At 47.0% G+C, this 144,179-nt stretch overlaps 1 protein-coding gene across 1 annotated transcript; it reads right to left on the bottom strand.

The window, feature by feature from the left end:
* Positions 1 to 24,002: 24,002 nt before the first annotated feature.
* On the bottom strand, positions 24,003 to 116,955 carry LOC119405985 (uncharacterized). The gene is made up of 7 exons (XM_049419277.1): positions 116,735 to 116,955; positions 107,034 to 107,165; positions 78,216 to 78,358; positions 67,187 to 67,266; positions 51,278 to 51,349; positions 34,488 to 34,502; positions 24,003 to 24,272 (listed from the first exon to the last, which is right to left on the bottom strand). The coding sequence occupies exons 2-7, from the start codon at positions 107,151 to 107,153 to the stop codon at positions 24,145 to 24,147; spliced, it is 558 nt and encodes a 185-aa protein (XP_049275234.1). The 5' UTR covers positions 107,154 to 107,165; positions 116,735 to 116,955; the 3' UTR covers positions 24,003 to 24,144.
* Between the last annotated feature and the right edge of the window lie 27,224 nt (positions 116,956 to 144,179).

The following is a 144,179-nucleotide window of genomic DNA, read 5'->3' as shown; positions in this document are numbered from 1 at the left end:
ACAGCGTCAGTAGCCACCATACGCAAGATAACCAATTGAACTGCTTTTTTGTTGAGATTTACCACAACGGTGGTTTCAACACAGCGCTGGGCCTACGTAGCAGACGAAAGCGCGCGAATCCCCGCTCTGACGTCATACAGGCGCCGTTCGCAGCGCCGCCATCGGTCGCACACCAGGCCAATAGCTAAGGGCACATTGTTCAAAGTGGTTTCAAATTTTACTTCGCACTGGTAAATGCGGAAGATATTATTAGCGCTGCTACTGAACAGGGGTTCGCTAAGCAATTTTCAGACGTCACTACGAATACTAACGTCTTGAAAGACGTCAATATTTGTCGGGCAGTTAGCAGTAGTACGAAGCGTCAACAGCTCTTCCGCTTCAAGTATTGTAAAAAAAAGCTTCTAAAAGGCACAAAGACTCCTAGTAGGGATTATTAACCTGCGACTCGGAAGCAAGGTGCTCAGGTAACGCCGTTTGGTACTTCTCGTTGTCTTTTCCATCTATTTTTGCGTTCTGCGTCTTCACGATATGACTCATGCATTCCCCAGCTCTTTCTTTCCCAAGTGCTATAGCGGGCTGCTATATACGAACTGCATGAAGAGGTCACCCATGAATTGCCCTCTCACAGTCTACGAAATGGTTGTGTCAACAGCGGTGTATCTTCGTATTGCCATGCCTCAATGTTGTATTTTTAACAAGAAAGTGTTTTATGTCGGGGCCCACCAAAATTTTTACGGCGTATTTCCGTCACGCAAGTACGTCAGCAAAATGAATGCCATCAGATGGCAAAGAAAAAAAATTAAGTAGAAGTTCCGTTGACGGGAATCGAACCCATGCAAGCAGAAGTTCCGTTGACGGGAATCGAACTCATGCCCTCTCGGTCCGCGACGATGGCTGGCGGGCGTTTAGCCCACTGAGCTACCGCCAAACACATTACGGGAGCGACATGAACGCGCCTTTTGTCTTTCACACTTGCCTCTCACACTGATCTTGGATAGATGGATGGGTGGATGGATGCTATGAGCGTCCCCTTTATAACGGGGTGGTGACATCTGTGCCACCAGGCTCAAAAACAACCGAACAACGAAACAAAAAGACGCGCCTTTGCAACGACCGTCCCATTCGGCGCGTTTTTAATACAAGTTTAATTTCGTAGTGCAGCTTTCACATTCACCAACGTCGTTTCTCCGCAGCTCACTGTTTCGAATGGGACAGCCTCGACTAATAAAACTGCGGCAATGAACACCACAGAAAGGTGACGACGTCTATGGGTGAATGTCGCGCACTTGAGTGTTTCGGTGCAGCGAGAGACGAGCCTGTTTGAAGCGGAACGCCTTTCCGCGTTGGTAGCGGAAGCTACAAAGACTGCGTATTACGTTCCAGAAGCGCTGTGCGGTATATGCATGAGCACCGCGTGTAGGTTGACCCTAAAGTTTACCCGTTTACTGGAGAACGCAGGTCATGGTGTAACTGTCCTGAAGTGATAACGTCTCGGAAAATTCACTGGCGGTTACGATACTGAATAATGCGAATTCTGAGCGCGGCTTCCTGTTGGGGTAAGGTCAACTGTATTTGAAGTTTTGGCTTTCCGCAAGGCATCCACTGCGCTACAAACCATAATTTTTGTTAAGTAGGACAGCACCCACACCGTCATTTCTTGTCTATCTGCGGATACGCGAGGTACCCGTTGCACATCTGTGAGGTATTACGTCCACTTTGTTGATGCTGCATGTGGCTGATGACGATGAAGAATTATGGCTGGGCACTTTGCAGAATTATGGGAAGCATTAAATCACACACTCGTTGTGCAGTTAGCATTGTGTGAGGACTGGTTGTTATTTTACTCTTCTGCCACGAGAAACATCTGGCGTCTTTCGTTAAGCAGCTGGCGTCTTTTCGTTTTGCTTTAGAAACATCTGGCGTCTTTTAGTTTTGCTTTTAGAAAACATCTGACGTCTTTCGTTGGTTTATTTCATCAATCAACGGCGTTTTGAACAAATTTTTTATTGTTTAATCACTCACAGGAGAAATCTCACCAGGCACTACCTTGGAGGTAAACAATGGCTGCTAATGGGAATGAGAGACAGAAGAAGTCGGCTTTTAGCTAACACTTACACTTCTACTTCTACTAACGTTTCCTACTAGAACATGCCAATGGCTGCTTATGGGGAATGAGAGACAGAAGAATTCGGCTTTTAGTTAACGCGCACGCTGCGAATTTTTTATTGTTCAACAACGCAGAGGAGAAATGTCCCACCGGCACCACCTTGGAGGTCAAGATCTGGTACTAGCGTTAAGACTGGTTACGCACTACGACGGGGACGAACGGGTGCCGCTTTAAGGAGCTTCGCCCCTAAAACCGCCGCTGTATCGTGATAGACTCGGAACCGGCAGAGGTCAAGTTGAAGCTCCAATGGCTTCCAGAACGATTGGAAGACATCTATATACGTGAAGCACTTCAACCTTTCGAAAAAGTGACTTCAGTAAGCAGAGAATGTTGGCGTGTAGCGGACATGGAGGACGTGAAGACCCTTAACCGAGACGTTGTGCTCTCGTTAGCCGATGAAGTCACTGTTGCGGAAATTCCACATGTGCTGACTGTTTGCGGCGTACAGAGTTTTCTATTTATTCCTGGAAGACCACTTCTGTGCCTACGTTACAAGAGAGTTGGTCACATACGTCGGCATTGTCGGACGCGTTATTGTGAAAACTGTCGCCGTTTTGGACATTCCGCGGATGAGTGTGTAGCGTCTTATGCTGATAAGCTAAGGCACCAAACCCGGACTGAAGAAGATGCCGTTAAGGAGCACATAATGGATGCTACGGAGGTCATTGATGCGAAAGGTGACCTTCCAACAGTTAACGGTGTGGACATCAGCACAATCAATATGTCGGTACCAGCAGACGCGTCAACAACCAGCGTCATGTTATCCGAGTGCACCTCCGTGTCCGAGAGATGCGAGGCAACTGCGGGTCGGAGTGAGACGCAGCCACTACGTGCTGATGTGGCACCTCTGGACGTCAATTCAGCCAACAAGGACGTCACGGCAGATGCTGTAGTCGCTACGAGCAGTGCTCCGGACAAGCGACAGAGCCAAGGTAATGCTCCCGTACCTGCTCTTGAGGTGCCCACAGAAATGGACGCAACAGTTCCCAAACGCTGCGCCTCCTACGCATCTGTGTCCTCTGAGGAAAACGACATCAGCGTGCCAAAGCAGTCACGTGGGTGTTTACCATGTAAACGCAAAGTAAAGCATCGCCAATCAAGGTCCAGACGGCCTGGCGGCAGTGCAAGGGAGGTTTATCCGTCACCCTCAACGCCTGACAGCTTGAAGTAGAAAAAGCAGCGTGTAGTCATCATGGCGTCCATGCAGCTCACCTTCGCGACCTTAAATTTACGAGGGCTTAGGTCTCGGCAGAAACAATTGCAACTTCGTCGGCTGCTTACAGGCAAGCGTTTCGACTTTGTCGCAGTTCAGGAGACAAGGCTTGAGAGTGATGACGAGACTCAAAGGGCTCTAAGGCTCTTTCAGCATGATTATAAGATATGTATGTCATATTCTGTTGGTTTGTCGGCAGGTTGTCTTTTGTTACTTCAGGATAATCTCACTTATTCAACCTTTAGCTATCAGGTTGTCACCGAAGGGCGGTCTATACGTTGTGATTTTTTTCTGTATGTTGTTGCATGGTGTTTGGTGAATATTTGCGCATTTAATGACAAAGATAGAGGAGTTGCTTTCTTTGAAAGTATGGCCACACTGTTAGATTGTGGTAGAGAGACAGTGCTTATGGGCGACTTTAACTGTGTTTGTGATGATAATGACCGTGTAGGGCACAGTTCTCGCAAGGACAAGAGTGGGGAGGTATTGGCTGAGATTACTTAAATTCCGGGACTTGTGGTTACTGGAGCGTCACACAGAGGGAGTTGTTTGTACACGCACAATCAACGACTTCCTCATGCACGCCTTGATGGAATTTGCGTCTGTTCAACCATTCTTTCTCTTGGGTAGTCATGTGTTACTGAACCGGTATCGTTTTCAAACCATTGCATCGTCATTGCTCAACTAGGTGAAAATTCCAATGTAACGTTCCGTCCTCAGTGGGCTCTTTAGAAATTTAATCCCGCCTTTTCAAGTGACAAAGAAATTAATACTGAGGTGTGTAATACTATGAGCACTTGCTTTAACACTGATTTCCCTTTATTTGCTGCTTGGGAGTTGTTCAAGCAAGAGGTGCTCGCTCTTGCTATAGAGCAAAGTTCTATAAAATTGTTCTATAAGAAAAACGAAGAAAAGATGCTAGAGAATAGCCTCAGAAACCTTTATGAGATAGAGCGTAAAGCACCTGGTTCGTGTGTTGAAGAAATTGCTCGTATCAAATGTGAAATTCAACAGTTTAATGCAGAACGCTAGAAAGGTGCGCATATTCGCACGCGCAATAATCGAGCCCTAAATTTCGAGAAACCAACCCGTCAGGCTCTGCTTGACGAGCATCGTCACGCTATTGAAAAAAAACGATTTGGGAAGTATACTCTAATGGTACTTTGGTGAACAATTCAGATGATATCATGGCGAAATTTGAGCATAACTACCGAACATCGTTTAGTGCTGGTACTTCTGCTCACAATATTCAACTTCTCGACCAATTCGTGTCCCTCATTAAGCTATTAACAGATGACGATTGCTTACTTTTAAGTCGTCCTGTTACTCAGAAAGAGCTAGAATTTGGCATCGATCAACTACCTTTATCGAAAACACCAAGTCCTGATGGAATATCAGGTGAATATTATAAGGCATATAAAGGACGTCTATGTCCCATTCTAATGAGAATTTTCTCAGAGGCGTTAAAGATCGAGGCTCTTCCGCAGTCTTTCACCAAAAGTCACACAATTTTTAAAGAGTACTGATAAAGAAAAATTACGTCATGCTGATGGCTACAGTCCCAGTACGTTATGTAACGTACACTATAAGACTTTTGCCAACATTTTAGCTAAGAGGCTGCAGTATGTAATGTCGACTGCTGTTAGACCCCATCAAACATGTGGATTGAAAGGCCGTTCTGTACAGACTAGCATCCACATCGCTCGAACTATTTTAGATTTTTGCTCAATTTCTATTGACCAACTTGCATTACTGCAAGTTGACCTCGCAAAAGCTTTTGATCGTATCTCTCACTCGCTTCTGTTTTCCCTTTTACAGCAAGCGAATATAGGCTCACAATTGTTAAAAGGAGTGAAATTTTGTTACAATCATTGTTCTACCCGCCTAACAGTGAACAGTCATCTCTCGCAGCCTATATATATCAGCTCTTATGTTAAGCAGTGATGTCCTATGTCGCCGCTCCTTTTTCATCCATAATTTGAACCAATGTGCTGGCATATTATTCACTCTCAAAATATTCATGGATTCCGAATACTAGACAATGAAGTTAAAGTTTTAGCATATGCAGATTACAGTGCCTTTTTGTACTGACAAACACAGCATTGAAAGGATTGTTGATGTAGCAGAGCAATTCGGTAGAGTATCAGGCGCACAGGTGAACAATTCAAAGAGTTCATGTTTGCGGTTTGGGTCATGGGGATCTACACCGGATCAGTTTGCCGGTATTGAGTGGTCTGTGGTGCCACCAAAACACCTTGGTGTTCACTAAGTGCACACAAGTCAAGCGCACACTACTAGAAAGATAGGGTGACAGGCCTTGAACATTTTGCTAAATCTTTTATAGCACAAAACCTTTCAATTTTCGGTAAAGCGGAAACGTACAACGAGTTTTTGGCTACAGAACTTTTCTATGTACTACAAGTGCTGCATTGTGCTAGATCGCATATCCAATTTGCAACATTTATATGGTAAAAAACATATGAATCCATGAGACGAGACAACCTATTCAGACCAGTTAGTGCAGGTGGGCTTGGTCTAACACACCTGTGTGTGTGGCAAATTGTATTTCGCTACTTCTTTTTCCTTGCCGTTTCTCATCCTATAATTCGAGCATTCTTGCAGGTAAACCTCGTAAATGTGCTACCTGATCTGTAGTTTCGTCCGATTCTTCTGCACGACCATGTCTTTGGGGATTTATGCGCGAAGTTTAATTCTCTCTTCGTTTTCTAACAGTTAGGTTTTCAAATGTATATTTTTACTTTGTATCACGCAAACATCTTTAGAGATTTATTACCGATGCTGTTTCCACCATCACTTTATCGTGCAAAATATTTGGGACAGCCAGGACATGATGTCTTAGATCGAGTACGTAAAATGCTGCTAACACCATTGCCAAAACGTTCTTTTTTAAATTGCATTCAGAGACATTGCCTGTGAAGACTTGGCTTCGTTCAAGCGACATTTTTGGTCGTCCATTGATTATCCGCTGTGTTATTTGCCGGAAACAATCGAACATTGTTTTATAAGCTGCAGAGATGATATCTTATTTTGGGATGTGCTCAAACGAACTCTTCAAAAAGACTTTGTGCTAAATTCACCTTACGCGCGATACCTCTTGCCAGCGAGTTGTAATGACGTCCCATTGGAGATGCTTCTTCTCTTTGGAAGGCATAGTCTATGGAAGCCGCGCATGTTGTGGAGAAACACAGAGCCGATAATTTCCTCAACAGCCCACTTCATTAGCATGGTCACTCAGCTAAGAGATGTGGACGAGCAAATCGAAAGTCAGCCAGAATGGTATACGGCATTGGTGAGGTGCTATCCTTACCGCTGTTCTAGCATATAATTCGAAAAGGCCGTTACTATAGCGTTACTTGGTGTATTGCCTATAGAGATGATTGCGAATTCTGTAGTGCCGTCTGTAAGTCATTTTGTCGCGATAAGAGCATAATCAACATATTAGTTCTTTGTCTGCATTGAATTGCGTTCCAGTGTCATGTCTATGTTGAATAAATACCGTGGAAGTAAAAAAAGCATATCGTGGCTTTGCGGGCCCGGGTTCAAGTCCCATTCGATCTTGGGTATTTTTTTCATGTACATCAGTTTTTCCTTTATGTCTATCGGATTACGCCACCGACGGCGACGCCACTCAACCCAGGAACAGGCGCCTAAGAGCTACGATGCGATAAGTGCACGACGAGTACTAGTGTTTGTTATGCGCTTGCTGATGCGATCATTGCGATCATTGTGATCATTGCCCCAGTCTATCTCATGACATGAGGCTTGCGCATGTTCGGCGAGGGCGTTTGATGACACCTTCTCGTTGTTCGCATCATTACTGTGCTATTTCAACCGTCGCTCGATGTTCCCGGATTAACCTATGTACACACTATCGCAGTTCACGCAAGGAACTTCATACACAACACCAGGAAAGCACTCTTTCCCTAATTTGCCTTTCACATTCACGAGAATGTGTTTCAGCTTGCGCGTGGGTGCATGAACAACGTGTACGTCGTACTTGCGCAAAAAACGGGCCAAAGTCTAACAGCATATTCAAGCAGTTACTTCAGTGACGTCGTGCTGGCAGCATAGGTCGGCAAGCTCACTCATGAGTCGATTCACTCAGACTTACTCAGACTCAGATCGAGCCGTGAGTCTGAGTCTGAGGGAGTCCGAGTGAGTATTATTTTGGTGAGTTTGAGTCCGAGTGAGTCCCGTTGAGAAATATTTTAGTGAGTCTGAGTCCGAGTGCGTCCGGTTGAGCAAACTTTTGGTGAGTCTGAGTACGAGTGACCTCTAAGAGAAAATATATTAAGTGCGAATGCACTTTATAAGCGACCCTGAATCCGCCGTCCCATAGCAACGGCGCGAGGAAAGGAGAGGAGCGTCTGTAGCAACGGCGCAGCGACGTCACACCCCACGTGACTGCGCGCGCTCCGCCTCCTCACCGCGGTTTGCGCGGGCGCGCGCCGGCTCCGCACCGCTCTTCTAGGTGGCATTGGGTGCAGTGCTTCGCCGCTCCTTCTCTCGCCTTTCGCTCTCTCTCCTCCCTGCGCCCCACTCTCCCGTCCGCTGGCTGGGCGCCTCTCGAAATGTGTGCTCGAGATGCCGCTGTGAAACGCCAACGGCGACCACAAGGCTGAGATTATGGCCGTCAGGTACAATGACAACACAAACAGGTGCTGATGAATATGTAAATAAATGGTTACGGTACAAATCCTCGTCTCGTCATTAATTTACGCCATTAAAATTACTGCGCCGTGTACTCTCGGCGCAAGAAATGCATTCGCATTTCCTCACGATTCCCTTCGGGGAGGTGGGGGCATTTTTTTTTTTAGTGAGTCTGTGTGAGCTCCACACTTTTTTCCCGACCGATGGTTCTATCTACACAACTTCAGCATTACTATCAGCCTTATGTCGGCTCACCTTTATGCTCCCGTGGAATCACACATACTTCGAAGAATTAGAGTTAATGCGCCCGTTCAATATTTATTAATAGGGTCGTGAGTTATGGAGAGGGGGGGGGGAGCAGATTGACCTTCCCCCCGCAAATTCTTTCAAAGGAAGGAATATATCGTGTGAGGTAGATCTTTCAATGAAAAAATGTCTTTACTGGATTGCAACCAGTGATAACTCATACTTGAAGGTACGATATCAAAAGGCGCCAAGTAGAGCACCAATTATGCAAGATATTGGTGTTGAAGAGCATTGACACCATGGTCGAAAAAGCCAATTATACGCTAACGGACTCATGAGTCGACTCACTCAGAATCACTCAGATTCAGATAGAGCCGTGAGTCTGAGTCTGAGTGAGTCCGAGTGAATATTATTTTGGTGAGTTTGAGCCCGAGTGAGTCCGGCTGAGAAAAAGTTCAATGACTCTGAGTTCGAGTGAGACCGGTTGAGGAAAGATTTGGTGTGTCTGAGTCCGAGTGAGCTGTAAGGACAAAATATATTTTATGAGTGAGTTTGAGTGAGCTCCACATTTTTTCCCGACCTATGTCTGGCAGACAGGCATCCATGGAAGCCTTGATTTCGCATATACAACATACAGCGAGTGGTGCGATGTTACCGTCTTAGGAATTTATACGGAACCTCATGGCGACTACGACCACTACGATGAAAACGCGCCTACGCTACCCATACCACTGATATTTCAATAAGCAAGTTACCGCAGTAGAACAACCGAAATGCGTAAGCGGGGAGCTTTAATGGGCAAGGTTTGCGGACGAGGTTATGGTTGAGGTTTGCCGCGTGTCACAGATAAAAAATTACCAGAATCATGTAATGGCACGCGCTCTCTTCGTGCTCTCCTTCATCGCCTTCCTCTTCTTCTGCTTCGCTCCCAGAGCACTCAACACCGATTTGTCCGGCGTGGCACGCAATAACTCTGAACGAGTACACTGAGAGTTAAGAGAGTAAGAAAGAGAAGGCGAGATATAGAAAAACAGAAATTTCTGGCGAAAAAAAATTCTTGGCAAGGCGATATTCGAACCCGCGTCCCAAGGATCCCAAGGCGAGTGTCGTAACTAGGCACACTAGCAGAGCATAGCATAGCCTTGTGTAGTATAGAACAGTAGAGCAACGGGGCGGCAAAGAGGTGTGACGGTGAGGAGGGAAGAAATGAGGAGGGGAATAAAGGTACAGAGAGAGAGAGAGAGAAAGTGATGTTAAGAGAAAGCGAGAAATAGATAGGAAGAAAGGGAAGAAAGAATGCAAAAGACAGGACAAGGAAACAAATAGAAATAGAGAGGAAGAGATAGAAATACAGAGACCTAAACAATTACACCATTTCCCGCTGAAGGGGACCATGAGGCGATGCGAAGCCGGAGCACTTGCACGATCGGTTTCCGTTGGCGTTCGTTGGGCATGCTACCGACCTCGCGTCGTGGAACGCGAAAAGGAACACTACGCGCGTCGTGTCTTCCCTCTAGCCTGGCCGTTAATTCTCACAGGGCGAGCGGAGAACGCGGTCGACAGGCGCGCGAGAGGGGAGCAGCGTAGGAGAGGAGGGAGAAGTATAGGGGACGCGCATTCGCTGGCGCTCATCGTGGCGTTGCGCAGGAGAGCATTTCGGCATGTCGAGCTCGCGTTTCAGAGGAGTCAACCGAAGCAAACGCTGCACTCAATGCGCGCAGCGCTCTACCCGCTTTATATTCACAATTGAAGGAGAGGAGACTACAGGAGGAGAGTAGCGCATGCGCCGCGAGAGCAGAAGCGAGAACGCAGCAGAAGCGCAAGCAGGTGCTGGGAGAGAAGTGGAGAGAAGGAAGAAGCAGAGTTGCGCATGCGTAGTGTGAGTGCAGACGCCAACGCCGCGCGGCATACCCCTGAGCAAGAGATGCTTCCCATCTAAAAGATGAGGAGCGAGCAAGAATTGCCATGTATAATATAGCAAATCAACGGATGGGAAAGAAACAGGCGAGAGAGCAAAAGCCTAGCCGAGCTAGGACCAGCTAAATGACCACGAGCTCTCATTACCCGCCAAACCTTGAGCGACTTAGCGCAAGCTGCGTTAATCGTTTTTAAGCGGTCAGCCTTATATTACTCACAAATCACGAAATTTCACCGTCGGCGTCCGGCGTCATCGGCGGCGTCTCGCGTCCTCCGGCGTGAGGACGATTGGTACAAAAATCGTCACTGGGAGATATCACCATATCGTGTATATCAACATATCGTGTATATAAATCGGAAACGTACAACGAGTTTTTGGCTACAGAACTTTTCTATGTACTACAAGGGCTGCATGTCCCAGATCGCAAATATTTGTGGCGTTATCATGACTTCACATATTCTGGCGTGACGCCACGTGACGTAACGCCACATATTGCCGTCGTAGCGCCCTCCTTTGGGAGGCGAACGAAACTGGAGAGCGCGACCTTAAGAGAAGAAAATAAAGACGGCCCTTCGCAGTGGCACGTGAAGCCGCGGCTTGTGTTCCCTGCTGGCGCCGATTCTGCTTCAGCCGTCGAGTTCCTCCGCTCTTGTGGCATAAGCGTACACCGTCATCCCATGACATCGTAGCTTTTCAAAGGTGGGCTGATCACGGAGGCAGTGCAAAACCATGTGATGTGCCTCCGACCTTGGAGGCAGTGGAAACCACGCTGGGTGTACAAAGCTTTGGGAGGCGGCGGGCCAGGATAAATACATCTAGGGAGCCTACATGACCTGCCGTTCATGTAGGCTCCCTAATAGACTGACTGAGTATAAAAAGTAGGTGGCTTTCGCCTAAGAATCGTCTTAGGCGAATGCACAATGGACCCTGTGATTTTTTTAACTTGTTTTTTGGTATCGCCGCTACAACGATGCATATGTATAAAAAGCATTGTGGTGCCCTAGGTTCAACAGCCAGTACCGTCGAAAAGTGTATTGTTGTGACCCAGTAATTTCTTTAGACAGGTCCATGATTTCTGAGAGAATGACGGGTGGAGAAAATTTTTCTCATTCAGTCTGTATTGAAATGCATACGCATTTAAGACTCCTCACACGCTCTCCATTGTGTGGTTTTGAATCAGCGCGCAATTGTAATTTTTCTGTCGAGGAAACTATATGTTCGCTCTCTGCCCTGGAAAATTGTCGAACGCCATTTTCTTGGCCTGGTTCATATAGTTCCCACTATTCACCAACGGCCCAACTGAAGGCGCATACCGCGACAAACTAAATGCCTGTTTGGCGACACGTTTTCCCAACGTCGGAGTTATCCTGATGCGTACAATGCTCCATGTCGGCGTCACGCGTATTCCTGGAGAGGGTTTTTATTTCCTCAAGACGGAATAGTTCAACAAAGCCTTCATAGAAAATACTCTCCTCTTTTATTTTGAACCTCCGGTGCGCCATACATATGGTTCAGATATATTGACATTTTGAAAGCGTTTTAGCCCAGCGGGCTATGTAAGCGTCACACGTACACGTGCGTCACACGTACAAGTAAACTTACCTTGTTAAGGCAAAAGCCTCATCTCTTCCGCTACTAAAAATATTGGGCGTAGTCGGCGCCAAAGCAAATGTGGCTGTGAGTTGTCGCCATGTCTCAATAAAGTGACAAATGCACTCACCAAGCAACGCATTCGCTAGCGCGTGACGTCAATGGAGCCTCAGTGCTGCTTCTTCGTTTTCAGCGCCCGTTAGCAAGTCATCCACGTTAGCAATTCATCTTCGCATTTACTCATGTGGTATTAAAGCGTTGTGGAGAGCATAAATGGGGTAGCCATCGTTCCGAAAAAAAAACACGAATCATGCCCCCAAGTTGTAATCGGTGGAAGTATTTCGCTAGGTTTAGGTATTACCTGAAGACAAAAAAAACGCAACGCATTTCGGTTAGCAGGTGTGACAGCAACCTGCAAAAACGCTTGTTCGATTTGATCAACTAGCGCCACTCCGTGTCGGCGAATGTTCAAGAGTAAACTGGCTAAACCTGTTGTCAAGTTCGATCCACTCTCTCTTCAAGCTGTCGTTGAGTGAATTTGCTGAGTTACCGTGCGAAGAGGCATCGAAAACCACTCGAAGATTGTGGGAGTCGCGTATCACCGCCTGGTGTGGCATGTAATAAAGACTATCGGCTTCACTGATGCCATCTTCGACGAGTTCCACTATTCCCAGCTGGTCGTCGTGTTTGATCACTGAGTCGTAATCTTGACACAAGTCTGGATAGTTTTGAAGTCTCCTTGTCAAGTGATCCAGACGCTTCATGGCGATCTCCTTATATAAGACTGGGGACTGCTACGCACTAGTGCTGCGAAGACTGAGGAAAGAGTGGAGCTGGTGGCATTCTCTTCCTCATTTCTCTCCTCCTCACTCACACTTCTCTTTCCAACCCGTTTATGTAGTATAGATTACGAGACTTTGCTATCTTTCACACTCTCTTCTGCTCCTTTCCCCTCTGCTCACCCTCACGTACCTTTCTTACCCCTTGCTAGGCTATACTATGCAAGGCGATGCCATGTTTTACTATGTCTCTTTTTGCTTTCACTCCTCCTTAGCCTCACATAACTCCTTCTGAACATCAATTCTCTTTCCCACCCCCTTGTATTATACATGCTGTGCTATGCATTGATTTCCTTTTGTTTTTTGCTATCTCTTTCTTTGTCTCCCTACCTCGCTATTTTTTGTCTCTTTCTGTTTATTTGTTTATCTTTCTTTCTCTCTTTCACTGTCTTTCTATCTATCCATTTTGTTGTTGTGCCACCCATAGCAACGCAGTTGTATGGTGCTCATTAATGCTTGTTCTGGTAGCGTGCCTGGAGAGCAGAGAAACGCAGAGCCAACAACTTCCCCAACAGAAGCCTTCATTAGAATTGCCACTCAGCTCAGGGGTGTATACGGCCGAACGGAAATTGATCCAGAACAGTATTTTTCATCGGTGAGGTGTATACCATTGCCGCCCTTCTAGTGTATAATTGGAAAACGCCGTTACCTGATGTATTCGCTCCAGAGATGATTCGGATTCCTTTAATCCTATGTGTTCATGACTGTATCGCGATACGAGCAGAAGGAGCATAGTATTAGCACTCTGTCACTGTTGAATCGGCTCCAAGCGCCATGCCTATGTGGAATAAATACTATGAGAGAAAGAAAAAAAATGTGCCTCGATAACCCAGTGGTTGCGACGCTCGACTTCGGACGGTGAGTACACGGGTAGAATCCCGCCTCCTCAAGGAAGAGTTTTGTTGTACAGTAAAACCTTGGTGACACAAATCTCGTGGGGCTACCAAAAATATTCGTATCATCTGAAATTCATATCAGAAAACATGGAAAATTAGTATGCGACAAAAGAAAGTGGGCATACGTTTTGATTTAGTATTTCTCAGTACCGCAGCGACGCCATGAACAACTCTGAATGATTGGCAGTAAAGATTTTAGATGTCAGCGATCATACTTGTTCATGTAAATTTACGGTGCAAGCGCGTGTGTGTAATTAATGAACCACGAATCGGCTCCGCGACATACGTCTATGATGGTATCACTGGCACTGTCGTGGAGCTAAAAATATAGCTACGCCAAAACACGTGCGCTGGTTCTCTAACAAAGCCATATCGCAACTTACAGTCATCATCAGTGTCATTTCCAAACACGCGAAGCCTCATGTCAGAGGTTGATCTCATTTTAAGCTATCTTGATGATGCTGACTCAGACGTTATCGCCTTGACCGAGGCTTGGCTGTCTCCCGCAGTATATGACACCTAAATCAGTGCTCTTGCAAGTATCTATAATATATATAGGTATGATCGCACTTGCAAGAGGGGGGGGGGTGTTATTGGGCTTCAAAAAAGTATTCCATCATTCCATGTGAACACAAACTCCGATACCGAAATTGTCTGGGTTGCATGCAAGATATTCTCAATTAATATACTCGTCGGCTGCTGTTACCACCCACCAGATTCAAACAACTTTTAACGATCAATTGCGCATTAGCCTAGAGAAAGCATCTGAGGTCTTCCCCTCAAACATTACTTGTTTATTTGGCGACTTCAACTTCCCAATCGCGAATATTGTGCAACACTCTCAGTTACGCCCGCCTATATGGTGCAACACAATCATTTAATTCTTCTCCACTACCTCGCGCTATCCGTCTCTGGAACAGCTTACCGTACAAGATTGCTTCACTTAGAGACCACGACGCTTTTTGTCTTCCGTTGAAAAAACATTTTTCCACACACTTCGCTTAGTATCCTTAATTTTTTATTTGTATAACTTCTTTTTGATAAGCTATTGCAAGGGTACTTTTCAAACTGATGGCGTCTCTTTTTTCATGCCACTGTCACACATTTTTTTTTGTTTTTTACAAAGACGCAATTGTATGGTGGCTGTTATATTGTGTATTCTAGCTGTAATTCATATTATATTGCTCCTACGCAATACTTAATATGGCGCGCACAAATACTTTTTTTCTTCTTCCTGGTTTGTACGCATAGTTATCTGTTAATCACTTTTCTACATGTTATTTTATTCTATGTTATTTTATTCTACTGCTCTGTAATTTGTACTCTGTGGAAATCTTCGTATCAAATGTATTGAATTGTACTGTATACCCTCGTCACCCTATGCCTCTTATGGGGCCTGTGAGGTATTCTAAAAAAAAAATTCGGCAGATTCCCACGTACCGCGGGAGTCGATGTTATGCGAAGCATGCGGCGGGAGGTGACTGTGGCGTCATTTTTTACTGAGCGACACGTTACAAAATGACGCTAATGGTTTGTATTAATTTTATACGCACACATATATGTTGAAAAACCGCATATGTGTTATATAACGAGTTGTTTACGGTTGCGTCACGCTGTGGCAACGTGGGTATTACTAACACCAGAAGTGGTAGGCTGATATGTAGTGCTGTACGTGTCCCGAGAACGCACGCACGTTTCACGAACCCGTGTGCATGTGTGGAAGAAGTTCTTGACACTTCTTAAACAAGAGCATCATCACCGTGATCAGTGAGTACCAGCAGCTGGTCATGACTTGTTATAGGTTCTGGTCGTGATGGTGGTGACGAGGGGTCCATGTGTAGTGAGGTATGTGGTATAGTAGAGCTGTTGGAATTCGTGGATGCCTCGGTCATTTCGTCGACAAATTGTCTGTCGATAGAGCCGGTGACATGTCGGAACATGAAGCCACCGTTCGAGGCTGGTAGGCCTGGATAGTGCTACGAAGACCAACATCAGTGGATGGTGCTTGTCGTATTCGTAGACTACCTGGGCGTATGTGGCCCACGTAGTCTAGTCTATAAAGCGGCTGTCAATTAATCTGGCATCATCCTCGGTCAGCATGAGGCCATCACCCAGCCTCGTAAGAAATGAAGAGGACACTGCTTCGTTCTAGCGGACGAAGTATACTTTACGGTGTGGTGATGTAAATATCATAAGTAACTTTCGTTAATGTATTCCTCCGGGGTCGAGCAATGCTTCAATATAGCTTGCTGAATCATAGGAATAAAAACGTATTGTTCATTAGACTGCTTTAAAAGCGGGCCCAACAGTAGAACCACAGACATTAATCTGATATGACGCCTTTCTCGTAGGAGTATCATGTAGTGTTTATTGCTTTCTTGTAAAATTAGATAGCAAGCAGCACAACCATAATTGACGTTGCACCGATATTGCGCCTGCGTAGGCTGGTATTTACAAACCAGTTTATGGAACTGACGTGGCTCAGTGGTAGAATACCTGATTGCCACGAAGAATGCTTTCTTTGCAGTCGCCGGGTCAACGCTGCGCGATGTTCGTTTTCCTTAACGCCCTAGCATTTAAGTTACCAATGTGCGTTCTCGCAGCTCCTGCGTAGATATAAACTGTCAATCACCTGTGGCGCATACCCATACACCGCGGCCCATGGCAAACGGGTATGTGCCACACGTATCTAGTGGAGAGGGTTTGACGACGTACGCGACAAGATTTTCATGCTATTCATGTCGTGACCCGACAATCATATTCGTCCAATCCTCTTACCCTCCCATGCCAATTTCGGTCTACACCAAGTTAAGGTGACCGTGAGAGCACGCAGACGTAGGCGGCTAGATAGATAGATAGATAGATAGATAGATAGATAGATAGATAGATAGATAGATAGATAGATAGATAGATAGATAGATAGATAGATAGATAGATAGATAGATAGATAGATAGAAACGCTCAAAGTGCCAGAGGGTCGCTAAGATATGCTTCGCATTTAAAAAAAAGATGTGTTGTGCCCCGTGACCGCTAGTAGCCCCTTCCTAATTTTACTACGCTTTTCTGCATACCAACAAAACACTGCGGCGAAAGTGACTTAAGAAGCGCTTTGCACACGATATATAGAGGCCAAGCTCCTTCGCCAAGACCCTCCGCGTCGTCTCTTGGGGTCTGCGTCCACGTTTCATGGGACTTCATGACGGACCCGCAGCCCAAGTTTCAGCCTTATTTCATAGAATGTCTGATTGCGGGGACATGGCTTGGATCGACGTGGCATGCACGTGTTAACACGGTACAATGACGCTGCTGCCTCAAGCACAGGAGCACGCGTCACCACTTCGAAAAGAAAAAGCGTGACGTCAACATCATCTGTAATCTAAATGCCAAGGCGCATAAAGGCATCCAAGATCCGGGCGCGCTATCTCGCAGGCAACGACGCACCATCGATGGTCGCGCAGCGAGCATGCCCGCGCGTGACTGCCGCGTCTTCCGCGACAGCGCAAGCAGCACCTGTTCGTACCTGTGAGCCAGCGTATGTTCGTATCAAACGTCGCGGGATGCAAATCGGTTCGCAAAAACCGTACTCCAATACTTGTAAACTCGCCCTTACTGCGCAACCAGCAAGAGAGAAGAAGGGAGACAGGAAGCAGAGTTGTCCTCCAATACATTGCAGGCTAATGGGCCTTGGCCGGGACGACAGAAAAATCCGTATCACCCCTAAATTCTTACGAGGCGTGATAGTATCACCGAGGTTTTACGGTATTTATTTCTTCTCCTCCTCCTGTTCACTTCTCCTCTCCTCCTACTTTCCTTCCTCCAACGCGTTGCTGTGCCAAATGGTTGCTAGGCAAGCAGTGACGTCATAGCTGAGCGCGGCGGTTTCAGCGTTAAACCGAACGGATTTCTGCCAAATTAAACGGCTCCGCTGGAACAAATTCGTACGTAGCGTCCACTTGAACGCTTTTGTCGAAGCGATCGCTGCCAGCGGTGACAGATTGGCTACAACTGGGTTTCCGGGCAAAAGAGTCATCGCTAAATTGTATTGATATGCAGACTTACCTGTGAGGCAAGGCGATGACGACTATCAAGCCCATGTCTAGTATGAACCAGATTTCGACGGAAACAAGTCCAAAGAGAAGCATTCGACAAAAGCTCTGACGAAAAACTGAGCGCGATTTATTGAGGCAAGGCAATGTATAGGATGTAAAGGTGAATAATCGTTAACACCGCAATGAAAGACGCGATTATTATTCATGTTTATATCATGTATGCTTTATTGCTGCAATAAGCATAGCCACGCAGTTCGTCATCGCGTGTGCAGCCTGCTTCTCGTTGCAAGTACAGTTTTCGCGTTTTTACAGATAAGCAGTCTGACAGTCAAGAAGACCCTGTGCCGTCGTCGTTCTCGTAGTAGTAGTAATAGTAGTAATAGTAGTAGTAGCAGTAGTAGTAGTAGTAGTAGTAGTAGTAGTAGTAGTAGTAGTAGTAGTAGTAGTAGTAGTAGTAGTAGTAGTAGTAGTCCTAGCAGTAGGCGTCACGCAGGTCTCGTGACCAGATCAAGGAGTAAACGAAGAAATAAAGAAAACGAAATGATGACAATTATCGGTATGATATACTGCGAAAAAAATTCGCACTTTTATTTATTACAATAATTCGTTACAATAACCTCAATAAAGCACAGCAAGGCGCCTGGGCGCGTAAGAGTGCTATGCAAAAATTGGGGGACCCTTAAGCTTCGCCTTTAAGAGTTGAACGCGATAGCGAAATCCGGCCCCTAGTGCGCACTTCAACCACTAAGTGCATACTTATTAATGTGTATTGTTACACACACACACACACGCACGCACGCGCGCGAATTTTACAGGCTTTCGATCTAAAGCAAGAGTCGCATGGCCTCCAAGATATACGCCGCGCGCCGGCCCTCTCGGAAGCCATAAAAAGGCGAGACATATTTCTCACAATGTCTCACAGATGGCAGCACATTATCTAGCGTTTGCTGCGTTGGCTTGATATGTTTTCCTCTAGATGGACATAGTTGTCCATTTTTAGAGCTGGTTGAAAGTTCGTGTGTGTATTTAGCGGCGATGGCTGCACTATCCCGGCGTTTTTCGACGTAGTTTGATGGCCTCGCGAATGCGCCTACCGTATGGGCTCGTTTTCGTCGTGACACCTGCCGAACAAAATGCGTCGAGACTCCTTTCACTACATGACATTTATGTAGTGTTTTTGTCCGAAGCAGCTGCAAGCAACATCGTGGCTTTGTGGTAAGACACCTGCTTGCCACGCGAACGGCCCGGGTTCGATCCTCATTGGGACCGAAGATTTTATCGTTTATTTTATTTGCTACTTTCTCGATTTTTCGCTCACGGATGATTTTTCGCTCACAACCAACGGTGCCGACGCCGACAGCGGAATTTCTGCGACACGAGCTCTCTAACGCTACCGCGTTAAAACACATGAAGCGCACACTTGGCAGCATGCCGGCTGCGCAGGCGGCAGATCACGCGCGCGCGAGAGACAATACAACTTTACCAGAATCCAGAGCAGGCGTCACCTAGCTGCTCCCTCGTGGGGACCTGAAAGCCTAGCCTTCCGGCTCTGTGACGGGTGCGCTGGACGGCCAAGATTTTGCAAAAGGTCTGGTCTGCGCAGAAGCGCATCCCACTCTGTCTTGCTGTAAGCCGAGCTGAGGGATCCGCACTTCCAGAGCATGTGTGCTAACGTAGTGGCCTGCCCGCAAAGGGTGCACGCGGCGTCGGGAAAATTGTGTGGATACATTTCGCTTATGTATGCTAACGACGAATACTAATCGCTTTCGACTAAGCCAGGTGAGGCTGCCTATTAGGCGTTCCCTGAGACGCGTTTGCCTCAGCCTGCAGGTCACATCGTTTCCATTTGAGTGGAAGTGTGCGTATTTCAAATCTAGCGTCGAATTAACAATACCACGTCATCTCGCCAGCCAGTTACATACACTCGCGCTTACAGGTTCGCTGCCGAACGATACTCACCGCGTGGAACTGGCGTTTTCTTCGAAGTAAGATATATCAACTTGCGCATCAACAAACCTTACTTACCCGACCTCTGACACAAGCCGACGTTCACTGCAGCGCGCAGCTAACGCCAGTGCACGGCGAGAGCTCAGAGAAGTCGACGTCGCAGCCAACGACACCACCGGTATTTCTCTGTTCATTTTATTATTTGGTATTATTACGACTACAAGGTAAGTCAGCAACAACGGCAGCGAAACTTACCATCTTATGTGTGTATCCGGCTCTTATTGAAGTGCCGTTCGCCTCAGTTTCCAAGCGGTGAAGGCCTAGCGGTGATTGTGATGCAGCCGCTGGCGGCCAGAGGGAGGTTCCGCTGATCCGCCGGCTACAAAGCGACTCGCGAATTCATCCCCTCTTTGCGGAACAGAACATATCATGCCGTTGATGAGATTTCCCTGAAGTTCGTGGCAGCCCTTAACACTTTGCAAATGGCCTGTGGCGAGTAGCAGTTCCGCTGAGTGTGCGTGCCTCTACACTGTAAACCACTTTACACCCTAAGGGGTTTCAAGCAAGCAAAACACCCTTTTGCCTAACAGAAATTTGCAAAAATTAGGGTGTAAGGATGTTTTTTCCCAAATAGCCTTTAAGAGGTGATGTTCTAACTAAAACACCCTTTAGGAGTGAAGGGTGCTATGGGTTATCGAAGCACTCATGGCCCATATCACAGCGTGCCAGATCATAACTGGGACTCGCTGATTAAAATGTCGCTGGACCTTAGGTGAGTTTAGATTAAAACATATGTATCTTTCAGGGCTATCTACACGCATGGCATCAATTCACGCCTATTCTCCTAATGTTCAGTGTTCATTTATATGGAACAGGAATATCCCCACTGGCACTGAACGGCGGCTTAAGACACTATGGCTCTATATGCCAGATGGTCAGTGTAAGGCTTTGTAGCGCTAGCGCACTGTACTACATGCGGTATTTTACAATACGCTCTGTTTGTGTGCGGTTTGGCGCGTGCGCCCACCTTCTATGCTGATATCATCTGTAATTGCTTGTTCCCTTACTGGTAGATTTTATTTTTCACGTTTTTTTTCAGTGATAAGGGTGTCTAGGCCATTGGAAAACCCCATGATAAAGGTGTTAAGCCAGTGGCAACACCCTATGGTTTGGGCGTTTTGATACGTGAAAACACCCGTTTCCTAGGGCGTAAGGGTATTAGTTATAGACACAGTAAAACTTCCTTAAGTGTGTAAACTGGTTTACTTTGTAGCCTGCTTCATGTCCTCCGTTTCGTGTCACTATGCTCGAAGCACTGCGCTCCCTATTGCAAAACCCAGCGCCACTGGGTACCAGCGTCCAGTGCCATGCCTGATTATGGGCCCAGCGTCGCGCTGGATACTGGGCCGCTGGAGCGGCGTTTTACTGGGAGGCGCTGGGTACTCAAGCGAAAAACGGCTCTACAGCGTTAAAACGGTGATGCCTACGTTCCTACATAAATATATTAGTAAAGAAAGGCTTATAGAAAGCATTAGTGCAATAAAAAAAAAGCCGTATGAAAAAAAAAAAAAGCTCTGCCACAAGGATTCGAACTCGCCACCTTTCAATCTCCAAGCGAGCACTCTACCACTGCGCCACGCTGAAACACGTCTTGATCGCTGTAAAAGGGCTAGTCAATACAGTAAGACAGCGTTTCGTTTCATAGTTTGGTGTCGCGTATTCAAGGAAGACGCGATCTTCCTTTACAAATCCCGCTTGCTTCTTTATTAGACACAAACAAAGGGTGGCCGGCAACGAATAAAATGCCCAAAATGGGAAGAGCGCTAGATTTGTTTAAGAATTGCCGTTTTCACTCCGAAAAATATCAAATGGATCGAGGAGCCCGGTACAGTTTGACGGTTGTTACTGCCGATTTTTAATAGCCGTTTCTCGCCCTTGCAAATGATAAACATGTACAGACGCTTTATGATCACTTGTTCGATAAAGACGCGCCTACATGAATTCATACTGAGTAGTTTTCTCGCGCGAGCGACGATATTACTGCGGGGCGGGCGTGTCTGTATTCTGACTTGCAGTTCTATCGATACCTACAACTATAAAACCGCTCAGCAAAAACAAATACACTTAGTTGAAAAAAGATGCCGGTGTGTTAGTTCACTAACGCGTACCAGTTGACAGGTACATGTTCTGACGTATGAGTCAGAGAAGTACCGGCGAGTGCGGCCGGCTGCTTTCGGTGAGCCTGCGTTCGTTGCTGAAAGCGCGTCGCATCGATGGTCACCGCTCCTTGTGCGGACACCGTACACAAGAAAAAATGGTTAATTTAGGTTAACGGATGTCCAGACTATACTTTACGGCAAATGTTACACGTTGGAATTGCGTGTACTTAAACCAAGAAGCGCCGGTGGCATGTAGACGGACTCGGTCGGTACGATAGGCCTAACACTCGCTGGGAGCCGCACTGGGTAGGACCGATCTCGGCGCAGATGAGTTGCGATGGTTGAAGTTTCTGCATTTTAGCCTCGAAACCTTTTTAACTGTTACCTAACGTATAGCTGAAGTAAGTGGAAGTGAAAGAACTGCCCGAGATGCGTTTCCGGTGTGGCGATATCGAACGACGGCTGTTTTTCTGCCCTCCGTTGGGAGGGGTCGCGAAGCCAGAGTTTATTTACTTCTTGCCAACTGCACGGCGATGTAACGATTTGCCCTGTATGTTCAGACCAGCGCCTCCAGACTTATAAACATCACAATATGAAGTCATTACCGCAACACATCACGGATGCAAAACTGATATATATGAGTGGCATGCACGAAATGTGTATTCATTGCTGCTACGTGCTTCGTAAGAAAAAAAAAACACGACGTTATTGGCAGTGCATGAGTAAAAAAACGCGTGGTAGAAAGTAAAATGATCAGTGCTGGCTTCTTTAGGTTATTAACATATCTGTTTTCTCCACATTCGACAGGGAAACATTAAAAGTGACCGTATGATTTCACATGTATATCATATCACGTATATCATGAAAATAGCGCGCATCTCCTCGTCTTTCTCTGCCAAGCTAGAATTTGACACATGTTTGGGACCCGTTAGGAGAGAATCTATCGGTACCATCGAATCAGACATTCGATATTCAACGATACCAAAGCATTCCGCCCCGCACGATACTGAAAGCAGCGTGCGGCACTGGCAGAACAGTGCAGGCTCCAGTATGTGCCATCGCACGCCAGTGAGAATTCCAGCGTCTCCAGCGCTTCCCAGTGAGCGCCAGCGTCACAGCGGCAAATCCAGTGCGCCTACCAGTGCGACCCAGCTCTTTCCCAGTGCTTTCAGCGGAGTCCCAGTGAATTCGAGCGTATACCAGTGTTCCCAGCGCGGTCCAGCGCCAAAAAACGTACTGGTATCACGCTGGGGTTACTGGAACGGCGCTGCTTTTTGCAATAGGGCTGACAGCACAATATGCAGCGGAAGTTTTTTCTTGGACAATAATAAACCTCAAGAATCTTTATTGTCACCATTTCACTTTCTTTTTCCCCGTTTATAAAAGACAGCTTTATAGGCGCGAAGTGCTGTGCGCAGTCTGGTCAGGTTGCTTTCCGATTAATGCAGCTTGCATCGCTTTGCACAATATTCACCATGACATATTTTGCTCTCATGACAACAGTAAAATAATTTATTGCTTAATATTATTACTATTATTATTATTATTATTATTATTATTATTATTAATATTATTCATTTATTGCATATAAGCAAGAGCATTGGAAAGAGACACCAGCGCACAAATTAACAAAGAGGCGCACCGTGAATATGTCAGAACTGTCGACTGTTCGTTTCTTTTTTCTAGAAGACCGTAAGATTACGGGGTAAACTGCAACAAAATAATTACTTTATATAATCATCTTATATAAGAATATCTTAATTGTAAATACTCATTTTAATTAAGAAAATAATCATCTTATATGCTTAGAATTCGCGGGAAATGCCGGTATACTAGAGTACCTGGAGAGCAGCCGCGGCAGATATACGCTCAGAATATTTCAAATAAGATGGCGGCAGCACGGCTTCCGGTAACCCGCGCATGCGTAGATCTCTTAGGCAGATGAGTCTCTTCTGCAGGTCAAGTACAGGACTACTATGTTGCCAAGTGTGGTGGTGCAGCGAGTGGTCATACACATTAAACAAATAATGCAACTGATGCACATTTAATGGGGTAGAAGATCTTCTTGATGAAGGAAAGGAAGTAGACCGTCCAAATAAAAGTTTCAAAGAAACGACTTTACGAGTTCCATACCGAAGCCTTCTTCACAATCGTTGCGAGCAGTGATTGCGAACGAGAGGAAAGAACAACATTGGATTATGATCAAGACTTCCGTATAGAAGCAAAAACGTCGTTTGTTTTAAACTTTAATTTGGTTGGTGCACTTCCTTTTCTTCATCATGTTTAATCTCGCCCAGACGGGTTTCCGTGGGAGTCTCGATTTGAAGACCTTCTTCTACATTTATTCTACTCAGTATTGATTTCAGTAGATTTCGCAGCATTATCCACCGAATCTGGTTTATTTCTTTCATGCGTTGAAATGAACACTCACATAGACTGACAGAAACGTCTACCGCTTTGATAAGCAGTCACTTTTGTAAATCCAGTAACTGCTATATTCAACTTTCTCGAAGGCATTGTCACATACAGGCGAATTTCCAACGCGACTGTTCCAGACATACTGTGTCCATTTGTGATCTGCAATAAAAAGGCATGTTTGATTTCCTTTGATTCTCCTCTTTTAGTGACTGTACGCTAAGTGTCACAACCTCACATTTACAGCTCTGAAGATGATCACCAGTTGCTTTATCAATATGGCATGCTTTGCGATACAAAATGTACTATGGAAATAGAAATGACGAGGTTAGAGCGGCAAAATTAACGTGAGGAATGTTGAAGCGAGTACTTGCTACGATAAAATATGCAACTGTCTTGCATTTAGCATGGCCGCGAGTGATTTATGTGAAATTGCACAAGCGACGCGCGCGAATCAGGCATGATTTCTCCTGACAATTCGATTAGCTTCAGCGAGAGGATTAAAGGAGTACTGACAACATTTTGAGGCATCCCAAAATGGGTACTTTTAGTTTCCCTAGCATGCAGTGTTAACGATATGCACACGCTGGAGCAAGACAGCACGTAAAAAATATTTTACTTGCATTTTAAAGTTTTCGTCACACACTATATATCTCCAAGCCAGCCTCATCACAATGAACATTATCACGACAAGTCAACACAGTTCACTGGGCTTGCCTACTCTGGGTTCTGCCCGCAGCCTAGATTGCAGGAATAGCTGTCGTAGCCGCTGGAAGACAATTCGTTCATTGTTGTTAATGTGTACCACGAGCGATTGGCACAGCTGCTGCTAGTACGTCGCGAGTTGTATCCCGTTGATGCCAGACTGTTTACACGCCACTGCGAAGCCGCCCCCTCGATATCGAGACCGTAAGTGCATTGTTAAGGCAGCGATATTAACAAGATACTCAATGCATTCCAAGCCCCGCGGTACTCATTTTAGGCTTCTCGGAACCAGTGTTTTATTTAGACAAATAATCTGAAACTGTTTAGAACACGTGTCAGTACTCCTTTAAGTCACTGCAACGGGCCCCAGTCTGTGTGTCCGCCTTACAGCGGCTGTCTCTTCGGCTGTCATAGCAGTAAATAAACTCTGGTTGTAATGACTTCCTTCCGAAATGCTTGACGACAAGTCACTAAATATTCAGTGCCCTCGCGCTTTCGGGAAAATAGGGGCAAGCGAAGGTTGGCGCGTGCGCGCCTACCGTACTCTTCTTTCTTTCTTTCTTTCTTTCTTTCTTTCTTTCTTTCTTTCTTTCTTTCTTTCTTTCTTTCTTTCTTTCTCTCTTTCTTTCTTTCTTTCTTTCTTTCTACCGAACTTCGAAATACTACCTCGTTGATTCTTACGGCATATGACAGTGCACACCGGCTGAAACGAGGAACACACAAACAAAAGGTTCGGCGTTCGTCGTTCCACCCGGTGTGCACTGCCATATGCCATAAGGATCAACTAACAAGCCCACAAGTACATTTTAAACAAGTTTACGCTTAGAATTGGACCTTCTTCCACGTGCTTAGCAGGGCCACAGTTCAATTCCTACAGGCAACAAAGACGTCCATTCGTTAACATCCAGGCGAGAATTAAATGTGGCAACCTGAGATGACGAGTGACCTCGATAAAAGTTAACATTGTCACGTGCGCTTATTCCTTTATGTTTGATATGGTCCGGTTTAAGCCACAAGAAGCGTTACCACTGCTTGTCGCAGGCCGCGCCACGATGTTTAGAAACTTCCCGATTCTTTCAGAATATTGTGTTACGATTACGCGCAGGAGAAGAGTAACTGAAATTACTCGAGAACTAATGCGAGCACCAGCGATAACGCTGGGAGGTTCGATAAGGCATCTGTAAAGGTCGATGCATTTCACGGACGAGCAAACTGACAACGGCTGGTGAATGTAATCGCCGTTATGAGTGTTACAGTGTGTATCGCTTGTACCTTCGCTTCTTTGTTAGGCTTATTTCAACCAGGGCTTGGCAGAGATACTCAGAGAAGTATTCGTTGAGCGAACAGGAGAAAATGCCTCAGACAGGCTGGCCGACGTTTCGATAGGGGACCTATCTTTGTCACAGGCGCCTTGTCATCCCTGACGTGTCAGTTATAAGGGGTTTGTGATGACGTCATGTCCAGCGGTGGCGCGTCTGTTGCTGTTGGTAATTGCTGCCAAGAAAACGAAAAACTAGAAAGCAGAGGAGTGTAGCCCTTGCCACATTTCAAGAAAGTTTGCAACCGCGCTCAGGTCTCCCATCTCAGAGTTAAGGGGAACTGCAAAGAAAGAAAAAGAAAGGAGAAAAAGTGGGGGGGGGGGGGTACAACAAAGCGAGAGGCCGAGTCCAGCCATGACAAAGAGCTGCAGAAGATGGTGGGGAAGGCAACTACAGACGGGGAAAAACACGGGTGGTCTACGTTTAAAGGTCAACGTGTTTCCTTTAAGTGATATTGAAAGGGGTGCCTGAAAAACTCGTGCTTAATGGGTGAAGTCATTGGCTGACATATGCACCAAGTGTCGTCGATGGCTTCAATAGTTGGGCGGCCGCCAACTAAGGAAAAAAAAGAGGGGTGGCCAGGGGGAACAATCAGAGTAAGAAACGGAGAACTTCCTGAGAAGGCGAGCGCTGTGACAATGTTGGGCAGGAGCGGTGTTAGAAGCGCGGAAAATGGAAAGGGAACCGTGATTCGAAGGCACTAGAAAATGAAAACTTCTTAAGAGTATTAAATGTAATATATATTATATACACACATATGTGCACATCTATACATGTAAGATTAGATTTAAAAAATAAATATTGATAGTGTATTATGGGAGCTGGTGGGGGTTTTATTTTGCGAATAGGCTGTTGGTTGAGGTTATTTGAAAGCTGAGCGTACTTTATGTCTCTTAATATTATTGAAATGATGCTATGGCTTTTAGTGACTCTAAATTACCACGTGCTAGATTTATTCCTGATAGGTGTAGAGATTGAAATTTGTTCATCAAATACGATTCCATGTATTTCCTCTGAACGTGGTGACCGGAAATTTGTCTGTAGAATGTAAAGTTTGGCTTGATCAAAATTGTGGTCTTGTTGTTGAAGTGCCTGGCTACTGATTTGGTAATTTGTGCTATGTATCTGTGCGGTGGCCATTCAGTCTTACATGAATTGGTTGTCCAGTTTCGCCTATGTATTGTTTTTTACAGGTGGTACATTCAATGCAGTATATCAGGTTGTTCGAGGTGCACGTGAAGTTCGATGTTACCTTGTGAATGTAATAGGATGCTGTGCTTTTTACGTTGGTGGCTGGCTGTATATGTTTGCATGGAGAATATCTGGAGCGGCCACAGTGTCCAGATGTTGGTGTAGTTCTTGTTGCGAGTTTTGCATGCAGGAGCATATCTTTAAATTTGGCGTTGCGCCTGTAGGCAACCTTAGGCGGTTAGGGGAAGATTTTTTAAAGTTTCTGGTTGGTTGTTAGAATTGGAGAGTATTTTGTCAGGATGTTGTTTATGTTCGGAAGTGCGTTTGAAAATTTTGTAGTGAGAAGAGTTGTTGTTGTGGTTTTAGGGCGTGGTTTGAGTGTCTCAGTGCGGTCTAGTTTTCACGCGTCCGTCTAAGCCTTATGAAGGAACGTGTTCGGATAGTTTCTGTTTGCTAGTGTTTCTTTTAGGGTAGTAAGTCTGTTTTAGTAAGCCTCATTTTCTACGCATATGTGACGTAACCTTGTTGCCTGGCTCCTGGAAATGCCCTGTTTACAATGTTTCGGGTGATGGCTAGTATAATCTAGGTATTGTTGCTTGTCAAATGTTTTTTTTTATACAGCGTTGTCTTTAATATGCCATTCTCAAGATATATGGTTGTGTCAAGAATGTTGATGCACTCAGCTGAGGTCTCGGACATGAACTTTATTTTTGGATGAAAGGAGTTTAGGAATGATGTAAATTTAGCTACATTGTCCCTGCCATGACCCCATATTATAAGTAAGTCATCAATATACCGAAGGTATGTGTGTATAGTCTGTCTGCGCAGCGAGACAGGAAGTCTGTTTCCAGAATTCCCATGATTTTATTTGCATAAGTGGGTGCGAATGGGGTGCCCATGCTTGTGCTTGTATTTGAAGGTAGTAATTTTCTTCAAATTTAAAAGAGTCGTGTGATAGTACTAGTTCGAGTAATGATAAATATACTTCAGTAGAATGCTGTACATTATGTTGATTTAAGGTTTGCTTTATTGAATTTAGGCCCTCTGGGATCGGAATATTCTTGTATAAAGCGCTAACGTCTAGTGTGACGAGAATGGCGTTTTGTGGTAGTGTGCCTTTGCTAATAATCTCTTCTATTATTCGCAGTAGGTGTGGGGTGTCTTGTACAAATGACGGGAATGTCTTCAGAATGTCCACGAGAGAGTGGTTATGGAATTCGGAGAGGCTCTCAGGTGGGGTGTTGTTGTTTGATACAATTGGGCGCCCTGGAATATTGGCAGTGTATAATTCGGTGGATGGTACTTTGTGAATTTTTGGAAGGAGGTAAAACCGCCCTACTGCTTTGTTGTTTGGTTTCAGAAACTTAAGTTCTGATGGACTTAATAATTCATCAGCAATGAGGGATCTAAGTGTGTCAGTGATTGTGACTGTGTATTGTTTTGTTGGATTGTTGTCTAGCTTGTGGTAGTGTTCTGGATTATTGAGTTGTCTGTAAGCCTTGTTCTTGTACTTCTGTATTGGCCAAATAACTATGTTTCCTCCCTTATCGGTTTCCTTGATGATAATGTCTTTGCGCGACTTGAGGTTAGAAATAGATAATACTAGCCATCACCCGAAACATTCTAAACAGGGCATTTTCAGGAGGCAGGCAACAAGGTTACGGCGCATATGCATAGAAAATGAGGAATACGCAAACAGACTTACTACTCTAGAAGAAACTCTAGCAAACAGAAGCCATCCAAACACGTTCCTTGATAAGGCTTACACAGACGCAATAAAACTACACCGCACTGAGACACTCAAACCACGCTCTAAAACCACAGCAACACCTCTTCTCACTTCAAAAATTTCAAACGCACTTCCGAACATAAACAACATCCTCACAAAATACTATCCAATTCTAAAAACAACCAGAAACTTTAAAAAAAAATTCACTAACCGTATAAGGTTGCCTACAGACGCATCGCCAATTTTAAAGATAAGCTCGTGCATGCAAAACTCTCAACAAGAACTACACCAACATCTGGACCCTGTGGGCGCTCCAGATATTCTACACGCAGACCTATACAGCCAGCCACCAACGTAAAAAGCACAGCATCCGATTACATTCACAAGGTAACATCGAACTTCACGTGCACCTCAAACAACCTGATCTACTGCATTGAATGTACCACCTGTAAAAAACAATACATAGACGAAACTGGACAACCAATTCATGTAAGACTGAACGGCCACCGCGCAGACACAAAGCTCAACTTACCAAAAGCAGTGGCCAGCCCCTTCAATCAACAAGGCCACAATTTTGATCAGGCCAAACTTTACATTCTACAAACAAATTTCCGGTCACCACGTGAGAGGAAATACACGGAATCGTATTTGATACACAAATTTCAATCCGTACACCCATCAGGAATAAAATCTAGCACGTGGTAATTTGGAATCACTAAAAGCCATAGCATGATTTCTATAATATTAAGAGACATAAAAGTACGCTCAGGTTTCAAATACCCTTAACGAACAGCCTATTCGCCAAATAAAATCCCAAACCAGCTCCCATAATACAATATTCTTTTTTAAAATCTCCTAATCTTACATGTATAGATGTGCACATGTGTGTGTATACATATATTATATTTCGCATATAATCCCCTAAGTAGTTTTCATTTCCTAGTGCCTTCGAACCACGGTTCCCTTTCCCCTTTCCGCGCTTCTAACACCGCTCCTGCCCAGCATTGTCACAGCCCTCGCCTTCTCCGGAAGTTCTCCGTTTCTCATTCCGATTGTTCCTCCCGGCCGCCCCTCTTTTTTTTTCTTAGATGACGGCCGCCCAATTTTTGAAGCCATCGACGACACTTGATGCATATGTCAGCCAATCACTTCACCCATTAAGCACGAGTTTTTCAGGCACCCCTTTCAATATCACTTAAAGTAGGCACGTGGACCTTTTAATGTACGCCGCCTGGTTTTTCCCCGTCTGTAGTTGCCTTCCCCACCATCTTCTGCACCTCTCTGTGATGGCTGGACTCACCCTCTCGCTTTGTTGTACCCCCCCTCCCCCACTTTTTTCCTTTCTTTTTCTTTCTTTTCAGCTCCCTTTAACTCTGAGATGGAAGACCTGAGCGCGGTTGCAAACTTTCTTGAAATGTGGCAAGGGCTACACTCCTCTGCTGTCTAGTTTTTCGCTTTCCAGGCAGCAATCACCAACAGCAACAGACGCACCACCGCTGGACATGACGTTACCACGAACCCCTTAAAACTAACACGTCAGGGAGGACAAGGCGCCTTTGACAAAGATAGGTCCCCTATCGAAATGTCGGCCAGCCTGTGTGAGGTATTTTCTCCTGTTCGCTCAACGTCTCCGTGTATCCATCTGTCGGCTCCCTTCTTGACTTTAGAAAAGTATTGTGGGATACGGATATCGAAATATACATGTGTGGGAAGCCTAAAATACAGATAGTGGGATACATTTGCCTCGGAGTGGACGGTATACGTCGGCGATACATTTGCAACACGACGAAGAAAATATCCCTGAATACAGATGGAATAATACAGGCACCGAAATATTTCTTTGTTTCGAGGATGTTGATGCTCTGCGCAGACATTGCTATGTGCCACTTAATATTGTAAGTATTGTGAACACCAGTTTAGAACTGGAATACATATATTTCACAGACAAAAAATTGGCAGATCCCATTCATTCTGAGAGTCAATGTGATACGAAGCAATAGGCGAGTAGTAGCCTATTCGCAATGCCCACGAACTATAGGTGGCGCGCCGTGCTTTTCAAGATGGCGCCGGGAGGAGGGTCAACCCGTTTGTTAGCATAGGAACAGATAGTACGTGCGGACGTACGGCCCGTGCCACTTTCACCGGATAAAGTCATGAGCCGCGCTGAATTGGATATGAGACTAAAATACTTTCCCAAACCATGGAAAGTGCAAAGTACTCGCCACCTAATTATTTGCTGCGGTGTGAAAAGTTATATTTCAGCTCCGTTACCGTGCATAACGATGTTTTGCGAAATCCTGTGCGTGCTACATAAAACTGCATGAACTAAAATTGACGTATGAGCTGAACGGCACTGCGAGGTAGTACGTACCGAGCCTGCCTGACGGATTTGCCGCAGTAGTAGGCCGCCAGCGAGTAGCGTCATCGCTGCTGCACGGGACCGCACGTTTAACGTGGTGATGGTTTGCAAACATAATACGCCGTCGTCATTACTTGCGCAGTCGGGAACGCGGTATTACGTCTTCAACGAAACACGAGCATTTAACATCCCATTCAGTAGCGCTTGTGTCACAGCCATGCTGAGACTCTAGCCGCGTGCAATTCACTTCACTCGCATGTTGCAGATTCGATCAGCACGATCCAAACATGAATATCGAAAAGAATGCACACGTATGCTTTTCGCAACGGCGAAGAAGTTAGCCGAGAGGCGTGGATTGTGGCCGTGACTGCACGTTCCATCGCTCTAACCATTTCGCTTCGCTGGTCGAGCTCGAGCGTGTTTGCGATGCGGCGCTCCCTAATATCTACAATAATTGTGATACATGCAATGCACAAGAGGAACTATGCTTTTATTGTGATCTCGCTCAAGGATATTATACGTTAAATACAATCAAAGTGACTTACAAGCGTGAAAGATCAACGCACGAGGGGACGTGAAGTGCAACTCGCTCCTCGTGAGTTCAGCTGATCGTTCATCGTCGCTGTCACAGCTGTCACTCTCGGTGCCTTCACAGTCGTCTACGTCCAGTGAAAAATCCTAGTCGTCAAGATGGTTTCTTTCAACATCACTGGTGAAAGCAATCCGAAGAAATTCCTTCGCCGAACGACTTCGACTACTCCGCGTCAACACGTTTACAATTAGAGAGACGTCTGCGGCGTCTGGGCGCGAAGAACATTACCCTTTACCCTCGGATCGGTCAACGAGCAAATCGCTTGCAGTGTGCTGCCACCTATCAACAAACGTACAAAAACAAGCGGCGCAGCGCTGGCTGTGAAACCAACACCAACAAACTGGCGAAGGACGGTGTGGAAAGCGTTCGCTTCACGAAAGGCGTGGGGGAGCAGACGCGTCCTCGAATGATTGAAACGTCGCTCGCACGATTAGTAACAGCGCTTTGCTGACAAAAGGATAGAGGCCCTATTTTAATGTATCGACAACTTGAGATCGCCGAGTTTTACAAGAGCACATAGCGAGCGAGCGCGACCTCCCGCGTACAGTGTTATGGGATTCATGCTCTACAAGAAACACTGACCAATGCTATATACAAGTAAAATAGGGTGAGCTTCAACTGAATATGTCAGACGATAACATTTAACTAACCTACGTGGCTACAGAAAGCCTCGCGAAGCTGATAGTATGCGTACGCTGTGGGCTAGCATTGAAAGCGCGAGTTGCCACGTATTTTCACGAAAACTTCGAGTCTCGCAAGAACGAATAAGATTTCTCATGTCACGGAGGGCCCGGTTTGTTCACTGATGCAGGGAACATGCAAAGTCGTAGTGTTCCTTCCTTGCCAATGCGTTAACACTGAGGTTAGCACAGCCGAACAAGGGACCGACTGCGTAGTGCTGCCATTTTATCGTCTACTAACCCTCCTCGAGAGGACGCTCCTGAATTCCGCTTGGCGGCGCGACAGTCTATGGGCATTGCGAATACCGCATTTTTATTGCTTTCAGTCGAGCGAAGGCAGTTGGGCCAACTCCTTCGTTCCTTTAGAGTAGATATGGGTATATCGCGGTCAGGCCCGTAGCGAGGAATTTTTTCCAGAGGGGGCAAGGGGTCAGTTGCTAAAGTAACTATTTGAAGAAAGCACCTATTTTGAGAAAAGTAGCTACATGAGGAAGCAACAGTTTAGGGGGGAAAGGAGCTAGCCCACCTCCCCCCCTCCTCCCGGCTACGGGTATTATTCGTGGGCTTACCAGGCACCTTGACTACACTGACGCCCAAAGGGTATCCATCGTCCGAAGTAACGTTGGCACTCACGTTAGTGCACAGATGTCAGTTTTATCGAAATGAACTGCACGCTACTGTGCCATGATGTGTATATCATAAGAAGCGGTTTTCGCTGCATGGCTACGATTTGAGCAATAGTCGGCCTCAGCTTGCCCGGTCATAGGAGTTAATATGTAGTGTTCATTACATTCTTATAAAAGCCGATAGCGAACACTGCAACCACAGTCGACGTTGTCGCGAAATGACGCCATTATAGGTTCGTTTCCGTCAGCACTATCAAGCACCGGCGTAGATCTGCGGCAGAATAATTGAGTGCCATGAGGAATGCCTGGGTTCGACCCTGGCCCTACCGTGATCTTCAATATTTCTTTTGGTCCGACTTTTCCTTCATTGAAAACGTTGCCGACGCCTCCTACGCATTTTCTGCGTCACAAGCTCCATAACGCGACGGCGTAAAGGTTTTTGAAAATCTGTTATCGTCGTTCCTGGGTTGATACAACCTGAGTCACCTGTGGCTCGCACTCGCATTCCTTGGGCCAAGGTACACGAGTATTTGCCAGACGTGACTCAAGGAAAGAAATTCATGACGTGCGCGATCAGTATCTCAGGTTAATGATGTGTTCATTCACCTGCTCATCGTGCTCGTCATACATTAATGCTCTCCCATGCCGATTTTGGTGTGTGTCAAGTATAGGAGACGTCCACGAGAGCAGCCAGACATAGATAGATAGATAGATAGATAGATAGATAGATAGATAGATAGATAGATAGATAGATAGATAGATAGATAGATAGATAGATAGATAGATAGATAGATAGATAGATAGATAGATAGATAGATTACAAGAAAAAGTATGCGTGACTCTTTTCGGAGAGTTCTGACTTGCCACGTATACGACTCCCTTTGAAAAGATACGTGGGTGGGTTGGTGGGTCAGAGTAGGCGCGCTCTAGGCGAGTACCTTGACCGTCTTAGGAACAGTGAAAGGACTCTTATCTGAAGGATCACAATACCACTCCTGAGGGATTCAAAAGACTTGCCGGAACACACCTTGGTCAAATGACACACAACGAAGCGTCAAGTTACTCTAGAACTATTTTAGGTTAATTCGGTTACTTAGGCTGCTCATGCACTAATTTCGCGTGATTACTGTTGGAAATAGTGAAGTAATAAATTCAAGGGCATCCAATAATACTTACTCTCGGTCCCGGTGACTGCAAAGGAAGAATAGTTAAATTTTAGTATTATTTTATTAAAGCTTACTAAAATAACACAAGTATTCTAGAATTAGCGAAAAGATGGTTTGCGATTTTTAATGAAGCAGTTTAGATATTCCTCGTTGACATGCTTCTAGGAGTACAGCAAACTAAAACATGCGACTGTGATGTGCACAGTGTCATTTGCTGAGAAATGAACTGTAGAAATCCGCATCATGTTTCCGTATTTATTCCTTATGATTATCAAAAAATGAAAACGTGGTGACGCCTGGTGGCATCAGACTTGTGACTTGCTCTGTTGTCGCACCTATTCAGCGTGAGCAGCCATGGAAAATGGTATCTGAAAAGGAGAACGTGAATCAAGATGAGAAAAGAGAATTGTAGTAAGTTTTCAAAACGCTACCCAATAAGTGGTTTACACAGACATAATGAAGGCTCACATCAAAGCAACAAATTCAAACAGCCATAGTAAGGAACTAAGTTTTTCGCAGTTATCGTGCAAAACACAACTTTCAAAAAGTAGCTGTTTCGCAACATGTCACTTGGCAACCAACTTGCACCACAAGATCATGTCAGCCTCTTTTATACAACAAACGAAATTGCTTAAAGCTCCTTTGCACGGGTGCCACTCACCTCTTTTCCTACGTCGACTTGTCCAATGAAAGAAAATATAGGACCGAGTGCCTCGTTGCCAGGGCGAGCAGCGCTGATGACTTTTCCAACACGAGTGGCGAGGCGCCAGACCACAGTGGCACCTTAGTTCCTACGAGTGTGGCTCTCAACTGCAGTGAAGAGGTGGGAGAAGCCATCCGGAATTCTGGGAATAACCAACACACGCAGACTGTTTATTTGGATTGAAAACCACAATTTGCGCAATGCAGCATGACTATACACACATAAGATACGAGTGTGTCACTTTAAATAGTTTCGCAACGAAAACAAATGTTCAAGTAAAAAAAGCGGGAACCTGGTTTCGCAATAGGCACAGGCTATGTACGAATGAAAGCACCTCTTTTTTGAAAAAGCGCTTCGAATTTCGCTCCTCGAATAAGCCGGCGTTTCGCGAGCATATTCCCACACCCAAGCGCATGCTCCGCCAGTCAGGGGCACGCGATGAGCAGTTCCTGACCGCCGGTTTTACAAATGTGTCCAACCCTTAAATACTCAGAAAAAATCACAGCATATCCACGGGGTGAAAGATGATGAGTGGGGCGAAGCTCCGGAGGGAATCATTGGTAAACCGTGAAACTCTTCCGTGAAATTCGCCCAGTACATCATATAAAGAGTGTGAAACACCGTGTATATATTAAACATCAAACTTTTATTGTACTGTTGGTTTACGTGGTCCCTTCATTATCACCGCGTTGTGAGCGGTGAAATTCAGGGAAAGTGTCCGCTCCCGAGCGAAAGAGAAAGCGCGCCAAGAGCGACCGCGTTCCCCGCTCGCCCTGTGAGAATTAACGGCAAGGCTAGAGGGAAGACACGGCGCGCATAGCGTTCCTCTTCGCGTTCTACGATGCGAGGTCGGTGTGTTTAGAAAAAGTTTAGTTCATCGTAGGACGCTACGAACATTTAGAAACAGTGTCCGTACAACGAGAACATTAACATACACGTAGCATGCCCAACGAAAGCCAACGGAATGCGATCGTGCAAGTGCTCCGGCTTAGCATCGCCTCATGGTCCCATTTAGCCAAACATCTTGCTCAAAGTGTGCTTTGCGTTTTTCGTAGAATTAATTTCTTTATCATGTACATTAGACGAAAAGTTGAAAGCTCACTAGAGTATATCACCCGCAATGTATGTCTTTTAGTGTGATTAAATGAAGGAACACTACGACGTCTTTTAAATTAAGATATCTAATGAATTGCTCATCTAGGGAGCAATTCATTAAACTAGAGCTGGCTACATACTACTACTACTGCTACTACAGAGGAGTGAACGACCCTCACCCTAAGGAGCTTCGCCGCTAAAAAGCGACACCCAGCGCTCGCGGACGCCGTCTACGTTGGCAACAGACATGTCATATGCTGGAATTACTGCACGTATCTCCGACAGTCGCGTAAACTCATTCGATTTTTTTTTAACACCGAACATCACCGCAGATGCAGGCGAACCACGAAAACAGCAAACATAGATGAGGGGAAAAGAGTTCACGGCGGCGGCCCCAACAACGCGCTCCGTCGAAAGTCTAGAGCGTTTCACCTTGCTGGAAGGCGTGTTTAATTTAAGTGACTACCGCATACGTGCTGGAAACATCATACTACATCATCATCATCATCAGCCTGTCTACGCCCACTGCAGGGCAAAGGCCTCTGCCATGTTCCGCCAATCAACCCGGTCCTGTGCTTTCTGCTGCCACGTAATACCTGCAAACTTCTTAATCTCATCTACCCACCTAATTTTCTGTCTCCCCCTCACGCGTTTGCCATCTCTTGGAATCCAGTCAGTTACCCTTAATGACCACCGGTTATCCTGCCGACGTGCTACGTGCCCGGCCCATATCCATTTCTTCTTCTTGATTTCAACTATGATGTCCTTAACCCCCGTTTGTTCCCTGACCCACTCTGCTCTCTTCCTGTCTCTTAAGGTTACACCTATCATTTTCCTTTCCATCGCTCGCTGCGTCGTCCTCAATTTAAGTTGAACCCTCTTTGTAAGTCTCCAGGTTTCTGCTCCGTAGGTAAGTACCGGTAAGATGCAGCTGTTATATACCTTCCTCTTGAGGGATAGTGGTAGATTACCATTCATGATTTGATAATGCTTGCCGAATGAGCCCCAACCCATCCTTATTCTTCTAGTTATTTCACTCTCGTGGTGCGGCTCCGCGGTTACTACCTGTCCTAAGTAGACGTACTCCTTTACAACTTCCTGTGTCTCGCCGTCTATCGCAAAGCGCTGTTCTCTGCCAAGATTGTTCCACATTACTTTAGTTTTATGCATATTAATTTTCAGACCTACTCTTCTACTTTCCGTATCCAGTTCAGTTATCATGAGCGGTAATTCGTCTCCCGCGTTACTCATCAATGCAATGTCATCAGCGAATCGCAGGTTACTGAGATACTCTCCATTAACTCTTATCCTAATTCTTCCCAATCTAGGGCCCTGAAAACCTCCTGTAAACACGTGGTGAATAGCATTGGAGAGATCGTGTCTCCCTGCCGTACGCCCTTCTTTATTGGGATTCTGTCGCTTTCTTTATGGAGGACTATAGTGGCTGTGGATCCGCTGTAGATTTCTTCCATTATGTTTATATAGGCTTCGTCGATGCCTTGATTCCGCAGTGCCTGCATGACTGCTGATGTCTCCACCGAATCAAATGCCTTCTCGTAATCTATGAAGGCTATGTATAAGGGTTGGTTGTATTCCGCGCATTTCTCTATCACCTGATTGATAGTATGAATATGGTCTATTGTTGAGAATCCTGTACGAAATCCTGCCTGGTCCCTTGGTTGATTGAACTCTAATGTCGTATTAATTCTGTTAGCAATTACTTTTGTAAATAGCTTGTAGACAACGGACAGTAAGCTTATGGGCCTTCTGCTTCTCAAACCACCGTGTTGAAGCCAAAGAAAACCATTTTAGGGCCTCCAAGCGTTCTGTACAACGACTTTCTTTTAGATGCGAAGCATCTTTTGCTCGGGGCTGTGTCCGGTAGCGTCCGCGCTTCACTGCGCTTGCGCGTCCCCTCCCCGTCTATCTTCTACGCCCTCCCCCTTCTCGCGCCCCTCATTCTCTCCTGTGCAACGCCGCAATGAGCGCCAGCGCATGTGCGTCCCCTCCCCCTCTCTCCTACGCTCCTCCTCTCGCGCGCCTCATCCTCTCCTGCGACGAGTAGGCAGCAGCAATGCCTCCGGCGTCTTGACGTGGCACGAGCGGCCGATGGCCGCCTCTGCTTCTGTGGCTCTAGACGCGGGGTGCTCGTGCTCTACTTCCCTCGCTGAAGAAGCCCACGACGACACCAATGACATGGACTGCAGAGAGGCAGACGCACATAATCTTGTGACTTCGCGGGAGTCGCGTACCTCGGACACCGGCAGTTCCACGCAGCGGGAGCTGGATGGAGACTAGAAGACAGTGCTGATTCTACACCAGAAGATGGCACAGGCTCGAGAACGCAAGAAAAAAAATTACACCATCTCCCGCTCAAGCCAACCATCTCCCCACTGCTTCGCATCCACACATGGTTCCCTTTAGCCGGAGATGGTGTAATTTTTTTCACGTTTCCACGCGCGGAAGCACACTGTACACTCAGTATCGATGGAAATCTTATCATGACGAACACTAATGCGCATCTCAAAACGACATCGTGCACCTTTAGCAGTGAAGACACAATGGGCGGTCAGCAACCAATAGCCCTTGATAAATGATTGCACGGGAGCTTGTAGAACCACGCGTTTACGGATCTCATCTTGGTCACTGAAGTTTTAGGTTGCACATTCGCAACCGCTCCGCGGACGCAGGCTGCTTGCTGTTGGAGATGGCAGGCAGCCTAATTCTGCAGAGCTGCTGTAGACGCCCAGCTAAAGCTGTACAATTACTACCTACGGAAGCAGTACACTCACCGTTTACAGGCCCAGGTTGTCCGTCCCGCATCTTCATGAATATGGCGCCCTCCAAGCGTCACTTCGAGCACGGCGCCTCCGCGTACATTATGGCGTGACCGCAACCGGAGATACGCATGTTCTCGGGAACACAAAACTACAAGACACGCATCCCACGCAGCTAACGCAATATATTCAAAGAGACAGAAGATACCGAGGGAGGACGCGTACGCGCCGCGCCACCGTGCGGGGCGCCCGCTTCTGTGGGCGAGTCGCGGCGCCAAAACGGTTTCGAGTGGCAACTACGCGATGTGCTTGGCGTATACGGCGGCTTGTTCAGCTCGGAAGCCAATTGAAAGGCGCTTCACGAGAGTCGAGTAACATTTGCAGAAATGTTAACTATCTTTTAACACGAAAGTGTTTTATGCCGGGATCCACCAAGACTTTCCTGACGCATTTCCGTGACGGAAACACGTCAGGAAAATGTCACGCCATCAGATGGGAATAGAAAAAAACTACAAGAAAAAGTTTCGTTGTAGGAGTCGGACACATGACCTCTCGGCCCACGACGATGGCTGGCGGGCGTGTAGCCCACTGAGCTACCGCAAAACGCATAACGGAGGCTACATGAAGCGCATTTTATATTTCACACATTCCTCTCCCCGTGCTCTTGGATGGGTGTACGGATGCTATTTCCACTGGATGCGTTTCCACTGTAAGTGTAATTTCATCAAAGATTTAACACACCGCGATGTGGTGACTTTAGCCCAAGCCGAGCCCATAGCATCCATCCATATCGAAAAATAGCTTTCCGACGCTCACCTGGCTGTCGCACCGCGTTCGTCGCTCGCCCTGTGAAAAATATCGGCCAGGCTAGACGGAGGACACGGCGCGCGTAGCATTTCTCTTCGCGTTTTACGACGCTTTCAAAGAGTGCATATCGAGTATCACTGTTTATTACGTGCTTGTTGACGCCACCTTTGCGCGGGATGCACCATGCGGTGTCCACGTATATGTTAAGAACGTCAGCTACCGCAAGGGTTAAATCATGGTCATGGGCGTTAGTCGTCGGTACGGAGACGTGCGACTAGGCGTCCACGTGGGTGCGTACATATCAAGCGGTGCTATATCTGCGAAGAAACAGTAGACATTGTACAAGCTCTCATATACCAATGCACTATAAAGAAACAACTACTTCTGTGACGACAAGTTTCACTTTCGTGTTATAGGTATTCCTATCAGAGAGGGATCAGCCATCTTTTTTTTCTACTTATACCTTCCAAAATGAGTCAAAACGGTCAACCGAAGAAAGTCGCGGTGCCATGACCCTCTTTAAAATCTTTTTTTTAATACGATCGTGTTTTATGGCGGGGTCCACTAAGTACTTCCGTTACCGGATATGACGTTCATAAAATGGACGCCAACAGGTGAGAAAGAAAAAAAACCAAGAAAAAGATCCGCCGATGGGAATCGAACCCACGACGTTGCTGCCGCGACGGTAAGCACCCGACGCGAAACTAACTAAGCCCCCTGGCAGATAGATGCTGGACACTTCACGAACGTGCCTTAAATCTTTCGCACATTCTCTCTCGCACGGCGCGCTCTGTTGGCGGTGTAGGTAGGCGGGGAGGAGCGGCGCGGTGCTGGCATCTGTGAAATGCGAAAAGAAGTAATGCGTCATGATCGACACTTAAAGCGCTTACTCCGAGATTGCGCGCGATATCGGAGGTCATGTTTAAAGCGTCTCGATACCAGAGGGGACACTGGCCGCGCTGGCGTCGCCGAGGCACCCTACACGCAGTTACGTTCTTTGCCTTTCGCTTCGTGTCAGCGTGCGCCGGCTCATCGGAGGAGTGCAGCTTCCACATGCACCAACGATATTTCTCCGCCGCCGACTACTTCGATTGCGAGAGCACCGACTAACAAAACTGCTGCAATATGCGTTGCAGAAAGGACGCGATTTCGACGGGCGAATGTCGTGCCTTGATGGAGCGAGACAGAGGCCAGCGGGACGCATGCGTTTGCGGCTCAAGCTAAAAACCTTTACGAACTAGGCGTCAACATGGGTGCATCCACGCCAATCGGTGCTATAGCTGCCAAACGCGAATAGACATTGTATAAGCTCACATATACCACTACACGATAAGCACGAGTTCTGCGTAGACACGTTTGACTTTCGTGTTATACCGAGTCCTATGACGGAGGGATCAGCCATGTTTTTTTGCTTACAATGTAAATACGTAGATAGTAACGGTCTAAGTGCCTTTAGTTGAACACGAAATGCTTCGCATTTAAAGGGGCCTCCAACACGTTTTTGAAGCGCCTACATCGCTGCCGACCGCATCAACGCGTAGTGGCGCTCGCCGGAACTATTGAGGGTGGAAATGACGAAGATGAGTGCTGGCCTATGATTGGATAAATGTAATGTTAGAAGTAATAACGGCGTTGCATCACAAAAGGCGTTATTATTGGGTTTAGTTTTTCTTTAGCATGCTTTTTTCACTTAACACCAACTAGACCAACGATCTTAGACTTTTGCAGCTGTAAAACTGCAGTGCCCGGCAAAGAATGCGCCGAACGCCACGGCTATACCACGGCGCTGGAGGAAACGCGCTGGGGACGCTCCAGGCGCCGTTGTTTGAAGAAACTGAAGGGAAAAAATTGGCCGCGTATCTGCGTGCTTCGCTGCAAATGTCGTGTAAAGACGATAGAAGAGGCGCTGTGTGAGATATGGACGCCATCTGGCAATACGTCGGGAAACATGAGTGCTGTGTTGCGTGCTGGTAGTCCCGGCGCAGCAGCAGGCGAAGACCTGCGGTGACCAACGCGACCGGCGGGGACGCCAGCCAGGCCGAAAACGCGGTTTGTCGCGAAGCGCTGAAGCAGAGAAACGTCCGCACTCAACGAGTACTCTCCACACACTTTTATTTACACGTCACCTGGGTAAAACAGGAACGCCAGAGCGGCGCCCACAACCGGCAGGCTGAAGGCCGCCCACAACGCTGCTTTTTCATTTTTTAACTATTTTTTTTCACCTTCTTGGCCTTCTCAAAACTAAAGTTTTTCAACACCAACCCATGGCATTCGTACAGTGCAATACAGAACCGAAACCGAAACACAACAATGAGCTCGTGCGAAGGGAACGGAGGAAGGCAAATTTCAGCGCAGTCGCATTTTCAGCTTTGTTGAAACAGCGCTCACTAGACGACGACGAAGTAAAAGAAGGCACAGGACAGGCACCACATTGTTTGCACCACATTGTTTGTTACTATCGCAACGGCGTCATCATTACGTTGGAAAGAACGGGCAACATTGTATGCAATCTTCCCGTACGTAGGTTCTTTCAGTTAATTTCACTGGGGCGCCATCAGACGTCACAGGGTAAGTGAAACGTGGTCAGGTGACCCTGCGAAAATCGAGCTGAGGGTAGGCCTCCATTTTATTGTATTTTCAGTCTTCTAGGCTGAATAACTTCGGACTGCGTGCACCTATCGCTGCCGTTCTTGCTGCACTAATCTCTTCAGCCTTCAGTCTACGTAACCCGAAAGTAAAAAATGTAAAAGAATGAGGTCTGGAAAAGTGTTAGAGGGTCCCTTTAATATCTCTTTTGCTGAGAAGGTTTTCTAGCGTCGGCTAGCGACAGCATCGGCTCGGCTTGAGAGGGAACGATTTTAGTCGCAGAGGCCGGAAATGGTGTCTCCGTGATGCTAGTGTGACTGGCGTCGGGCGCTTTACCGCATGGGCCATTTTGCGAATAGTAGAAACCCTTCACCGCATTCTTTTTTTACCCATTCTGAGCCGAGTGCGTTCCTCGGCTCAGAATAAAACAGTTTTCCTTTCGCCTTGGAAACACGTTAGCTGATTTTGTTTTAAAAAATAAAAATAACACAACGAGATACCCGGGTCTTGCACAACATCGCGATATAATGAACACATATAAAAAGATTTCACCGTTATGTTACAAATACATTGTTAAAATGTACCGCAATACTGAATTGCAGATACTCAAAAATACCTCTGAGATATTATCGATATTGCCTTGCGCTGACGACGTCCAAAAACAGTTTCATATTTAGCTGTCCGACTGCCAGTTTTACAGCGAAAGCTGATGTGGAATCGCAACAAGAGCCTCTTTCGGTATCGTATATTCGTCCGCCGGAGCCGCTGCCGGTGTCCGTAAACACGTGACCACCCTTTGGGAGCAAAAGTACCGCGGCCCGTATGGTACATCGTGTCCATTTTGCGACGCCCTAATCCGGTATGTAACTGTGACACACTTATTGTGGACTTGCAAGGATCTACATTTAAGCCGTCGTCGCATACGTGCAACAGGCCTCAGGCCTGGCCGCCCACCCGACCTTCACCGCTCGATTAGTGGACCTCACCACCGCTCATTACTGGACTTCATACACGAAGCAAATGTGTATGTGTATTTCTGAATCAGTAACTATTATGCCTAAGAGCAGACTTTCGAAAATAAAAAAAGTAAACACTATCGCATGAAATTAGAAAAATTTAATCAGAAAAACAATTGGGGGACGCCTAAGCTTCGCCTTTAAAGATGAACGTGATAGCGATATCCTGCTCCCAGTGTGTACTTCGACCACTACGTGTGTGTAACAGAATGCGCGCACTGAGGTGTGTGCCTTATGTAATGGGTAGCATGCTTTAATCCAGGAGCAATTATGCGCGACAAACTTTTTCGAAGTGGCGATACACCCACCACGTGGTCTTAAAGGAATACTCGCAGCAATGTGTGTACCTTTTGTAATGGGTGGCTGGCTTTAAACCACCAATTAAATGTCATTATGATATTGACATGTTGCGACGCCCGATGGCAATGAATGCTTGTACCACGAAATGTTACTGCGATACTAAATCTCGTACTGTGACACCCGTATACAGGACGCGTATGTTTGTGAAGCATGAAAGTTACCTCCAGTGCAGTCCCAAACAGAGGCCTGGTTGTGTGGTAGAACATCTGCTAGCCACTGCATGGGTTCGATTCTCACTCGGACCCAACATTTTTATTATTTATTTTATTTGCAGCTTTCTCGATTTTTCGGTCACGGAGAAGATGATGATTTTTCGCTCACAACCAACGACACCTACACCGATCCCGGAATTTCTGCTAATCGAGTTCTTTGAAAACACCACTCCTTTTGCAGCAGAGTAATATAGAAAAGGCGAAAAGGTGGTCTCTGGTTTTCAGTTAAGCAGCTGAGGTGTCCCTCCTTTACATGCTTGTATGAGTATAGCCAACTCAAATGTGTGACTGTGACGGGCATAGTGTCAATGGCGCAGAATCAACTGCAGAAATGCACACCATGTTTCCATATTTATTCTTTGTGATTATAAATAAATCGAAAAGTGGTGACGGCTGGAGGCATCCGACTTGTGACTTGCAATGGTGTCGCTCCTGTTCATCATGAGCAGCCATGAAAATTGGTGCCTGAAAAGCAGAATGTGATAAAATGATGAGAAAACGGAATTGTAGTGAGAGTTTGCAAAACCCACACAATTGGTGATTTACACACACATAATCAAGGCTCACAACAAATGCAAACAGGCATGGTAAGGAACGAAGTTTTTCGCCGTTATGGTGCAAAACACAACTTGCGAAAGTAGATCTTTTTTAACATGTCACTTGCTAACTAACTTGCACCTGAAGATGATGTGAGCCTCTTTTATAGACAAATGAAATTGGTTAAAGGGCCCCTGACAGCCGATTTTTAGTTTGTGACATTTGTGTTGCAATAAGTAGGTCTATGTCTTGTAATCACGGAATGACACCGCAAATGCTCCTACGTGATGTCTAATTAATCCTAGCAGCGTTAAATATGGTCATTTTTAGTGTAGGTTCAAAACGCGCGCAGAAAGAGGATAAAAAACGAGCGCCGCGCCGCGGCGGTAGCGGCTCAGGGCACGCGTGATGACGTACGCTCAGTATTGGGTGACGTCAGCCACACGCTTCTTGAGCTGCTAGTTGGAGAAGTTCGTCTGCTCGTCGAGCACGTGGTATACGATGTCTTCGCTGTCAGACGCAGATTCGTGGCCCTACTCATCGTCTAACGAGTCCGACGACGGTTCGCAAGTGGCGGATGCTGAGGTTGCGATTGTTTTGAACGGAGGAGCCTGGCAATGCAGCGGCTAAAACCGAACGCGTCTTCTCTCTGCAAGGATCACGGCTGCACTTTTTTCTAGCACTCCGATACGTTCGCCTATAGTGGACTCACTATGCGTTGCTCTTTTTGTTGCCACCCGGCAGATTATTTTTATTTTTTTACAAGCGTCTAGTGCTGACAGCACTGCTTGGCGCCGCCGTTGAAGAACGGCGAGACGCCGTGAGCTGGTGTATCTCTGGCGTCTGAAATATGGTAGCTGCGCCTTAGTCGAAGCAGCTGTAGTGAAATATAAAGAAAAACATAAGAGTATGACAATAAATTATAACGATTCCAGTTCACTACAGACGCCGCTTAGACACCGCTGTTGTACGTCCTCACCCGAAAGCGCTTTAATTTTTCTTTCTTCTAAAGCGTTGACCTGCAAAGAATAAGGACAAAAATTATCATTCCCAGCGTATGGTCCACTGTTCGATCTCACGCACTCGCCACGTGCAAGTTGCTTAAAATTAGAATGAAATTATTCTCAATCGCGGGTACAATTACGTGTGTAAGTTGTTTCAACCTCCTGAAACAGCCGAAAACAATATTCATTGGAAGTTAGTCGAAGCGACCGGCATACACGTTCTCTGTTAAACGCGTTACACAGTTTTATTTGGGCATCCGCAGCAGCTCTGCGGACCCAGCCTGCCAACCATTCCAAATGACAGGCTGCGTCAACATATATGTAGTAGGCGCTAAACTGAAACTGACTATTAATGCACGGCACCGCTACAACGACGCGGAACGTGGAGAAATGCACACAAGAAACGCGCGCAAGCGCTACAGCAGAAGGGGCGGTGCGACTAGAAAAAGTTGCACTGGCGCCACCTGGAGTTTTATTCGCCAAGAGGAACGCCTGCATCCTCCCGTTCGCGCCACTAGGAAGTTGGTTCTAGTTCACTATAACCACAGTGCACCGCGCGCATTTCTGTCTGTGACGTCGACAATACTTGCTTTACCTCTGCAACGTCACAAGGGGCCTACGTCTACGTCATACTAGTGGTTATGTCGATAGGAGTTCAATGTTCAGATGAGCTCTCAGGCTTACTTTGAAACCAAATTAAAATATCTTAAAGGCAACGCTCGTCACTCACAATCGGTCAGAAGTGCCCGCATGCAGGACTGAAACAACACAAGCATCTCGCGTTTCCAGATTCGGTGTCAGGGGTCCTTTAAGGCTCCATTGCGTGGGTTTCATTCACCTCTTCTCCTACGTCGCCTTTTCAACCAAAGAAAATGTAGGACCGACTACCTCGCTGACAGGGCGAACGCCGCTGTTGATTTTCCCATCATGAGTGATGAAGCGCCGTACCATAGCGACCTCTTCCTTTCCCCGTATGTGGCTGTCGACTGGAGTGAAGAGGCGGGAGAGGCGATCCGGGGTTCTGGGAATAACGAACAGACATACACTGATTACTACTATTTAAAACCATCCTTTGTTCAATAAACCGTTACTGTGCCCACAGCTTACACGAATGTTTTGTTTTAAATAATTTTGCAACAAAAACAAACTTTCATGTGAATGAAAGCTGGAACCTCGTTTCGCAATAAGCTCTGGCTATCTCCAATGAAAGCACTTCTAGTCTGAGAAGTCGCTTCAAAATTTGCTTTCAGAATAAGCCCGGCTTTGCGCCGGCATATTCCCACACCCAAGCTCATCCTCGAGAATTCATTGGCACGTCGTGTGTGGTTACTGACCACGAGTTTTACAAATGTAATTCTTAAATAATGAGATAAACACATGCGAGTACGAGCACCCGAGCGACACCTAGCGCGCGCGGACGCCGTCTACGTCGAGATTGGACATGTCACATGCTAGAATTACCGCACGTAGCTCCCACACTCACGTACACTAAGTCACTCACTCGATTCTTTTATAACGCCGAACGCCATCGCCGTTGTAGGAAACCACGAGAACAGGAAACAGAAACGAGGGATAGCGCGCACCGTCGAAAGCCTCGAGCTTTTCACCTTACCGGCGAGGCGTGTCCCACTTAAGTGACTAACGCGTACGTGGTGGAAGCAGGCATTATATCTGCACCTCAAACTACTGTCCTTATCCCAACAAAAAACACAATATATAGCTTAATGAGTTCTTTGACTACAGGTAAATTTTGCGCATGCGTTGTTGGTTGTCAGGTGTTTGAAGTTTTCTGTCAATAAACTTGAGTTGTTAGACAGCGCTCGTCTTGTGTCCTCTTCTTTGTGCTCCGTCCCGTTCGCGCTGAAAAATTTTCAAAATGCATTAATGCATATAGTGCGTTTAAGTGTTCCGTACACGGACTTTTTTAACACGAAAATGTTTTATGCCGGGGTTCACCAAGACTTCACTGACATATTTCCGTCACGGAAATGACGTCGAAAATATACACGCACAGATGGCAAAGAAAGAAAGTTCCGCCCACGGGCATCGAACCCACGACCGTTCGGTCCGCAACAACAGATGCCGGGCACGCTACCCACTGCGCCACGGTCACAGACTGTAGAAACTTTACAAACGCAACTTTTATATCTACAACTCTCCCGGTCGGCGGGGTGGTGTTGCCGTCTCGGAGCGCTAAAGTAAAGTAATTCGTCATTACTGTGCCCTCCGCGATTAGCCCCTGCAGCGCGTTACACATCCGCCCCATTCGGCGCGTTGTCAATAGAAGTTCAATTTTATCAATGCCTTAACACACCGCGAGGTGGCTATCTTAGAACGAGCGTCGTAAAAGCGTCGGCCTCCCTCATAGCATCACGCTTATCCAAATCAAAAATAGCTCTGCGACGCGCGCCTGCCTCAACTGGCTCTAACACCGCATTCCCCGCTGACGCTTTCGCCCCGACAAAAAAAATCACAGCATATCCACGGAGTGAATGATGATGAGTGGGCGAAGCTGCGGAGGTTCATCGGTAAACCGTGAATCTTCCGTGAATTCTGCCCAGTACATCATCACCGACGTGAGATCGGGCGCGTTTATACTAAAGGTTCGATGAGTTATGACGACTTGCAGCTCACTTTAATTTTACATGTACGCTGTGAATTTTCATTGTTTAGAAGACCATTGCTTTAGAAAACATCTGGCGTATTTCGTTAAGCAGCTGGCGTTCTTTCGTTTTGCTTTTAGAAAACATCTGGCGTCTTTCGTTGGTTTATTTCATCAATTAACGGCGTTTTGAACAAAATTTTTATTGTTTAATAACGCACAGGAGAAATCTCACCAGGCACTACCTTGGAGGTAAACAATGGCTGCTAATGGGAATGAGAGACAGAAGAAGTCGGCTTTTAGCTAACACTTACACTTCTACTTCTACTAACGTTTCCTACTGGAACACGCCAATGGCTGCTAATGGGGAATGAGAGACAGAAGAATTCGGCTTTTAGTTAACGCGCACGCTGCGAATTTTTTATTGTTCAACAACGCACAGGAAAAATCTCCCACCGGCACCACCTTGGAGGTAAAAATCTGGTACTAGCGTTACGACTGGTTACGCACTACTACTACTACGACTACGAGGGACGAACGGGTGCCGCCTTAAGGAGCTTCGCCCCTAATATCGCGGCCAGGCTACCGGGGCCGTACGACGCGCTTTGTGTTTCCCTCTGGTCCGGGCGTGGTGTTCAATCACATTTTGACATGCCGCAGGATGGCGACCAAGTGCTGCGTCCAATATTCGACGCTCTTCTGGCTATCACACCTCGTTCTCTGATTGCGCTTTCACCGTTAACTACTACAGCTACCACAAGGGTTTGCTTAATCATTTAACATGGACGTTAGTCGTCGCGATGGAGATGTACCACCGATCATCAAAGTGGGTGCATCCACGTTAACCGGTGCTATATTAATAATAATATCAGGGGTTTAACGTCCCAAGTCCACGATGTGATTATGAGGGACGCCGTAGTGGAGGGCTCCGGAGATTTCGACCACCTGGTGTTCTTAAGTGCACGGTAAACGGTGCCATAGCTTTCAGACATCGATATACATTGTGCAAACTCTCTTATATCTATTCAGTTACTTCTGTAAACATTCAGTTAATTCTGTAAGGGCACGCTTTACTTGCGAGTTATTCCGATTTCTATGACGGAGGGATCAACCATCTTTTTTTTTATGTTCGACCGCGCGGAAGCACGCTGCACACTCAATGTCGATAGAGGTGTTATTACGAAGTAGACTAAAGCGCATCTCAAAACGACATCTTGTACCTTCAGCAGCGGTGATACAATGTGCTATCAGCAAAGAATGAACCTTGATAATTGTTGGCATCGTTCATTTTATGGGAGCTTGCACAGCAACGCGCACAACGGTGTCAACTCGTTAACTGACAGTTTTCCTTGGGTAACCGCAACAGTCCCGCGGACGCAGGCTGCTGTTGGAAATGGCTGGCAGCCTACTTCCGCCGTGCTGCTGCAGACGCCCAGCTAAATCAGTATAATTAGTACCTATGAAAGCAGTACACTCACCGTTAACAGGCGGACGTTGTCAGTGTCGGCTGCTCCATGGTTATGGCGCACTCCAAGCGTCACTTAGAGCACGGAGCCTGGCGTCACCGCCACCGTAGATGTGCATGTTCGCTTGAAGACAATACTCGAAGACGCACAATCCGCGCAACCAACGCAACACATTCCAAAAGACCGTGGAGATTGAGAGAGGAGGCAGAGGCTCTGTGTCAGCGCGGCTCCGTCGACGAGCTATGTTGCCACAACGGCGCAGAACGGCGAACGCGCGATATGTACGGCGTATACGGCGGCGCCCTCAACACGGAAGCCAATCGAAACGCGCTTCACGAGAGCCTAGTGACTCCTGCAGAGATGTTAACTCTCTTTTTCTGTTTCTACCTTCCAAAAGGGGTCGAATGGATACCCGAAGAAAGTCATAGTGCCGTGACCCTCTTTTGACTATTTGTTTTTGTCTCAGAGTGTAGGGCATTTAGCCTTTATGTCCGCGTAGCGTGCAGAGGTGTTTTGGCTAGAGTGGAAGCGCTGCTATTACCGTACTACGAAAGCTGCCCCTATGATCAGTAATACCTCAGGTTGCTGGAGAACGTATCCGCTCGAGTTAATAAAGAAGTATTGAAACTTGGTTACCCTTGAACTTTCATGTTTATGCAGTCTCCTTGTGCTAGTGCAGTGCTAGCAAGTTCGGCGCATGTGTATTGCCACACCCACTTCTTGTTTTATTTTGATGTGTTTGAGTTTGACCAGCAAGGACGGTTATCAACGCTCGACACTGTCCGCGAAGTAGTGTTCGAGAAGCTTCGCGATTGTAGTAGATCGTTTTGTTAAGATTTCGCGCCGCGCGCGAATGTTGCAGTTTTGTCGAGAGATAACGCCGCCACCAGCGATATCGCTGGAAAGTTCGATAGTGCCTGTATAAAAGCCGACGCGCTTGATCGCTGGTCAGTTGTTCGACGGCCGACGCCCAGTTCGCCGCTATCAGTGTACATCGTGTATTGCTGTAGTCTGAGTTTTCATTTCCTGGCCACAAGTTCGGCCAAATAAAGAGTTTCATCTTGACCACGCCATCTGTTGTCTTCGTCGACGTCACGACCCCGTGACAATATAAAAGCGATTTTCTAAATACCAGATCATGCGTAGCAGACAGGGCGCGTGATAGCGCGTAAGAAGGAATACCAATAGGAAAGTTTAAGCCACGGAATTTTCACTAAGGCTATGGTAGCCTCTTTGACTAATGCGCAATACATGTGTTGCCTGTTGCATAAATAACGAACATGTACCCATTCATACAGAGCTGCACGAAAATGTGAATGCGTGTCTCTTTCTTAGGCATTACATCAGCGAACTTCCCTTTTGTCTTTTATTTTGTAGGTGAGCAAGAATGTAAAAATGTGTCGCTTTCTCCTTGCAATGTAAACCTAAGTAAAGCGTGCCTTGAAAATTTTTCAACTTGGACAAAAAACAAGTTTTTCAGTTTTCATCTGTAATCGACTCATCAATTTATAAAAAGTCATGGCTGGTACAAAGCATATCGATTGCAGGTGTCTTTCAAGATGTCAGTGCACAGCAGAAATAGGGGACGCCCAGAAAACACAAAGCTGACAAAATAATGTTTGCAGTGTCTCTTACCTGGGGTCCTAAACAAGGCGCAGTGTTCATTGTAATCCCAATAGTACATAATGTACAGTTGGCCTTGACCATCTAAAAAGAAACCAATCGTATTGCTTGTTACAGAAGCCAGCACAACAAACATGCAAAGTGACGCATCGCATTTTTTTGCAAAGAATGCCAACAAAAAAGAGGGGCTCGATCAGGGAAGAACAAGATGTATTGTTTACATTTTATTTTCGGTATTTTATACTATATAAATGACAAATACAAACACAGGAAGCTCAGGAAATTACCTCTTTTGAGCTTTGAACGTAAGCACGATGACCGCTTTGTTTTACATGTAGTACACCTTGGATTCGCGAGCACATTTCATTACCGTTTATACCAGTGGCAGTAGAAGTCAATGGCCGTTGGGAGTGTTACACTGCTAACTGCCATTTTTAGAAGTGTTGCAGTGTCTGCATTTATATAATGTACGAAGCATGGGAGCGAGCTTCTTAGCATTTCATATTAAATAATTCAGTGCAAAAATGGCACCTTTGTCGCTTTTTGGCCCCTCTGCGCGGTTTTTGCGCTGAACGTGTTAGAATGATGGCAGTGTTGCGTCCCCATTCACACTCGAAGAACGGTCAACTTGAAGTGAGGTTTTCTGACAACTTAGGATTAGCGGGGTCTGTATTTATATACTTCGATTGTAACATGCACGCCAACAGTCAATGCTCCAGCCCTCAAGGTGCCTAGAATGGCATAAAAATCTCGTAAAAGGTAGGTATTCATTGTGAACGAAATTAATGCGTGCAGTCACGGATTCGAGAAAAGAGAATAAGGCACATACGCCGATTACCAACACAAATGTTCCTGGGGCGAAAAAGGTAGCTCACAGGATGGATGGATGGATGGATGGATGGATGGATGGATGGATGCTATGAGCGTCTCCTTTATAACAGGGCGGTGACAGTGTGCCAGCAGGCTCGACAAAAAAAAAATGCCTTTACTCTTCTTTTTCTTAGTGGTGGCCTAGTGTCTCTACTTCAATTAAATCTATCTTACTACCGAAAAAAAAACTTAAATTCCCAGCCCAGTTCTCTGCCCTTTACGGCATAATGTCCTTTTTTTTCAATATTTATTTTGTCCTTTCTCTCTAATATTCTGCCACCAATACTCTAACCCTCTCTTACTTATTTCAATCACGGGTGTGTTCAGCTTTTCATTGTAGTCTCTAGAACCCAATGCTTCATGTAGGCTCGTGCCCAAACGTACACCTGAGTGGATATCTCCAAATTCCATCAGAACATGATCCGCCGTTTCCTTATCTTCCCCGCAGCACGTGCATTGTTTTCTTTACTGAATCTCGCTTTATAACAACGCGTTCTAAGGCAACCCGATCTCGCTTCAAACAGTAAAGCCCTTCCCCTTGAATTATCCTAAAATTCCCATCTTCTTATTTCATTTTTGCCCTTTGGGTAGTTACTCAAAGCCGGTTTTTTCCCCATAGCTGCCGTCCAGCAAATCCTCTCCGCCTCGGACTTTTCGCTTAACGCTCTTCGTTGACATATTCCTTACACTACCAGCCGTATATTTACTAGTGAGCCTCCTAGTTCTTTTTCTCCACTGTGTGTCCACACTCTTCCTATACAAATAAAGAAACACCTTCTCTGCCCATCTACTCGCCTTCATATTCCTTAGCCTTTCTTCAAGCCTTATTTTGCTCTGAGCTTCCCTCGCGTCAAATCCTCCCATCCCATATCGACCTTTACAGCTTCATTTGTCGTCTTTCTGTGAGCGCCCAACGGGAGGCGTCACACAGTCCTTTGATTTGTGTCCATTCCCGATTGCACCTCTGCCTTCATGCACACCACTGAGTTCCCAAAAGTAAGCCCCGGAAACATCACACCTTTCCACAGACCTCGAAGCACCTCGTACCCACTAATGCTTTTTTGCACTAATGCTTTCCATCCCAATTTCTTCACTGATATAGTTATAGCGTTCAATAAAACAGGGGAAGTGTTTTTTTGTTGGTAAAGGACCGATTTGATATTTTCTGAACGAACAGATCGCGCGCAAACGGATAGAACAGCGCGAGATACACGTAAAAATGTAAGGGGTGCATCACGCGCACGCAGAGCGATAAAAGAACGGCACAGACGTTACCAAACAAAAAAAAAATTGGCCGCGTATCTGCGTGCTTCGCTGCAAATGTCGTCTAAAGACGATAGAAGAGGCGCTGTGTGAGATATGAACGCCATCTGGCAATACGTCGGGAAACGTGAATGCTGTGTTGCGGGCTGGTAGTCCCGGCGCAGCAGCAGGGAAAACCGGCGGTGACCAACGCGACCGGCGGGGACGCCAGCCAGCCCGAACACGCGGTTTGGCGCAAAGCGCCGAAGCAGAAGAAACGTCCGCACTCAACGAGTACTCTCCACACACTCTTTTATATTCACGTCGCCTGGGTAAAGCAGGAATGCCAGAGCGGCGCCCCATGGCACTCGTACAGTGCAATACTGAACTGAAACCGAAACACAACAATGAGCTCGCGCAGAGGGCACGGAGGAAGCCAAGTTTCGGCGCAGTCGCATTTTCAGCGCAGCTTAAGAAACTAGGGTCTCTAGAATTACGTATCTATGTATTTTCTATTAAAGGAACACACCACCTAATACTTACCTAGTGATGTTGCGCCTCAGATATGCGTAATGTTTGCTTTTTGATCAACCATGTACACAAGTATGAACCTAGTGAGCCGTTCACGATAGCTGGCCCTTGTGCAAGTGGTTCAACTTTGGCCGAGTGGCTGAATCGAGGGACGTGCCGACAAACAGAAAGACAGACAGAAAGACAGACAGAAGGACAGACCAAAATTTCTGCGTTTAATTTCCCCAAGAAAGACTATCGTCTTTAAAAATAAATGAATTGTGAGGAAGAGTGACACGCACAGAAGCCCATCGCCATCGGCTGGCGCACACTGACAGTTCGCTTTCTGGCTACGCCCTGCCTGCTGCTGCTACGATCATAGCTGTCGTTCAGTACCTCAATAAAACCCGTAAAAAGTGGTGGAGGTGCTGGGCAGAAAAATCCGGAACTTCACAACCAGAAACTCATGCCCGCCTCTACAATGCCGGAAGAGGGACCAATGCTACCACAACAAACCAGTGCCCCGGTGACTACAGTGGTCTTCCCTGGCCCGTTGCGTCAACGCGACCCACCAATCTTCAGCGGTACAGAAGAGCAGGATGTGGAAGACTGGATCACTGAGTTCGAACGGGTGAGCGTGATCAACGACTGGGACGATGCAGGAAAGCTTAATTAGCTGTCATTTTACTCGAGTGGTGTCACCAGTGTGTGGTATCGAAACCACGAACGTGACCTCCCGACATGGGCTGCCTTCAAAACTCACGTGACGCAGGTATTCGAGTGCCCCGCGGATCGCAAGCTTCGAGCCGAGAAGCGTTTGCGTGGTTTGCACGTTTGCACAGCAGAGCAGTGAGATTTTGACAAGTTACATAGCAGATGTTCTTGACCTATGTAACCGCGTTGATGGCACAATGACCGATGCCGAGAAATTCATGCATATATTGAGAGGGAATGAAGATGATGCCTTCTAGATGTTGCCATCAAAGAACCCGCCCCAAGCTTGTCGGAACTAATAAGTCTTTGCCAAAGTTTCGATGAAATGCGCGAACAACGCGCAGCTACCCGCTAATCTCCTCCACAGGTGACTTCAATGTCGGGTTTGGCTGTTGCTCCTGATAGCGCATCCTTGCTTCTGCAGATTAAGGATTTCGTCCGAGAAGAAGTCGCTCGTCAGCGTTCGCTGATGCCGCTTATTCCCGGCAAGTCGAGTTCTCCATTGGCGCCCGCTCTCCAAAATATCATCATGGATCAGGTAGCCGACCACGTTTCACCTTCTCTCCATAAGGCTCCTACTGCTGCTCCCATGATGTATGCCGAAGTCGCTTCGAGGCCTGGCTGCAAGGTTACGGCCCACCTCGCCCGCCTTTGCGCCCGCCAATATCTCCACCTGCCCGACCAGCAGTACAATATGCACGAGCTGAGGATCCTTGGCGGACGGAAGACAACCGTCACATTTGTATGCATTGTGGCCTTACTGGACGTTTGGCACGTTACTGTCGCCATCCTCCACCGAACGTCTCCAACAGTGTGCGTCCACCATGGGTCACGTATGCGCCACGTCACACCCCGCCGTAGGTGTTTGGACAACTATGAATCTGCTCCTCTCGCCGAGACAGCATTCTCCAATCGCCGTTTTCCTTACCTAAATATCGCAGTTCAGGAGGCAAGAACTGCGGTGCCAGCGAAATGTATAGGGCCTCAAATTTCTCTGAAAAATTACACCTCTCCCGCTAAAGGGGACCATGAGGCGATGCGAGGCCGGAGCACTTGCACGATCGCGCTCCGTTGGCGTTCGTTGGGCATGCTACCGACCTCGACCTCGTCGCAAAGGCACCCAGAGAGCCAGAAACCCTTTCCTCAAAACCCGCTTCTGGAGCCGGCAAGCAGCAGCAGCCGGGAGGAATGCTGTACACAGCAGGACAGAAATTGGCCGCGTATATGCGTGCTTGTCGCCGAAATGTCGCCGAAAGACGGTAGATTAGCGCTGCGTCTGAGGCATATATACCCTTCGGGAGAGTTTGGCGATTGTTTCATCTCGCCGCTCTCCGAGCTCCGCCCCAGCGCCGCCCTCTTCTCGTGACGTAAACCCTCTCTCCTCGCCGCCGGCGGCGGGCGGCAGTGGCGACAGCGCGGCGCGCGCGAAGTCCGGCGCTGCCGCGACGGAGAGTCGCCGGCGCGCCGTACTTACACGATCGCTGAGGAGCGCTCGTAGGTTACGAAGCTCTTGTGCGAAGCCGCGCGTATTCATGGCGACTGCTCCTCGCATTCAAGCGTGAACTTGTTGCGTGCGATGGGCTGCTGTTGCGCGGTTGGCTGTTCAAAGAGCAGCGCGCAGGGTTTCCGCCTTTTTAGGCTTCCGAAGGAAAAGAAGCGACGACGCCTTTGGATCAGAAACATCAGACGCAGAAAATGGACCCCGACCGACTGCTCCGTGCTATGCGAGATACGTACTTGAGTGTTTAGCTTGAATATTGCTGGTATTATAAACAGCGTACCATTAACACAAACTTATTTGTTGTGCAATGGGGCCCTTTCAGGCACACAAACTTTAAAAATAATTTTGTCACGCTGAAAAAAAAGGAGTTTTATGGTTCGCGTTTCGGTCGCTTGGGCAGATTGAAATTTTTCAGCGATCACGCTATAAGTGTCAAGCGTGATGTGTTGCGTTTACGTAATTTATTGCGCGTTCTGAGCACGAGCTCGGGATGTTACCGTGATGTTGTGAGGGGAAGATTTATTCGATATCGCAGGCTAGTGCCGCCGCGCGTCAGCTGCGGCGGTTACCTGGCATGTGTTGTACGTTATGTGGTCTGCGTTTCTGTGGCTATCAGCCTATGGTGTCATTTACCGCTGTGTTGCCGCTTGTGTACATGCTACCAGTTTCACATTTAATTCGCGCATGTAAATTAATCTGCGCCTCTGTGCTAAGCGAATGTGCCTTGCGCTTTTTAGTCATGCACGTATAGTGCACGATGTCAGTGATCGTGCAGGAAGCTCTTCCACTATAGCAAGGGGCCCTTAATGTGCTCGATGAAATTTCGTGATTAGGAAGTGTAGAGCGCGAAGAAGTTGAGCAGAAATAAAATGATTTTGTAAAGTAATCCAACAGGATGTCCGCTATCAGACTAGCCGAACGAGGTATTGTTTTCATTTAACACGCGCCTACTGGGGGTCCGGCACCTGCTCTGACGAAAACCTTAGATGCCTCAGAAAACGCGAAAATTGACCGCCGGCGTCCGTGGCGTCGGCGTCCCGCGTCGGCGGCGTCAACACGAGGGATGTCAAAAGTCATCACGTAATGACGTGACCATACGACCAAAAATTGTGACGTCATCATGACGTCGAATAACGTGACCTCACGCGATGACGTCAGCACATGACCAGATGTGGTGTAGAAAGATTGCAGTGCCTCCGATCTTAGAGGCAGTGCAAAACATAGGTCATAAAGCTTTCGAGGGGGGGGGGTCGTGAGGAACAATACACCAATTGAAGAAAAGGAAGACAGCTTTCGCCTTCGAGTGGTCTTAGGCGAATGCATAAGGGACCATGTCAGTTTTTTTTTCTGTCTTATTAGAGAGTTTTAGTGCCGGAGACTTCAAGTCGCTTCCTTATTCACCCTCTTACGCTCCCTTGTACTCTCAGCCGCACCCATGGACTATACAAAGGAACGTAAGGGGCTTACGTACGCAAAACACTTTGTGGTCCCGGCACTAAAATTCTCTAAGATGGAATTTTAGGGCTCGAGATCGCCAAGCCGCTTGTGTGCGCCCGCTTTTGTGCCTTTGTGGCCTTAATACAATTACGTGCGCTGGTATCTCTGCTTCTTTTAAAATCAGGGCTGTTTAAGCTTGGAGAATTCCCGTTAGTGGAAAATAAAAATTGTCATCATCATGAACCGGCACGCAATCCGTCCTCTTCATCTTCTGCATTGCTGCCAGAACACGTGCACAGACTTCTCCGGCGTGCTATGCAATTATTCTCACGTAACACATGTCACGGGACATGTTCAAAAAATCACGCCTGTTATATATGCTCGTCACAGAGTCACATCACGCACTACCAATTTTGGTGTATATCAAGCAAGCGAAACGGCCGCCAGCGCTCCATGAGCGTGGCACGCAAGTCATGCTGTACATGACACGCGTGTCATGATTTTCACATTAACACATTGGCACATGTCATGATATTCACATTAACTCCAGTTATTTATGTTCGCCACACAGTCATGTCGCGCACTACCAATTTTGGTGTATATCAAGCAAGCGAAACGGCCGCCAGCGCTCCATGAGCGTGGCACGTAAGTCATGCTGTACATGACACGCGTGTCATGATTTTCACATTAACTCCCGTTATTTATGTTCGTCACACAGTGATGTCGCGCACTACCAATTTTGGTGTATATCAAGCTAGCGCTACGGCCGCCAGCGCACCATGAGCGTGGCACGTAAGTCATCTTATACATGACACGTGTGTCATGATTTTCGTGTTAACTTCCGTTATTTATGTTCGTCACACAGTCATGTCGCGCAATACCAATTTTGGTGTATATCAAGCTAGCGAAACGTCCGCCAGCGCACTACGAGCGTGGCACGTAAGTCATGCTGTACATGATACGCGTGTCATAATTTTCATAATAGCTCCTGTTATTTATGTTCGCCATACACTCTTGTCAAGCCATACCAATTTTGGTATATATAAAATTAACGAAACGGCCGCAAGAGCACCAGGACTGTGGCATGTAATTCATGCTGTACATGACATGCATGTCATGATTTTCATGTTATGACCAGTCATTTATGTTCGTCATACAGTCATCTTATGTCATGCCAATTTTGGTATACACCCCGTGAACGAAACGGCCAGGAGAGCACAAATTCGTAGGCGGCTAGATAGGTAGATAGACAGATAGACACGCTCAAAGTCGCAGAAGTTCGCTAAGAAATGCTTCGAATTAAAAAAAAAACAAGATAGACGCAAACCCACAGGTCTTCATAGCTCGAAAAGTCACCGATGATCACGATACTCCCTCATGCGAATTCTGAGAGCAGCTTTGTGTTGAGGCAACGCGAACTGTATTTGAATTTCTGGCTATCCGCATTGGAACATTCGTTACATAATGCCACAGAAACTGCCAGTGCTCGAGTGCTACGCACGCCACTGTCGATGACGCCCGCATGCATTGCGGGCGTCATTGACATCCCCGTCACGACAAGCGAGACAGTAGCAGCGCTCCCACCAGCCCTGCATGCGCACGAGCTCCGACCGAAGGGCGAGCACGCATGACGGAGGTAGAAAGCGATGTTAGAGGCCAGTGGCTCGTGATATCGACAGAATCCACGTTCGCTGTCTTTCGTCCTCGTTCGCTCTATCGGTTACGCTGGCTACGCCAACGGCGATGCCGAACAACGCAGGAACAGACGCGTAAGAGCTGCGCTCTAAAAGCACAGCGCGTATCGTAGAACGTCGTGGACTTGAATCGTCGTGCACAACTAAGTTTCACGATGATTTGGACACGTCTAATTCACTCCATATTCTTCATTAAATTTGTATAACAATGTTCTTGCACAATTTCGCTTTCGCAATTTGTTTAGGAGCGCTAGGTTTCACGAATTAACAGCGCGTACATAGCCTCAGCCGTGCGCCCGTCGCGCGGAAAGACTATATATGGCGGACACCGCCGGAGCGGAGGCGTGGCGGTGACGTGAACAGTGTCATCGCCGCGCCGCGGCGTCACTGCCCCGCCCATTCGCCAGACTCTCCCCATCGACGGCTCTGTGCTGCGTGAGATATGGGCGCCATCTGGCAATACGTTGAGAAAGATGAGTTTGTGCACATGGCCTCCAAAATGGCGGGCGCGCGGCGGGTTTCGCGCCCGCCATCTAGGAGGCCATGTTGTGCAGAGGGCATGGAGGAGGTTCTTTCCTTTCTCCGTGGTAGATGGCGTTCGTCTGCGTGCACTGCGTCGCATTTTCAGCGCAGCCGCATTGTCAGCGCAGCTTAAGAAACTAGGGTCTTTAGAATTACGTATTTATGTATTTTCTATTAAAGGGACGCATCACCTAATATTTACCTAGTGATGTTGTGCCTCAGATATGCGTAATGTTTGCTTCTGATCGACAATGTACACAAGTATGAACCTAGTCAGCAGTACAAAATGGCTGGCCCTTCGGCAAGTGGTTCAACTTTGGCCGGGTGGCTGAATCGGGTGACAGATAGACAAACCGAAATTTCTGCGTTTAAGAAAAACTATCGTCTTTAAAACCCGTTCGCACCCCCACAGCAGGAGAGTGAGACAAGCAGCCGTGCCTCACCCCCCCCCCCCTGAAGCACACCGCGCCGCCCTCCTGCTCCCCCGCCTACTCTCCTGCGGGCAGCAGCCCAGAGGAAACCCGCTTGGCCGGTTCGCCTCCTGCGCATGCGTAGTGTGCGCGCGGACTAGCCCACTGCAAGACATACTCCCGAGCAAGAGATGCTTCGCATCTAAAACGTTATTGAAGTCGAATCGGAAAAGTAAGGACGCCACTTTGTGGACTGTCCCTTTGTACAGCCAACGCGCAGCACGTCGAGCCGTCCGGCGCCTGCAGAGCCCGTGTCGTCATTCAGGATGTCCTCTATGTCATAGAATTCATAGTGTTGCCATCATGTTCTCACGACGTCACATTAGGTAGGGATTTTACCCTCTACACATCATGCGATCGTCAATTGCCCCTGTGCCGAAATCGAGTTGTTTCCGTTTTTGACAGACATTATTGACGAAAACAAATATTCTTGTCGCAAAATCGTGGTTTCTGAAGATACCGTCGTGCCGGCCTGGTCGACTGCTCTTGTCAGCAGATCTTGTAACTCTGTAGATAACGGCACAGTTCTTTTCGCACCTTCTGAACCTCGGGTTCGCCACCGATCCCTACAACTGCCGTTTGCCGTCCTTGAGTTCTATTTTGGCGCCTCTGTGATGTACGTGTCAAACCCATCGGACGAGCCAATTACTTTGCGCCACCGCGAAAGCCTTGGCAGAGCCGAGCCACTGGCTTCATCTTCAGTCTTTGACAAAATGGACAACTCCGCCGAACTGGCCACCCACGAGACACCACATCCTCAGTCACTGCCGCAGTCTTTCACACTAAGTATTGCCAGCGACCTTACGACGACGCAGCACAACCAACTTCTCTTGCTCGAAGGTTTCTCATGCTGCCCCGCCACGGTGGTCTAGTGGTTATGGCGCTCGACTGCTGACCCGAAGGTCGCGGGATCGAATCCCGGCCGCGGCGGCTGCATTTTCGATGGAGGCGAAAATGTTTGAGGCCCGTGTACTTAGATTTAGGTGCACGTTAAAGAACCCCAGGTGGTCGAAATTTCCGGAGCCCTCCACTACGGCGTCTCTCATAATCATAGCGTGGTTTTGGGACGCTAAACCCCAGATATTATTATTATTAGGTTTCTCATGCTCGTTTAACTGCCGAGCAACGCCACTTGGCCACACGGCGATATTTCGCACGCTATCAATAGTGGGAGCCACGCGCCCATTCGACGGCGTCCCTACTGAGTATTGGCAACCGAAATGCGTGTTATCGATGACCAGGTGAACGACATGTTCAACCGCGGTGTCATTCAACCTTCCCGCAGACCTCGCGCATCGCCAGTCGTGCTGGTTCGGAAAAAAATGTACCATACCATTTTGCGTCGATTATCGACGGTTTAACAAGATTACCCGAAAGGATGTGCATCCGTTGCCACGTGTTGACGACGCACTGGACTGTTTGCGAGGAGCCGAGTTATTTTCTTCCCCGGATCTCCGCTCTGGCTACTGGCAGGTGCCCAAGGCTGAGGGTGACTGTTTGAAAATCGCGTTTGTAACACCAGACGGATTGTACGAATTCACTGTAATGCCGTTCGGTCTCTGCAAGGCACCCGCCATTTTTGAACGAATTATGGACGGAATCCTGCGCGGCCTGAAGTGGCGCAGTTGTCCTTGCTATCTCGATGACATTGTCGTCTTTTCTCCTAATTGGTCGCACAACATACGCCGTTTACAGCAAGTCTTCACCTCTCTCCAGAATGCCGGCAAACACTATTTGCGCATGGCTCGTGCGAATCCTATGTACAACTAATCGCACAGAACTGGCCGATGTCGGTAGGTGTCGGATTCTCTAAGACTTTCGATTGAGGGCAACAGAATAGGGGTAAGTATAATACCTGTGGTGCAGAACATTACAGCTAAAATCACGATGCACACAACTCTAAATCTATTCGCAGCGCACGATCGCGGTGTAACTCGGTGTACGCATGCACACACCAGAGAAACAACGTGGCTCGGAGAGAAAGGTTCCCCTATTTGCAATTGCCGCAAGAGGGCGCCACATGTAAAGCTTGCGCAAAGAAGGAAGTCACTGTCATGAAGAAATAACGCAACATGTCGTTTCGTGCTGCTCTTTTTCTTTAGACTGATGCACCATGATGAACGCTAATTAGTTGTCATCTCGAGTACTTGATATACTGGGAAAAAAATTACGTACCTAAATCATTCATGGCCATGATCAAAATCATAATTTCTCATAAAAGCGTTTTGATTGCGCTCAACTAGCGCGACAGCTATGAAAAGACAACAAAAATGACATGAAGCTGCTGTGTTGGTTTACCATGAGTGCACTCCAACTCCACCACAGTTTTCTACTTTCGGCTTTCTTGTATAAGAATTCTGAACAGCTGTTCACACGTTAAGATACTCATTAGGAATTTCTAATAAAACGGCAAGTAAAAGACGAGCAATTATAATTTTACAGCGGAGCTATTATGCTCGAGGTTGGCCGTGTGTCGTAGATAAAAAATTATCATCATTATGAACCGACATCCGCTTTCCTTCATTGTCGTCTTCTGTTTCGCTCTCAAAACACGTCCGCCCAGTTCTCCGGCGTGGGTTTCAATAACTGTACCTACCACGGTGGTCTAGAGGTTATGGTGCTCGACTGCTGACCCGCAGGTCGCGGGATCGAATCCGGGCCACGGTGGGCGCATTTTCGATGGAGGCGAACATGCTTGAGGCCCGTGTCCTTAGCTTTAGGTGCATGTTAAAGAACACCAGATGGTCAAAAATTTCCCGAGCCCTCCAGCATGGCGTCTCTCATAATCAGAGCGTGGTTTTGGGACGGTAAACCCCCCAGAATATTATTAATATATTACTGTTTCAATAACTCTGATGGGTGAGAGAACAAGTACAGAGCGAGAGAATGAGAGTGAGTAGGAAAGAAAAAAAATAAAGATAGAGAAACAGATAAATTATTAGCGAGAGCAAGCATAGACATGTGTAGTATTGGGCGCGAGGCCCACCACTGGAAGCGCCGGCGCCACCGTTCGCGTGACGTGCTTGGCAGGGTCACGTGGTCTCAGCGGCCGAGTCGGAGCGCTGCCGCGTGCTTTGCAAACGAGTTTCAAGTTCCACCTACGCTGCGATCTGTTCAAATGCGGAGGATTTCTCGCATATTGAACACAACTTAACCCCTTGTGATAGAGGGTATCTGCATCCGAAGGCGGCGCTCATATATGCAGAAGCACCATCGGTCGCCTCAAACCCGTGAGATTGCTGGTTTGAGGCTTGTTTAACTTTAACAAGATATTTCACATAGCTTTCACTCGGCGACTGACTATTTTTCACCAAAGAAGCCGGTTAAGAGGTCTCCATCGCCGTTACCGCGTCAAGCGGGTGCTCCGTTTTTTTGCAAAGAAACAACGGCTGTAAGCTATCTTGTGCTTTCTGTTCATGAAAAATTACTATTTTGACAGTAAAGAACACGTTTCGTTTCGAAAGTACGTACAGAAATGTCGTGGAAGGGTTCCAGGAGGTGTTTTTGTCTAGCACCGACCGTAAAACCTATAAAGAGCGCGCCGGCGGTATCCTACCTAGCACGCAACCGAGGCGCGTCCGATGGAGAGCGACTCAACTCCTCGCCCCAATAGAGTTAATATACTGACTCCTGAGGAAAAGCTCTCCATAGGACCAATGAATTGAAACGTAGAACCTCATGGTTTGCGCCATGATGAGACAAAAAGAACATTGCCAGATCCTGAGACGCTCGCTGTATTTGACGATAGTAATCAGTTTAAATCTGCCAACCTACGCCGGCTAAACATGCGCGCTGTCAAGGAACGTGTGCTGTGTTTTGACGCGTCAAGCCGCGTGCTTCTGTAGTGTTGCCTGTGCAGCTGGCTGGAATGATAACAGTTAAAATTTTCAATTGATTCTGTATGGTTTTTAGTATGCACGCCCTACCAATAATGCATAGCGAATAGATGTTCTCCGTTCGCTGCCACAAGGGTCACTCGACTGATTCGCAGCTCGACGCAAAGTACGTAGGCCGTGGTCTGGCGCTGCTTCGACTCGCAGTGACGAGACATCTGTATCCACATTATTTTCAGCTCAGTGTTACAGTACTTCAGCTCAGAGAACCTTAAAGCAGAAAAATGTCGCTTGCAGCATAGTGACGAGTGCGAGTGATACGTCACCCGAGCGCTTCAATGAAAACTAAAGGTACAAGGCAGATGGAGTTTTATCACCGTTAAATATGCAAAAAAAAACTTCGGTTGCGCTTAGTTGATACATAACTTTCAGTGCTTGTCTCATCTCTTCTGTGTGGTCCGCCCTGGTTTTTTGCAATGAAGTTATCACCCTGATAGAAAAAAGGCTGTCACATGACGTCTTGTTGTCGGTACGTGGTGACAGAAAACAAACACGATGAGACTCTTCGACAACTACGATTTACACGACGCGAAAACCGGCGCAATCGGCCGCGAGCGCCTACAGTGGCGCCCTCTCGAGTGTTGATGTTGATATGGGGGCGCCATCTAGTAAATCGTCCTGCAATCACTCCTTTTGTGCACAGTAAATTGCACAAATAACCATTATTATCTTTCCTAAAAAAATTCGGTAGGTCCCACACCTTGAGGGAATCGGTTTCATGCGAAGCAGTCGGCGAGTAGTTCTAGGCTGCATTTTTTGCATTGAACCAATCGTTACGAGGTGGATCGACGTGGTTTTGTAAGTTTTGTAGTTCTGTGCACATCGTGGACTAACAGGCACGTTGAAATCACTGGTGTTTAAAAGGTAACTTACGCTCCCACGCAACGTAAGCACTCACGTTAGAGCACACATGTGAGTATTCTCTAAATGAAGATCACTTTAAGGTGCGATGATGTGAATATCGTACGTAATTTTTGTTAGCGTATTCCTCCCGTGTCGAGCAACGCTTAATATTGCTTGGCAAACCATAGGAACACAAATGTAACGTCAATTAGACTACTATAAAAGCGGAGCCAACACTGGAACCACAGACGATAACCTGATATGACGCCTCAGGGGCGTAGCCAAGGGGGGGGGGATTAGGGGGCTCACCCCCCCCCCCCCCGAAATTTTTCTGTTTTGCTTGCGTATACATACACGCGCACATACAAACGCACGCACGAACATACATAATGTATGGTTGACCCCCCCCCCCCCCGAAAAAAATTTCTGGCTACGCCCCTGTGACGCCTGTATCATAGGAGTACATATGTAGTGTTTATTGCTTTGTTGTAAAAATCGGCAGATCCCACCTACTGTGGGAATCGATGTTATGTGAAGCATGCGGCGGGAAGGTGCTGGGATCCTAATTATCATTATTTGCATTCGTCGCGCCAATGGTGTCAATGGCGGTTTTTCTTAAGGCTCTCGCATTTAAATTACCAATTTCTGTACTTAACGTTCCTGGGTAGATAGAGGCTCTCAATCACCTGTGGCACATACCCGTATACAGCGGCCCGTGGTAAACGGGTATGTGCCGCACGTGTCTGGAAGACAGGGTTTGACAACGTACGCGACAGGATTTTTACGTTATTCAGACATAATCAGACACTCATATTCGTCAGATGCTCTTACCCTCCCATGCCAATTTTTGTGTATATGTAGTTAAGGAGGCGATGACGAGAGCACTCAGACGTATCCGCCTAGATAGATAGATAGATAGATAGATAGATAGATAGATAGATAGATAGATAGATAGATAGATAGATAGATAGATAGATAGATAGATAGATAGATAGAAACGCTCAAAGTGCCTGAGGTTCGCTAAGAAATGCATCGCATTTAATATTCAAAATAAACAAAAACAATGTCCGCAGGTTTTTTTCTTGTGCAAATGATTCTTTAGGATTAATATTACGAGTATTGCAAGCGTTGTACAACGCTCATTATGGCGCTTCTCTAATGTATTGGAGTGGCAACAATGGCAACGTACCAAGATGTCAGCGCTCTTGTCGTTATTGCTTTACCGGCCAAGCTTGTCCTCTAGCGTCAGTACATTAGCTCTATGCTCGCCCCCAATAGAATAGCAAGAGGTGGGAACGAGAAAGGTCAGGGCGTAAAAGGGTAGCTTAGTCAGGACCAGCTAGGTGCCCATCAGCTCTCCTGTGATCCAGCCATGCGCCACCGCCTGTCGCTCCCTGCCAGCGGCAAGTTATCTTTTTTTCCGCATTACTTTCTTCACAGTTGCATCCCAATTACGGCATATAACATCTCCTATACGCTCCTTGGCATTATTGTGTGTTAGTTTTCATTAATATTGTGTCTAACAAAGAAAAACGAGCCCTTAAAAGTCATCTTCTTTCCTTCATTCATAGCAAGGGTCTCGTTCTGGGAGACTTGATGCATTCAGGTAATATGCGAGGTATTATTGGTCAACTGCCAGCTCGCAGAAAGGTCACGTGCTGCGTGACGCCAAAAGGCGAGCAATAAGAGCGTTCCACACTCGCCGCCATGGCTGCGATCGGCGCTGACTAACACTCCTAGATTTAAATGCACATATATGCACTATAAATTGCACGGGGGGGACGACCGCCACCGTAGCTCAGTGGTAGAGCATCGGACGCGTCATTCGATGGTCGCCGATTCGGTCCCTGCCGGCGGCATCTTTTTGTCCGCTTTACTTTCTCCACATTATATCCCAATTATTAGAAATAACACCTCCTGTACATTCCTTCACATCGTTGTCTGTTAGTTCTCATTATTATTGTGTCTAAGAAAGAAAAACGAGCGTCAAAACAAAGTTATTTTAAGAGATGAGTTATTCCGTTAGCTATCTAAATGGTTCCACGACCCCGGAAACTTGGATTATCTCACAGAGATAAATGTTACTAGCGGAACTTCAATAGGTGAGCGGTCGTAAACAATGCAGTAAAATCAAGCATTAACTGCGCGACAGAGGGCGCGGGTAGTTTCGTACATTGTCCGGCGAAACCAGTGGATGTAGGCGTTCATACGCTAGTTTTGCTTACCTTTTTTTGGAGTGTTCAAGATCATTGCAGGTTTATTGGTATGGTTCATCAGCTTCGCATGTTGTCCACGTAATGTTTTCCTTTAAAAAGAACCGTTTGTGATAGGTGAGGCAGTATAAGTCAACAAATAGAATTATTGTTATAAGTTGTTGCACTGAGCCACGTAAAACAAAAAATTACACCATCTTCCGCTAAAGGGGACCATGAGGCGATGCGAAACAGGAGCACATGGACGATCGCGTTCCGTTGGCATTCGCTGGGCATGCTACCGACCTCCCCTCATGGAACGCGAAGAGGAACACTACGCGCGTCGTGTCTTCCCTCTAGCCTGGCTGTTAATTCTCACAGGGCGTGCAGGGAAAATCGACAGGCACGCGACAGAGAGCCAGCATAGGAGAGGAGAGAGAGGGGGAGTTGACGCGCATGCGCTGGCTCTCATCGCGGCGCTGCGCAGGAGAGAGCTTCGACATGTCGAGGCCGCATTTCAGAGGAGCCAACCGAGGCAAGCGCTGGACTTCTTCTTCTTCTTCGTGGTTCGGGAGGAAAATGAAAAAGGCACGTAATTTCTGTGTGCCTATAGGCGACACGGCGCAGTGCCTTGTAGGGGTGGGGATAAGGGGGGATAAAAGAAAAGTAGAAGGAAATAGAGAAGGAAGTGATCGAATGTCGACAGGCACGACGAAGAGAGAAGAGGACAGGAAAGATTGGAGAACCGGTCAAAGGACTTCACGGACGGGACCACGATTCCGCCAGGGGCACGATGCGCGTCGGTGACGAGGCGGCGAGAGGCACGAGCGCGTCCTGAACGGGCGAGCGGGGCATTGCGGGCGACACGTCCGTCTCGCGTGAAATCCTCCGAGCAACTCTGAACGCGCGCAACGCTCTACTATTTGAAGGAGAGGAGACTAGAGGAGGAGAGTTGCGTATGCGCCGTGAGAGCAGAAGCGAGAACGCAGGAGGAGCGCAAGCAGGTGCTGGTAGAGAAGTGGAGAGAGTAACGCGCAGCTGTTGGAGAGAGGGAAGGAGGAGAGTCGCGCATGCGTAGTGTGAGTGCGGACATCAACGCTGCGTGCGGATTACCACTCCGCCTTACATACCCCCGAGCAAGAGATACTTCGCATCTAAAACGGAATGGTGCGTTTCGACTCCGGTTGAATGCACCCTTCATTTGAACAATTTTAAATGCGAAGCATTTTTTGCGAACTTTTGCTACTTTGAGCGTATCTATCTATCTATCTATCTATCTATCTATCTATCTATCTATCTATCTATCTATCTATCTATCTATCTATCTAAGACTTTGTTTTCGCCTGGCCGTTTCGTTATTGGGACGTATACCAAAATTGGTATGGCACAACATGACTCTATGACGAACATAAATGATACGCCATAACATGACAATCATGATATGGATGTTATGAACGACATCAATTACATGCCACGGCCTTGGTGTTCTTGCCGCCGTTTCATTAACTTGATATATACCAATATTTTTTGGCGTGACAAGATTGTCTGACAAACATAAGCGACAGGTCCTATCGTGCTAATCATGAGACGCATGCCATGTACATCATGAGTTACATGACATGGTCTCGGGGCGCTCGCCACCGTTTAATTATATTGCGACGCCCATTTCTTGTCTTGTTGTGCTGTATTCGATTTTGACCGGCAGGGACGGTTATCAACGCTCGACGCTATCCGCGAAGCAGTGTTCGAGAAGCTTCGTGATTGTAGTAGGTCGTTTTGTTAAGATTGCGCCCCGCACGCGAATGTTCCAGCTTTGTCTAGAGATAACGCCGCCACCAGCGATATTCCTGGAAAGTTCAATAGCACCTGTATAAAAGCCGACACGCTTGACCGCTTGTCAGTTAATCGATGGTCGAAGCTCTGTTCGCCGCTATCAGTGTATTGCTGTAGTGTGACTTTCAGTTTCCCGGCCACAAGTTCGGCCAAATAAAGAGTTGCCCTCTCGGTGCGCGGCGCTGGCTGGCGGGCGTTTAGGCTACTGAGATACCACCAACACACAAAGGAGGCTACATGAACGCGCATTTTATCTTTCACACTTTCTTCTCGGTGCTCTTGCATGGATGGATGGATGCTACGAGCGTCCTCTTTATAACGGGGCGGTGACATGTGTGCCAACCGATTGGAAAAGAGAAAAAAAACGCCAGGCCTGCGCGGAAAGCTCATCACAGACACAGCGAAAGCTCGAAGAGCGGCATTTCTAGAGCCCGTTATAATCTCTCTTGTGGCTACTGATACAAGTACACTAGGAACGTACCCACTACGCCACAAATCATAATTTTTGTGAAGTTGGGAAACACCCACCACGACATTACTCGTCATTCTGCGGAGAAGCGAGGTACCATCTGTAAGGCGTTATTTGCACTTTGTTGATGCGACGGTTGACGACGATGAAGAATTATGGCTGATCCCTTTGTAATGGGTCGGAAGCTTTGAAGGACCCACTAGATACGTAATTCGCATTGAGATAACTAATATTTATTCTCCAACCAAAGTTACGAAAACACGTAAAAACCCGACGTTTCGGAACCAGCTCGGTTCCTTCCTCAGGGGGGACTGCGGCGGCTTGGCAGCGGCCTCTTTAAGGCACTCTCGCGGCGGTTAACGATCCCACGCATTACCGCGGAGCGTAGCCCATGCGCATACACCGGGGGGAAAGTTCCGAGGGAACGGTTGATATTTTGAGTGGTCCTCTGTATGTGCCACGACTCCAGTAGCAACCTCCTCCTCCACTTGGTTTCACTTTCGAGGATGGCGGTTCCGTTGAAGTCTATTCTGTGGTCAAACGTCTCCGCGTTCTCGGCGACGGCGCTGCGTTCTTTGTTGAGTTTACGGACGTCGTTGACGTGTTGCCTAATTCGTTCGGGGAAGTTTTTAGTCACGCCGATGTATGACGAGGGGCAGTCGGCGCACGGTATTTTGTAAACGACGCCGGGCGCCCTGTCCTTTGTTGGTCGGTCTTTCGGGCGGGAAAGGAAGCGGCCCAGCGTGCATGAAAACACGTGCGCGATGTGCACACCTTCTTTTCTAAAAATCCGGGCCAACGCCTCGCTGGCTCCCTGAACGTATGGGACCGACACGCGTTTTGGAGAGCTGTTCGTCAATGCTGGCTGGGAGTCGCGTAACCTCTTTTGCTCTGCGCGGCGGGCGACGGATCGAATGAAATGTCTGGGATAACCGTTTTTTCTGAGGTCCGCAATTACGCGGGCCTGTTCTTTCCGGCGTTCTGTGTCAGTGGAACATATCTTTTTGGCTCTCTGAAGTAATGTGGACACAACGGAGGCCTTGTGGGTGGAGGGATGGGACGAATCGTATTGAAGGTATCGGCCGGTGTGCGTCGGCTTCCAGTAAACGGAGAACTCCAAGTCACTGCCCCTTCTTGCCACCTGGACTTCGAGAAAGGGGAGGGTGCGGTCGCGTTCACACTCGACCGTGAACTGTATGGCTGGGTGAACGGAATTTAGGTGCAGTCTGAAGTTTTCAATTTCAGATGTCTTCACGGCACAAAAGCAATCGTCCACGTAGCGAAGAAAGAGCTTGGGTCGCGGCGAGAAGGAGCCAAGTGCTTCCCTTTCTATATGTTCCATGGTCAGGTTTGCCATTGTGACAGAGATGGAGCCTCCCATTGCGGTTCCACTGTTTTGCCTGAAAATCGTTCCTTTGTAGGAAAAATACGTGCTGGACAGGCAGAATTCCAGTAGGCGTGGTGGTTTTCGTAACTTTGGTTGGAGAATAAATATTAGTTATCTCAGTTTACTTATCCAACCAGACAGACTTCTGTCTAATGTTTACCTTCAAGTAATTCGCATTGTGTGATGCCCGGTCGTTCTTTCATTCTCCCACCACGCTTTATAACATACGCTAGCGTGAGAAAGAGATAGAGGGAACTAACCTTATTGAGACCCTGAGGAAATGGATCATGGGAGCCTTATGTGCTTCCTTTGCAACCAATAGAAGTGCACTTGCACTTGCAAGTGCACTTGCATCGTGGGTTGGAACGCGGTGCGAGCTAGCATACCGAAAAATAAACGCAGGATTTCTAGGTATATCGGTCAAGATCCACTTTCCCGATCGTATTATCCAATTTTTGGCAAGAATGTGATCGTTTTAAATGCATGAAAATGCATTATTTCCAAGGGATGTTGTCCGGGAATAAAAACAACGTATTAGGCGTAAAAACGTATTATACTGAATCGTATCAACGAGATACCAGTGTATATATATATATATATATATATATTCTAAGGAACAGAGACAGAGACAACGCCCGATCCTGGGCCAGCTGTTCTATTGTCTGACCTCGTCTTTCTCTACTTCGCTCTAGCTCCCGCGCGCCAGAGCCTCGGTGCCGCTCTTCGTCATCACACTCGGCCATGACTGCAAGCATTGTCGGCTGGGCTGCCGACAATGTTTCTGGTGGGCGGTGCTGGATGCATCGCGGTGGTCGGTCCGGGCCACGCCGCGACTTGGCTCATGAATCTGCCATAATATGTCTGGTGGACGGCACTGACTATTTCGGAGTGGCCTGGGTCGGGGATGCTGGAACTTCAGTTGGAAGTTTGCCATATATGATTCTGGCGGCCGACACTGGCTATGTCGCAGCAGTCGCAGGTCTCGGGCGCGGTGCAGTCTGGCTTGCAATACTGCGGATGACGATGGCTCTGGTTGATGGCGCTGACTGTATTGTTCTGGTCGCACGTTTACGCTGGCCGTATGCCATTTGCGGTGGCATGTATCATCTACTTTGTCTTTTTCTGGGCTTCCGTCTTGAGTCTGTAAATGATGGCTCGACGAAGGATGCGAACGAGGTCGGACATGTGTGCGCCCTGTGCCAAGATTGTCACGGGTGTCCAAAGCCATCTCGACCTCGCTGCCTCTCCCTCCGAACTTGTCGACGCCCGGTCGACCAGTGATGGATCCCGTGCAAAACACCACTCCGCCGGGTTCCACTTGGTCTTCAAGCAACACAGTGGCAGTTTGAATGAAGTGGTTCTTGTCGTAAACGGGCTCACACGCCACGCGGCTGGGTTGACGGACATCGGCTTCTTCTGGCTTGGGTGTAGGCTCAGCCATGAGAGGGTACCTGCTTGATGAAACGGACATACCCTTGACCAATGCGGCATCATCCATCGCTTTTACTTCGTGAAGCGATATGTCGCTGAGCAGTAGATGAGCGTCAGCGCATTCGGCCAATGACTGCGTTGAAAGCGTAGGACCATGCATTGACGCGACAATAAAGACCTCTTTCCCAGAATTCGCTGACAGGTCAGGTTGCGCGTGAAGTGAGGGCCGCTTCTCCGACGGTCGCTGGTGGGAAGAGGTCGAAGTGACGTGATCATACGATGGTGAGCTTCGGGACCACATCTGCAGGGGCTGTGAACAAAATGTAGTCTCGGCGTCTGTTAGAGACGTTATAATTTTGGTTACCGACACCGATTGCATGGCCTGAAGCGATCAGCCTGGTCTCAGGTGTGTGGGTGTCCCAGGGCACGTTGTGACATTGTCTGCAGGTGAGCTGCAATGCACAGTTGCAGCATCGAGGAGGTGCCCCTTCAGAGCTCCATCCTCGGTAGCGGTGAGCTTGGACTGGGTGGCGGCTGTGAGGTGGTGATCAATCGGTCCACAGGCAGCTATGAGCCTGGTGCTCCACTCGGCCCAGAATTGCTGCCCCACGCCTTCGTACCTTTGCCACGCCGCGGCACCGTCCCGAAGGCGGTCTATGGCCACGGATCACTTCTGCTGATCCGTCCAGCACTCGCGAGCTCCGATAAGCGTTCACGGTCGCCACCCAGTTGTCGGCGTCGTTCTGGAAGCCGCAGAACTCTGGCAACTCACAGACAGCCGGCGACGGTGGGGCGGCAGACGAAAATCTGGAGTATGCCGACGCCAAGGAGCCCAGTTGAGATGCGAGCTGCGTCAGGGCACACCGGAGCTCTCTACGGTTCTGGACTGAGCAAGATTCGAGGCCATGTGAGGCAGCTGCAGCAAACAGGGCATTCATTGCGCACAATGACGGTATAGCGGCAGGACACAGCTCGGAGCACCGAGCTATCCAGGCGTTAATCTCGACACGGAGTTGTGCGATGGTATGCAACAGCGCCGCGGCGCTGTCGGATGAGGCGTACAAAGAGCGAGGATTCACGTCCGCGGAGTATGCGGTGGTAGCAGTACTCCCGACGGCAACATCCATGTCCAAGGAAGCCTGAACAGCGTCCCTTGGATGCTCACGCGTTGAAAGAGTCCTGGGCACCGGATCCGTGTCACGGGGCGCGTACGCGGCGTTCCCAGACGACAGGAGCCCGTGAACATTCTCAGGCGAAAGTGGTAGCAAGGTTCCTGGAAGGTCGTACGCTGGAACCACCGAAGAGGCATGGACGCCGTCCGCGGATGATTCGATAAGTAGCGGCAGCAGCGGTCGAGTCGTGGAGTCCATGATTGAGGAAGCGTGGACGGCGTTCCTTGGATGGATAGACCGCGCTGCTGATGACCCTCGAGGACACGTCGCCTCAGGTTCAAGGTTCGATTCGCGTCGTAGGCTGCGCCATTGTAAGGAACAGAGACAGAGACAACGCCCGATCCTGGGCCAGCTTTTCTATTGTCTGACCTCGTCTTTCTCTACTTCGCTCTAGCTCCCGCGCGCCGGAGCCTCGGTGCCGCTCTTCGTCATCACAATATATATATATATATATATATATATATATATATATATATATATATATATATATATATATATATATATATATATACATTACTAAGTTCGATCGCTTCGCTACAATATATATATATATATATATATATATATATATATATATATATATATATATGTGTGTGTGTGTGTGTGTCTGTGTGTGTGTTGTAGACTAAGCGATTATCATTGCAGTGAAGCCAACTGTCTCCTGAACTGAACAAATGCTTATGAATGATATACAAATACATATATTATTCCGAATATATTTCGGGCATTTATTAAACGATTTTTCAAAAATAACTCGGGATGTAAAGGACTCAGTACCTCAGGCACGACAATGCGCTATTCTATTTTCACTTCCACTTGCCTAATAAAGTAGGCAAACTACATGCGTCTTTGGCATTACAGCTGTCTTGTAATGCAAAACTAAAAGAATGAAAATTAAGTGCTAAACGAAAGATACCAAGGTGAGCCATTACTCTTTCACGCGCAGGTAGCTTCAGACTCAGGCGCCTCGTGAAACAGCATGCTGCGCCACGACGCTCTGTCGAACAGGGTGGTGTCCCGTTGTTTCAGGAGGCGTTGCCCGTGGTGCTCAGTATCTCAGTAAATTTCATTCAGCAGTACGACGACAGCTGTTTTCTTCTGTTTTGCTGATGCCCTGACAACCAAATATTCGCGATTACACCATTCTTCGGAAAATTTCAGAGTATAAGTTTCCCGCAAAAACAACTACTGCCAAAAAATTCAACTCCAGCACTTGCAGCAATGCCACCAATGGTGACAGCAATGGTGGCAGCAATGCCACCGACTGCCAAGGGGCGGGGGGTCCAAGCCCGTCCTTAAAAAATGGATGGAGGGGGGCGGACCCCTCAGGGCCCCCCCTGACTTAAAGCACTGGTGCTAAGTTAATCTCGCCCGCGCATGCTCAGTAGAGAAGAGCTGTATTCTCCCAGAAATGAGTCACCTATATCAATATTTTATACTAAATCTTGCCTTCATTCAGCCGGCTAATTTAACACAGTTATCATACACAGTCAGAATATCAAGGCTTCTGCGTCGTATACCATCTCACTTAAAAAACGCAGTGCTAGTGGCTCAGTGGCCATACGTTATTATTCGAACAGTGTGCTGCGGGTTTTGTCACATTGGCGCACCCTACACGGCACACTTGACGCTGGTGTGCTGAACACTTGGACGCTCCTTACGGGCTGGAAAGAAAATGTTTAAAGTGCTCCTAACAATTTCGACTGATGTACGCGAATACACAACGAGCGCTGGCCCCAGAAATGCCACAAAGCATACAAGACTCGAACCTATGACAGGCGGGCATCTTACATAGAAGTCCAACGTGCTACCGCAACACCACGCTAGAACACGGCAAGCGTCGTAATTTCTCTTCATCTAACAACTAGCTTCAGTTGCCCATATTTTCAGTTTCTCTCTTAGAAACACAAATTCGAGTGTCTCCGTGCATGTAGCAACCAAACCAAATGTAGTTCGTTTGGTTGCGTTGTGCAACCCAGGGCCAAAAAGTCAATCTGACACTGTTTTCAGTAAAAAAGAAGAACTGTGTCAGAGCGTAACCAAAGATTGTGTGCAGCGTTCACACTGACTCTTTAAACAGTTTTTCATTATTGTGTAGAAAGCGCCGTGCTACTGAACAGTACGAGACTCACTAATTTTAGCGACGCGCTCCGACAGTGTCACTCTTGTTTGGTTTGCGAGTGCTACGGCCTTAGCGACCATCGGCATAGCGCTGCACATCATGCGTGACGTTCGTTGCAAAGAACGTCAACACTATATAACGAATATCTTAAACAACCTTTCGAATGTTGTCGCGATCATGACCGCCTCCAACGAGGTCATATTCTCTTATTTAACTACATGGATCAGAAGCTGAAAACCCGGCGATTGAGCTTTGCCAACAACACTTCATTTACCGCGGCAAAGTGCTGCCGATGACGTTCATTGATACGGCGTTCCGCCATCTTTCATCGGTTTGAGCACATATGGAAGGACTGGCTCCCAGAGTAGATTGATCGTGATTGTCACAATAATACTAATACTGCGAATGACATGTTGTCACGATACACTTCTGCAGCAAAAAGTCCAGGCACTCACGAATTTCATAGGAAGTGAGCGTTGTAGAGATGATCGTTTGAGGGCATACTTCTGTAAATTAATTGTAGTCTATAAAATGAATGAGTATTGCACACAGAGAGTAGAAAAATATATTGAAATCATGCAGGAAGTCATGCACTCGTTAGCTGACGCCCACTTTCATGTTTAATACAATTGCAATAGATCTCCAAGCAGTAAACGCTCGCAGAGCTTCCACTTGTTTTTTTTTTAGTTTTTTTTTAGGGGTGTGCGAATATTCGAAAGTTTCGAATATTCGTCGAATATTACATTCGAAATATTCGTATTCGATTCGAAAGTCGTGTATTCGAATAGTTTCGAATATTCGATAACTTCGAATATTCGAAAAATTCGAATATGCGATTCGATTATCATGCATAAAATAACTCGTCTTCCACATTTCTGCTGCGTTCGTATAGCTAAAAACGTTGCCGAGAGGAGCGATAAACATCGTAAGTACACGGAGGATCTGCCTGCGACGAGCGCCCCAATACGCATGATTTATTGCTGGTGCATCTCCGACGTGCAGCGCTGTTGGCGATCATGTAACCGTACATCTTCAATATTATGCGGCCGTAGCGTGCCGCACTACCACTCGTTCACTATGCAGGACCACTTCTGAAGAAAGACAGTGACCCACGTGACTGGTCGTGGACTGTAGGCACCTTCAGATACCCCAGTCTGGCAAAGCTTTGCCCCATGTACCTCCCTATACCAGCCAATTCTGTTCCAAGCGAGCGTGCCTTTTCAGTGGCAGGGGGGGTTGTCTCTGTTACAAGGGAGCGCGTGCTGCCTGATCATGTGGAGCAACTCGTATTTCTTCATGATAACATGTAGTCATTACTTTCATTGTGCCGTGATATTTGCTTGTGTTGTGATGTGCATTGTGCTTGCCTGGACATTGTGTTCTGGAGATAGCAGCGTATGTTGTGTTGCCAGTCAGGCTGTTAATGTTTTTTTTTTTCAAATAGCTACATGTTAAATAAAATATTGTTACTGTGGAGGCATTTTTCCTTTGATATTCGATATTCGATTCGATATTCGAAGGTGGATATTCGTATTCGATTCGTATTCGAAAAATTTTATATTCGCACACCCCTATTTTTTTTTGTTTTAAGTAAGAATACTTTACGCTGCTGCGTTATTTGTTTGCCTTTTGCTATGTTGTAGAGTTTCATAGTACGAGACCAGCTGGATAACTGATGCCGTGGTGTCTAAAAATCATTTGTCTACCCGCGTTGCCCAATGGTGACGTCAATTCCAGCGTCCCCCAGGGTCAACCAATGTCTATTCCTGTATGCAACCGTAGATTCGAGCCCGCTCTGCTTCCAGTGCGGTCGCAGTTAGTGTCCACCCAGCGCGCAGTGAGCTGGAAGACGACTTACAGTGTTCCCACTGCCTACCAATGCCTCGTAAAACACTGCGACACGCAATACAGTGGCCTCAATGCATCACTGGTCTCAAAGGCACAAGGAGGCCCTGGACCTCACTGTTTGTTTTTTCTCTTTTTTGACAAAGATCGAACCCTGTGTTTACCCTACGACTCTATATTACACACTGCGAAATGAACGTGGGGCCTTCCGATAACGGTACAGGGCAGTTATGTACCAAACAGCTATCAGTTCTCCTCCAACTGAGAAGCTGTGTGTTACAGGATGGTCTATATTCAAGCCGTCTCAACAGAATTTCTCCGCAGCTAAGAACGAGACTCTCGTCATAATGATAGCTGTATTATACTTCGATCTTACATTAGGGGAAGAAAATTAGCTTTACATATAAATCGCCAAGCAACAACCCAACTTCTGAATATGTCACAGACCAGAGCTAATGTGGGCCGATCTATAAATCTCGGCTGTCGCGAGAACTTTGTGCCTCGGTGGTGCGAATGGTAGGCTCATCTCGGTGACGGCGTTCTGTTGTACGGCGTTGTCGGTTCCAAGAAATAAATTTTTGCGTCGGGGTCGCTAAACCACTACTGGAGCAACTGGTTGCATACGCTCAATTGTGCAGTGGGCACTGCTTTGCGGGCCGCTAAACAATGATTGATCTATATTTAATTGATTAAAGGTATCCTAAAGCATCCACAACGTCATACAATGTTTTTCGCACAACATCGATTTGGATTGGCTATTGGTTTTCGAGCTTCGTTGAAGGTGTGGCGTTTTAAGCACTTACCTTGCAGGACCTTCGCGGTACCATTTTTCGTAGAAGTAATCAGTGTTATTAAGGTACGTCTTGCTCCATCGCACACACTCAATATTTCCAGTGCTCGGTCTACTTCTTTGCTTCAGCCAAACGAATTGGCTGGTATTTAAAAACTAGAGAAAAAAAACGACAAAGTGCGATTTTTTTCCTTCAGCTGAAGTTCTACCTGATGAAGGCACAATCATATTAGAAGTATACGCATGTCTGGATGTTCCGTACATTGGAATGCCGCCAGTGTACCAGTACCGCTTACCAGTGGTCTCCAGTACAGTACGTAAATACTGTGACACCATTGATGAGTATTTAGGAAAAGTTATTAAACGGCATCATAATACATAGTAATTAACAGCCATTGTCACAGAAGAATATGATGGACGTACATGCGCTGCGTTGTAATACTCATATAGAGAACGTTTTTTTTTATTTTGGGAGCGCTTGATTCATTGGGTGACTAAGAGTTGTATAGCAATGACAGCAACACACCTTCTATAAAGAGCAGTTTAGCATATTGTCCCGTAGTAGTGACAGTGAAGACTCAATCCGTAAAACCGTCAAAGATCGCGTTATGTTGCAACAAACTTCTGAGAGGGTATTCAGGAGGCGGAAAAAGACGGAGGCAGCCAAACCCAGATCACTTATAACACTCAGAGGCAAACTAAGAGTTGTCTTGAAGTACAAATATGCAAAATAAATGCAAACCACCTCTAACAAACCTACGAAGAACCTGCAGGAACCGAATAAAGTTATCCGCTCACTCACCTATTTCTAACCACAGTGAGGCAACGCCGACCGCACAAGCGCTGGTACGATTAGTTTTTCTTTCGTGAGCCAGCTCCGCTCGTCTGAAGGTCCAGACTCAGTCGTGTCGCGTCCAAAGCTGCTCTTGACAATCAAGCAAAAATCGTCCGTACCACAGACCAAGGACTCGACTGTCGCTTGTGCTCAGGTCACCCTGTGCTAACGTGACATGTAGCTCTAGGGGTGTAGGTCTACCGACCTGTCGGGCCTGCTCTGCCCTGGTGACGTGTATTGAAACAAATGCAACATAATTAATGCTGTATTGAAGAAGATCAGCTTCGTTGCGAACGGCAGAGGGTACCACTCTCACGCAGAAAGAAGACGACGTTCGGGTTAGTGCGTCGGAACGCTCGCGTCTCCTCTGCTGCTGCTCCTTGACATACCGTGACAGTTCCTGCTGTTTAATAAATAGGTGCTGTGCCGCAACGCCCTGTCTCAACTGGTGGATATGCTTGGTACTCTACCGTCCTGAAACTTTGTAACCGTACCTTGCCTGCAGTTAATTTTATGTCCATGGAAGACGACCAGCTTCCTGACCTCCCGGCAACAACCCCTCCAACTGTTGTTTGCCCCGGCCTCGTTCGGCAACGCCACCCTCCTTTCTTCATTGGTACTGGCGACAAGGACGCGGAAGACTGGCTTGATGAGTACGACCTGGTAAGCAAGCACATTAAATGGAACGATGCGCGCAAGCTTACCAAAGTGGTCGCCCTTTGCAGGCCCATCAACCCATCAATGACGGAGGCCGAGAAGATCAAGTTTACCTTGAAAGGTGTCCCTGACTATGCATTTCAGATACTCATCACTAATAACCCGCAAACGGTAGCGGACGTCATACAACTGTTCCGAAGCTATGACGAACTCTGGAAGGAAGGTGACACTACTCGTCGCGCCAGCGCGTCAGGTTAAACCATTGCCGCTTTAACGTCTCCTGGCCTTGCGCATGACGACGCTGCTTTACTCAAAAAGATAAAGCAGTTTGTACGCGAGGAGGTCACCTACCAGCTGCCCTTTCGCCATGTGTTCCTGATCCGGCCCCACCTACGCTACGTGTTGTTCAGGGGCAAGTCGCCGAGGTGCTACCCGCAGCCACTGCGCCACCTGTGACTGTTCCGCTCACATATGATGAAGCATTGGTCACTCCTCGACGTTTGCTCACTGCGAACCCCTACATCCCTGCGCACCCCTTTGACTCATCGCCTCAAACTGTGTGTCAGGCTTTTCGTCCGCTCTCCCGACCGGCACCACATTTTCAAAACCCATGGCGAACTCAAGACAACCGCCCCATATGCTACGCGTGCGGTATCGCGCAGCAAGTCGCGCGGGTTTGCCGGAGACGAGAGTTTACGCAACATGATGACATTGGGCCACATACTTATGATTTCGCGCCGAGACCTCAGACTGCTGCATCAGGTTCACATTTCGCTACTGACTTGGTTTCGACTCGATGGAACTTCAACACACGCCGGTCGTCTTGACGGCAACGCCGTTCTCATTCCCTATGACAGAACGTCCCCGGTCTGTCCCAGAGAAAAAGTAGACGCCGCAGTGGCACAGCTTTCGAACTTCAACGCGGTCTTTGTCACCGTGGAATGTTGTCACTGTTTCCGTGGACGATGTACCCGTTTCACCACTTGTCAACAGAGGAGCCGCCGTTTCTGTGATGTCTGGGAAGCTTTGCCAAAAGCAACGAAAATAACGACACCTATTCGCGACTTTGTATTAAGCGCTGCGCCACACGCCGGCGTCACCGGTACTATTGGCGTGTAATGTACCACTTTCTCCGTGCTACCTCCACTCCTGCCTTACTTTCGAACGGTGAAAGGGCACCACTCCCCGTTTTCCCGCTCCTGTGCAGCCTTTACCGTGTCCTGTCAGACCCTTTGAGCGTGTCGGCATTGATCTGTATGAACCTTTTTCCACCACTTCTGCTGGAAGCCGCTATATAATCATTGTCATGGATCACATGACACCCTACGCGGAAACGTCACCACTGCCATATGCATCGACGAGTGACATAGGTTATTTTATTTTACACCACCTCGTTCTACGTCATGTCGCACCACTTCCCCTGCTTAGTGACCGAAGGCTCGCATTTCTGTCCGAAGCTGTCGAATCGCGTCTAAAAGAATGCCGCATCATTCACCGGACCACTGTTGCCTACCATCCTCAAAGCAACATGTTCTTAATGTACGACGATAATGATCACTCAAACTGGGACCGCGTACTCATCTTCGTGACGTGCGCGCATAACACTGCGACTGGGACTATCAAAGCACTCTCCCCATACTTTCTACTTTAGGGACACGAGCCATCCTGCACGCTAGACACTATTCTTCCGTACAATCCCGACGATCTGAGTCGACAATATTTTCCCAAGCCGCTAAATACGCGGAAGAGTGTCGTCAACAAGACTAGAAGCACCATCGCGATGGCTCGAAGGCTCCAGCATCTTATATCTTTGGTTCGCTTGTATGGCTGTGGGTCCCTTCCGCCAGCCCTGGACAGTCATGAAAACTTCTCTCGCAGTACCACGGCCCTTACCGCGACGTCCAGGAATCATCACCCGTAAATTACATCATTGAGGCTATTGTGCCGTCTTCTGAAGAACGACGCCGTTGACGCGAGACTGTGCATATAGAGCGGCTCACGCCTTACTAGATCCTACTGTAGTGTCCTGGCCCTAAGTGGGCGGGATGGCTATTTTTCCGGAGGGGACACAAATGTAATGAAGAAGATCAGCATCGTTCCGAAAGACAGAGGTTACCACTCTAAGGCAGAAACAAAGACGACGGTCGGCTTGGCGCATCGGCACGCTCGCATCCGCTCTGTAGTTGCTCCTTGAGCTGCCTTGGCGGTTCTTACTGCTTATTAAAGAAGCGCTGCGCTGAAACTCTCTTTTGAAGCCCACAATTTTGAGCCGCTATCGGCCACATGTAGTCACGTGCTTTGCTGTGAAATTCCGATGCTTGATTTAGTATTAGGTGGTGACCGCCAGGGCGGATAACTATCTCCACTAGAGAGAGCTTGATCACTTTTTGAAAGCGCAAGCTTGAAGGCAGCAGAAATCGTCGGCTTTGTACGCTAGCACTCATTCATGCGCTACCACTTGATCACTGCCACCAACAACTTTGTTTTCTTTTTTTGTACAATGAGTGTCTGTTTCGTTGTAGTCCACACATGCCAATCGGAAAACACTTCAGCCACGGCAGACAATTTATGTGAAGGTGCCCCGAAATTGATTAAATTATTCGTAATTTTACTAGGAAATTGCAGCGAGATATGATCGCCTGTTGGTAGTGATTTCCTCCGTGCTATGAGTAGCCCGAGAAAGTTTACCCGAAGGCGAGGCTTCCTTCAGTATCACTATATTTTGGCAAAGTAGCTGGCTAGATTGCAAGCTTTCTATGTTTGATGCTGAGGTTACATATTCTCTGTGCGACGTGCAATTGAGTAGGGGTGCCAAATACGCCCGTCAGTTTTCAAGCTGCAAAACCATGGATGTGTACAGAAGCCGTCATCTTCTATACTATAAACCTTCCGGACAACAATGAAAGCCGCTGAATCAAACTACTGCATGCGTCTTGTGAAATGTGTAATTACATCGTATATCGAAATAACCATGCATCACACAGCGCAGAGAGCGACGGCCGCACTGGAACGCTACTTTACGGAACGCTATTGACGCTGAGTACGATCAGAGCGTCTACCAGCGCTACCATTACGAGTATGAGGCCTTGCTGTTGCCGCAAATGGCGGGATGTACCGACCATGTACCGTCGACTGCTACGCTGTAAGTAGTGGCAACAACGTACAAATAGAGCTATATAACGCTGGTGGGTCCACCGTTGACGTGTGTTTCCACTGTAGCGCATTTTTTTGAGCATCTGTGTGCTACATTTATTCTAGACACATTTATTCTAAACAGTCATCCTGTGGAACCTTTATTGGTCAATCACGACTCACCAATTTATATTTCTTGCTTTAAACAGGCACGTGCACTTGCCGCACATGCCTGTGTTATGACTGTGTAAATGCACATGCCTGTGTAGATGCCGCCCTGTACAGTGCACAGAGTGGTATTTCTCAAGCTTTACGACCGTAGGCAAGACTGAAACAGTGCACAACATCCAAACGCGAAATTCAAGGAATAGGCGAATCTATAGGTGTCGTAAGTATGACGTAACTTCGCATATTCTCAAGAAGAAAACATAATCACAGGACAAAACCACGACAACCATAAATGTCTCTTGAAGAAGGCGCATTTCGAGAAGACGTCACATTGATGCGTTAATCTTTTCTTCTTAAAAAAATAATTTTGCCAAAAATCGTCTGCATCTGTGGGTGTCGCATGTACTCTTGTCTGGCTCAAGCCGCATTAAGCAAGCGATATACAAAACGTGGGGGCAAACACTACTAGTGATACAAGGATGGACTGAAAGTGGAACTTGTGGCCGATCCAGCGAATTAGCAATGGCTTAATTAACATAATACTAATTAGCAAGGTCACCGTTAGCAAGGTTTCAGAGGGTCTGCATTTGCAAGGTCTTGATCACCACGATCTTAATTAGTGAAAACTGAACTAACCTGGTCTTATTAAGGCTCGAATTAGAAATGACCTACTTTTCAAGGCCTTGATTAGCATGGTTTTAGTTATCAATTTATTATTAGCAAGGACTTGATTACCAAGGTGTTAACAAGATCGTAATTACCATGGCCTTGATAAGCAGTGTCTAAATTAGCATGATCCTTATTGACTTGATCTTAGCATGATTGACTTAACTACCAATCTTGGCATAGTTTGGTTTATGGTGCTTGACTAAGCATGAAGGCTGACTAAAAACATGAAAAAAGAGGGCGGACAGAGCCAGTGCGCGCGTCGGCCCTGATAGTTTCTTGTGAACTCTGCACGGCATAACGAAAATGTCAACTCCGCTGTAAAGAACTAGAAAAATGCGAGACCTAAATAGCCTAGAGCAAATTGGACAGCGTAGCAGGCGGCCGCTGCAGAGAAAAGCGGGGAGACTTCCTGTGCTACATGAACTACTAATTAATCATGCCCGCCATCGAGTAAGCAGTGCACTCCCCGTGTATCTAACAGAGCCCGAGGCCGTTCGGAGTAGTGTTGAAGGCATAGGTGGTGTACGCTTCCACAGCGGCCGCATTTACATGCTAGCGAAATGAAACGATATCCTGCTACTTAAAATTCGAATGCATGTTGAAGAAACACAGGTAGTCAAAATTAAAGGAGAGGGTGCTTTATGCGAGACCTAGTTATTGTATCGTAAATCAGCCAGCGCAATTATTTAGCGTTGCGGGCTCCACACTTCGCATTGATCTGTAAGTAGACGCAGCTTGGAGTTTCACGCATGTATGTTATTTCCGGAAACAAGCTACGCTTGGAAAGGATAGCCGTATGAATGACAACATCAAGCGAATATTGGGGAAATATAGTTGCGCCTGAAAAAGTGAGAGTCATCCACATTGAAACTCTGGAGTCGTCGGCCCAGAGTTCAACTCATACATGCCCCATTAGTGTTCGCATTTACCCCAGATTTAATTATTAACGCGACAGCGTTTCATAGCTCGTTTCGCAGAAGTTCCGGTGTCGGTGTTGTTCGTTGTGAGCAAAAATTATTTTCTTCTCCATGAGCGAAAAATCGAGAAAGATACAAATGAAATAACTATACAAATATTAGGCTTGAGTGACAATTGAATCCAGGCCGTCTGCGTGGCAAGCAGGTCTTCTACCACAACGATATGCTATTGCTTGAAACTCCTTCGAAAAAAAAAACACTATATGAATGTCATGTAGTGGAAGGAGTTTCCTTAACTCATGTAATATTGCGTGGCATAAGGGTAGAATCGCACCAGGCGGCAACACATGTACGGCCGTGGACACGCCTGTGTAGAGCACGCGAGCAGCCGGTTTTTGCTCGGCAGGGCGACACCTTTAGGCAGTTCTGGGCTCTGATGTGGTGTGTCAGGAGCTTGCGCGGCCTAGTAGTCAGGCTGACCACGTGAGAGCCCGAAACTGCATCAAGGTGTCGCCTCGCACAGTAAAAACCAGCTGCGCGCGCGCTCTTCACAGACGTGGCCGACGCTGTACATTGAGCAACTAGTGGTTGTTTTAAAGGCCCAACCATCACAGCGCACTCAGACATATTTATTTATCATCAGCAGCAAAAACATCAACAAAGGGAACAGAAGCGTAGTTTCTCGTGCTAAGTTTGAACAGCGTGACCGAATGCGGACAGAGTAGAACGCACACGCACACGCACACACACAACGCTTTTTTTCAACTAGAAATGTTTATTTTCAATATGCACGTGACGCATATATATTGATGCGAAGTGTCACTGTCAGTGAAAAACAAGGGAAGCGCGAGTGGAGGAAGAGGACGACCACGAAGCTTATAACGATTGCCGCAGTCCCAGTGTCCAATAAAAACCCCCCCTTAGCTACTACAGAGTACGTAACAGATTGGTGGAGGTGCTGGGCAAGACGAACCCAACCACGGAAGCTTCACTGCTTGAACTTGGCCGCAGCCGCCGCCTTGCCGGACTCCCGCCTTGGTCGATCGAAATATTCCAAGAGCAGACCTCTGCTGCCTGGACGCCAACTACGACGGGTTCCGTACCATACTACCGAGTGTCACCAAACTTCGGCGGGACCTCAGAAGAATACGTCGACATGTGGCTCAAGAACTATAAGCGGCTGAGCAGAAGCAATGGCTGGGACTCGGAAGCGCAGCTCAGGCACGTTGTATTTTCGCTAACTGACACCGCTCTCACGTGGTACGCGAACAAAGAGGACATGTTCACGGCTTGGGAACGTTTTGTCGAAGAAGTGCAGAAGTGCTTCGAATAACAGAGACCTGAGCTAGTTGGTAAGTATTCATTCTAAAAAGTCACGGCGTGCAAACACGGACACAAGTAAGAAGTCAGGACACCACAAACGCCGACTAATGACTGAAGAGACGCACAATGGCGGAAAAGAACGAAGGCACAAAAACTTATCTGCGCATGCCCATGCAACAGGCGAACCTATCCATCCGGCAGGCGTGGGGGCCTGCGTCGAAAATAACTCTTAAGGCATTTGATTTCATCTTTATGCATGTTAATCGGCGGTTGGCTCACGCATGCGCTGCCACTATTCTCGATGTGCCATGCTTCAATCATCAGGCACGTTTCCTGGTTTCTATGCCGGTACAACCCTGCGCATTCATCGAATTTTGGTGTGCACTTACAATCTCGAGAATGTAAAGATAGATTAGAAGGTGAGCCTCCTGTTAGCGGTCTCTTATGTTCCAACAATCTCTGGTTAATGCATCGGCCCGTCTGTCCCACGTAGAAGCGATAGCAGCTGAAAGGGACCTTATACGCCGCACTTTTACGGCAATAACTGAATCTGTTGGTGTGTTTTACGAAACAAATATCGGTACGCTTCTTGTCTTTTACTCGCTCATTCCTTCTCTGCACAGCGGCACAAATCTTACCTTTTGTTTCTTCCTATTTACTCGCTCATTCTCGCTCTGCACAGCGCTTGCGGAGTCCTGACGTTTTCTTTATGTCCGTACTTGCACGCCCTGTCTTTTTAGAATGAAGTGATTCGGTGATTCTGACGCAAATAAGAAGCACGCGGAGCAAACATTGGCTCCGAGGGCACTGCTTCAAGGAGAGACATCCACTATATACATCGATGAAATCTTGAAGCTGTGCAAGATAGTGAATGTCCGGATGTCTGAAGAAGAAAAGGTTCGGCACGCTCTTAAGAATATAGCCGAAGACGTGACAGTTCCTTAATTGCAAAGGAAAGCCAGAGCTCCGTGTCTGACGTGATGAAACACTGCCGTACCTTTGAATATGTATGTATATATATACATACGCGAGCAGGTGAAAAAATTGGCCGCGTATCTGCGCGCTTCGCTGCAAATGTCGTCGAAAGACGATAGTATTCCGCCGGCCGTACTTCATCAGTCCGGTTCTCATCCGTGATGCTGTTCCCAGGGCCACGGCCAGGTGGCCGCACCATATTGTTGGCAGAGGGCTTTTTCGTGCATAGCATCGCATTTTCAGCGCAGCCTAAGAAACACTACGACCTTTAGAATTACATTTCTATGTATTTTCTAGTATAGGGACGCACCGCCTAATATTTACGTATTGATGTTGCGCCTCAGATATGTGTAATATTCGCAATGCCCACGAACTATAGGTGGCGCGCCGTGCTTTTCAAGATGGCGCCAGGAGGAGGGTCAACCCGTTTGTTAGCATAGGAACAGATAGGACGTGCGGACCTACGGCCCGTGCCACTTTCACCGGATGAAGTCATGAGCTGCGCTGAAATGGATATGAGGCTAAAATACTTTCCCAAACCATGGAGAGTGCTAAGTACTCGCCACCTAATTATTTGCTGCGGTGTGAAAGGTTATATTTCAGCTCCGCTACCGTGCATAACGATGCTTCGCGAAATCCTGTGCGTGCTACATAAAACTGCATGAACTAGAATTGACGTATGAGCTGAACGGCACTCCGGGGTAGCACGTATCGAGCGTGCCTGACGGATTTGCGGCAGTAGTAGGCCGCCAGCGAGTAGCGCTATCACTGCTGCGCGCGACCATACGTTTAACGTGGTGATGGTTTGCAAACATAATACGCCGTCGTCATAACTTGCGAAGTCGGGAACGCGGAGTTACGTCTTCAACGAAACACAAGCATTTAGCATCCCATTCAGTAGCGCTTGTGTCACAGCCATGCTGAGACGCTAGCCGTGTGCAATTCACTTCCCTCGCTTGTTGCAGGTTCGATCAGCGCGATCGAAACATGAATATCGAAAAGAATGCACACGTATGCTTTTCGCAACGTCGAAGAAGTTAGTCGAGAGGCGTACGTGGATTGTGGCCGTGACTGCACGTTCCATCGCTCTAACCATTTCGCTTCGCAGGTCGAGCTCGAGTGGGTTGGCGGCATGCGGCGCTCCATAATATCCACAACAATTGTGATACATGCAATGCACAAGATGAAGTATGCTTTTATTTTGATCTCGCTCAAGGTTATTATACATTAAATACAATCGAAGTGACTTACGAGCGTGAAAGAACATTAACGCACGAGGGGACATGAAGTGCAACTCGCTGCTCGTGAGTTAGCAGCTGGTGGTTCATCGTAGCTGTCACTCTCTGTGCTTTCACAGTCTTCTACGTCCAGTGAAAAATCCTCGTCGTCAAGATGGTTTCTTTCAACATCACTGCTGAAAGCAATCTGAAGAATTTCCTCCGCCGACCGACTTCGACCACTCCGCGTCACCACGTTTACTATACTCCGCGACAACTTTTCTTGGCACCACTGTGGAAGCTACAGAGCCAAAGTGCCTGCATGCGCGCGCGCCAAGAAAGAGTACCTATACTTATTTTCTAATTAGAAAAGTTACCTAGCTCGAATAAATAAAGATTTCCTCATTATAAAAAGAGAACGAGTATGGGAAGCCATTTGTGAAAAAATGTTATTGTAAACTTCAAGTTTGTTTCTGTCTTTATTTTTTGGACAGCACCACGTTTTCCTCACGCCTGCACCACATTTTCCTCACACCTGCTCTCTGAGTCTCAGTAAACATGGCGTCCGCGATGCCTCCTGAACCGTTGGCCTGAATCGTGTGCGGCCGCCAACTCGCCGTTTCGTTCTCCGAAGAAGCTGTACTCTAAATTTGACAGGAAGTGGCTATCAAACCAGACCACGCAAGTTATCTGCAATGTCATCGCTGAAGTGAGGCGCCGTCAGCGTGACTTGTCTGCAAATGCAGTGTGCCGGACTGTCGCCGAGCTCACCGGAGTGAGTGAGCGAACAGTTAAGCGTATCAAGGCTGAAGCTCTGCGGGCCCCACTTGCCTCCCCGACGCGCAAGAAATTGAATTTCTCGGGCCAAACTGAGAAGCGCATCACCGGCAAGACGCGGCTGCTGCGCTATTACACGTTTGCGTTGGCAGCACAGCTACTTCGTGCGCAGTGAAATACCTACGGCCGAGAAACTACGCTCTGTGAAGGTGTGTGACCAGCGAAGCTTCATAAAATAATCTGCGTCAGTCTCTTTTTAATCAAGCGTGAGCTCTCTTTAAATCTAAACCCAATTCAGCGGCATCATGGTACTTGCATTCCGTATTTATTCGAATACAATGCTAGCTTTTTCTCAAAATTTTTGCTACTAAAGTCGCCCCTCGCGTCACAATCGTGATCGCGTTACAATCTAGCAAACGCCGTATTCAGGTTGCGGTGTGCGCTTGGTGGCGTTCATCATATTCCCATGTGTCTTATTTTGTTGTCTTCGGGCTTCACCGGCAAAGACTGTTTGGAATGCTCCGCGCAGACCGCGATGCGATGTTCCAGAAAGGCCACGATTGTTTTAGATCTTTCTGTTAAGATTGCGCGCGGTACGCGAATAGTCAGAGATTACGTGGCCACCAGCGATAACACTGCAACATTCGATAGAACATGTATAAAAGCCGACACGCTTTATGACTTGTCAGAATTATTGACGGACGACGCTCTGAATGACTCGTTTCCCGCCCACAAGTTTGGCCAAATAAAGAGTTTCATCTTCGACACACCCACTGCTGCCTTCGTCAACGTAACAACCCTGTGACAATATACAGTACAGTAGGTAGATGCATCTACGCACACTGATGTTCCCATTCTGCATGTAGACGTGATGCTAAACGCTCTAGCGATGCGAGCAAGCTAAACCGAAACTGGAACTGAAATCGGCTGCAAGATGCCGAACTACTTGCGTAGTAACACAAATGTGCGGATGCCCCGCCTCCGTAGCCTTCGCTCCAATGCCAAGATAAGTTGTCGCCGAGTATACGAGAGAGACGTCTGGGCGCGAATTACATTTTGCTCTCAGACCGGTCAACAAGCAAATCGCTTGAAGTGTGCTGCCACCTATCAACAAACGTACAAAAACAAGCGGCGCAGCGGTGGCTATGAAACCCAACACACTGGCGAAGGACGGCGTGGATGGAAAGCGTTCGCTCCACGAAAGGCGTCGAGCAGACGCGTCCTCGAATGATTGAAACGTCGCTCGCACGATTCGTAACAGCGCTTTGCTGACAAAGGATAGAAGCCCTATTTTAATGTATCGCCAACTTGAGATCGCTCAGTTATACAAGAGCACATCGCGAGCCCGCGCGACCTCCCGCGTACAGTGTTATGGGACTCATGCACTATAAGAAACACTGTCCAATGCTATATGCAAGTAAAACAGGGTGAGCTTCAACTGAATATATCAGACGATAATATTTAACTAACCTACGTGGCTACAGAGAGCCTCGTGAAGCTGATAGTATGTGTACGCTCTGGGCTAGCATTGAAAGCGCGAGTTGCCACGTATTTTCACGAAAACTTCGCGTCTCGCAAGAACGAATCAGATTTCTCGTGTCGCGAAGGGCCCAGTTTGTTCACTGATGCAGGGATTATGCAAAGTCGTAGTGTTCCTTTCTTGCCAACGCGTTAATACGGAGGCCAGCACAGCCGAACAAGAGAGCGACTGCGTAGTGCTGCCATTTTGTCGTCTACTAACCCTCCTCGAGAGGACGCTCTTGAATCCGCTTGGCGGCGCGACAGTCTATGGGCATTGCGAATTAGCTTTTTGATCGACAATGTTCACAAGTATGAACGCGGCTACCAGTTCAAGATGGCTGGGCATTCAGCAAGTGCTTAAACTTTGGCCGGGTGGCTGGATTGTGTGATAGACAGACATACAGGCAGACCAACCAAAATTTCTGCGTTCAAGTATCCCAAGAAAGACTATCGTCTAAAAAAAACAAGAAAGATACAAAGGAAGGACACAAACGCGCATGTTTTGCCGCCATCACAACCTTTTGCAACCAAACTTGTGTCACAGATTGAGAATGTCATTTCCTTGTCGGACAGTGACAATGGTGGCATGCTGACACACTTATCATTCATTATTTCTATTTCACAGACTTCAATAATTTCCCTTGTCAGTCATTCTTCTGCCTTTTGAGAATACTCGTGTTTCCAAACATCGGAATACAGCCGCATTTTTGACAGTGAATACCAAGGTGCCCGGAAATTACTTTTGTCACGTTGTACTTGTGCTCCGTCAACATTCGATGAACACAACGGCCAGTCTGGACAATGTACACACGAGCGCACGACAACGGGGCCGAATAAACTGCGGCTTTAACGCGATCCACAAATTTTTCGCTATGCTTAGTGGAACAGGTGATATTTTCTTTTTCAACACTGACCCACCTGCTAAGTCCCTGCAGTCAGGGGCGTAGGCAGAAATTTTTTTCGGGGGGGGGGGGGGCACCTCCTTGATCTGTAGTGGGGACGAGCAGGCAGATGTGGTCGAGTGTCATTTTCTGCTCTGTATGCTATGGCAAAAAAAATTTCGGGGGGGGGGGGGGGCACGGGCCCGATGTGCCCTAACGTGGCTACGCCCCTGCCTGCAGTCGCACGGGCGCGGAAAAAACAACGTTTATACCAGACCTTCTCGCAATCGTTTTGAGATTGTGAGATATGGCGTGAATATAGGGCACTACCGGAACAATTTTGTACGCGTTCAGTCGCGCTGTTCAAATTTAGCACGATAAACCAACAAGCCCGCCAACGCACTTTGGCTAGTTGCGCGCATTGCCTAAAGGACGCGTAGGGGGCCTTTCGCTGATTAGCAAAGGGAAGAATTATGGCGTAGTGGGCACTTTACAACTGCACTCGCAGCATGCATTCTAGGATAGTTTGAAACGGCCAATGTTACGCGCACTGTCGTTGGTTTCCTTACGGCACGGCTGAGGTATGCACCGAGAACCGAAGTTAGGCTAGCAATTGAGAAGGCGATGATCATAGAGCCCGATTACGCTATCGCGTTGTACTCTTGAAGGCGAAGCTCAAGTGTCGTCCAAGTTTTTTGACGCTTCTTCAGGCGTATACTGATTGGCTTCATTTTTTCGGATGCGTTCTCGATAAACAGCATAAAATATTCCACGAAAGACTTGGCTCATGTTTACTGTAGGCGCTCGGAGATGGCGCCAGTGGCAGTACTTGGAATTTATTTCGCTAGTTTCAGAGGAAACTGCTGTAAGCCATCCGAGGTGGGTCACGTTCTCCGCGTAAAAATAACGCGACGTGTGGCCTTAAATATTGGCTTCTCAGCGTGCTGGATAAGGCTTTTCTTGGTTATGTTGTTTTTATGGACTGCATAATTTCTGGATAAAGTTTTTCTTTAGCATCTCACGAATGTTCTTGATCACTTTGCCCTCAGAAGGTGACACACAGTATGGCCTCTGTCGGTGATGTCGATTATATCCTGTTTCTATGCGGTGCTGTATAGGAGGACGCCGATCCTCTTTTGGGGAAAAGTGGAACACTCCTCCGGAGTGTTCTGTCAAAATACTCGCCAATTAACGAGGCTCGCTTTTGCTGAGAGACTTGTTTAACATAGCCATAAGTGAAGAGTCTATAGCGTGCACATTAACACAATGAGGCTGATCACGGGCGTTGCGACCCTCTGCAAGGATGGCGAGGAAGTACGAGATGTTTACGAATAGCCGCAAGATTCAGATTCTCCGGCAGTATTGTAGGCTCATCGGAGTAGTTGACTGTAAATAAGCCGGTGCACCCTTGAAAACCGGACAGAGTGCAATAGGGTATTGGAAGGCTGTTCTTCATGCATCTGAGCTGAACGGGTTCTACCGTAGCGTCCAATGTTTTGTAGGTTGTTGGGGAACAGACTACTGGGACACACATGGCATACAACGGCAGCACTGTTGTATCCACGCATGGGCAATGGGCACTTTCGTGACAAGGCGGGTGTCCTATACACGCAAACAGAATGCTCGAATAGACGGCAAGTTCGCCCGTTGGGCAATCGACATTGTCACCGCACAGCTTAAAAAAATTCAGGCCCCGGATTACGCCATTCGTAACATGAGGTAGAACTGCGAACTCTGCGCAACCAAGCTATCTTCTACACTGCACACACCAGAAAGATATAGCAGCTCACAACCCACTACACGAAACCTAGCGGCACGGTCCCAGCAACAACATCGTTTTTCAACCAAGGAGGCGTTAGAACGCGAAACTCATCACTGAAATGGCTGCTCCTGTGTTTACAAAAGTGATAGTTCAAACGCCGTCTATACCCACGCACACACCTTATTCTTAAATATACAAATTGACGGAGGTATTTCTGTCTAAATCGAAAGATGTCCAGCGAAACGACCTGCAACGGTCGCGCTGACTAGTTGTCCGGAAGGGGAGAGAGCTATCGGCGTCGAGGAGACGGCGACCGGCTTACCCGAGGAGCAGACAATGATTTCGACCTCGGAGCCGGAAAATGGAGCCGATGGGATAAAGCGATCGGAGGCCGAAGAGCGGTTTCGCAGCGTCATTGGCCTATGATGGGCTGACCTTCGCGAGAACGTCTGCGGCTGGCGGAGATAGCAGTACCTGGTGTGATGGTTAAGGACGTTCGTCATTGTTTATTGATAACGGACGAGAAAGGATTCCCGTGCACTATTTAGGCGAAAAAAGAAGCTTTATGTTGCACACTAGAGAAGAGAGAAAAGTGATAGGAGCAAAAAACTATATATACAACACTAAACGCCAAGCATCACGCAACATGCGTGAGAGTTAGCCCTGAATTAATAGGCGTAGAGTCCGCCTACGCTACCACAGTGTCGAGCGCGTATAATTCTCGATTCGTAAGAAAAACGCCGTCTCACAGTTAGGGTCCCCGTCGTCCCGGCATGATGTGTACATCGACGTGCTCGAGGGAAAGGTGGCATGGCTGGAACGGGTGAGAGCACACGGCTGCGCTACTCTGTGCAGCGCCGTTGAGTCTGACGTCGCGGCCAACCCAGCAGTATGGATCGCAACTCCCGATGACCAGGGTCAGGCCACGACCCACAAGGACCGCACCAGGTAGGCCTCGTCCACGAAGCTGCCCCCGGCCACTGCACCGAGGCAGGGGCCTTTCAGCAGGCCTCGTCCTTGGACGTTGGACAGGCCACCGGATCTCGACCTGGCGGGCTCGTAATGGTCCAACGCCCGCCTCAGGAACGCCGCCAGTAGCTCGTCATTTCGAGCGGCGCACCGCTTCGTTTGCCTACGTGGCCTTAACCCGCGACCTTTTTTTTTTTCCCGCACGTTCCTTCTTCTCTTTTTTCCCTGTTTTGTTGTCGCCTTCGTGCCACCTACCCTCCGCTCATCTTACTCAGTTTCGGTGTCCCCTTTCTCGCCGCTTTTGATGATGATGATGACCAAAACTTTATTTCTCCCAAAAGAGGGGACCGACTTAGGGATCGGTTACACCTCCACATCGATCAACAATGGTGGCTGTCGCCCTGGCCCCACACCGCGGTTGGAGCATGGCGGACAGTGTACTTCACTCCACCGATATAACAGTTACTGAAGAGGTTGTCATTGCTTTGGCAATGACCGACCGTACGTACAAGGTGATCGTAAGTGATTCCCAACTTGTCATCCGAAATTTCGGCGCTTTTTAGTCCTTTCAGTCATAAATCGCGCCCAACACGCACCACTTTCGTGTCCTTTCCTCACACCTGGCAATGTGATTCTCGACTCTGCAGCCGTAGCCCTCAGGTAGAGGACGTTAAGAGAAATGCCGTTGAGAACGCCCAGCCCTGAAAGGTCACCTCACCGAATTCCTAGGTTCAAAAGCCTGTACTAGAGCCGTCTGTCTCTGCGCGCCGCGGCTGGGACGAGATCGTTGCTCCCGTATGGCTGTTCAAACTCAAGTGTGTCCCAATGTCACCAGGTAGTTCCTCTTTTACTGGTGTCCGCGACACATACAGATGGTTCCGAAGGAGCTAATGGTGCTACTGGCGTCCAGTAGTGTACGTAGTACGTTGAATAGGTAGCCGGTTATTGAATAGCATCGCACACCAATACATCATGCCGCTTAATTCTTCGCGCACGATTTGCCGCATAGTAGAAGCAAGATCGGCGGTTGGACTCACACCTACGCTGGTGGCAGTTGTGACATTTTTCCGTCGCCCAAATTCCAGCGCATTGCGACGCGTCTTCAACTTCTGAAATGTACATCAGTGACGTAAAATGATCGATACGAAGGTGATATATGTAACTTTTAGAAAATAATTAACATCTTGAGTGATATCCTGGAGAAGATGTCCAAACTTGTCTCCAGACATCCTTGGGTTTATGATCGCGCGCTGTTTGGGGAATTACTCCACATACGTAGTGCAGGTCTGTGCAGGAGTGTGAGCTCTTTGCGAAAATATCATCTCAGCGCATTTTGTTTTGGAGGGAGAGTCGCCGAAACATTTCTTCAATTCTTCTCAAAAGAGCTCCCACGTTCGTCAGTCAGAGACACCATATTTTGGAGCTTGGAGAAAGAGTTCCAGTGGATGTATCGGCTCCCTCTCATAATTTGTGAGCCACTCGTTCACATGTCCTGCTCTTTCTGCGAACGGGCGTGGTTACATGTAGTGACAAATAGGTGCATGCAGCATTGACATGTACGCGGTTGAAACTGCCAGTGGGTCTTGTCCTTCGTCCTGGCCCATGGTGATTGACGTCGGTGAGATACCCGCAAGGTGGCGGCGGCTCCGGCAAAGTCCAAACGGTTGTGGCTCTGTGTTACGTCGACGTCGTTAACCTTGCGCCTGCACCACTCTGTAATGTCCACCACTCTGAAATGGGTTTATTGAGACGCGACGCAGCGATTGCCTCAGCGGTCTTAGTAAACATCGAGGTTGTGATGCTGATGATGGCGGTGTCCTATACCTGATGGCACTCACCCACAGAGGGGGATGGACCCAGAACCGAGTGGCAGGATGTTTAAGGTGAAGACGCATTCAGACTACAAATAAAAATAAATAATCGAAAAAATTGAAATGCTTAACGAGCATGCGGTCGTACTATGACATATGATATATGACGGATATAATGATGGATTTGGGACCAAGATTACTGAAAAAACGTAGACTCACACCACAGTGAAATGGAACACAGAAGAGCAGACATTGTGGTGGCTAACGTAATGTAGTGCCGCTAAATAATAAATGTACTACAAGACTTATTGATAACTTAATCTTATGAAGCGGAGCTACAAGGTATCTTTTTCTCTGACTTGAATGTCGGCGACACAATAAAAGAATGGTCTATTGTTTCGATTTCGTAACAAAATATGCACAAGGGGGTCGCCTTGAGCCCAGCTGCTCATTGGCGGAATTCTACAGGGAAAATCTGCGTCTCGCTATATGAAGGCACGCCTTCTTCCTCTTGACCTCTCTGGTTCCTGACTCATTATACCCATGTACACATAATCAAGGTACGCACGTCCGCAGCAACTCCCCTTCAGAAATAACCCATATATGTGTTTATGGGATATCGGAAATACCTTTTTGTAAAAGCGCCACGTTAGGTGATAATTTGTGCAAACTACAAACCCATCTCCTGCTTTTTTCACTGTGATGGTCCTTGTAGGACTAAATTTTGTGACTGCGGCCCGCCAGCTGACATGAGCTTGAGACCCCTGAACTAGTGCTTTTACATCCAGGTGGAGCTACATGTATGCGTCCGCATTTCACTCCATCCGCCATTGTGAAATACTAGGCTGTGGGTATCTTTCAATGTAAGATATCCAGTCGCTGACCAAGGCTAACGTAAGCCTTTTACGCTATACTTACACTCACACCATGTTCTTGGTACGTACACATTCAGAATTTGTTTTGCTCGAGTGGGAGTGCATTCACATGGAGCTTATATGTAAAAAAGAACATAACGACGACGCAACGTTCTTGGCAATTTCATGCATGGAAGGACACTGAGAGAGATGCACTTGGCGTTCATCGGAACAACTGTAAGACCGAGAAAAGGGGTAAAGATTTTGAGATGAAATAAACAGCCGACAAATTACTTTCTTCGTGAAAAAGGTTTCGATCGATATAATTTGTTAAAAATAAAGAAGGTCTTCGAATCGACAATGGACTAATGCGGTGGCATATCACAGCCCCAAGAGCAGCATTCTCTTTATTATAAACTTCTGCGCTGTGCTGACACTTTAACATCAAAGAGACGACGCCACGGGCACTGGTGATCCCTTCTTCACATAACGGTTTAGGTGTCCACAGGGTAGCGAAGCATGGCAAGTGCATTAGAAGGCTGATGATAGAGGGGACCCAAACGCTCTCTCGTTCCACTGTTACACTCTTGAAATTACAGTAAACATACTCTGCCATTTTTTACGCCTGCCAAACAAGCTCGAAAGTCCCTGCAGAAGGCCGCGGCGATCACATTTCGCGAAGATCACAGCGCTGCGTGCCGCGCAGACGCTATATTTCGAAAAACAATTTCATCGCCCCTCTCCTGCGCCTGATCAGACCTTTTCGTCCTCCAGTGATGTAGTCCTGCCAATGGGCAACGTTACGTAGTATCCACTTCATCGATTGGCCACTTACACTACGAAGATGCACCTTGGCCTTGCGGTGATGCAGTTTTAGCGGCGCAGTTGGCATGTTCATTTTCTTGTGCTGCCCTTTGCCGCTTTTTTAGAGCGCATACTGCCGGGACAAGCGCTATTATGAGAACGAAAGCCTATGAGATTAAGAGGCGTTTCGCGATTTTACCGCTAGGAGAACGGCGCATGCGCCGTTGCATACTTGTTTGCCTCGCGTGTGTCTCGCACTCCTCGCACCACCCGTTCTCACCACGCCGCTCTGACACGAGCGACACGTAGAGGAAGCCCTGCTCGGTGGTTGGCTGCGCGGCGATGGCTCAATTGTGCCTCGCCACGGTGGTCTAGTGGTTATGGCGCTCGACTGCTGACCCGAAGGTCGCGGCATCGAATCCCGGCCGCGGCGTGCCTCATAATTATATTGCTGTTTTGGCACGTAAAACACCAGATAGAATATTAACATCGGTACGGATTGCTTGGGCGGTTTTTGAGCGCGGGCAGTTCATGATTACGATAATATTGCATCTCTCGCACAGGGCGAACCTCGACCATAACAGCTCTGCTGTCAAATGAGAAAAATTCACAGCCTGGCTCTTTAGCTATAAGGCATACGAATATCTAGTGTTTAGCGTCCCAAACCCACGACATGATTATGAGGGACGCTGTAGTGGAGGCCTCGGCAAATTTCGACCACCTGGGGTTCTTTAATGTGCACCTAAATCTGGGTACCTAGTGGTTATGGTACTCGACTGTTGACCCGAAGGTCGTGGGATCGAATCCCGGCCCAGCGGCCGCATTTACGATGGAGGCGAAAATGCTTCAGGCCCGTGCATTTAGATTTAGGTGCACGTTAAAGAACCGCAGGTGGTCGAAATTTCCGGAGGCCTCCACTTCGGCGTCCCTCATAAAGATATCGTGGATTTGGGTCGTTAAACCACAGCGATTGCCACTGCTATTTAGATTACAAAGACAAGTCCTTGTCTCATCAGTCGCATGGGCAAACACTCTAACAAGTTCTAATATCACACTGAGAGCAATTTCATCATTCCTTGTGGCAATATGGTTTGTAGACTTTGAGAAATGCTCATTTTACGTACATTCTGAGACCTGCGGGCAGTGGACACTCATGAAGCATCCCCAATGCTTTGGATCGTTCGTAATGTCTCACTGTCGGATTGTGAATGATAATGAGGTCAAGCATCATAGGTAATGTATTCGTTGGATAGGGTTTTGCCAACACTGAAAGCCCATACGCAGGAAAGACTGGAATATACTGAACGCCTCCTTCCCTCCTTCCCCTTTCCTAGAGCCTATCTACTTGTGTACGCGGAACAAGTGAGTTCGTTTGAAAAAGAAAAACAGCACTTGTTCTGCATAGACCTTTTTGCTCCCTTGTATTTCGAGGACGTTCATTTAGCAAGGTTTTACCGGGATAGTTGGCTTTGACACTTTCGACAGCATGTACTCGCGCATGCGCGATTCTGTATGAATATATACAGGTGTATTACATTAAAATAAAAATTCACTTGTAAGTCAGCGCTTGTCTTCGTGTGTCTCTTCTTCGTCCGTGTGTCAGAGTGCGATGTAAGCTACAAAGGCTGTTTATTCAACTGGCAACATTACGTTTGTGCTTCTTAGTGCTTTTTTATAACCTCAGATCGTCTAAAAGTGGCTCAATGGACGACGTAAACTATCGACGCGATAGAGTTAAGGAGCTCATTTTGCTGGAATTCCTGTGTCATCATCGGCGGCGCCGTCGTTGCTTGTGAGCGAAATATCAGCGTCGTCCGTCAGCGGATATTCTAGATAGACGCAAATTAATAAATAATGCAAATTGCATATTAGATTTAGATTATTTATATTATATTCCTTTATTTTTTATATCAGGCGCGACTGAAAACCGAACCCAGGCCTTTTTCGTAGCAAGCAGGTATTCGACCACAAAGCCTCGCCAGTGCTTGAATATGCTTCGTAAAAAACACTCTAATAATGTCATGTAGCGGAGGGAGCCTCCTTAACGTATGTCATATTGCGTGGCATAATCGTAGGACCGCACCTGGCGTAAAGATATGTGAAGTGCGCACCGATTGGGTGGTTTGAAGCTGCACACCCGTAACTGTAGTGTCGGAAACACGGCGCGACTGAGGACAACGAACACACTCAACCCATGCCACACAAGAACTCCTTTATTCCGGTGACAGTCGTATTTATATATGTCAGAGGTGACGCCATCTCTTGATGACAGTTGAACATAACTAAAGTCACCTAGTGTCGACCTTCGACACTATATCTACTCCTCCCTAAATATATACATATTTACACAAAAATAATTACAAAAAGAGTCAATGTTCACATCATGGTACATTATACATAGTCCTGAAATCTCGTGGGTTGTCTTCGGTTTCTTGCGGACCTACGAAGAGGTGGTGGCTCACCAGCCGGTTCGGTGCCAACAACTGGAGCACAATCACCATCACCATTCACTGGAGCACTATCACCATCACGATCATCATCATTAGGAGCAGGGTGCTGGTGAAGCTCAGAGGAGAGAGTCGGTCTGCCAGGCGTCGGTGGACTTCGCACGGTGTCGTGGGAGTGTCCTTTGTCATTCCATATTAGCGCATGGTGCGGCAGGGCTTCCTTGGGAACTGCAGTCAATTGCGAGGCATTCCACGTGCGAGCATCTTCCAGGCAGAAGGACCAGCGTCCTATTCGCTTGAGAATTTCCAAAGGAGGTCCAAAAGTGGGAGTGCCTTTCGGACCAGGGACTGGCTTCTTGACCCTCACGTACTTTCCAACTTGGAACTTGGGTACTCGGGCAGCTCTCCGTCGGTCAACATAATCCTTGCTTTTAAGCTGGCGCTCTTTCACCCTCTTCCGAAGTGAGGACATCTCCTGAGCGGGATCTGCGAAGAAGTTTGCAGTGGGATAGCCAATGACGTCCAAGGATGTCCTCATGTGCCGGCTATGTAGAAGCACTGCCGGAGAGAGTCCAGTGGTACTGTGAGGAGTGGCTCTGTAGATTCCCAAGTACTCTGTAACAGTATTTTTTATTGGGCGCTGCTCCAGTATTGCCAACTGAATGTATGATTTGAGGACACGGTTAAACCTTTCGACCTGTCCGTTGGCTTGGGGGTGATATACAGCCGAAAAGCTGTGCCTGATACCTCTGTCTTGAAGAAAGGACTCGAATTCTTGAGATGTAAACAGTGGTCCGTGATCCGAGACGAGTTCAACCGGATAGCCTTCCCGTGCAAATATCGACAAGAGGAAGTCAAGCACTGTACGGGAGGAGGCTTCACGACAGAAAGCTATTTTCGGCCACTTTGAGAAGTAATCGACTACAGAGATGACAAAACGACAGTCAGCTGATGCACGCTCAAATGGCCCAACAACATCAATAGCTATCTTGCTCCAAGGCCGGTCGGGAAGAGCTACTGGCTGCAGTGGAGTGGGGTAGCTCTTAACACTCTTGTCTGCAGCTTGGCAGGTTGCGCAGCTGTGGATAGCACTCTCAACCTGCTTGTCCAGACCTGGCCACCAGTACTTTTCGCGAAAACGTTGCTTTGTCTTCACTATTCCCGGGTGTGATTCATGGGCTAGTTGAACAAATGTAGCTGTGAGCTTGGCTGGAACTACAACGCGTTCTGAGCGCATCAACAGGCCGTCCACTACTGACAGTTCCTCTCGCACATCATAGTAAGGTCTTAGTTCAGGTGACAATGTTTTCTTGGTCGGCCATGTAGCCTGAACGCATTGTGCAACCTGCTGGAGCTTGCAATCCTCGGCTGTGGCAATACGGAGATCATTGATATGGACTGAAGACGTTACGATGGACACTATTTCTTCTTCAATCTTAAGGCCGTCTTCTGTGCCTGGGACAGGAAGCCGGGACAAAGCGACTGCTACTTTGTTGTGTTCCCCACGGCGGAACTGTACAACGAAGTTGTAACGCAGCAACCGAGCAGTCCGCCTTGCAATGCGAAGTGGTCGTTGTCCTGTGCTTTGTGTTGACAGCAAGGATACGAGGGCCTGGTGATCTGTTACCAAAGTGAATGATCGTCCCCAGAGGTAAATGTGCCATTTCTCGCATGCCCATAGGCAGGCCAGGGCCTCGCGTTCTCCTGTCGAGTACTTCCGTTCTGTCTCTGTTAAGGTTCGTGATGCGAATGCAACGGTTCGAATGGATGGACCGTCAACTTGTTGCAGTACTGCATCCAGGCCATATGCAGACGCGTCTGTGGCTACAATAACTGGGAGCGCTGGGTCGAACATTCGCAGAACTCTTCTCGATGCAAGAAGTTCCTTTACCTTTGTAAAGCTTTGTTCAGCAGCAAGATCCCATTCAAAATGAACGTCCTTGCGAAGTAGCCTACGCATAGGTTCTACCTCTCCGGCAAGGTTGGGAATAAACTTGGCATAATACTCCACAAGACCAAGAAATGAACGCAGCATGCCTACATCTGTGGGGGTGGAAGCATGTACAATTGCGTCAACTTTTGCTTGAAGGGGTGCTATTCCTTCTGCGCTGACATGATGGCCAAGAAATGATAGCTCTGATGCATTAAAGATGCACTTATCATTGAGTTTGAGTCCAGCTTCGGAGATGCGCAGCAGAACTTGCTCCAGGTTTCTCACATGCTCTGACTCTGTCCTGCCGAAGATGATGATATCGTCTATGTAGCAGAGGACCCCCTTGCAACCATGCAGGATTGCAGTCATGAGTTGCTGAAATGCGGCTGGAGCAGACGCCAATCCGAAGCACACTCTTTTAAACCGGAAAAGGCCGTCGTGCGTAATGAAAGCCGTAAGGTCTCTGCTGTCCGGATGAAGGGTAACTTGGTAATATGCAGAGGCCAAGTCGAGCTTTGAGAAGTAACGTGCACCATTAAGAGAGTGCAGCAGCTCTTCCGTATGAGGCAGGGGAAAGCTATCAACTACAATTGCTTTGTTGGGCTCTCTGAGGTCAACGCATAGGCGGATGCTGTCATCTTTCTTGCGGACGACAACTATAGGAGAGATCCATTCAGAGGCGTTAGCCCTTTCAATTACATCGTCGGAGAGGAGCCGCTGAAGCTGGTCGCTAACTGGCTTGCGCAGGGAAAGTGGGAGGCGTCTCAGCTTCTTCACCACTGGAGGGACTGACGGCTTCATTTTGACCTGATGCTGGACGCCTTTGGCCAGGCCAAGGGCCGGTGAAAACAAATGTGAAAACTTAGCCCATAACAGAGGTGGCATATCGAACTTCGGCGGGCTTGCAGGAACTGCGCCGCCCGTATGCGCAGATATTGCTGTTTTCTGACTCATGGTCTCTGAAGCTTCGGCAGCCGTGCACAGGCAGCGTAGCTGCGCGCCCACAATGTGCAGTCCTAAAGCTTGCACCGCGTCCAGACCCAGAAGAGAAGTTCCTCCGGGGGTGACATGAATGGCTATCACGGCTGTTTCCCTTTTAAATGAGATGCTTGCTTTAAACTGGCCCAGTACGGGGATCTTCCGGCGTTGGAAGTCCAACAATGTAAGGGCAGAGCTCGTCAACTGAACCCATTCAAACATGTTTCGAAATTCTTGTTCCCGTATAATTGACACGGCTGATCCCGTGTCGACCAAGAACTTAGCAACGCGCGGTTCTGAGCTCGAGGCGACTGGCGTGACTACGACATCAATGTAGACGCCCTTGCGCTTGTCTTCGTGAACAGTGAGTAGGCTAATGACATCTGATGCATCTTGTTCAGGAACTACTTCTTGGATGTGAGTCGGGCGTTGTCCTTGTGCTCTGCGTGAGCTACGACACACTCGCATAAAGTGGTCACGGCGGCCGCATGCGAAGCAGGTTCTATCGCGAGCGGGGCATGCCGTCGGTTCACAGTGACGTGTGCCGCAATTACCACAAGCCTGCGTATTTTTGCTGTACTGAACATCGGCAGCGTTGGTATCTGAAGATGGCGAGCTCTTTTGACGAGCGTGCGGCAAGCTAGGGCGGCTCTGATAAAGGGGGCGTGCCTCGTTGCTGTACCCGCGACTATCGCGCGTGCTTTGTTCGGAAGCGTCATACTGACGTGGATGTTGGCGTGTGATGCGCTCAACGGAATTAGAAAAAGCTTCCGACTGCAGCTGGGCTCGCTCGCTGAGTAGCGCAATTTCAACGGCACGGTCGAACGTCAACGTGTCACCTTTCAAGAGCAACCGTGATCGCAACTGCGGGGATGCAACTCTGGTAACGAACTGATCGCACATATTATCGTTGGCTTGCTCGGCGAAATCGCAAGAGGCTGCCAGTTCACGAAGCGCGAGGGCGAAGTCGGGGATGGACTCACCATGTAGCTGACGGCGCTCTCGGAAGTGATGTCGTTCTAGGCGAATGTTGCGCGCGCCGGCGAAATGTCGTTCCAGAATCTCGCGGGCCGCGTCGTATACGTCTGGGAGACTCGTCGCTGCTGCTTCTTGCTTGGAGGGCACGCCACGGTCTTTGACTTCACCGGTTGAGGTAGCGGCGGCGGCCAACAGCTCAGTCGTCGGTAGCTGGGGTGCGGTGGGCGTCGGTGGAAGCGCATCGAAAATACGTTGTCCTTCCGGGCCCAGGCAGTGCAACAGCAGGGCTCGACGGCGGGGCGCAGGCAGGTCGGCCGCTCCAGACGCGAGAAGAAAATTCTCGAAGAGGCGTATCCAGCGGGTCCATGGTATGGCTGGAGTGCCCGGGGCGGCGAGAAAGGGGGGCGGCGGCGAAAGCGCGGCGGAAGCCATCGCGGTGTGATCGAAAACCTCGTCGCCAGATTGTAGTGTCGGCAACACGGCGCGACTGAGGACAACGAACACACTCAACCCATGCCACACAAGAACTCCTTTATTCCGGTGACAGTCGTATTTATATATGTCAGAGGTGGCGCCATCTCTTGATGACAGTTGAACATAACTAAAGTCACCTAGTGTCGACCTTCGACACTACAGTAACAAACCTTGCAGCTGCACAGGTGCGCTGGCACCCTACGGACGCACAGTGGGTACATCGCCAATTTGCCAAAGGAAGAATTATGGCGTAGCGGGCACTTCGCAACTGTACTTGCAGTAAGCATTCTAGGATACTTTGACCCGACCAATGCTGCGCGCATAAACTTTCCTTTCCTTGCGGCACGGTTTAAGGCGATGCGTAGGAGGACCGATTACGCTATCTCGTTCAACTCTTGAAGGCGAACCTCAAAGGGCCTCCACTTTTTTTATCAAAAAATGGCAGCACCAGCCACTATTTGCAAAAGTGCCCATTAAAACTGTCAAGCCGGGCAAGGTTTCTCGACTAACGCATTTTATATATAATGTTTCGGGTGATTGTAGGTACATAACAAGGCAAAACATGGAGGGACGATATATGAAGGCACACAATTAATAAATTTCCAACGTCGTAGGCGTCAGAACAATGATATGGTTATGAGGCACAGTAGAGTGGGAGACTACGGCTAAATGCTGAAAACCTCGAGTTCTTTAACGCCCACCTAAGTCTAGGTACACGGCTGTTGTTGATCTTGGACTCTGTCTAAATGAGGATACTGTAATGGCCTGGTGTGCGACCGATGGCGGCGCTGTGAACGGCGCCTGTATGACGTCAGAGCGGGGATTCGTGCGCTTTCGTCTGCTACGTAGGCCCAGCGTAGTGTTTAAACCACCGTTGTGGTAACTCTCAACAAAAAAGCAGTTCAATTGGTTATCTTGCGTATGGGGCTACTGAAGCTGTTCGAACACCCGTGGGTCTGCTTTTAACGTTCATTTATAACCACAGCTATTCGTTTCTTAGAACTGCGGCCCCTTGTCTCCGCGGCGAGTGCTGCGCGATGATGATGTACATGCTATGTGCCTCAGTGTACTTCGTCCGCTCGTGAAAAGCTTTAACAACTATCCTAAGGACCCAAAGCTGAAGAAGTGGATAGTCAAGCTCAGAATGGGAAAGCGCCCCACGCCTTCATCGACCGTGTGCAGCAAGCACTTCGCGGACAGTGACTTCTGCTACCCACCGTACGCGCCACTCTTAGGTAAGCTTGTGACCGCGTTTAAACGCGTCGCCAATACTTAATAGGCGACTTACACAAGGTGCGGTGCCGTCCCACAACCTGCCGCGAAGGCCCCTAGACAAGGAGCCGACGACGCGGCCTCCGAATCGCCTCGCAGGAAAGCGCGCCTCGTGAGCTCGATCAGCTGAGCGGCGATGGATATCTGAGACTACGGCTGCATTTGGATGGTGTACATGCGTATTTTACTTATGAAGGCAAGCGCGCGCCTAGCCGACTGCTTATCATAAATTTATAAGCGAAACCTGTTGCCGCTGTTTAGTGCACATTCTCTAAAAGTTTTCACCTGAGGCAGTGCAGACAGTTTTTTAAAAGCGAAGCTCTTTAAGCTTTTCGTTAGGCTGCGTGGCGTGAAACTCGCCCCAGCTTGCCACGTTAACATCTGTGGCCCTGTGCATGGTATAATCAGCGATTAACTATTTGTTATATTCTAATACCCTTGCGATGGCCCTGTGCGGTGTTAATATGAACTACGACGTAATATCGTTGTCACTGAACCGACAGTACGAGACAAACCGCGATCATGGGCATCGGCAGGGGGGTGTGCAACAAGGCGGCACTTGCGCACTTGTTAGCAGGACGAGAGCTGCGACGGTGATGCGATCTCCGTTGACGGCCTCGACCGCGCATTCAAGAACGTCTCCTGCGTCGTACACCGCCTCGGCCTCGATGAGGCACCGCGACCTTTCACAAGCTTTATCTACATACTTGTAGATGCAGGAGAACGGCACGCTTACTGAAATATCGAAAGAAACACCCAAACTAAAAAGTATCGTACGGCGGAAACAAGCTAACGAGCGAGAACACTCCCACATAGTTTCACTTTCTTACCAGCAATGCGGTCGGTGGCATCAGCGCACTCAGCGCACTCGATTGGGCCGCAACTAAAACAAGTTCAAGATTACACTCGAAAACATTCGTTGCACGCGTTAGTTGACCGTCGCGGGGCTGTTCGTTCGACAAAGTTCCCGCCTGAAGCAGACGATCCGCATACAGGAGCAGCGGCTGCTGCAGCGCGGTTGAGAGCGGAGTCCCCGCACTGACGTCACACGCGAGAAGGCGCCACTCCAAGATCTCAAAGCCAATACTATATCGTAGCACGGCACACTACCTGCTAAGCTACATTGGCCGGTGCTAGAGGACAAAAAGCTGACATCGAAGTTTTGCCTACCGTACATGCCGTAAAAGTTAGCACAGGCGAAAACTCTCGTGTGCTAACATGTGTGTAAAGCGCTTCACACTCCCCAGTTAAGTGCCTTATTACAACGTCACCCGTCATGGCGAACAAGTGTCGGGTATCCATGCAGACAACCAATTTAATTGTTGTTTATATTACAAATAATAATGAAAACGGTTTACGGAACGTTGCTGAAAAGAGCAAGGTCTTATGATTTAGTAATTAATCTATGGCGTGCACCTGAATACTTTAAACGAGATACAACCGCCGTACTTCGCATTGAAAATATTGATATACGTACATTCAATAAACTTTGCCAAGTAACGTCATAATTTTCCGGAGGAATCGTAATGATTCCAGCACTACCCGCAGCAGCAAAGTCTATTATAAACGGTAGAAACGCTAGTGTCAGGAAGATCATGGTTTCTCTGTCCTGCAAAACATAAAATAGAGAGCGATATATATATATATATATATATATATATATATATATATATATATATATATATATATATATATATATATATATATATACGCAGTGAAACAGACGCGCGTACGAAGCGATTTATTGACGTTTGGGCCGCGGGTCCGGCCTTCATCAGAATACAATGCATGGCATGAGTCCAGTTTATATACGTGTGCATATCAGAAAGAAGAAGATATGAAACTGACATGACAGGCGATATATTGGCTTACAAAAACCCATGTCACTCGCTTTGAAGTGCACCTGATACACGTGTAAAAAGATATATATATATATATATATATATATATATATATATATATATATATATATATATATATATATATATATATATATATATATATATGTGTGTGTGTATATATATATGTATATATATATATATATATATATATATATGTATATATGTATATATATATATATATATATATATATATATATATATATATATATATATATATATATATATATATATATATATATATATATATATATATATATGACACTGACAAAGTCTGGTCCACCAGACGAAACGTTAGTGAAAATATACAGTGCCGAACCTACGAAAGTCGTAGTTTCTTTTTCATTCCTTATTCTATCGGGGTCCGCGTGATTCTTTTCCCACTACTATATATAATATGTGTATATATATATATGGTGTATTTTCTATTGAAACATGACGTGGTTCTTATGCTGTTGATTTTGTCACAAAATAGTGTTGGTGCTCCTAGAACGCCTTATTCTAAATTATTTGAACGATGACTTCCAGAGAAAACCAGAGAAGAACTCGCTAGAGGTGCCACAGAGGACGAGTTTCAGAAGCACTTCCAGGCAAGAATATTAATCACCTAGTCGTCGATAGTGCTCGGCGTGCACTTACGCAGCGAGTATTTTTATCCAGATTAGCTTCTCAAGGCGTGACGACGTACAAAGACCTCGGCAGGCACAATAAACCTTCGTGCACATTCCTCTACGTATTACGCTTGCATCGCGCGCGAGAGTAAAGGAAAATATTTTTCTAAAGCCGGCAGAACTAGAGCGTAAAAAAAAGGTTGTTTGGCTTAGCTCAGCTATGCCAGGATATACGTAGCGTTAGCAAAGTTTCAGCTGATTATTCTTAGATTTTCGTGTCTCCGAAATACGTTTAGCCTTCTTCTGTTTGAACATTCTTTCTACGCTCAACTGCTAATTGCCCGGCAACTACTTTGGGATCCGATGAGTTAAGCTTCTCTGCTCTTCTGCGCCGTTGAACAGCATTTGCGCTCTGCTTCTCCATGACTATACCACACTGGCAAACGCCTGTCAGAGGCGCTATCAAGCGGCTCGAGCGCAGTGTCAGACGGCGACTGCAAAGCGAAGGCGAATAGCTGCGCGCGTGCCGGCGCCAATTGGTCTGCCACGGCTACGACGTCACTGTCTCTGGAATGCGCAGACCGGCGGCGGCGGTGTGCGCGGGAGGTGCCGGCTCCAGTGCGCCAGCTGCGTGACATCACTGATCCTCGCGCGTGCGCAGCACGGCTCTGGAGGAGGCGCGCGAAACTGGCTCTGCTGGCTCAGCTAGGCCAATGTAGCTAACGCTACAAAACACATTCTTCATTTGACGCCAATGCAGTTTCAGTGGCAATGCGGACGCAGTCATTTCGCTGCCTTCCCGCAGAAGCTATACACTCCAACATGGAACGACACCCACAATTGCAGCAATGCATTGTTTCGATAGCAAATACGTGGAAACCCCCGGCGCGTTTTTGGGTCCGGCGGGAACTCCGAGCTTTGCTAGAAAGGAGCAGTCGTGCGCGCTTTTTCATGACGTGGGTCGGCAGACGGTCTTACCTTTGCACATGCTGCTCTTACTGTTCAGTTTCCAGTGAAGTGGTAGGCAGCACGAAGGTCGCTTTGCTCTCAGCAGTGACCGCGTTTCTTTACGCCCGCGTTTTGTCGAGTCACGGCAGGTTGTATACAAAAGGAGTTAGCTGCCAGCCTTACTTCATATAACATTCCATTTTGTTGATATCGCAATCTTGCCTCGCCCTTGCGGCGAACTTGTGTATATGTCGTAGAATGGCATTGCGTGTCGCAATGAGACAACCAATTGTGCATACTATGATACTTTAGAATCAATGAACCTGGCAGATCTTACTAAAGAGGGATTGAAACTATGAGTTGAAGGCAGATGCAGTTGTATCACAATTGCTAGTGCACTCATCAATAATTAATGTGTCGCGCCATCAGTTAGACCTGATAATATAGATTGCCAAAACATTTTCGGGTTGGTTTTAACAAGCCGAGGCAATCCCACTATCCCAATAGAAGTATTTGGCATACTTCGATTAACTTCAAATTCCTCCTTCACTTGATTAAACCGAGCGCGTTTAACGGGATCACCACTAGGTATTGAGCGTCGTAGTCTACTCACTCGTCGTGACTAATATAGCATGTCTGTTGTCGTCCAAGCTTTGTTTTCGTTCTTTTTTAGCAGGAACAAAACGCTGAACACATTGCTAATGAACATTTCTCGAAAAGCCGCCCTAAATCATTAACATTCCCACCAGAACATTTATCAGTAAATATGTAAAAAGAGCTACACACTGAATCAATAGCCGAAGCATGATCGGATTCATCAAAATAGGGAAATCGGGTACATGATATGCTTGGTTCGGGAACTCGAAGAGAAACACAGAGACAAGGTTTTTTGATCCGAAATACCTTCGGCTACATTGCATTCGAAACCGGCATTTAGAGGATGGCGTGGCTGAGAAAGACTATGTCGAGGACTTCCAGACCTCTCGTTGGCTCATCCACGACCTACGCACAACACACAATTGCGCACACCACACTTCGGTACTGTTGTGTCCTGCGCAGGTGTCTGTCAGAAAACTGCCAATTCGAATAGGAACGTGTGATTCAGCAAGTATAACTATATTACGCCAAACATCCTGCCGCGTACACATAATCCTGAGAGGTCCCACCAAAACTGTTGTTAGGCAGCCGTTGACGAATTGCACTTATTTATGATCTATACAGGATGGCTGAGGGTCATTGTAGCACCTTTGTCAGCGTTTGTCTCTTCCTATAACAACTAGTATGCCTTTCGATAGACTTTTAATTGAACGGTAAGTTTAACCAGAGCAATGTGTCCTATACACTTTCAATTGTCAGCTCACGCCGTTCCTTGGTTGATAGAAACTGTGAATCAAGTTTCCCGCATACCAACATACCACTGGCCGTGGTAGGCGCCACATGAGACTCGCGCAAATGACTGCATGATGTACTCGACAGACACGCCACATTAATCACGCCATGCCCAGTGACTCGTCCCGCGCGCATATGCACCTCATACACACGCGACACAGAGAAGCACGCACATACAAACATAAGCACTATCGACCCGCACGCACGCACGCAGGTAGTACATACACACGCGCATATACACGCGATATAGACACGCATGCACTCTGAAGTCTCGACTTATGCTGACTGGACCTCGGGCGTCGTAAACTGATTACACCCATTTTCTTAACCAACGCCTCGAAGAAAAGAAGACCCTTGTCCCTTTGCCAACGGAGTCGACGAAGACTGCATTTCGCAGCGGTGTTGTTGGAAGCTTTTGTCGATGGGTCTGGCGGGGCCCGCGTACGAACATCGGCATGGGGTGGCGGACTTTCTGGTCTACCATCACTATAGGGCGAGACGCCGCGCGCGCCCTTCAGTGTTATAGCGTGGGCACAGCGGAGCGCCTATTGTTGATTTAGTTCATGCAATTCCGCTGTCGCCCCTCTGCCGGACCGGGCCGGCCATCCCGTCAGCAGGGCTGTTGCCTCCGCAACTTCTGGGGCTTATTATCGCATCCTCCGTGAATGACCACCTGCGGCGTTCGAAGATAAGAAGCGGCGACCACGCGGAAATGTACCGAAGACGCCTGTTACAAGCGTTGAAGCGCGACTTTGACATCTGGTCGCCAGACACCGGAGAAATGAGGGCGATGGGGATGACCAGAGGCTTTTATGCACAGCGCTCAAAACACTGCGCGTTGACCATTGGAGAGGGGCCGCTTTGTCTGAGCGTTGAAATTCCAGGGCGCATCATCGAACCGCTTCCCCGTTACCCTCTCCAAATTGAGCTTGTGTATTTTACTTGATCTACTTTGCCTCAAGCGAGGGCTTTGCGTGGCTGTGGGTTGAGAAGGCGGTCGTCGGGCTGACACACGCTGACCGACAAGCAAATATGTCTCGTCAATAGTGACAATTGGTTGGGCGCCACCGAAGAGCGGGGTCGGGGCCTATGAAAAGCGACCGTGGGACCACGATGGAGGATGGAAAGAGATAGAGAGGAGAGACGATGAGCTGATGACTGAGGTAGATGATGAAATAGATGACTCACATGGGGACGACTGAGGGAGGTTATGAAGATGATGATGGAGACGATGAGAAGTTAAATGAAGAAGGTATGACGAGAGTTTGCGAAATGAACGAGCATCGTTTTGGCTCCTTTCGAGGAATTCACAGGGGGAGTCCGGTGTTTCGATGCCCCGAGAAATGAGAAAGAGAGATTTTTAGCCACTTGGAGCACGAAGTCCGCCGTGACGACCGAGTTGAGCCCCTGCACGAATTCGGCAGCGACTCCGAGAGCAAACGAGCCCAGACCCGAACAACCAACCCCTAGGCCAGCGACAAGGCCGGTTCACTCGTGAAATAAGCTATATCCATTCCATTATTACGAACTTGGAAGTGGGAGGGAGACATTGCGCAGCTGACCTATGCAACAACGTTATCTTGTTATGCTGATTGCGTCATTGTATTGTCGTAAATATTTTTCTTATGTATTCTACATTGCACGTCGCTTTGTTATAATTTTGTGTAGCGTGTGTTGTGTACGGGGAGCATGTTTTTATGCCATTTATGATTGGTAATCAATAATGTGTTAGTAAATAAAGAAAGCTCGTTGGCTTTTTTCCTTACCGGCCCCAGCACGAATCCTTTGGAGTAGAAAGTTGTTGATATCCGTGGTCAAGAGTGGGTGAGTGATTGTAGCGGCGGTATATAATGGCGAATTTAGCGATGGATCGAGTAAAGGGATTTAGGGGCCTCCCCTTGGCAGTAGGGGACATCTCAGCACGTGCGTGCATATATCGCGCACGCGCGATACAGCAACACAAGCGATATCAAACATAAATAATATCCTCCGTAAGTATTACCCAATACTGGCAAGCCATAAGCGCCTTAGAAAAGCGTTTCCCGGAGTACCAAAGGTCGTGTATCGCCGCGATAGGAATTTTAAGGACATGTTAGCGCATGCAAAAGTAAACCCTCGTTCTACTGCCTACATAACACCTTGCTATCCTCCAAGATGTAAGACTTGTAAACACCTTCAAGATGACGTTATAGTTAAAAGCACCGGAAGCGATTACGTCCATCATATAAAATCTAGTTTTACCTGCACTGGTTCAAACGTTATCTACATGACAGAATGTTCATATTGTCAAAAACGGTACATTGCGTAACGGGACAACATGTTAATGTTAGATTAAACGGGCATCGCGCATACACGGCGAAGAAGTTACCCAAAGCAGTGGCACAGCATTTTAATGTAGCAGGTCACGATTTCGAAGATCTCAACCTTTACATACTTCAGTCAAACTTCCGGTCCCCAAGGGACAGAAAATATACAGAGCCATACCTTATTCACAAGTTCAACACACTCCAGCCAGCAGGTATTAACGTTTCTAAGGGGGCTCTTGAATCGATTCGGTATGGTACATACACAACGAAAACCAACGAGAGTTAAGCCCTACTTCTAGGAATGTCGAACTTGCTATTATTAAAATGTCACGTGCTTCCACTGAGAATCATTCAGAGAAACGTACACCACCCCCCTCCCCCCCGTTTTTTGTTCCCTTTCTTTCCCGCCTTTCTTATGACTCACACAGTTCGTCACGGCCAACGTTACTAGAACAAACTCAGTTTAAAAGCTCCGCCGGAGAGGCGGTCCGCGTGGCGGTCGTGAGAACTAGTGGCGCTGCAGTCACGTCTAGCTTAGGGAGCCTTCATGTGTGCGCGCCCCCTCGGAGGGGGCGCGCACACATGAAGGCTCCCTAGTCTAGCTGCCGCGGCTGGCGCTTGTGATCCCGATGTACGAGCGCACACAGCGACGTCTGCGTTTTGTTCGCTCGTCATTTTTGCGACTGTTCTTGACCAGGCTTAGCGTCTTGTAGGAAGACACGTGCATGGTGTACGAAGCGTAACGAGGGCGAACAGATTCACGGTGCGGTATGCTGACTTGCTATGCGCCGGGCTGCAAGAGCGGCTACCGCAACGACGACTCCGCTTCACGACACTTCTTCAGACCTCCAAAAGACCCTACGCCATTCAAGCTTTGGATCGCAAAGATAGGAAGGTTACTGCGAAATGCAAGGTCTGTGGCGTTCATTTTGAGAGTGACGACATTGTAAAGCACTATCGTCCTGTCCTTGCGGGACAAGAAGTTTTGATACCACGTGGAAAGTGGCAACTCGCGCCCGGTGCCGTGCCGCGCTTGTTCCCAGCACTTCCACCCCATATTTCAAAGCCAAAATGTTCGGGGTTTAGGCGCAAATCCCCCCCGAAACCACACGGCGTCCCGCGAAAGCCCAGTGCCCAGTTTGGAGGAGCCGCCAGATATGAAATAGCAAAACGAAAGGCAGGCGATTACCTATATACGCTACCGAGACTGAGAGTTGCATCACACTGACATTCGATCAGTTGTCAGCTGTCGCTATACCTTCAAAGCAGTGGATTTTCGAGAGATTTCACGACGAGGTATCGAACAAGATGTGCGGAGTATTTTACACTCGCCGGCTTGGGAACGGGTTGCTCAGCGCAAAAATTTCACACGGTACACATAGAAAAGATGAGAACCAGCGCTGGTCCTCGTCTTCTCTATGTGTACCGTGTCAAATTTTTTGCGCTGAGCAGTTTAATAATGGAATACCAACTAGCCCAATCCCACACTTTGCTTCGGGAACGAATACTTACTTGTGCAAAAGATAATTGTACTTGACGAGCAGTTTAGCTGCGTAGTGAACGGCTACAGCACGAAACGCAAACGGCTGTCGTACAGTGTAAGAAGTGCTGCGGGCATGGAACATCTGCTCGGTGAATTTGAAAAACTGAAGTTGAATACTGACGACCCTTGTAGCGACAGAGTACGCGCGAATAACTGCTCGGTGCTCACATCACGGCCGATCTGTTCAAATTGTTTAAGGCATCGTATAAGGATGCGACGTAGAAAGATGAGACACCGAAAATACAACTATCCGCTGAAACAATTGCTCAGAGTCGATATCTATTCGATTTAATCGCACACTGAGATTTCATTTACAAAGTTCTCGTAAAATTTTCCGATTTTGGTCAGTATCCCTTTAACCGTCGCGAAAACGTGTCTTGTAAACATTGCAAAGCATTGGTGATGTTTTTCGAGAAAGTTTTTTTCAATAAATTGTAGACAAAATGAGTACAGTTTTTCTAGAACGTTTTTGTATCTCGAGTAAGTACGCTTCTTTGTACACTATAAAGGCTTTTACAAACGTGTTGGGTTGTTCTTGGTCTAGATAAGACGGCAGCGGCTAAAATTGTAGTGGTAGTTATAAAAATTACGCAAAACCCTCATTCGCTTAGAAACTCATTCGCTTAGAAACTGTTTGAGCAGCCAACCGCGCAGCAACAGCCCATTGCACGCAACGAATTCACGCATGAATGCGAGGAGCAGTCGCCATGAATACCGCACGAGACCATACGCGGGTTCCCACAAGAGCTTCGCAACCTACGTGCACTCCTCAGCAATCGTCTGAATGCGGCGCACCGGCGTCTCACCGTCGCTGATCCGCCAGACTTTGCGCCGCGTTGCCGCCAATGCCTTCGGCAAGGAGAGAGGGTTTACGTCATGAGATGAGGCGGCGCAGAGGCGGGGTGCAGAGAGCGGCTAGATGAAAGAATTGCCAACCTCTGCCTAAGGGTATATATGGCTCTGGATAAAAGAGCGCCGCTACTTCCTTACATCTAGGGGTTTGAAATGGCGACATCCCGCTGGTGACGCTAATGGCCTTGAGAAAGAAGGCTAGCTCTCTTACTCCTTGCACTGCTCGTCGACGGTCCTCTCTTGTGGGGAGGTCCGTGGGGCTATTTCGCGGATCGTGTGCCAGAAGCATGATAACGATGTAGGGAAGGCGTACGAGCTATGACAAGTGCGTTATACGAGCGGCCGCATTAATCCTAATTGGATGGCTAACGGCGTTACAGACTCAGAGTTCAATGCACGGCCTCCGTGGTTCGTCTGGCCAAAAGCGGATCTCCGGAGGCTCCGTTCGGTGCGTTGAAGCGCATTCCGCCCCTGTCCATTGCGTCTAGTTGCAAGAGCTCAGTTACGTCAAAATGACGCTGCAGGAGAAGAACTAGCAGCAGGAAGTGCGCTCCTCGCCAAGCTCAAGCTAATCAGCGGCGGCCGAAATGGACGGTCCATTAGATGGGCATCTCGAGAATAGCTTCCCTGGCTGTCACACCGTGTTCTCGGCTTACGCTCTCTCCGTGAGTAAACATGGGAGGCAAAAAGTGCAGACGCGCCTCTCGTCAAGTGATGCACTGGTGTAACTTTGTTTCGTGGACTCCTTAGCACGCCGCAGGAGGGCGACCTTGGTCTATGGTTAATAGAGTGCCTTGCTGCACGCGGTCTCCGCTTGGGCACGCTCATCGAGGCACACTAATGGTCAGCGACCAGCCAGCTTTTCTGGCTGTCACACCGCATTATCTGGTGGTTGCGCTCTCCCTGTGCGAATGAAACGGTCGGAACAACGGCGCGCAGCCGGGGCCAACCAAGGAAGCCATGCTTGAGCGCACGACATCTTGCAGTGTTTCACCGTATTGTGGTACTAGTTTCTTATGATTTTACATGAGCTATTATGAAATGCGACAAGGGCTTGATGATTACTGACGCCAATGTGCATTATACGATACACTGCAGAATTTACGATTCAATTTCAGGATGATCAGACACAAGGCTTGTATTTATTGTAGAAAGACCAGAAACCAAAATATTGCTGTCAGTGGACTTTTAACGTGCACTGAAATCTAGGTACACGGGTGTGCCTGTATGTCTGTCTTATCAAAATGCGGCCGCCGTGGCCGGGAAGGCAATCCGCGCCCTCGAGACAATCAGCGCGCACCGTATTCGCTACGCTGCCGCGACGGGTACGAGGGGGCACGCATGTGACATCGAAACATAAAACCTCCGTTGACTGGGTATTTGGCTCGACCCTGTATCGGCCAACACGCGCTAAACTCGCTTCGTGTTCCCCAGTGAAGTACTTGCAAACCCTTCGCACGCATATTGGAGATTAAGGTAGGGGGGTTTCTGTGACAAGTAATTATCAAAATGGTCTAGGGAACATCAGTGAAAACAAGCGCTTACGATTTAGCAGCCTACGACGTAGGCTAACAAATGCCTAAGTAGAATTAAAACGATGTATTTACTATGCATTCGGAAATTGTACTTACTCTTTATAAATATTTACAACAACCTCGTCATTTGCCAAAGGAATAGAGGCAGAATAGAAGCCACCGACTGCAAGGCGTACAAGAAACGGTATAATCAAGACAGAAATAGTTCGTGTGTCAGCGTTCGGCGCCAACCGGAAAATCAACGCGCTTTGCAGGCGAGCAAGTCTATGTGGTCCTTTTATAATCTGAACAATACCGGATAGTTATGACGTGGACCTTGTTGAAAAAAATGTTTTCGTATAGTTAAGGGCACGTTGTTCGAAATGCTTTAAAATGTTACTTCGCACAGAGAAATGCGGAAGAATTTATTAGCGCTGCTACTCAAAGGGGGTTTTCCAAGCCATTTTCAGACGTCACTACGAATACTAATGTCTGAAAAGACGTCAACATTTGTCGGGTAGTCAGTAGTAGTGCTAAGTGTCAGCGGCTCTTCCGCTTCAAGTATTCTTCGAAAAAATAAAGTTTCTAAAAGGCGTAAAGACCCCGGGAAGAGTACTAACCCGCGACCGGGAAGCAACGTGCTCAAGTAACGCCGTTTTCACAATCTGACCCATGCATTTCCCAGCTGTTTTATTGCCAATTGCTATAGCGGGCTGCTATGAATTAAATGCCTGAAGAGGTTGCCCATGAATTGTCCTCTCACAGCCAACGAAATGGTTGTGTCAACAGCGGCGTATGTTTGTCTTGCCATGTCTCAATGATGTGTTAAGATGTTTATTGGACGGCACTCAGCGGCAATATGCAGCGGCGACCGTCAAGACAAAAGCACGGACTCTGAGCGCGAGCAGCGTTCTTCCAGGAACGAGCCGAAGATGATGACCCACGATAAACCACTGGAGAGCGACACCCATTACACAGTGCCGAGGCTTCGCCACAATTACCCCGGGTACGAAAAGGGAGCTGCCCGGTGACCTAACAGGTCGTCACTATGAGTGGGTCATACTAGGCCTTGAGGCGTTCCACGTTGACTAGGTCGCGCCCTCAACGGCGCAAGTCCGAAGATGGCTCAATGGGTTCGATCAGGTAGTTAACCGGGGATGTGCATTCGACGACACGGTAGAGGCCTTCGTATTTCGGCAGTAGCTTTGTTGAGAGGCTAGTTGCAGTGGTGGCGACCGAGAGCCATACGAGTGCTCCACGGAGGAACGTGGGCTCAGAAATGGTGGTGTCAGCGCGTCCTCTTCTGTCGCTCTTGTTCATGCGTCGTAAAGGTTTTGGGAAGCTCGCGACACTCTTCAGCAAGCCTGGCTGCGGCAGAAATAGGCACACACTCAGATGGATCCGGCTTGTATGTAAGTATCGTGTCGATGGTGAGCGACGGATGCCTTCCGTACAATAAGAAGGGTGAAAAACCAGTAGTGCTCTGAGGGGCGGTATTGTATGTGTAGGCAACGAAGTGCAGAATGGCATCCGAATTTGTGAGATCGGTGGCGATGTATATTGAGAGCATGTCGTCGAGCGTGCGGTTAAAGCGCTCGGTTAGGCCATTCGTTAGGCTTTGCGAACGCGTCATCACACTCGGACGACCACGAATTTAGGGGTCCGTTACTTCCAAGGAACTTCGTCAGCGGCGATCGATGGTGGCAAAGTTTCGTATGAAGGGTCGAAAGTACGAACACAGTCCTACGAAACTGCGCAGTTCTTTGACGGACGTAGGTTTGGGAAATTCGGCCACGGATTGTCAGCTGCCGTGCTCCAAATCGGCACTTCTTCAGATTCAGTTGGAAGCCGGCGTTGCGCAAACGCGTCAAAACATGCCGCAGACGTTTGAGATGCGTGGAGATTTCCGGAGCGAAAACGACGACGTCGTCCAGGTAACACAAGCACGTGTGCCGCCTGAAGTTGCCCAGAACGGTATCCACCATGCGCTGGAAGGTCGCGGGCGCATTGCACAGTACCAAGGCTTCGCCACTGATGTTTAGTTTTTAGATGCGAAGCATCTTATATCGGAGTTCAATCCGGTGGTGGTGGTGTGCGACGTGACCACCCTTATTGCGCATGCGCAAGCCATCTCCACGCAGCACTACTCCTCTCTCCCTCCCCCCTCTCCACTAACCCTCACCATCTCCCCCTCTCACCCCCCCCTCTTTCGCGTGCCTCATTCCCTCCTGCGCAACGCCGCGATGAGCGCCAGCGCATGCGCGCCCCTTCCCCTCTCCCTCCTATCCTACGCTCCCGCCCCCCTCTCGCGCGCCTGTCGACCGCGTTCCCCGCTCGCCCTGCAATAATTAACGGCCAGGCTAGAGGGAAGACACGACGGGCGTAGCGTTCCTCTTCGCGTTCCACGACGCGAGGTCAGTAGCATGCCCAATGAACGCCAACCGAACAAGGTGGTGCAAGTGCTACGCCTTCGCATCGCGTCATGGTCCCCTCCCTTTAGCGGGAGATGGTGTAATTTTTTAAATGCGAAGCATTTCTTAGCGAACCTCTGGCACTTTGAGCGTTTCTATCTACGTATCTATCTATCTATCTATCTATCTATCTATCTATCTATCTATCTATCTATCTATCTATCTAGCCGCCTACGTCTGGGTGCTGTCATGATCGCCTCCTTAACTTGGTGTAGACCAAAATTTGCATGGGAGGGTAAGATGATTTGACGAATATGACTGCCGGGTCATGACATGAATAACGTTGAATTCCTGTCGCGTACGTCGTCAAACCCTTTCCACTAGACACGTGTGGCACATACCCGTTTACTACGGGCCGCGGTTTACGGGTATGCGCCACAGGTGACTGACAGTTTATATCTACCCAGGAACGGCGAGAACAGACATTGGTAGCACAAATGCTAGAGCGTTAAGGAAAACGAACATCGGCAGCATTGATTCAACGAATGGAAAGAATAAAAATTAGGATCCCAACAGGAATCGAACCCAAGCATTCTGCGTGGCAATCAGGTATTCAACCACAGAGCCACGCCAGGTCTATACACTGGTTTGGAAAAACAGCCTACACAGGCGTAATATCGGTGCAACGTCAATTTTGGTTTGGTGCTGGCTATCTAATTTTACAAGAAACCAATAAACAGTACATGATACTCCTACGATGTCTACTCCTACGATACAGGCGCCATATCAGATTAACGTCTGTAATTCCAGTGTTGGCTCCGCTTTCATAGCAGTCTAATAAACATTACGTTTGTATTCCTATGATTCAGCAAGCAATATTGAAGCATTGCTCGACCCCGGAGGAATACATTAACGAAAGTTACATATGATATCCACATCACCGCACTGTAAAGTGCACTTTGTCCACCAGAACGACGCTGTATCCTCTTCATTTCTTACGAGGCTGGGCGATGGCCTCATGCTGACCGAGGATGATGCCGGATTGATTGACAGCCGCTTTGTGGACTAGGCTACGTAGGCCACATACGCCCAGGTAGTGTACGAGTACGACAAACACCATCCACTGATGTTGGTCTACATAGCACTATCCTGGCCTACCAGCCCCGACGGCCTATACCTCACGAACGCGAAGGGTGGCTTCAGCTTCCGACATGTTGCCGGCTCTGTTGACAGACAATGTGTCGACAAAATGACCAAGGCATCCACGAATTCCAACAGCTCTACTACACCACATACTTCACTACAGATGGACCTCTCGACACCACGATCACGGTGATGATGCCCTTGTTCAAGAACTGTCAAGAACTTCTTTGCACACATGCACACGGGTTCGTGAAACGTGCGTGCGTTCTCGGGACACGTATAAGCGCTACATATAAGCTTACCGCTTCTGGTGTTGGTAATACCCACGTTGCCATTGGCAGCGTTACCCAACCGTAAACAACTGGTTATATAACACATATGCGGCTCTTCAACATATCTGTGTGCGTATAAAATTTATACAAATCTATAGCGTCATTTCGTAACGTCTCGCTCAGTAAAAAACGTTACGCCACAGTCACCTACCCACCACATGCTTCGCATAATATCGACTCCCACGGTACGTGGGATCTGCCGAATTTTTGTTTCAATTGCGCGCCCCATATGTCCTCTAATTTCATTTCTTTCCGCCGTCTTCAGACTGTGTGATATACTTCAAGTACATATGTCTCAGCCATCACTGTTTAATGCATACCTGGTTGTTTTTTCAAGTGTTCTTGCTTAATGAAGTCTTTCTCACTATTTTTTTGCGCTCATGTAGACAAATTCAGATTATTTTGAATATGCATTTCTTCACATTTACGTAATACTCAAGGAGCGGTCGTTAATAAAATGATGAACATGATGAAGTCGGCAACGACGACCTCTTCTGGTGTAACTAGTACTGTGTGCTTCATTAGCTTTTAAATGCGAAGCATTTCTTAGCGAACTTCTGCGACTTTGAGCGTATCTATCTATCTATCTATCTATCTATCTATCTATCTATCTATCTATCTATCTATCTATCTATCTATCTATCTATCTATCTATCTATCTATCTATCTATCTATCTATCTATCTAGCCGCCTATGACTTTGTGCTCTCCTGGCCGATTCGTTAATTGGATGCATACCAAAATTGGTGTGTCATAACATGGCTTTATTGCGAACATAAATGACAGGTCATATCATGAAAATCATGACACGCATGTCATGAACAGCATGATTTACATTCCACGGCCTTTGGGCTCCCTGGCCGTTCCGTTAATCGGATGTGTACCAAAATTGGTGTGTCATAACATGGCCCTATCGCGAACATAAATGACAGGTCATATCATGAAAATCATGACACGCATGTCATGAACAGCATGATTTACATTCCACGGCCTTTGGGCTCTTGCGGCCGTTCCGTTAATTTCATAATACCAAAATTGGTACGGCGCGACAAAAGTTCATGACGAACATAATGACAGGTCCTAACATGCAAATCAGGACGCGCATGTCATGTGCAGCATGATTTACATGACATGGTCTCGGGGCGCTCGCGGCCGTTTAAATGAAGGGATACATACGAAAACTGGTATGACGAGACATTTCTGTATGACGAACATAACTGACACGTGGTAACATGAAAATCATGATATGCATGTCATGTATGACATGATTTACATGCCACGCTCATGGCGCACTCGCGGCCGTTTCGCTACATTGATATACACCAAAATTGGTACTGTGCATTGTGACTTTATGAAGAACATGAATAACAGGTGGTAGCATGAAAACCATGACATCCATGACATGTATGTCATGATTTACATGCCACGCTCATGGTGCATTCGCGTCCGTTTCGCTTGCGTGATATACACCAAAATTGGTGTTACGTGACACGACAGTATGACGAACGTAAGTGAGACGTGCTAGCGTGAAAATCATGACATGCAAGTCATGTACGACCTGATTTACATGCCACGCTCATGATGCGCTAGCGGCAGTTTCAGTAGATTGATATACACCAAAATTGGTATTGCGCGATGTGACTGTATGAAGAACATGAATGACAGTTGGCAAGATGAAAACCATGACATGCATGTCATGTATGTCATGAATTAATTGCCATGCTCATGATGCATTCGCGGCCGTTTCGCTAGCTCAATGTACACCGAAATTGGTATTGCGCGAAGAGACTGTATGACGAAGGTAAATGAGACGTGGTAACATGAAAATCATGACATGCATGACATGCACGACATGATTTACATGTCATGCTCATGACGCACTCGTGCCGTTTCGCTTGCTTGACATACACCAAAATTGGTATTGCACGACGCGACTGCATGACGAACGTAAATGAGAGGTGGTAACATGGAAATCATGACATGCACGTTATGTATGTCATGATTTACATGCCGCGCTCATTGTGCATTCCCGGCCGTTTCGCTAGCTTGGTATACACCAAAATTGGTATTGCGCGACGCCACTGTATGACGAACGTAAATGAAAGGTGGTAATATGATAATCATGACATGCATGAAATGTACGACATGATTTAAATGCCATGCTCATGGCGCACTCGTGGCCGTTTCGCTAGATTGATATGCACCAAAATTGGTATTGCGCGATGTGACTGTATGAAGAACATGAATAACAGGTGGTAACATGAAAACTTTGACATGCATACCATGTATGTCATGACTTACATGCCACGCTCATGGTGCATTCGCCGCCGTTTCGATAGCTTGATATACACCAAAACTGCTATTGCGCGATGAGACTGTATGATGAACATTAGTGACAGGTGGCAACATGAAAAACCATAATATTCATGTCATGTATGGCATGATTTACATGCTCTACTCATGGTGCACTCGCGGCTATTTCGCTCCTTTGATATACACCAAAATTGGTATTGCGCGATGTGACTGTATGACGAACTTAAATGAGAGGTCTTAACATGCGAATCATGTTATGCATGTCATGTACGGTATGATTTACATGCCACTGTCATGGTGCGCTTCCGGCCGTTTTGTTAACGTGATATATGCCAAAATTGGTATGGCATGACACGAGTGCGTGATGAACATAAACGACAGGTCATGCATTTATATACCAGAATATGCGTTTCATTGGCATGGTGTACACTAGATTGTGCATGCATGCGTGCATGGCAAACATGCGATATATGGTGGACTAGATGCCATGGCATGAATGATTTCATTTGGCTCTAAGACAAACAAGGCGATGTATGCAGCTCTTTGTTGGCTGCTTCGCATTACATCGATTCCCACAGTGCGTGGGATCTGCCGATTTTTTTTTATCCAGTTTTGAATAGAATTCTTGTTCAATATAGCCAGTGTGGTTAAATCTGGTTTGATGGCACGCAATAAATCCTGGCAATATACATATTTTGTCTGTAATTCAAGCTTCGTTATCTGTCCGCCTGATCGTTTGATCGACAGCCATATTAAAGCACTTTTGCCGAATGCGGCCCGATATGATGTTATGCAATGTTTGATCATACAGACCTTTATTTTTATTATTAGTGACAGGCCTCCTGAAGCATGCAGCGATGACAAAACATTGAGAGTAAGAAAAATTACCTGAATGACAATATTACTATTCAATTTTCATCAAACCATGCAGTTATTATTGATTGGCATTGCAGTACCGCTACGCTGTTGTGTCATTCAGAGTTGCAAAGACCCCAACAAACGCGGACAGCTGGTCCAAAAGACGAGAAAAGAATCCTAAGAGCTTCAAAACGTTGTTCTCTTTGGGGTAACTCAGTGAAGGTGTTTCTGTGTTTTTTATTCCTCCATTGAAACCACTTACTAAGGAAGGAAGTCAAGGGTAGGAACAAAGACAGTCTGTTGGGAATAATAATTGTCAAAACATGAACTCCGCCGCAGACATTATTGTGCGAGTCAAAGCATGCCACTTCAGCAGCCGTACGGCATTCATATTTAGCGATACGAAAGGTTTGAGATTCAAGCACTCCTTCAGCACCTGATGAGTTGAGTTGAAAAACATTTATTGTTCCACTGGTTATTGCTACTGGTTTCCGGGGCTAGGTTGCGGGGGCTCCATTCGCGAAACATCTTTCGATGTCCCGGGCAATAACACTGGCCCGCTGGGGTAGTCATCATGGTATAATTAGGAACAAACTTCATGGTCCCAAGTCATCATGGTCCCAAGTCATCATTAGGAACAAACTTCATGATCCCAAGTCATCATGGTATAATTAGGAACAAACTTGCCCATCCAGCAGCTCGATTTGCTTGTGGAGAAGGCCGGACAAGAGTACATGGCCCGCACCGATGGGTGCTGGGCGCTCTACTCACTGCGCTACCCACACACATGAACGAGGCTTACACGCCCTATATCTCTGACATCTTTTCTCTCTCACAGTTTTCTTGATTGGCGGGGGTGCTATCGCCGACTGGGATCGGTGCAGTACAGCATCATGACACCAGCAAGTACCAACAGTCAGCGCGAGCTGGATTTAGTCCAACGTGAGGCCTTCGGTGGAATATTTATGAAATTCTACGGTCTGCGCAAGCTGGCAGTGAGGCGTACGCAGTCACTTGGCTCGCTGATGACGCAGTCACATTCGCCATCGTCCTTTCTACGCCGCTCACTGTTTGGAGTGCGACAGCCTCGACCAATAAAACTACTGCAATAAGCGCCACAGAAAAGTAACGACGTCGATGGGCGATTGACGCGCAATCAGTGATTTGGTGCAGCATCAGACGTGCCTGCACGAAGCGGAACGCCTTCCTGCGTTCACAGCTCAGGCTACGAACTATCTGTATCGCGTTCCAGTACCGCTGCGTCGTATATGCATGAACGCAAGTGTAGGTTGACGCAGAGGTTTACCCTATTAGTGGAGAGCGCACATCATGGCCTCCCTCTCCTGAAGTGATGACGCCTTGAAAAATTTACCGACGATTACGATTACGATACGACTTTGCGCTCTCCTGGCCGTTTTGTTAATGCGATGTATACTAAAATTCGTACGGCATAGCATGACTATATGGCCAACATATCTGACAAGTCATAACATGAAAATCATGATATGCATCTCATTAACCGCATGACTTACATACTACGGTCTTGGTGCTCTAGTGGCGGCTTCGTTAACTTGAGATATACCTCAATTGTTATGGCGTGACAATCGTGTATTACCAACCTAAGTGACAGGTCCTAACGCACACATCATGCAAGCATGTCATATACAGCATGCTTTACAAAACGTGGTATCGGGGCTCTAGCGGCAGTTTAAATAAATGGATATAAATACTCAAATTGGCATAACGAGGTATTTTTGTATGACGAATACAAATGACAGGTGCTGACATAAAAATCATCACATGCTAGCTCGGTTTGCTAGCTTGATATACACCAACAGGGGTGCAGCGCGACGTGACTGTATGACGAACATGAATATCTGTTGGTAACATGGCAATAATGGCATGCATGTCATGTAGGGCATGATTTACATTACACTGCCGTGATGTGCTTCCGGCCGTTTTGTTAACTGGGTATATGCCAAAATTGGTATGGCCTGAAACTAGTGCTTGACGAAAATGAATAACAGGTCATGCATCGCATTTATCAGAATATACGCTTCATTAGCATGGTATATACCACATTGTGCATGCATGCGTGCATGCATGACAAACTTGCGAGATAAAGTGAACTAGATCTCATGACATGAATGACTTCATTTGCCTCAAAGACAAACAAGGCGACGTATGCAGTGCTTTGCAGGCTGCTTCGCATTACACCGATGATTCTCACAGCATGCAGGATCTGCCGCATTGTTATTATTATTATTATTATTATTATGACTATTATTATTCTTATTATTATTATTGTTATTATTATTATTATTATTATTATTATTATTATTATTATTATTATTATTATTATTATTATTATTATTATCTTTCGGCCCACGACCGAAAGAGGTCGTGGGCATGACCAGATGTATTAGTGAAGAGGAAGGATGGACCTCTGTGGTCCTGCGTCGGTGCAGGACCACAGAGCCGTGCTTCTGGTAAGCCTAGCGAAAGCAACTCGTCGGGGTGCAGCGGTGAGCATTGCAGTTCTCAAACCGGTTCCCTCTCCACGTGTACCCCTCCGGGTGACGAACTCGCCGGGCTGCGCCGCCTCCTCCTCGACGCATTGGAGGGAATCTCGTTCCTCAGCGACGAGGTATCCCAACTACGCGAAGACAACGAGCGGCTCCGTAAGGATCATTCCCGCGGTGTTGAACAACAAGCTCGCGTGGTCGCCTCCCTTCGTGCAGAGGTCCGCTTCCTGCGTGAGGAGCTGACGCGCCGCACGGCCGCCGTGGCAGTGAAGGCACCTGTGAAACCCCCAGCGCATGTGACCGTTGACCCGTCTGTGACCTCCAAGCAACCTGCGTTCTCCGAACAACCCCTCTCCAAAATTCTTTCATCTTCGACTTCGCCGCCAGCTGACGTAGACACGTCGGAGCGTGTCAGTGTGATGCCTGTGACAGCCTCTTCTGCAGCGGTAACTGAGGGTGAAAGAAAGAAGAAACCCGCCTCGTTTGGAGTTATGAAAACATCCACTATATCTGTAGCTCAACGGCCACAAAGGCCACAATGGCCAAAGGCCATTTTTGTTACGAAGCTGAGCCCGGACACCACTACTGCTGACATTAAGAAACATATTGCTTCATTGGATCTGTCTCCCATCTCCTGCCGGCGACTTCAAACAAAGTTCCAGTCATATTCTTCATTCTATATTGAAGTTGACGAGGAAACACTACAACGCCTGAATGACCCTTCGATGTGGCCCCTCGGATGCCTCTTCAAGCCATTTCGTGGGGAGCTGCGCGATGACATGCTTCATCCCTCTGAGATAGTGACTGGAATCCAAAGTGCCGTGTGACGTAGACATATTCTACCAAAATGCTCGGGGTCTGCGTACCAAGACACTCGAGTTTTTCTCTAATGTTCTTTCGTCTGCTTTTCCTATTATTGCTATCTCTGAAACCTGGCTCGGCACTGAAATTCCCTCATCGGACTTTTTTCCCCCGACCTACACCACCTTCCGCCGTGACCGAGATTTCAGTGAAACCAAACAGAAAGGCGGTGGCGTGCTGATTGCCATTGACAATTCACTGAAATCCGTTAGACGGAAAGACCTAGAAACTATCGAAGAATCGATCTGGCTAGAAATCAACCTTGAGCACCGTGAAAAATTGTTGATTGGATGCTTCTATTTGCCGCCCAGCATTTCCCCTGCCTCGTTTCACGATGTCATGTCTTCTATTGAACTTGTGATATCTTCTCATAGTGGGCACAGAATTATTGTTCTTGGGGATTTCAATGCACCTGGAATTGACTGGAGCACGCTTACCTTTTCTCATTACAATCATTTCACAGAGAAAAAGTGCAGCCTGCTCTTGGACTTTCTGGCGTTTAATTCCCTAGTGCAACATAATTCAGTCGTCAATTCCAGTGGCAACGTCTTAGACCTGTGTGTGTCAAACGATCAACCCCTTGAAGTTTCCCGCTCCAACATCTCTCTTGTACGTCCGGACAAATTCCACCCACCACTTAACGTAAGATTATCTGCATCAGCCGAAACAACGAGCTACAGCAGTTACGTAAACAAATCTCCAAGATTTGCGTTCAAGCGAGGTGATTACACGGGCCTCTATCATCACTTGTCCACCGTTGACTGGTCACAGGTTACTGACAAACCGAATGTTGATGACCAGGTTGATCAGTTTGCGGAGCTTGTACTGAGCAGCATGCGTAATTTTATTCCCCAATACACACATAAACAACGTAAATATCCCCACTGGTTCTCATCTGAACTTATCAGTGCACTGAAGCATAAAGATCGCGCACACAAGAAATCTAAATGTTCTCCATCGAGCGAGTGGAAGGAAGAGTTCAGCTTTTTTCGAACTCTCGCTAAACGCCTATATAAACGGGATCATAGTTCGTATATTGAATTCTTAGAAAAAAGCGCTTCTGACAGGCCAGCTGAGTTTTGGAAGTATGTACGTAAACGGTCTAGCAAAAGCGGAGAGTCCTTCAGACTACTAGACTCAAATGGGGTAGAAGTGCATGCCGTCGCTGACTGTTTTGCCGCACATTTCTCATCCGTTTATAAGGCCTCAGACTCTAGCACTGATATCAGACAGCCTAAGGCAGTTCGCTCACCCAGTGCTTTGTCGCTGGATGAAAATCTTATCTGCGAATGCATTAAGTGCTTAAAACCATCCTTATCATGTGGCCCAGATGGCATCCCCTCCGCCATACTAAAAGCTTATAGTAGTATATTTGTCCCAGTACTGACTACGATATTTAATAACTGCCTGGACACTTCCACATTTCCTAGCATGTGGAAAACTGCTCGTGTTTTCCCAGTATTTAAGTCGGGCTCTAAAACAGATGTTTCTAATTATCGCCCGATTTCTCTACTATGTGCCACATCAAAGATCTTCGAGCTGGCTCTTCACAAAATATTGTCTTTTAGTGTTAAAAGCTCATTGATTCCTAATCAACATGGTTTTCTCGCTGGCCGCTCAACTACCACAAATCTTGCTAGTTTCATGACGCAGATCTCCACACCTATTTCTCAGAGAGGACAGGTTGACGTACTCTACTGTGACCTGAGCAAGGCTTTTGACGTAGTCAGCCACACACTGATTATGGTTAAACTTGCGCAATTTGATGTTGACTTGTCGGTTGTGAATCTCCTGCAGAGCTATCTGCTCAATAGATATTGTTATGTAGCGGTAAATGGCCAAACGTCTTCTTTGTATAAAATGACTAGTGGGGTCCCTCAAGGGTCAGTATTAGGCCCACTCCTATTTTTAATTTACGTTAATGATGTTTCTTTTGCCATTCGTAATTCTTCTTTCCTCTTGTATGCCGATGACATCAAGATTTTTAAGGAAATTCATTCAGTTAACGACTGTCGCTTGCTGCAGTCAGATTTGCGCTCTTTTTCCGAATGGTGCAACGCTAATAACCTTTCTCTGAATGCCTCGAAGACAAAATTCATGTCTATCACTCGCAAAACATCTAGCGTGTCATTTCAATACTCTGTCAATTCTGTGTCCTTATGCAAGGTTTATGAAATCAGTGATCTTGGTGTTGTTGTTGATAGCACGTTAAACTTTTCTGCTCACGCTAAGCGTGTTGCTTTGCGGGGTCTTCGCACCCTAGGCTGTGTTTGCAGATTGTCTAGAGAATTCCGTTCTCCTATGCCCTTCCGAAAATTGTACACCGCGCTATGTCTTCCTCAACTGGAGTATGCGTCCGTGATATGGAATGGCATTGCTCAATCCAGCGGTAACACCATTGAACGAGTCCAGAAAAAATTCCTTAGCATATATAACCATCGCTTTGCTAAAAAATCTCGTTCAAATACTGCTGAATTATTATCATTGCCATCACTTCACTGCCGACGAAATCGTTCTGATCTCTTGTTTCTTTACAAGCTAGTCCACGGTATCATATCCTGCCCTGTACTTCTCAATTGTGTAAATTTTCGAATTCCGCGTAAGTTAACCAGAGAGAACAGACCGTTTCATGTACCCGCCTGCTTCTTCCAACACTCTACCGTTCACAGAATACAAAGTCTCTATAATGTTAATTTTCTTGATCTTGACATTTTTCATAGTCCACAATCATTGTTTTTATCCGAGCTTTGTACTGTTTTGACATAGTATGGCACAATGTACAAAGTCTTCCCTTCTCCGCCTTTCCGCATAGTTGTATATATGCAATCTAATTTTTCATTCCCCTTCAATATTTCTCGTGTTGTCTTATTTTACTCCTCCCCTTTTGTGTTCATTTCTCTTTGTCTACGTGTATTTGCTCTTTTTATTTCTGAAGACTGTCTGTATTGTATAGTTTATTTTTATTGTTTTTTTTGCGTGCGCCTGCACAAAGACCTTACGGTTGTTCCTGGGCACGTAAAATAAATGATTGATTAAATGATTAAATGATTATTATCGAACACCAAGGACTGTGCTTGCCACCAGCGTTGAATTGCAAGTGTTACTTATATACTTGGCACAGGTTGGGCAAACGGAGAACTCCAATACTGGCTTGGGTTTACCTTTACCGTTTTTGCCTACTTAAACTCCATCTTTACCGGCTTGAGCCACGTGACATCACGTGGAGCTGCTCGGTAGCAATTTGAATACTTCTGGCATTATATCGGCATGATAACCAGATAATGTGGCTGCCAACTAAGTCACATCTCTTACAGAGATTCTGCGCGTGAATACGAGGACTTGAAGTACAAGTTCACAAAATCCTTCGTTATTAAATCATACAGCCTTCCGAAAGAGGTCGTGGGCATGACCAGATGTATTAGTGAAGAGGAAGGATGGACCTCTGTGGTCCTGCGTCGGTGATTGTCGTTTGAATCAAATTACAAAAAAGGACCTATAAGCCCTCCCACGGATACATGACAAGCTGGACTGACTGAACGTGAGGGATCGAGAGGAAACCGCCTTCATCACACCAAACTACCTGTGACTCAGGAGTTTAAGGCTATGTTATAGGAAACTTCAGCTGACCCAACATTGCACTATGCTCAAGGACGTTGTTTCCGCTTGTGACCACTGCGGCAAGGAAAAAAAATCACAGCATATCCACGGAGTGAATGATGATGAGTGGGCGAAGCTGCGGAGGTTCATCGGTAAACCGTGAATCTTCCGTGAATTCTGCCCAGTACATCATCACCGACGTGAGATAGGGCGCGTTTATACTAAAGGTTCGATGAATTATGACGACTTGCAGCTCACTTTAATTTTACATGTACGCTGCGAATTTTCATTGTTTAGAAAACCATTGCTTTAGAAAACATCTGGCGTCTTTCGTTAAGCAGCTGGCGTCTTTTCCTTTTGCTTTAGAAACATCTGGCGTTCTTCCGTTTTGCTTTTACAAAACATCTGGCGTCTTTCGTTGGTTTATTTCATCAATAAACGGCGTTTTGAACAAAATTTTTATTGTTTAATCACTCACAGGAGAAATCTCACCCGGCACTACCTTGGAGGTAAAGAATGGCTGCTAATGGGAATGAGAGACAGAAGAAGTCGGCTTTTAGCTACCGCTGCGAATTTTTTATTGTTAAAAAACGCACAGGAAAAATCTCCCACCGGCACCACCTTGGAGGTCAAAGCGTAAGACTGGTTACGGACTACGACTACGACTACGAGGGACGAACGGGTGCCGCCTTAAGGAGCTTCGCCCCTAAAAAGGCTTGCGATCATGCTCTTCTCGACCAACCACTTATAAAACTACTGAACCGCTGAAGTCGATAAAGATTCTATTGCGCTTTAACATGGGTGTGGCCCATTAAAGAGGACATAACTCGCCTGCTCCAAACCTCCTTTAGATTAGCGCATGGCCGATTTTCTTCTGGACTCCTTGTGCCTTTATGTCCTGCTTTCCTATCCTCCTTGTATAGAAAGCATACAAAGAACTTTTAAAGACGATAGGCTTTCTTGGGGAACTTAAACGCAGAAATTTTGGTCGGTCTGTCTGTCTGTCTTTCTGTTTGTCTGTCAGTCACCCGTTTCAACTACCCGGCAAAAGCTGAACCACTTGCCCAAAGGCCAGCCATCTTGAACAGGTTTGTAGGTTCATACTTGTGTACATTGTCGATCAAAAAGCAAACATTACGCATAACTGAGGTGCAACATCACTACTTAAGTATTAGGTAGTGCATTCCTTTACCAGAAAATACATAGATGCGTAATTCTAAAGACTACTTTTTTTAAGCTGTGCTTAAAATGGCGGCTGCGCTGAAAATGCGGCTGCGTTGAAAATGCAAGACGGCGACGAACGCCCTCTGCCACGGAAGAAGGAAACCCTCTGTACAAGCTCATGTTTCCTGACGTATGCCAGATGACGCTGATATCTCACGCAGCTCTCGTCTATCGTCTTTCGGCGGGATTTGCAGCGTAGCATGCAGATACGCGACCAGCTTTTTCTTTCGATTTCCCTTTCTGCATTTTTCTTACTGTTTTCTATGCCCCTCTGTCTTCATTCAAAATATTTCTGCGTATGCGTAAATTGGCTTTACTCTGGTCCATCAGTTACATGGTATAACAAAATGTGCTAACCGTGGAGCTTTTTAAGCCGACCGTTAGTCCATGCTGAGCGAACAGAAAAAATGATCATCATGAACCGGCACGCGCTGTCTTCATCCTCTTCTTCGCCAGCTGCTTCACTACCAGACCACGTGCGCCGATTTGTACGACGAGGGACGCAATAATTCTAGTGGGCAAGATAATAAGTGTCAAGAGAGAGAAAGGAAGAAAAAAGAGAAAGAGCTAGAAAGAAAGAGAAAAAGAGAAATTCTTGGCGAAAAGAAATTTTGGATGAGGCGGGGCATGAACTCGCGTACCCGCAATCGGAAGGCCAGCACCATAAGCACTCGGCTATCCAGGCACGCGAGCAGAGCATTGCATAGCCTTGTATAGTGTGGTACAGCAAGGGAGTGGGACAGGTAAGTGAATGTTAGAAGAAGAGATGCGACGGCGAGGAGGCCAAAGGAGAAGGGAAAAATGAAGCTTAGCATAGAAAGAGAAAGAGAGAATTAGAATGAAATGGAAGAATGACAGAAAGTGAAAGAAAGAGAGAGATGGAGACTCAAAGAAAGAGAGAGAGATGGAAAGCTAGATGAAGCGAGAAGTAGGAAGAAAGTATCAAGTTCAAGTTTCAAGTTTTTCTTTCAGACATTAGTAGAGAAACAGAACACGGTACTGGATAAGTATACCGAAGGAGTTCCGAAAGCACTAGGCTGAAGGGGGACCTCCTGTCCGATATTGTAAAATAAAAATTACCTAATTAGTAGTAGAAACTTTAAGGGCTCGTTTTTCTTTGTTATACACAATATTAATGAGCACTAACAGACAATAATGCCAAGGAAATTAGTAGTAACTGCAATATAACAAGAAAACGTGCTATTTGATAGAACAACCATTAATCAGTTATAGGTAAACAAAATAGTACAACAAACAATCATATTGAAGCGAAATATATACACCTAGTAGTTATGCAAATAAGAAGAAAGAGAGAAAGAAAGACAAGAAAGGAAGAGAGTGGTACAAATAGTGAGAAAGAGAAGGAAATATATAAAGAGATAAAAAATAGAAATATACAGAGTCAAAAAGGCACAACAAAGAACAGAGGGATGAGATAAAATGAAAGAAAGAGAGGAAGAATGGCGGAGAAGAATAAAGAGAAAAAGAGAAGGCCGTCTATCTCCGCACTTCCTTAAGACTTGGCACCAACAGTGCGAAGCTGATTAAATATTTTTACATGCCTTTATGGCAATCTAGCGAGAAACGCGAAGTTTAGCATTTATGGCATATTATCCTATTGCGATCGGACTTGTAGCCTTTTACTGTGAACAAAGTTCTAAAAACCAAAAATATACATAAAACCGAAGGACAAATACTCCTCGATATGTGGAATCGTAAACACAGTCGACCACCGTTGGTCGCGAGCTGTTTTATCAATTTTCATGAAAGCGCACTACCAAATACAACGTACACAAGCAGCACTTCCGAGCCAGATATCTAACCTTTCGTCGACAAAAACAAGACTTCGCTTTAGATCGGCGCGGTTTGTCGCTGACCGCCATACTCAGAAATATATGGAGCACAAGCTCGGTGGAGCATATCGCTCTTCGTTTTACAGAAGTCGTCCAACTCTAACGGTGCGACCCTGGTGAGGTCTTCGTTGCAAAGTTCAGCGTAAATAACAACATTATAGCGGCGAACATGAAACGAAGCCGAGGTAGCCCAAAGCAAGTATTTGGCGTTCTATAAACATTTATCTGAGACGATAAACACGTTTAGAAAACGTCACGGAATAGAAGCTAAATGTCTTAAAAACGTCGTATATCTCGTGTAATGCCCGGCTAGGATCTGTTTTTAAGACCATCTAGAAAACGTTTTTAAGACCATCTAAAAAGCGTTTATAAGAACATCTAAAACGCGTTTTGAAGACCACCTAGGAAACACCTTTAAGACGACCTGGAAAACGTTTTTAAAACATCACACAAAATCTCATTTTATAGAACGTATTAAAATATCCCATTGAATTGTCTTTGAAAACACGTTTTCTTAACGTTTTTAAGACGTCATGCAGGATCTCTTTTCTTTTAGCTGTTTTGTTTTTGTGCATGCAATTATAATAGTGCACGTGTTTAGGAAGCCCTCTCTGGTATAATAAGTACAGTTACTTTATTCTGTAATTACAATTACAGAGTCAGAGCTAAGTAGATTCACAAAAGTGGTCATGTCAGTTTATTATATAAAACATCAACGATTCCTGTGCAGCATAGAAACGTAAAGTAAAAACCGCCAAATGAGATATAGCATGCGACTAGATAACATTATTCAGAAACGGCAAAAGAATGCGAAATATTGCGGTAATTAAAATGCAGCTATATAGTATCCAACCTTCAAGAACACTTTTTGTTGCACGATTCATCATTAGAAAAATTGTTGCTGATGACAAAATTTAGGATCTGGTACAGCCATTCTGCAATATGTAAGCGTCGCCTCAATTGGCTTTACTGAATGAAACGCAAGGACGGAGTGAAGAGAAATTGTCGAAAAGGGAATGTCGCTAGGGGACTGACGAAGACCCAGGGCCCTGACGAAGACAAGCCTGCATGATAAAAAGTTTCCTCAACACTTCATCTTCCGCTCTTTTAGAAAGGAGAGAGAGAGAAGGAATAGAGGATAGGCAGGGAGGGTAATTAGCGTCCAGTGTGCTGCCCTACTTATGGGAGGAGAACGAGGGAGTAAAAATTGAGAGACAGAGACACATTTCACAACACACGCCCAGAGGAGCGCATCACAGGCGGTCACTCAAGTTCGTTGCCTTGAAGTACTGCAGGAGGGCTCGTGTGGTTTTCTGGGATGATGTGCTGTGAAGACAAATTCCAAAGATCTTTCCTTCAGTAAAAGGCCTACCATCAAGTCCCCTGAAGGCACACTGGCACACTGAAGAGTCCGGCGATGCGTTTAAAATTGCGGACAGCGGCACAAATGATGATTGATAGTCTCTACACAGTTGTAGTTATCGCACATCGATGAATCTGCCCTACCAATTCGACAGATGAATGAGTTAAAAGATGCTACACCGAGCCACAGCCAACACAGCAACACAACAAAAAGACGTGGACATTAGAAGTGAACAGGAGTGTGCTTACTCCTGTCCAGTTCTACTGTCCACGTTTTTTTTTTCAGTGTGCTTCAACCTAATTTTCCGAACATGAACGTAAACGAACAGGCCCAACTCGCCATCTAGCTCCAACACACCAATCTAAGCAGGAAAGGAGGCATTCATCAAGCACCTGGCGTATGTCTCCCTTCGTTTCAAAATAATTGTTCAATAGAGCTACTTAGGATCACAGGTAGTGGAAATCGGCTCCAATGTGTTGAAATCACTAATAACAAAACAAGACTGTAAAATATTATTTGGCCCACCGAGTCAAGAATACGTAATAAAAAAGAACGTAAATTGCTTGCAAAATCACTGTTGCTGAAGTGCTCACAAAATAGAACTTTTAGGAACTTTCTTACAACATACCTTTGTTGGAACATTTCTTACTGAAAAAATGTTGGCAAAGAACTCTGGCATCATTACAGAAGTAAGCCTAGACGTTCGGAACAATAGGCGCCATTTTAGACGTTAGCTAAAATATGTGTGGATGCAGCATCCATGTTTTAAACTGCGCCCATTAATGAGGTAATGGTTTCATGCTTCGAAATGCAGCGTACAAAACTTATCACAGGAAATATTGTCTGACATCCTTAGAGAGCACACAGTTAACCTCAAATGTGCCATGTCTAGTAGAAAATATGAACACTGTAAATTACAGATAACAAAAAGTACAACTAAACCAACTGTAGCGCGAAAACAAAATGTGCATTCGAAGGATTTTGGGACACTTGTATGTGGCGCCATCTCTCGGTGCCAGCAACTGCGTCCTGCCATAAATGAAAGGGAAATAGGCGAAGAAAGGTCATATGTCTTGAAAGAAGGCAGTTATAAAAACGACTCCGGGTTCTATATAGGAAAGACCTGCTGGAACATTTTGAAAAAAATGGAGTATCGCACTACAAAGCTTAAGGCTTCCCAGGACAATTGAATACCGCCCATCAGAAACAAATGGGGCTCCATTGTAAAATATCAAACACTCTGGGAAGCCAAGTGGTTTCTAGTGCAACACTAATTTTAACAGAATGTTCAAACAAGTCTCTGCTGTAAAGAACCGGGAGTCGATTTTGATAACTAGCTTTTTTCGTCAGATATATTTTTGTTCGCCTATTTCCCATTCAGTTACGGCAGGCCACCGCTATCACCGACAAGAGATGGCGCTACGTGCACATGTCCACAAATTCTGGTCACGTGAACAGAAATCTAATGGAAACGACCACAAAAATCACAATGAATGGGCCACTTACTAAAATGAATAAATAGAATTTAGGAATATGAAAATTCCAGCCTGATAAAAAAACCAACTTTCTTTTATGATGCTCAGTATTCAAAATGCCAGGTTAAAAGAACAAATATAATGATAGGACGCATCAGCTAAAGAAATTGTGAGTCTTCCTCATGTTTTTCTGAATAAGCACACAGCTATAAACTCAGGATTGTCAGAGGCAGGTCAGGGTATTCCACTTCGTACAGCGCTTATCCTGTCCACTTCTACTGTCCACGTTTTTTTTCAGTGTGCTGCAACAGAATTTTCTGAACATAAACGGAAATCAACAGGCCCAACTCGCCATCTGCTCAGTGACGAAATATTACAATGTGTGGCAAGTCAGTCTGAACACATGGCTTCATGACAGGTGCTTGATGGAAATCACTAGGCACTTCCGGAAGTCTGCTAAAACACTACAAGTGGCATGAAGCGGTATGAGCCTTTGGACAGAAGATGAAGAAGCGCGAGAGCCGGGGCAGGAAAGAAAAGGAGGATGAAGTGAGAAATAAAGCAGATTAAGATGGACGCCAGTTCCATACTGAAGCTTTAACGCTGTTCCGTTCTTTTAAGTAGGAACATTACATTATTTTGGCGCAGCCGACCATCGAAGCCGTCATGTGGGTGACGTTCTTCATTGACGAGACCTCCGAGGAGAAGATCATCTTTTGGAAGTACCAAGTTCAAGACGAAGCAGCGGTAGACCTACCTCGTGAGCTCAGCTCGGAAGAACTCGTGAACCTGGTTGTGGAAAAGGCAGTCGTGGACACTACTGAACTACTACGGAAAGGTGCTGTGAAAGTGAAATTGCGTGTGGCGACCTTCAACGACCTAGTTGTTCAACCAGTACGTCGAAAAGACTCAGGATCACGGTCTTCGACGGAAGAGGTGAGCCTCACTTTGAAAGCTCTTCAGCTGCAACAGGAACAGATTGTTCAACAAAACCAAATAATGACATCTCTCATAAGCACTCTGAATGCTGAGAAACCGATCCTAAATTCGTAGAAACTGATGCCTTCGACGGTGTGTCTTCAAGTCCAGAAAGTTGGCTTGATTTCTAAGAATACGCCACTGGAAAAAACAAGTGGCTCTCTGATGAGGCTAAAATCCCCAACATGCGCGTTTACTTGAGAGGTGTTGCGCGAAAGTGTTTGACTGCATACCGAAGCAATCCAGTACAAAGATTGAACACGGCGCTTAATTTCAAGCTGGCAGAGCCTTTGCTTCCATCTATGGCCGTAGGTGCCTTAATAATTCATGGATTGCACACTGAACTGTTGAAGCAAGTGCAAATACTGTCACAAAAAACTCTAGATGACCTCCTCGCGTGTCTTCAGAACATACCATCAGCTTCGGAAACAAGCATAACCGCCAAGTCAAGCAGCTGTTTCAGTCGGAGTAAAGCGGACTGGTCAAGCTGCGCTCAGCGAGAACCGAGCCACCTCGCAAGTAGCACGGATAACTTGCCCTGGCGCGTTCCAAGAGGTCGAGTGAATAGTATCGACACTGAAGCTCATGAGTATTTGACAGAAAAAAACTAATAAACAAGGGTGATCAGTCCCACCCGATGACTCCAAATGAGACTGTTTATTTAAGTTGCTCTCGCCTACTTCGCATTCCCGTCAAAGTAGGAAACAAACATATGACGGCTCTGGTCGACAGCGGTGCTTCTGTGTCTATTATAAATGCCAAGCTGGTGGATGCAAGTCGCTTGCATAGTGGAAGAATCCGACGGGTACAAGGCTATGATGGAAAAGTAACGTTGCATGATCAGTGGGCCTTTGTAAACATCGAGTTCCAGGGTCAGAAACTAGAGAGCGAAGTGTTGGTGATAGAGGGGGTGACGTACGACTTTTTGCTATCAAGACCAGATATAAAGAAACTAAAGATCAAGATGTACTGGGACGATGTGGTTCGAGTCGAAGGAGTAGCAAGGAAAGAGACAAATCAGGGTAGACAAGATAATCTACTAGTTGTCAAGTGCGCGGAGGATATCGCAACGACCTACCCTGAACTTGTATGCATAGGAAGCTATCCTCAGGCGATGAAGTCACACAAGGTTCCTTTCGAACTCGCTGACAAGACCGTCATCCGAAAAGCACCTTACAATATGTGGCGAAAGATGTGGCTCAAGAAAGAGTTGCAGGAGATGCTAGATGCTGATATCATACGACCTTCGGTATCACCCTTCGCTTCGCCCATAACGATCGCACCGAAAGAAGACGGAACCTTCAGATTATGCACCACTACAGGGTTCTCAATCGTCAGACAGAACTCATACCATTTCCTATGCCGAAGATCGACAAAATTATAGATGAGACCGGGGGTTGCCGACATTTTTCCCGCATCGATTTATGCAAAGGTTTCTGGCAGATCCCCCTAACCGAAGAAACAAAAATGTACACCGCTTTTATCACGCCATTTGATCTCTACGAGTATAACCGGCTTCCTTTCGGTTGGAAAAACAAGCCAGCGCGGTTCCAGAAGATCATGAACGACGTCCTAAAGCCATTCCTTGGTGTGTTTTGTAATGTTTACATAGACGACATTATAGTCTTCTCCAAAACAGAGGCTGAGCATCACGAATCACGACATCTGTCTCAGGTGTTAAACGCCTTGAGCTTGGCACATCTCAAGGTTAATTTTAAGAAGAGTGCATTCTTTCAACAAAAAGTTGTGTTTCGTGGAAGAGTCTTCGATGGCAACACCAAAAGCACAAAAGAAGAGTCCGTCGAGAAGAAGTCCCAGTTGAAGAAACCATATGATGTCCATTCAATGCGTGTGTTTTTGGGATTGGCGGGACATTTCCGATCTTTCATAAAGGACTTTGCTGTCAAAACTAGATGCCTCACGCGCTTAACGCAGAAAGAAGTTCCTTTTGAATGGAGTGACGAATGTGAGAGAGACTACCGTGACTTGGTGCACAGAATTTCTTCTGACCTGGTTCTGCGCATACCAGACTTCACTTTACCCTTTGAATTGAACACTGACGCCTCACATTATGGGACTGGTGCAGTGTTGTATCAAAAATGTATTGAAGCATCCGGCCGAGAAAAGCGACACGTAGTAGGTTACTACAGTTACAGCTTCAAGCCGTCTGAAACGAACTACACTACTACGGAAAAGGAAGCACTGGCTGTTCTGAAGGCCGTTGACTACTTCCGCACGTACCTGGAAGGTACGAAGTTCACTTTGTTCACCGATCACCAGGCACTCACTCATCTCTTGAGTATGACCCAAAATAAAGGACGTATTGCCAGATGGGTGAATTACTTGCAGCAATTTGACTTTACCATCTCGCACCGACCGGGATCGCTTTTAATGGATGCAGATGCTCTATCAAGATTGATGGTACAAAACAACACAGAACAATCCAAAGAAATCAATGAAGTGAAGCTGTGGGAAGGCTCGGAACAACTGGTTTTTACTGAAGGTCGGTATCAAGTCCCACCAACTCTTGTTTCCAGAGTGCTTTACTTGTACCACGATAGCCCAGAATCTGGAGGACACGACGGATTTTGGCGTACCTACAACAAGTTGGTCAAGAGGTTTACGTGACCTCACATGAAGAAAGACGTCAGTCAGTACGTTCGTTCATGCCATGTGTGTCAAGTACACAAAGTCAAGTATAAACAGCCTACGGACACCATGATGCTACCTTCACACTCGAACGTGCCTTTTGAAGTACTTCACCTGGATTTCGCCGAACTTAATAAGAAAAGGGAAGGAGTAAAAAAAACGCAAGCTTTTCTTCTGGCCATAGATGAATGCACCAGGATGGTCGCGGCACGAGCAGGAAAAGAAGACGCAAATAGCGTCGTAACCCTTCTCGAAAGAGACAGGTTTAGAACTACGCGGACAATTCTATGTGATAACGACCCCGCGTTCAAGAGTGAAAAGCTCGCAAGATGGGCTCGAGATCACAATGTATCGATCAAGTTCTGTGCGCAATACCATCCTGCGGCGAATGGGCTTGCAGAACGTGCCATACGGGACGTGAAACAGTACATCAAGATGTACGATAGTTTTCCTGGTGGATGGAAATGTTCTTTAGAAGCAGCCGTAAAACATCATAACAGATCCTACACAAGTGGCTTGAGGTGCAGTTCACAGTACGCTTCTACAGGGGAAACCCCTATTCTGCAGGCAGACCGTGAGTTGGGACTCTTGGAAAACATCAAGATTGTCGAGGAGGGGCAACAAAAATCACAGGAGGAGAGGTACCGAAAACGAATGAAAAAGAATTTCGACAAGAGGCATCGAGCAGACATGCCATACATTCAAGTCACCGACCTCGTACAAGTGAGGAAAGGAATAACAGATTCCAGTGCGAAATTTTACGGTCCTTACTCTGTGTCCAAGACAGCCACCCAGAACGGAATTTTTAAGCCTGTCTGGTACACTGGTGAAAGTGGATCAGTTGAATGTGCTTCAATTGGGAATGTCTTCAAGTATTACCCCAGGAGGGGTCTAAAAGAAAGCGGGAAGGGTAAAGCGGTATGAGCCTTTAGACAGAAGATGAAGAAGCACGAGAGCCGGGGCAGGAAAGAAAAGGAGGATCAAGTGAGAAATAAAACAGATTAAGATGGAAGCCAGTTCCATACTGAAGCTTTAATGCTGTTCCGTTCTTTTAAGTAGGAACATTACATGGCATACACACGAAAGTTGTGCCATTAGAAGCATGGGGCAGCGTTCCACGTCAAGCATATTTTAGCACAATATCGCTATGCGGTTTCTTGAAGATGGCGAAAAACACAGACGATCAAAAATGGTAACGGCTTTAAAAACTGTGACCTTTTGTTGTTTACCGTTCTCAACGAAAAGAGAAAAATGTCAATCTCTTGACATCATGTTTTTTCATACTAAAACGTGTCAGCCAGCCCATCAAAAAGAATAAAGTTATAATTTAGTTGGAGTAGCCTTTGCTTCTAGACATCTAGGGCAAGTACCACCTGCGATAAATAGGAGGAAAGATCATTTCATTATTTGCTATTATACCTAAAATAGGACGGCGTGAAAAGTTTAAAACTCGATAACACCGTGCGGCGACACAGGGCGAGCCTGTAATATTTAAACAAACGCGTCTCTTAACATGTAGGGCAAGCACCACCTGCAATAAATAGGAGAAAAGATACTTTAATTATTTGCTATTATACCTAAAATAGGACGGTGTGAAAAGTTGCAAACTCGATAATGCCGATTGTTCGCGGGCGAGTTGGTACATCTTGAACGTAAAACAGCTCATTTAGACAGGGCAGAAAGTTACAAGAAGCACACAGACCAGCGCTGTGTCTGTGTGCTTCTTGTAACTTTCTGTCCTGTCTAAGCGCGCTGTTTTACGTTCGATAACACGTACGGCGACAGATAGCGAGCCTGCTATATTTAACCAGGCAGAAGAGATGCGCAAGCGAACCTTTTGGTTCGACTAAGAGCTGCCGGCTTTACAGAGAAAGGAGGAGGTTAACAGAGTAGGGGAAACGTAAATCACAAGTCCGAAAGAGCATCGAGATAGTCAAGGCAGCACTGAGAAAAAATGCCGAGCTCCTCCTCGTGAAAGGCCTCTATGATTATCATGCCCTCACAAATTCGTAACTAACAGAAAAGGGTGCCCAGCCTCTCGTTACATACAGATAGTACTGTGGAAAAAACCATGAGCCACTACGCTGCCGCTGCAAAGATTATTTCATCCACAAACTTGAGTGACACAATAAAACAGATGACACGTGCCGTAACTTCCAACAATGCAGTTTTAAAATTGGTGCGCGAAGCTCTGCGTTAGTGTTCATCGCCATTGCGCATGCGTTATATGCTACGTACGCAACAAACGCTGTCTTTGCGTATCCCATTGTAAAACTGGCTACTGCGCATGCGTCGTACGCCATCCTCTGTGTATTCACGTTAAGTGGGTGAAATAGCATGTGCGCCCAACGAACGCTATCTTTGCGTACCCTATTTTAAAACTGCTTCTTACGCGGCACACGTAGCTTAAGCTCTATATCTTGAAACTACCTCAAGAAACGCTCTATATCTTGAAACTACCTCATCAAGCGGCCAAGAAAAACATAGTCATTGTACTGAAACTACGTTAACATAAATACAGTTTTCGCTCATGTTCGTTCGAAAATGAACGGAAACCATGACCTGCATGTACGTTTCGACAGATTTATCATGTATGTTGAATAAATTCCGCAGTCATGCACTCCTGAAACATGTCGCGCATGCAGCACTTGATGCAATAGAACACGCTTTTTCATTTGTCATAGTTCTCAAATATTGAGTGGAAGTGCAATAAAATGAACATACCTTCAAAAATGATAGAAGCCCGCGCTTTACAGTATCCGCAAATCGACAGAAAACTAATCGCACATCAAAGTAACCACGCCCGTCCCTCGAGCATAGAAGAAAGGAAGCTGCGATAGTGTCCCGCGCGAAAGCTGATGAGTGATTTTTTTCCGCAGAGAATCTTACGGGACCTAACCGTCAGTCATCGTAACATTCGCTCCACAGAGACATACTGGCATTCGGGTCCACAAGTTTAACAGGCAGCGAAGTGTAGTGTCTTCACAGCTGCGTTTATAGCCTCCATGAATCACGACACATGCACGAAATATAGCAAAAGAGTGCATGACAATTGAGCTCGAGCGCCCATGCGAAATCGGCAAGTTTAACTGACATTACAGAAGCAACAGCCGCAAGGATGAATATAGTCAGCGCTGAGGCCTTCGTGAGGAAGTTAGACAGTTATCGCTGCGAGTACATTACAGTAAATTACGTAAAGTTTACTGGTTAAGGAACATTGAAGTCTTCATTATTGGTGATGTAATGTAGACAACAGACGCCTTCATTCTTTTGAGCGTTACTTTCTTTATCGCAATGAGAGATGGGGTGCGCTAGCTCGAGTTCAAATTTCAATTCGCGGTGGTTCATGCATGCCCATGCATACATGGGCCAAGTGGCGCGCGCTCCGCTGCTGGGCGAGAAAACATGCGTCTTCATGACGTCATAAGCAAGAAGTTTTTCAAAACACCGGAATAGGTTTAGCATCCAACAAACGTCTTGAAATATCTCTTTACAAGACGTTGCAGACGAAATGGTCTTGAAAAGTGCGTTTTCTAGACGTAGCCAAAAACAGATGTAATACGGCTTTTTATCATGTTTTTAAAACGTCGAGATTGGTGTACAATCCGTTTTATCCCATTTATCCCTAAAACTGACGTTTTCTAGACAATGTGTACTACCTGGGAGTGCATTTATGTACGCAGTGACGCAATATGGCCTGTCTGACTGTCTAGCAATAAACACGCCGTGTCATTGCTTCAACGCTGAATCTGCAGCGACAGAAATTGTGCAAGAGATATCTCTTGTTCACGAATTTATCAGCTAAGAGCTCATCTTTGCCTACCGAACGAAAACTTGAACGCCGATTTTTTTTTCATTCCAGCAAAGCTTCGTGTTCCTCTTTTGTGTAGGCACTTCAAAGGCTCCCTTAACCTACATTCTGACATGTTAGTTTAAAATCTCATTTGGCATTGCATTGTGTGAGCAACGCATGGCATGCTT

This window comes from Rhipicephalus sanguineus, chromosome 9 (assembly GCF_013339695.2).
Source record: "Rhipicephalus sanguineus isolate Rsan-2018 chromosome 9, BIME_Rsan_1.4, whole genome shotgun sequence".
In the NCBI taxonomy this organism is placed as follows: Eukaryota; Metazoa; Arthropoda; class Arachnida; order Ixodida; family Ixodidae; genus Rhipicephalus; species Rhipicephalus sanguineus.
This window is presented reverse-complemented; position numbering and strand designations above follow the sequence as displayed.

Bases quoted from the DNA above. Each gene is read 5' to 3' on its own strand.
- LOC119405985 (XM_049419277.1), bottom strand. From the start codon at position 107,153: ATGATCTTCCTGACACTAGCGTTTCTACCGTTTATAATAGACTTTGCT. The intron at 78,359-107,033 runs GTACGTATATCA...TTTTTTCTCTAG, and splicing joins CTTGGCAAAGTTTATTGAAT to TTTTTAAATACCAGCCAATT. The intron at 51,350-67,186 runs GTAAGCAAAACT...GTTTCTTTTTAG, and splicing joins CTTGAACACTCCAAAAAAAG to ATGGTCAAGGCCAACTGTAC.